The sequence below is a fragment of the Aquarana catesbeiana genome, linkage group LG01, assembly GCF_042186555.1.
Source record: "Aquarana catesbeiana isolate 2022-GZ linkage group LG01, ASM4218655v1, whole genome shotgun sequence".
NCBI classification, from domain to species: domain Eukaryota; kingdom Metazoa; phylum Chordata; class Amphibia; order Anura; family Ranidae; genus Aquarana; species Aquarana catesbeiana.
The window spans coordinates 312,972,609-313,116,787 of NC_133324.1; positions in this window are offsets into that span (position 1 = coordinate 312,972,609).

Consider the following 144,179-nt stretch of genomic DNA (forward strand, 5'->3'; position numbering starts at 1 on the left):
GTCGGTAGAAGCGCGGTAGGGGGGGACATCCCTTCTCGCCTCCCGTAAGAACGATCAAGCAGTGGAACAGCCGCTATGATCATTCTTATGGTGTAGGGAATCGCCGGCTGAAAAAGCTGATATCTGAATGATGCCTGTAGCTGCAGGCATCATTCAGATATCCCCGCACAAAGTCAAGGACGTTGTATGACAGCCGGCGGGCGGGAAGTGGTTAAAACACATTTTTTGTTTTAACACAAAGTTGTCCATTTATACAATATTTCTACCACATTACATGTACATACCAAAAATGACACCCCAAAATAGATTCTCCTACTCCTCCTGAGTACGGCGATACCACATGTGTGAGACTTCCACAGCCTGGCCACATACAGGGGCCGAGTACAGCCGAGCATGGCAGGGCATGGCAGGGTATGGCAGGGTATGGCTGGGTACTGCGGAGTATGGCGGGGTACTGCGGAGTATGGCGGGGTACTGCAGAGTATGGCAGGGTACTGCGGAGTATAGCGGGGTACGGCGGAGTATGGCGGGGTACGGCGGGGTAATGCGGGGTATGGCAGGGTAATGCGGGGCTTTGCAGAGTATTATGGGGGTATTGCAGAGTAATGCGGGGCTTTGCAGAGTATTATGGGGGTATTGCAGAGTAATGTGGGGCTTTGCAGAGTATTGTGGGGGTATTGCAGAGTAATGTGGGGCTTTGCAGAGTATTATGGGGGTATTGCAGAGTAATGCGGGGCTTTGCAGAGTATTATGGGGGTATTGCAGAGTAATGCGGGGCTTTGCAGAGTATTATGGGGGTATTGCAGAGTAATGTGGGGCTTTGCAGAGTATTATGGGGGTATTGCAGAGTAATGTGGGGCTTTGCAGAGTATTATGGGGTATTGCAGAGTAATGTGGGGCTTTGCAGAGTATTATAGGGGCTTTGCAGAGTATTGCACAGCAGAAGGGATGGCTGAGCATGGATGGATGGATGTCTTTGTGCAGCGCTGTGGGCACTACACATCCAGCCCACAGCGCTGCAGCCATCCATCCATCCCCCTCTCCTCCACAGTGTACCGATCGGTACACAGGAGGGGAGGAGAGGAACCGGCGTCATCAGATGACGCCGGTCTGTTTACATGTGATCGCGCCGTCATTTGACGGCGCGATCACATGGTAAACGGCCGCGATCAGCGCCCATTTACCAGGATCCGTGATGCGCCGGGTCCTCTGGACCCAGCGGTCACGGATGTGCTCGGGTGCGCGCCCCAGGGGGCGCGCGAGAGGGGAATTCTGGGAGGACGTCATATGACGTCCTCCCAGAGTTAAGCAACCGCCCTGCAGCCGTCATTCGGCTATGGGCTGGTTGTTAAGTGGTTAAAGAGGAACTGAATTCATAGATGTTATAAGGAAAATTTAGAAATGATAATTCTGTCTAAGCAATACCCCCAAAAATTTACCTTTTGTGTGGCCATTCCTATATATATATATATATATATATATATATATATATATATATATATATTAGAGGTGCATCAAATGGCAATTTTGGTACCAAAACCGGAAATTCAAGATGCACTTGGCCGAAACTAAAACCAAAAATGACAGTTTTTAAAAATATATATATAATTGTATTTTATTCTACTTTTTAATGAACATAAATGAATATGAATTTATTGTCGACCATTATTGGCACCTTTAGCGCAAGAAAAGCTAAAGAAAAATGCATCCCTAGAGATGCATTTGGTGCATCTCTAATGTGTATATATATATATATATATATATATATATATATATATATATATATATATATATATATATATATATATACATAGTATCTCACAAAAGTGAGTACACCCCTCACATTATTTTTGTAAATATTTTATTATATCTTTTCATGTGACAACACTGAAAAAATGACACTTTGCTACAATGTAAAGTAGTGAGTGTACAGCTTGTAAAACAGTGTAAATTTGCTGTCCCCTCAAAATAACTCAACACACAGCCATTAATGTCTAAACCACTGGCAACAAAAGTGAGTACACCCCTAAGTGAAAATGTCCAAATTGGGCCCAATTAGCCATTTTCCCTCCCCAGTGTTGTGAGTCTTTAGTGTTACAAGGTCTCATGTGTGAATGGGGAGCAGGTGTGTTAAATTTGGTGTTATCGCTAAGTGAAAATGTCCAAATTGGGCCCAAAGTGTCAATAATTTGAGTGGCCACCATTATTTTCCAGCACTGCCTTAACCCTCTTGGGCATTGTCAGAAACCATGAAATCAGACCGAGACAGAAGTACAGTTAAATCACACTTGTTTAATAATAAAAGTAAAAAAGAACAAACGTAGTCAAAACATAGCCAAAGTTCAGTAACCGGAACGGATTGTCAGCCATGTCAGGAGTCAGGGATCAAAGTCGTGGAACAGCAAGCAGGATCTGTAGCCTGAAGGGATGTCAACAAAGCCAGTCTTTAAACCGGAACGCAGAACATAGTTTCTTGTGATGTGACCAAGGCAAAGGCAGAGCTCCTCTGGACTGGACGGCTTAAGTAGGCAGGACTGACGAGCAGGATCAACAACAGCTGGGTAACTGTGGCGAGAGATGGGAGCTGGCAATTAGCCGACAGCTGAGCGGCCAGCTCAGAGAAGGAAGGGCTGAGCCCAGCCCTGACAGGCATAGAGTTCACCAGAGGTTCACAGGTTGCCACTGGAGTCCTCTTCCACTCTTCCATGTGGAAGAGGGGCTGGTGGATGTTAGAGACCTTGCGCTCCTCCACCTTATGTTTGAGGATGCCCCACAGATGCTCAATAGGGTTTAGGCTTGGAGACATGCTTGGCCAGTCCATCACCTTTACCCTCAGCTTCCTTAGCAGGGCAGTGGTCGTCTTGGAGGTATGTTTGGGGTCGTTATCATGTTGGAATACTACCCTGCGGCCCAGTCTCCAATGAACTGTAGCTCCCCAGTGCCAACAGCACTCATGCAGCCCCAGACCATGACACTCCCACCACCATGCTTGACTGTAGGCAAGATACACTTGTCTTTGTACTCCTCACCTGGTTGCCGCCACACACGTTTGACACCATCTGAACCAAATACGTTTATCTTGGTCTCATCAGACCACAGGACATGGTTCCAGTAATCCATGTCCTTAGTCTGCTTGTCTTCAGCAAACAGTTTGCGGGCTTTCTTGTGCATTATCTTTAGAAGAGGCTTCCTTCTGGGACAACAGCCATGCAGACCAAATTAATGCAGTGTGTGGCGTATGGTCTGAGTGCTGACAGGCTGACTCCCCACCTCTTCAACTTCTGCAGCAATGCTGGCAGCAAACATATGTCTATTTCCCATAGACAACCTCTAGATATGACGCTGAGCACGTGCAATCAACTTCTTTGGTCGACCATGGTGAGGCCTGTTCTGAGTGGAACCTGTCCTGTTAAACTGCTGTATGGTCTTGGCCACCATGCTGCAGCTCAGTTTCAGGGTCTTGGCAACCTTCTTATAGCCTAGGCCATCTTCATGTAGCACGACAATTCTTTTTTTCAGATCCTCAGAGAGTTCTTTGCCATTAGGGTGCCATGTTGAACTTCCAGTGACCAGTATGAGAGAGTCAGAGCGATAACACCAAATTTAACACACCTGCTCCCCATTCACACCTGAGACCTTGTAACACTAAAGAATCACATGACACTGGGGAGGGAAAATGGCTAATTGGGCCCAATTTGGACATTTTCACTTAGGGGTGTGCTCACCTTTGTTGCCAGTGGTTTAGACATTAATGGCTGTGTGTTGAGTTATTTTGAGGGGTCAGCAAATTTACACTGTTATACAAGCTGTACATTCACTACTTTACATTGTAGCAAAGTGTAATTTCTTCAGTGTTGTCACATGAAAAGATATAATAAAATATTTACAAAAATGTGAGAGGTGTACTCACTTTTGTGAGATACTGTATATATATATATATATATATATATATATATATATATATATATACAGTGGGGCAAAAAAGTATTTAGTCAGCCACCAATTGTGCAAGTTCTCCCACTTAAAAAGATGAGAGAGGCCTGTAATTGTCATCATAGGTATACCTCAACTATGGGAGACAAAATGTGGAAACAAATCCAGACAATCACATTGTCTGATTTTTGAAAGAATTTATTTGCAAATTATGGTGGAAAATAAGTATTTGGTCAATATCAAAAGTTCATCTCAATACTTTGTTATATATCCTTTGTTGGCAATGACAGAGGTCAAACGTTTTCTGTAAGTCTTCACAAGGTTGTCACACACTGTTGCTGGTATATTGGCCCATTCCTCCATGCAGATCTCCTCTAGAGCAGTGATGTTTTGGGGCTGTCACTGGGCAACATGGACTTTCAACTCCCTCCAAAGGTTTTCTATGGGGTTGAGATCTGGAGACTGGCTAGGCCACTCCAGGACCTTGAAATGCTTCTTACGAAGCCACTCCTTCGTTGCCCGGGCAGTGTGTTTGGGATCATTGTCATGCTGAAAGACCCAGCCACGTTTCATCTTCAATGTCCTTGCTGATAGGAGGAGGTTTGCACTCAAAATCTCAGAATACATGGCCCCATTCATTCATTCATGTACACGGATCAGTCATCCTGTTCCCTTTGCAGAGAAACAGCCCCAAAGCATGATGTTTCCACCCCCATGCTTCACAGTAGGTATGGTGTTCTTTGGTTGCAACTCAGCATTCTCTCTCCTCCAAACACGACGAGTTGTGTTTCTACCAAACAGTTCTACTTTGGTTTCATCTGACCATATGACATTCTCCCAATCCTCTTCTGCATCATCCAAATGCTCTCTAGCAAACCTCAGACGGGTCCGGACGTGTACTGGCTTAAGCAGGGGGACACGTCTGGCACTGCAGGATCTGAGTCCCTGGCGGCGTAGTGTGTTACTGATGGTAGCCTTTGTTACGTTGGTCCCAGCTCTCTGCAGGTCATTCACTAGGTCCCCCCCCCCGTGTGGTTCTGGGATTTTTGCTCACCGTTCTTGTGATCATTTTGACCCCACGGGGTGAGATCGGGGTGAGATCTTGCGTGGAGCCCCAGATCGAGGGAGATTATCAATGGTCTTGCATTTTCTAATTATTGCTCCCACAGTTGATTTCTTCACACCAAGCTGCTTGCCTATTGCAGATTCAGTCTTCCCAGACTGGTGCAGGTCTACAATTTTGTTTCTGGCGTCCTTTGACAACTCCTTTGGTCTTCACCATAGTGGAGTTTAGAGTGTGACTGTTTGAGGTTGTGGACAGGTGTCTTTTATACTGATAACAAGTTTAAACAAGTGCCATTAATACAGGTAATGAGTGGAGGACAGAGGAGCCTCTTAAAGAAGAAAATACAGGTCTGTGAGAGCCAGAAATCTTCCTTGTTTGTAGGTGACCAAATACCTATTTTCCACCATAATTTTCAAATACATTTTTTCAAAAATCAGACAATGTGACTGTCTGGATTTGTTTCCACATTTTGTCTCTCATAGTTGAGGTATACCTATGATGACAATTACAGGCCTCTCTCCTCTTTTTAAGTGGGAGAACTTGCACAATTGATGACTGACTAAATACTTTTTTGCCCCACTATATATATATATATATATATATATATATATATATATATATATATATATATATATATATATGTATAAAGCTTGCAGATTATGGGGGTTCCCCACTGCTACACAGGCAGGCACATAACATCTTCAACTTTCATCCAGACACAGTGAACAGTCCTTGAGCTTTGTTTTTGTGTTTTGGGTAACATAACTTGGATGGGGATATGAATTAAGGGATTCCCAAATTGACAGTAACAAAATCATGGACAACTTCCTCCCTATGTACACAGCTCCACTTTGTTCTTCTCCTTTATCTTGTACAATTCCAAATGATTCTTCCTTATTGGATTGTACACCTCTGTTTGATTAGCTAACAGTCTTTGTTAGATCAGCAACAGCCCTTTACAGATTAGGAACTTTCAGTCCCTTTAGAAAGTAGCACAAGGTGGTGTGAACTGCATTCTGGAGTACCTCCACCCCCTTGTAGAAACTGGTCCCAGCTCTACCACTGCAGGAAATGCTAGCTCACCTGGCTGCCTCTTCACCAGCCCACCTGGCTGCTTCTTCACCATATTCACAAGTCTACCCGACTGACCCTCTTCACCAGTCTACCCGACTGACTCTCTTCACCAGTCTACCTGATTGACTCTCTTCATCAGTCTACCCGACTGACTCTCTGGAGATTCTCCCAGGGCAAGGCTACAAGTCTGAAGCACACCGCTGTCTTCAAGAGAGACCTGTTACATGTGCCAGTCTCTCCCCTTGTAGGTCCCTGCATCTTGCTGTAGTACTCACACTGTGCTCTCTTTGCTCCCCCTGCCTCTCAGGAAAACTTCTCCTGTGGTAGGATCCTTCCAGGTCAGTACCTGAGCCCCTCCTCATATAGTAAACAAAAAAGTAAAAATCGCCACTGCAATAGCCACATACTGAAATAGAGGATCACCAAATGCATTCAATTACCCCCACTTCTTAATCCCTATACCTCCTGATTACATAAGGTGTGGTCTCTTTGAAGGAAAAGAATATAGAAAAAGGTTGAGGATGGCAGATCCTCACAGTAACCTTCTATAGAGACACCAGGGTTAAAGGAAAAAATAAATACTTTATTGTAGCAAAAAGTAACATTAAGCTACAAATACCACACTACCACCAGTGCAAAAGATAAAGGAAGACAATGTTGTCAATGTGGATACATGGAGATGCTAGCAGCACACCTCAATCGTGCATGTCTTTCATTCACACCACCAGGATTTGGGGGAAAAAGGAATTGAATTTCGATGAAGCTAAACGATATAAAACACAGATTGCACATTGAAAATTGCAAATAAGTAATCACTGCTAAAAAAACGTGTATAGGTTGCTGTTCATGGATCTGTCATTGAATGGTCACCCCAAGGACAGGAAGTGCCTCTGTAATTCAAGGTGGGTGTCAGAGAAAGTTGAAGCCTGGATGGATCACTGCTGCAGGATCAGCAATCTAGATGTGCAATGAAAAGGCTGGAACTGCACTCAGATAGATGATACAAACAATGAAATCCTCCGCAGAGAGACTCAACTGTCTGGGGAATGTACGGGCAGATCAAGTGTCAGGTGCCAGTAGGTCCACTCAATGAAGACAGGAGGAGTTATAAGAAAACCATCATTGCCAAACCTTGAAAGGTAAGATCTTTACTCACTGTCGGTGAGATGGCACCGTTGCTTGTACTGTGTCGGTCAGTCCTGTATTAATGCAGATAATCCAGCCAAATAAATAGTTTGTTGTTCGTTGCTTCCCAGCTAGTGTAGATCCATATCCAGTGGCTACAATATCAGCATGGGTGTCTGTATAAGCAGCTCTCCTACCACGGTGATGATGTCATGCTGACATGTTTCACCCGTCAATAAGCGCGGGCTTCTTCGGATCCCCTCCTCAGCAGTGGTCCCCCGAGATAGCTGCCATAACCCTGGTATATTTTTACACAGTGGGCGATCCGCTTTCCTGTTGGTTTCCCCGCTTACCGGAGACGTCGGTAATGGGGAAATTGTTCCGATGTGCTGAAGGAATGGGCAGGAAGTTGAGTGAGGGCAAGATTGCCCCTACTCAACTCTTTGCCCTTGGAGGACCAGAGCGACATCAAAGGGCCCATTTTTTTTTTTTTTTATGTAAAAGTATAATTACATTTTTTTTTGCTTTTAAGTGTAAATGTGAGATCTGAGGTCTTTTTGGCCCCAGATCTCGCATTAAAGAGGCACTGTCCTGCTTTTTTGTTTTACAAGGGATGTTTACAGTGATCAATTTTAAAAAAAACTGAGAATTAGTGCTAATTCTAGCACTAGATCTCCTCTGTAAGGCTGGATTCACACCTATGCATTTTTAGTGCTTTTTGCATTTTGCAGATTTGCACTACAGAATGTGTTCCATAGGAAACCATGTAAAATGGACTGTAGTGCAAATCTGCAAAATGCAAAAAGCACTAAAAATGCACAGGTGTGAATCCAGCCTAACTTTTAAAGCGTCGCCTATGAAGAGTTTTAAGTACTGTAGTTTGTCGCCATTCCACGAGCTTGCGCAATTGTAAAGCATGACATGTTTGCTATCAATTTACTTAGCATAACGACATCTTTCACATTATACAAAAAAAGTGGGCTAACTTTACTGTTTTATTATTTTTTAATTAGAAAAAGTGTATGTGTTCCAAAAGAATTGCGTTTGTAAGACCTCTGCACAAATACGGTGTGACATATAGTATTACAATGATCTCCATCTTATTCTTTAGGGTCTCTGCTAAAAAAAAAAAAAAAAATATATATATATATATATATATATATATATATATATATATTTGGGGGTTCTAAGTAATTTTCTAGCAAAAAAATACTGATTTTAACTTGTAAACAACAAGTGTCAGAAATGGGCCTGGTCCAGAAGTTGTTGTCAGTACTATGGTAAGATCAACTGAATGGAGACCAGGTGCAATGCCGGTGACTAGTGATTTCCCCCTGGTCCTTCTTTTTTTGGATACGCCTTGCAGGGTTCAGTTCTTCTTCATTACATGCTTTTAAATCCCAATTTTAGTTAAAATTAGCTAAATACATTCCAGGTGCATCAAAACAAAAGATGTCTTAGGCTCCTTTCACACTTGTGCATCTTGGGATCCGACTTGTGAGACCCCAAGTGGCAGGACATTTGAAATTCATTTTTTTTCTATGAGAGCCATTCCTACTGACACTACAGAAGTCACTGCAACTTCAGTAAAGGTTCCTGCACTACTTTGGTCCAACTTTTGATGCAACTTTGGTCCAGAGAATGTAAAGTAGGGTGACCAGACATCCCTTTTTTCCAGGGACAGTCCACCGGGCTGAGGACACTGTCCCTGGCCCAAGTCTGTCCCTGGTTTTGTCCCCGACTGATCTGTGTGGCAGTGAGGGGAGTTACAAGCACCAATCTCTCTATGTGGCTTTCAATGAAGCAGCTGACAGCTGTTTATCCTCCTCTCCCTCCCACCACTGTCAGCTGTTTCTTTGAAAGCCACACAAGGAGATCGGTGCCTGTAACTCCCCCGACTGATCATCTCTGACTCAAATGTTCCTAATCTCTGGGTCCCTGCACCCTCCTCTGGCTCCCTGTGCCCTCCTCAGGCTCCCGTGTCCTCCTCCGGCTCCCCCCTCTGTGCTCCTCCAGTCCCCCCCCCCAGTCTTTGATCTGTCAGGATGGAGAACGGAGTAAGGAGTTGGTGATCACTGACTGTCCATTTATAACTGAGCATTGTAAACTGTCTCCTGTAAACCTCTGTCTCCTGTCTATTCATCTTTAGTGCAGCTGAGGCTGCGGAGAAAGGGACTGGGGAATATGTGTCCTCAGTCCCTTTCTCTGTCTCAAAGGGGAGATGTCAGGGGTCTGTTTAGAATTGTAATAAATAAATATTTAAAAATGAAATTGTAAAAGTAATAAAAAAATAAAAGAAAAAGAAACACTGACACTGTCTACTCCCCCCAAAAAAGAAAGCATAGTAAAACACCATCCTGCACATACTACCCACCACCATATACTCCACACTCTTCTCCGTCACATACTACCCACTGCCATATACTCTGCACTCCTCTTCTTTATCTGATCATTTTATTAGTGTCACTGTTGATGTCAGTGTCAGTTAAGCAATCCATAGATGATTAGAATCTTGCCTGGTTTAGCAGGGACTGGCTAAGATTCGAAACATCTATGGGTGCACCCCTGAACTCTTCACATAGCGCACCCCTGAACTCTGCACTCTGTACATAGCGCACCTCTGCGCTTCTTTGGTAAGAATAAAATACAAAATATTCTTTGAAAAGTTTTTCTCTATCTTACCTTCTTAACATTTGGTAGTCATATCCCAAAAATTTCTAAGAAGTATCTTTTTTTATCTCATGGACGAATTGTAAGAAATAACATATATATCATACAATCATTCCATAAACACATACCACATACACTGCATATTTAATTTTAGGAAAATATGCTTATAGTATAGGTTACCATTTGCCAATAAAAAAAAAAAATGTTCCTGGATTTAATTAAAAAAATCTGGTCACCTTAATGTAAAGTCAGATCAAAGTCACACCAAAAGCTGCATCAAAGTCACACTGGAAATCTTTGGAGACATCCTAATGTAAAATGAGCCTTACTGTTAGTCTTATTTAGAAAGCAGCCACAGTCTAGGTCAGTGGTTCTCAACTCCAGTCCTCGGGACCCACCAACGGGCCAGATTTTAAGTATTACCTTGGGGAGTTGCAGACTAGAATACTGCAATCACTGAGAAGCAAGTGATATCACCTGTGATGTATTTCAGCTATCTTGCAAACCTGGCCTGTTGGTGGGTCCTGAGGACAGGAGTTGAGAACCACTGGTCTAGGTGGAAAGCCTGTCTTCTGCCAGCAACCCTTTAGCGAGTGACCCTTACTCTTTGTGTAGCAATTTTTCCCCAAGAAGGTCCAACACTCTGCCCGCTGACTTAGATCTTTAAATCTGCAAAGAGCAAATCTCCTGCTCACTGCTGATTGAAAAACTCTAGCTCTGCCTCAGATCGGGGTGTGTTAGACCTCTGTGGAGGGACCACTGCTTCCACAGAAAGAAAAACGGTCCCTCTCTGCAGAATGTTGGCAGGGGAGGGCTTTTCTGCTTAGGCTGTGGCTGCTTTTTAAGTCACTGATCGCTGCCATTACTATTAAAAAGAAATAAATAAATAAAAATTCCCTAAATCTATCCCATAGTTTGAAGACGCTATAACTTTTGCGCAAACCAATCAATATACGCTTATTGGCATTTTTCTTACCAGAAATATCTAGCAGAATACATGGCCTAAATTTATGAAGAAATGTGTTTTTTACTTTTTTTATTGGATGTGTTTTAGAGCAGAAATGAAAAAATATTGTTTTTTGTTTTCAAAATTGTCGGTCGTTCTTTGTTTATAGTGCAAAAAATTAAAAACGCAGAGATGATTAAATACCACCAAAAGAAAGCTCTATTTGTGGGGAAAAGGGACATACATTTTATTTGTGTACAGCATCCCAAGACCGCGCAATTGTCAGTTAAACTAACACAATGCTGTACCGCAAAAAATGGCCTGGTCAGGAAGGGGGTAAATCTTCCGACCTGAAGTGGATAATTGCATGATGAGGAAAATCTGTAGTCCTGCATGCCATTTCTGCAAATCTAATTGCATAATCAAAAGTTACTGGTATATTTTTATCTTGAACAAGATATACTAATGATCATAAAAAGAGCGCCGGTATTAATTAGCACATTAAATGCTGGGGGTTAATCTTTTCATAAACTATGCCCAGCTGCCTGTTTGCCTGATTACACTGAGTACAGGACATCTTTGCCACTTTGCAGCTCATCTCAGCAGCATGCTTTATATACAATGATACATCATATCAGTTTTTGCAGCCAAACTCTTCTTGGCAATAGCACCATGTGAACTACATCTGTCATTCCTTCCTATTGCAAATTAAATTCTTGCAGACATGATTCTTTGTAAGCAAAACAGCAAATAACAGATTATAACAGATAATTGGATTAGACAGAATATGATAACATATAAATGTTTATTGTATGTAAATTGTTGATGAATAGGTGCAGCCTTGTCATAAGAAGATTCAGGATTCAGATTCTGGTTATTTTTAAAACTACCTTTTTGTGTGTGTCAACAACTGCTTTAGATTTGCTGCTTAGCTGCTGTGCCCCCCTGCAGTTATTTACTTAATTTTTTGTTTTGTTTTTGATTTATGGGGATTTTATATCTTATTTCACATTTTATATTTGTTTTCTTTTTTAAATTCAGCCAGGTTTTAATTACATGCAAAAAAAAAATACGGGGGGGGGGGGTAGTGTTTTAGGTTTTATTTTTGGGGGAGATATATTTTGTTTTAATACAAAGTATACTTTTGCCAGGGTCTTTTTTATTTTAGGTCAACCTCCAGTCCTAAGCACCCAGTTTACCAGGACTCTGGTTTCTGTCTTGGCCACAGGCTTGTAGCAGGTTGATGTGCACACAGCAGCAGCAATGTGCACACCTTGGTCTCCTTGCAGCAAAGAGTAAATTCCTTAGTATTCAGCCTGTGAAAATACTGCTCTCTCTCTCTCGCTCTCTCTCTCTCTCTTTATACCCAGTTCGCATTGGGAATTGTAGTCCTATAGTCCATTATAATTGCAAAATTCCTTTCCCAAACGTCATCCTCCATGATTCAATGCTGCCAATCATCAAGTCTCATGAATAGAGATGAGCTTCGTGTTCGAGTCGAATCCATGTTCGACTCGAACATCGTCTGTTCGCCCGTTCACCGAATTGCAAACGATATGGGCCGTTTGCGCCAAATTCGTGTGGCGCATCACGGCCCATAATTCACTGCGGTATCGCAGTGCATTGCTGGCTGATGATTGGCCAAGCATGCACTATGACCCGCATGCTTGGCCAATCACAGCGCCGTCTGTAGAGAGAGCTGTAATTGGCCAAAGCCAGGGTGGCTTTGGCCAATTATGGCTCAGGGGGTTTAGTACACGCCCCACACTATATAAGGCCACCTGCACGGCGGCTCTGTGTAGTGTGTGTTCCGGCATTGAGAGACAGAGACAGAGAGACAGTGTCATTTGATTTAAGTTAGATAGATTAGGCAGGACAGTCAGTCAGTTAGCTGCACTTAGAGTGTATTGTGTATATATATGCATCCCAGGTGTTGTGTATATATATATATATATATATATATATATATATATATATACACTGTATTCAGTTTAGCTAGATCCTTTCCTGTTATTATCTTCCTACTGACAGGCAGGCTTGTGTTGTTACAGTATTTACAGCTACCTGAAGAAAATTGCTGGTGTTCTTCTGATCCTATTAGTACCACAGTCAGGCAGCTAGACTATTTACAGTTAGTGTAGTGCATCCTCCTCACAGTGTTCAGCCAAAGCTACAAGTTAGTTTAGTGTGACCTCTGCACAGTGTTCAGCTAAAGCTACAAGTTAGTGTAGTGCGACCTCTGCACAGTGTTCAGCTAAAGCTACAAGTTAGTGTAGTGCGTCCTCTGAACAGTGTTCAACTAAAGCTACAAGTTAGTGTAGTGCACAGTGTTCAGCTAAAGCTACAAGTTAGTGTAGTGCGTCCTCCTCACAGTGTTCAGCTAAAGCTACAAGTTAGTGTAGTGCAACCTCTGCACAGTGTTCAGCTAAAGCTACAAGTTAGTGTAGTGCACAGTATTCAGCTAAAGCTACAAGTTAGTGTAGTGTGTCCTCCTCACAGTGTTCAGCTAAAGCTACAAGTTAGTGTAGTGCGACCTCTGCACAGTATTCAGCTAAAGCTACAAGTTAGTGTAGTGCGTCCTCTGAACAGTGTTCAGTTCAGCTAAAGCTACAAGTTGGTGTAGTGCACAGTGTTCAGCTAAGGCTACAAGTTAGTGTAGTGCGTCCTCCTCACAGTGTTCAGCTAAAGCTACAAGTTAGTGTAGTGCGACCTCTGCACAGTATTCAGCTAAAGCTACAAGTTAGTGTAGTGCATCCTCTGAACAGTGTTCAGCTAAAGCTACAAGTTAGTGTAGTGCACAGTGTTCAGCTAAAGCGACAAGTTAGTGTAGTGCGTTATCTGAACAGTGTTCAGCTAAAGCTACAAGTTAGTGTAGTGCGACCTCTGCACAGTGTTCAGCTAAAGCTACAAGTTAGTGTAGTGCACAGTGTTCAGCTAAAGCTATAAGTTAGTGTAGTGTGTCCTCCTCACAGTGTTCAGCTAAAGCTACAAGTTATTGTAGTGCGACCTCTGCACAGTGTTCAGCTAAAGCTATAAGTTAGTGTAGTGCGTCCTCCTCACAGTGTTCAGATAAAGCTACAAGTTAGTGTAGTGTGACCTCTGCACAGTGTTCAGCTAAAGCTACAAGTTAGTGTAATGTGTCCTCTGAACAGTGTTCAGCTAAAGCTACAAGTTGGTGTAGTGCACAGTGTTCACCTAAAGCTACAAGTTAGTGTAGTGCGTCCTCCTCACAGTGTTCAGCTAAAGCTACAAGTTAGTGTAGTGCGACCTCTGCACAGTGTTCAGCTAAAGCTACAAGTTAGTGTAGTGCATCCTCTGAACAGTGTTCAACTAAAGCTACAAATTAGTGTAGTGTGACACCTGCACAGTGTTCAGCTAAAGCTTTCTGTAGAAGGTTGGTGGTGTTTTCCTGATCCTATTACTACCGCAGGCAGCTACATTATTTTAACGTTAGTGTAGTGCGTCCTCTGCACAGTGTTCAGCTTAAGCTATCTGTAGAAGGTTGGTGGTGTTTTCCTGATCCTATCACTACCGCAGGCAGCTACATTATTTACACGTTAGTGTAGTACGACCTCTGCACAGTGTTCAGCTAAAGCTACCTGTAGAAGGTTGGTGGTGTTTTCCTGATCCTATCACTACTGCAGGCAGCTACATTATTTTAACGTTAGTGTAGTGCGTCCTCTTCACAGTGTTTAGCTAAAGCTACCTGTAGAAGGTTGGTGGTGTTTTCCTGATCCTATCACTACTGCAGGCAGCTACATTATTTACACGTTAGTGTAGTGCGACCTCTGCACAGTGGTCAGCTAAAGCTACAAGTTAGTGTAGTGCGACCTCTGCACAGTGTTCATCTAAAGCTACCTTGAGAAGAGTGGTGGTGTTCTCATACTACAGGCAGGCAGTTGCTTTTGCTAGCTGCAGTATCAGTATAGATATATATATATAGATATATATATATATATCTATATATATATCTATATATATATCCCAACTTAGTGCAGCTACATCTCAGGCCATTAGTATGTCTGAGAGGCAGACAGTCACAAGCCAATAAAAGAGGGCAAGCAGGCTCTGTGTCTAGAGGCAACAGTGCTGGTCGTGGAGATGGTGCATCCTCATCAGCACGTGGCCGTGGGACATGCTTGGCCTTTTTTTTGGCAGCTGGCCGTGTTGAGCAACAACATGCGGAAAACTTGGTCGAGTGGATGACCAAGCCATCTTCATCCTCTTCATCCTCTCTCACCCATGCTCAGGATACTTTGTCTGGCAAAGCAGCTGCCAATGCGGCCTCTTCCCTCGGCTCAATGGCATCAGTGACTCCTTCCATAGCCCCACCATGTCCTCCTGAGGAGTCCCTCGAACTGTTTGACCACAGTGTTGGGTACATGCTCCAGAAGGATGCCCAGCATTTAGAAGGCTCTGATGATGATACTGAGCTAGATGAAGGCAGTAACGTGAGCATAGACAGAGGGAGTGCCCAAGAAGGACAGCAATCTGGCAGTCATGCTCCCCCTGCTGCAGCATACTGCCAGGTTTGCTCCAGTGATGAGGAGGGAGGGGATGATGAGGTCACTGACTCAACATGGGTGCCTGATAGGAGAGAGGAGGAGGAGGAGGAGGAGGCACATCACCAATGAGGCAGGATGCCCTCCAGGGGCCAGTCTAAGGGCAGCACACTAAGTGCATCACACTGCAAAGCTCCGCATGTGCAGGGCACTGCTGTCTCTGCACGTTATTCCAAAAGTTCTTTGGTGTGGGCCTTTTTTGAGACGAGTGCATCAGATCGCACCGCTGCTATTTGCAACATATGTCTCAAGCGTATCTCGCGCCAAAACATCTCCCGCTTGGGCACCACATGCTTGACCAGACATATGTTGACCTGCCATGCAATTAGTTGGCAAGCGTATCTAAAAGACCCACACCAAAGAACAAAGAGGACCTCTCCTTGCTCCTCATCAGCTGAGCTCTCCAACCCCACTATACCTTCAGTCCTCTCTGAGACCTGCACTGAGAGGAATGAAGGTGTAGAATTAGGTCTGTCACAGCCAAGTACTTGTGGGCAATCTGCTTTCGGTACACCAACGTCAGATTGTACCAGGCAAATTTCCCTGCCCCAGCTGCTGCATCACCAAAAGAAGTTCGCTCCCAGCCATCCACATGCCCAGCGATTGAATGCTAGCTTGGCAAAATTGCTAGCACTTCAACTGCTAACTTTTCAGTTGGTAGACTCTGCCCCCTTCCGTGAGTTTGTGGAATGTGCGGTTCCTCAGTGGCAGGTACCCAAACGCCACTTTTTCTCACAGAAGGCGATTCCGGCTCTCTACCGGCATGTGGAAGGCAATGTCCATGCCTCTCTGGACAGGGCGGTCAGCGGTAAGGTGCATATTACCGCTGACTCATGGTCCAGCAGGCATGGACAGGGACGTAACCTAAGTTTTACGGCGCATTGGGTGACTCTGCTGGCACCTGGTAAGGATGCAGGACAAGGTGCAGTAGTGTTGGAGGTTGTTCTGCCACCACGCCTCCAAAATGCCACTACTAATGATTCTGACACATCTCTCTCCTCCACCCCCTCCTCTTCTTCTTCCTCCATGGCCTCTTCCTGTGCTTCGTCCCCGGAACCAGCGGTGCTCAGTAGGCGTTCAAGAGGCTACTCAAGTATGCAGGTCAAAAGATGCCATGCGGTGCTTGAGCTGGTGTGCTTTGGGGACAGGAGCCACACTTGGGCAGAGTTTCTGTCAGCTCTGCAGGGGCAGGTTCAGAGGTGGTTGACGCCACGCCAACTTAAGGCAGGAATGGTGGTTTTCAACAATGGCACCAAACTCCTCTCCGCCCTCCGACAGGGACAAATGACCCATGTGCCCTGTTTGGCTCACGTCCTTAACTTGGTGGTGCAGCGGTTCTTGGGCAGGTACCCGGGCTTACAGGATGTCCTGAGGCAGGCCAGGAAAGTCTGTGTGCATTTCTGACGGTCATATAATGCCAGTGCTCGGCTGGCAGACCTCCAAAAGGAATTAAACCTGCCCAAGAACTGCCTAATCTGTGACATGCCCACCAGGTGGAACTCAACGTTGGCCATGCTGCAGCGGCTGCACACGCAGCAGAGGGCCATCAATGAGTACTTGTACAACTATGGCACCAGGACAGGGTCAGGAGAGCTTGGCTTTTTTCCCCACGCCAGTGAGCCATGATCAGGGATGCATGCACTGTCCTGTCACCATTTGAGGAGGCCACGAGGATGGTGAGCAGTGACAGTGCATGCATCAGTGACACTGTCCCCGTTGTCCACCTGTTGGAGCACACGCTGCGTGGAATAATGGACAGGGCACTTGAGGCAGAACAGAGGCAGGAAGAGGAGGACTTCCTTAGCTCTCAAGGCCCCCTTTATCCAGACAGTGTTCCTGCTTGCCCGCCGATCACACAGGAAGAGGACAAGGAGGAGGAGGAGGATTGTGTCAGTATGGAGGTGGAGCCTGGCACTCAGCATCAGCAGCAGTCTTTAAGGGATCATTTACAGTCCCAAGAAACACATGGACTTGTACGTGGCTGGGAGGAGGTGGCTCCCGATCATGTCGTCCTTAGTGATCCTGAGGACTCCGGACCGAATGCCTCAGCAAACCTACGCTGCATGGCCTCCCTGATCCTGCAAAGCCTGTGTAAGGATCCTCGTATTCATGGTATCAAGGAGAAGGACCAATACTGGCTGGCAACCCTCCTTGATCCACGTTACAAGGGTAAGGTTGCGGACCTTATCTTGCCGTCGCAGAGGGAGCAGAGGATGAAACATCTTTGCAGAAAGGTCTGTGCAACATGTTCCCAGAGACTGGGAGGTTACAAACTCCTGTTTCTGGACAACGTGTTGCTGAGGCTTCGGTCAGTCAAAGAAGGTGGCCATCTGACAGATGTGTTCAGACAATTTTTTAGTCCGCAGCCCCAAGGTATGATAGTTTCCAGCAACCATCGCCAGCGTCTGTTTTACACAGTGCAGGAATACCTAGGGGCAAGATCTGACTTGGACACCTTTACCACCGAAAATCCTTTGGGTTACTGGGTCTTGAGGATGGATCACTGGCCAGAGCTTGCACAGTATGCAATTGAGCTACTGGCCTGTCCTGCATCCAGCATTCTTTTGGAACGCACATTCAGTGCTGCTGGAGGCTTTGTAACCGATCACAGGGTTCGTCTGTCCACCGACTTGGTCGATCGACTGACCTTCATAAAAATGAATCATTCTAGGATCACCACCAGCTACCAAGCACCTGATGCTGATGTAATCGAATACATTTTTTTGAAATGTCAGATCCCTTCAAAGACTGCCTATGCTGATGCTGAGTGACTATCCTGTTATACTGAGTAATTATCCTCTTCCTCCTAAATGATCATGATGATAGCTTGTAAGAACATTTTTGGTTCTGGGCGTCACCAGTCCCGCCACCAGTGCCTAAGGCCCAATTTTTCAGCCCCTGTTTAACAGGGGCTTGTAATTACAATTTTTGATGCAATTCTTTGCAGCAGGGCTAGTTCCTGCGCTCCAACTAGAGTATCTGTGAGGGGTTGCAGTGTTGTGGCACCAGCACCAGTGCCTAAGGCCCAATTTTTGAGCCCCTGTTCAACAGGGACATGTAATTAGAATTCTTGATCTAATATTTCACAGCAGGGTCCGTTTCTGCGCCCACCAAGAGTATCTGTGAGGACTTACAGTGTTGTAGCACCACCACCACCACCAAAGGCCCATTTTTTCTGCCCCTGTTCAACAGGGGCATGTAATTACAATTCTTGATCTAATATTTCACAGCAGGGCCCTGTGAGGGCTTACAGTGTTGTGGCCACAACAACACCTAAGGCCCAAATTTCCGCTGAGTATTTAGGGCAGGCTCCTACAACTTACAAACGACTCCTACTTGCAAACGGAAGGAGAAAACAGGAAGTGAGATGAAATCTACCCCTAGGAAGGGAAATTCTCTCCTGTAAGAGTTAATATGGGAAAAACTTTTCTCCTTTCCACTGATGCTTTATCACCAATCCTTGTTTCACAAAAAAACCCAAATTTCTCAACATTTGTCATTGTGACAAAAAGTGAGGTGAAATCTTCTGAAGAGGAGCACAGGCAGCAAAACAAATGTCACAGGGGTGATAACCCTTCCCTAGGTTTTCCAAAAAGCTTAAAATAGATTTTTTGGCTGGAGCTAAACACGTTAAAAATGTACCAGTTCAAAATTACAAACAGATTCTACTTAACAACAAACCTACAGTCCCTGTCTAGTTTGCACCGCCTGTATACAGCTGTTCAGAGTATATAGGGCCTTTCCTTTTTTAATTTGGCTGCGGGGTTCCCCTTAATATCCATACAAGACCCAAAGGGCCAGGTAATGGACTTGGGGGTAGCCGTGCCATTTGTCTCACTGATTTTCATCCATATTGCCAGGACCCGACATTACATTAAAGCCGCAAGCAGTTTTAAATTACTTTTTTTCCTTTAAAAATGACATTTTGTGCAGGGAGTGTTCTAAGCACGGAAAACACGCGCCACTTTACAGGCATACTATAGACACCCCCCAGGTACGATATTTAAAGGAATATTTATTTTTTTTTTTTTTTTTACTTTAAGCATCATTAAAATCACTGCTCCCGAAAAAACGGCCATTTTTAAAAGTTTTTTTGCATTGATACATGTCCCCTGGGGCAGGACCCGGGTCCCCAAACCCTTTTTAGGACAATACCATGCAAATTAGCCTTTAAAATGAGCACCTTTGATTTCCAACGTTCGGGTCCCATAGATGTCAATGGAGTTCTAATGTTCGTACGAATTTTCGGTCCGTTCGCAGGTTCTGGTGCAAACCGAACCGGGGGGTGTTCGGCTCATCCCTACTCATGAGCTCCCTCTACTTGTCAGCTCCCCCTGTTGGATGGAGGAGATGTAGTGTTAATCCATCTAGCTGAAGTCCATTAGGGGGACACAGACCGCTGCAGCACAATGTCCCAAGTCGCTCTCTGTTTTTCTGTTTTTCGCCAAACACCTGACTACAAGCCCCCCCCCCCCCCCCCCCCAGAAATCTTTAGTCCCCAAAGAATGGGCAGAGTCCAACAACATATGTCCATAACTTAGATTAACCTGGATAAACAACTAAAAGCAAACTTAAAGTGGTTGTAAAGCCAATTCATCATGATCACAAAATCCCCTCTGTTAAATAATGTTATGTGCCCCACTATACATGTTTTATAAAAAATATGCAAATTTCTACCTCATTTCATATTTCTTATTTCCGGTGCTCACGTGACTGCTCACTGCTCACCTCTTCACTGCTATCTCCTTAGTCTGTGTCTGGTGTCAAAGACTGAGTTCTAGTCACTGGATATAGCCTTTGAGAAACAGCCTGAGTGGGTCTTGAATCTGGTTGCTGAGGCACACAAGCTGCTTCTGCGAGGGGTAAAAGGTGGTTACAGTGTCAGGTCTTTAATGGGCCGGTTCTGGCTGGCAATCTGGGAAACTGCTTACAGACAATATAGGGCTGGGATTTACACCAATTAGATAGCTTATGCTTCTTGGGGACACCCAGATTCCTCAGCAACACTTGATCACCCAGTTGCAGGTCCTTCACCCTCACTACTAGCCAGGCCTTAAGAGTTACTCACCACCAGTTGCCCCACCCAACCCCATACCCTGCCCCGCCAATAATTCCACCCCTAAACACACCCTCATAAATGATCTCATGAAATGACACTGTTAAATGTTTTATGTAGAAGTATGTTACAAAAATAAATATTAACAACTTTATCAGTACAGCCTCATCAGTGCCCATCAATGCAGCCTATGAGTACCTATCAGTGCCCATCGGTCCAGCATCTCAGTGCAGCTTACCAATGCCCATCAGTGCCACCTCATCAATGCAGCCTCACCAGTGCTCATTAATACAGCCTCACCAGTGCCCATCAATGCAGCCTGATCAGTGCCCATCAATGCAGCCTCACCAGTGCCCATCAATGTAGCCTAATGAGTGCCCATCAATGCAGCCTGATCAGTGCCCATCATTGCAGCTTTACTAGAGCCCATCAATGCAGCCTGATCAGTGCCCATCAATGTGGCCTGATCAGTGCCCATCAATGCAGCCTCACCAGTGCCTATCAATGCAGCCTGATCAGTGCCCATTAAATGCAGCTTTACCAGTGCCCCTCAAATGCAGCTTCACCAGTGCCCATCAATGCAGTTTCACCAGTGCCCATCAGTGCAGCCTCACCAGTGCCCATCAATGCATCCTGATCAGTGCCCACCAATGCAGCCTGATCAGTGCCCATCAATGCAGCCCAAATGCAATGCAGTGACATTGGAATTATAGGTATGATAGATGGGGGGGGGGGTGGAATTGGAGGCATAAGTATGATTAAGATCTAGGCCTCCAATTCTACCCCCACCCAAAACCATTATACCTATGCCTCCAATGAACCCCCCTCCCCAATCCAGCACATCTATGCTCTCAATTCCTGCCCGACTTTCCTCCCAGCACATATCTTGTGCCAGGGGGTGTGATGTGCGGCAAGGAGGGAGGGAGAGGGGCAGTCCCCGGCGCTGACAATTATTGTAATAGCCGAACTGCAAGTGCGGGGGTGGGATATGTGGCAAGGAGGGAGGGAGAGCTTCGGTCCCAGGCGGCTGACTATTATTGTAATGCCCGCGCTGTGAGTGCGGGCTGTGGGATGTGTGGCAAGGATGGAGGGAGAGGGGCAGTCCCAGGCAGCTGACTATTCCTATTGTAATGTCCGCGCTACAAGCCTGTGTGTAGCGGGGGGCATTGGCTTTACATTCCTGGGACAGCAAAGCCCTGTACATACTCGCACTCCTCATAATTCCAATCACAAAATGGAATTTTTGAGGGCTGCTTTATACAACACCCCACCTAGCCCATCTGGGCTGGCGTCGACTTGCAGTAATGTTAAATTAGATAGGCATAGGCCAGAACAGGGACATTTATAAGGCTCCTATTCAACTGGTCGAATGCTTTGTTCATATTGATCATTCCATTGATCCTGAATTGACTCTTAAGTCATCCTGTGTTCTTGGGTTTATCTGACTGGCCTCAGTAAGTCTTTGTTGTTGCCCTCATCCCCACTCTTCAACAATTTATTTAAGGACCAAGCTATCTTAGCAAATCCCTCAATGAATCTTTGGTAGTGTGAGCACAACCCCAGGAAAGACCTCAGCTCAATTACATTAGTAGGTCTTGGCCAAGGGGTGACAGCTTCTAGCTTCTTGAGGTCAGTGGCCACTCCCTCAGCAGAGACAAGGGATTTTGCTTGGAGCAGCAGGGATAGCAGGTCCTGTGGACTGGGTTAGCTATCGGTTTCACTGGTTTCTAGATTGAGTTCCAGGAATTTGGTGTGGACCGACTTTCTGAGGCTGTATACCCGAGGTCAAGGAGAGCAAGTTGAACAGTCACTCAGAAACAGCAAGGGGGCCCTCTGTGAGGCTTTGGACCTTCACTGTTGTTTCCTCGTGTCTCTGAGTTTGGAGCTAGATGGACACTCAGTTGGCTCCTTCACCACCGGAGCTGGTTTCTGGCGCTGGCTTTCAAACTTTGGCAGACCTAAACAGTCACAACTCTACAGCTGGAGCCCCTTTGTGATTCACTGGTTTCTCAAAATGAAGAACTGTAAAGTTCAAAAACAGATTGAGCCCTGGGACATTCTCGCCAGGCAAGGTTACAATTTTGGCCATCATCTCCATCAGCTGGGTCATTTGGGTTTTCAGAAGGGTTGCCACTGGCTGAATCAGCCATTCTAATCTCAGCAACAGGTTCTGATCCCAGGCTCTTCCATTAGGTCTCCAGCATGGTTTCCTCTTCTTGCACAGTCCTAATTAATTTGTGGTACTTCAAGATTCCACCATCTTCTCGTGTTTTAGCTGAATCATGATAGAATCTAGGGCTGAGCTCCCCTTAAAACCTGCTGCGTCTGAACTTCAGCTACTGATCTGGGGTCTATATCTTTCCTCAGCAGCAGCTGATGCATTATGTCACAGGCTTGTTTGCTGAGTTTCACGTTGGGAATAGCCTCTGAGGAAGGCCCTCTTAAACTGTCAGTGATTCTCTGTTTTCTTCTGTGCCACAGGGATGTCCCACTCATCCAAGACTTCCATGGCTTGTGCTGTCTGCTCCATGAAACTCTCTTCACTGGCAGCCTGGCTGTTTCCCTGAAAAGGCCCTCAGTTTCTGGTACCCGGTCCCAGTGTATGTAGGCTTTATCTTCTGGCACTTTCCCACAAAGTCTCAAAGAGTGGAAATTAATTCATAGCCACAGGCAGAGTGGTTCGTTTTGTCGCAGCCGCCTCACTCAAACTTTCTGGGTTGACATCTGTCACTCTCAGCTCAACCAGGTGGGCTTCAAAGTCATTAGTCAGCTGCAGACTACACCCATGAAAGCAGGCAGGGATTCCTTTCTCTACTCTAGAAGTACATGGGTGTGAGAAGCGACTTGATCCATGTCCAATATGAACACTCGTTAGTCACAAATAGTGCTGTCATTGCTTGTTGAATCTGCTCTTCAGTCCATTTGTTGGCAGGTATGTCGATCAAAATGCTTGACTCCAGTTGACCATTTTGTTTGTGGTACCACTCGGTAGCCATAGTAGAGTCCATGTTGACTGCCTCTGGCTCGTTGTCTTGGTTGTCTACATTCAGAACAGAGATATCACAGACAAGCCTCCACCCCTGCAGGAGCCACTTGGTAGATTGCGTTTTCTGTTTTTCTGCCTCAACTCTGAGAACAACCTCAGTCCCACTGACACACTTGGTTAAGTAAATGGATACTGCACTGCTACTGGAAGCACTAATATAGATACCTTGCACACAACCAAGATTCAGGATCAAAAAGCAAACAGCAGACTGGTTAGTGGTAAATTAACTCAGTGTATTGTGAGAGATTGCATTAAATAGCAGTATGCACATAAATGAGTAAGTAAAGGACTAGGTCAATCATAGTTCACTGGACAATGTGGGGTTGATTTACTAAAACTAAAGAGTGCAAAATCGGGTGCAGCTGTGCATAGTAGCCAGTCATCGTCTAACTTTAGCTTGTTCAATTAAGCTTTGACAAAAAAAAACCCGGAAGCTGATTGGTTTCTATGCAGAGCTGTACCCGATTTGCACCCTCCAGTTTTAGTAAATCAATCCTTATATTTGCTAGGCTATAGCAGCATAGAATAGAGCTCAGTGCAGCTAAATTAGAGTAAACCTGGTAATTAAAAAAAAAAATCAGCAATAAGTAATGGCATTAGAAAACAGTAATGATAATCAACACTGCTCTCCTCTGTAATCAGTAGGCTACAGAATATCCAATTTACAGTGCACCTTATATGAATGGCAACAATTACATTTAGGACCCCCTAAAGAGGTACCTATTACTATAGACAATAGGCAAAGCTCTTGTGAAGCACCTATCTGAGTGAGCACTACTTTAGCCCTAGTTCTTTACCTGGCTAGTGTTTAGGGCCCAATCTTTAAGGTGGTGCACATAAGTACAATCCCAGTAAAGTCTGCATGCAGTAAATAATGCTGCTGATTGGATTGCCAGTTCCTATGTGCTCAGTCTCTGCCAGCAGCAACAGGTTAATGGCAGCTGTGTCCACCCACCAGTCCCAGCAATACAGCAACAGGGGTCCCGCTGATCAGATGTCAGCTCACTTCTGGACCTGCCTGGGGCAACTCCAGTCCTCAGCACCCAGTTTAACAGCACTATGCTCTCTGTCTTGGTTGCAGGCTTGTAGCATATTCATGTGCACACATGGGCAGTGATGTGCACATCGCAGTCTCTTTGCAGCAAAGAGGAAATCCCTCAGTATTCAGCCTGTAAAAGTACAGTTCCCTCTCTTTATACCCAGTTTGCATTGGGAATTGTAGTACAATAGTCCAATAACTGCCATAGTAAAGTCTCTTTCCTGAACATCTCCCATGATTCAGTGCTGCCAACCATCAAGTCTCGTGAGCTCTCCCTGCTTGTCAGCTTGTCCTGGTGGATGTAGGCAATGTAGTGTTAATCCATTCAGCTGAAGTACATTGGAAGCACAGAGAACACTGCAGCACAGTGTCCTAAATCACTCTCTGTCTTTCTCCATGCACCTGGCTACACAAGGATGGTGAAACGTGATGAGTGACATGATCCCTCTGGTGTTCCTTCTGAAGCACACACTGCATAGGCAATAAACTAGACACTGGCGGCACTGCACCATAAGGAAGAGCAGGACTTCATGCCGTCTACAGTGCCAGAAGGATCCTTTAACTATTGTCTCCATCCCTGTGAGATTGAGGCAATGAGGAAGGTTGGGGTGCTGGCAGTGAGGAGGAAATTGAGTATGTTTGCAGGGGGATGTTTCACCCCTCCCAAACTCCAAGGGTTGTGTGTGGATTGGGTCAGACTGTTGTGCAAGCAAATGGAGATGAATGAGCTCACTTGTAGGCAGGCGCAGTCTATCCTCTCATCTGTAGGTGGTGCTGGATCCCAGCAGTAATACAGAATGGAAGAAAGGTGAGAGGAACTAAGTTCCTCTGCAACTTCCTGCCTTAATCGGGGAAACAGTTGCCTAATTGGATGTTGCTGCCCTGGTTGACCTGCGTGGACATCTTCAGTGAGGGAAGTGCTTATTTAAGGCACTGACTCCCTGGATTGGCATGCATTATGCAAGTGGCTAGTGTAGGGACAGGTTCTCTGTCTGTCAGGGACAGTGTTTAGTGGAAAGGATAGGTTCCAAAGGAGTAGGGAAAGTGCAGGGACTACGCTATCTCCTCTAAGGAAGTCTCCCATTTCGGTGTGGACTGGCCAGACCACATTCCTGCTCCTCCCTGCAGAAGCTGTTGGTATCATTTCAAGAAAACAATCCTCTGCTACTGTTTGTAAGTGGCTCTGGTCAGCTGTGCCTACCCTCTGGGTCTGATTGTACATTGCTGGGACTTTCCTAATATACTATTCTGATTCACCTCGGCCTCTGTGTGTGTGTTCTCTGCTGCCAGCACACCTACCCACACACTCAGGCTGAAATGCCTGTACAAGGATCATAGAATTTAGGTGATGAAGAAGAGGGACCTCCTGGGGAAAACTGAGTACTGGTAGGCCTGCTTGCTTTATGGGAAAAGGAGCTGCTAAAGGTGAAGAACACAGAAGCTAGCTATAATGTCTGACCACCTGCGTTAGGGGTAAGCACAACAAAAAATACAATGGGGATCCCTGCACTGCATGGGTTACATGTTAACTAACTCTAGGGTAAAGGAAAAGGCTGTATTACTTAACCTATCCTAGACTTCAGCAGGCTCCAGCACTCTTCTCACTGGCTTGCTGGGCTGTGGGTAGCCCCTCTGCATCATCATGTACAATGCAGGACTATTGGGTCTACATTGTATTCGAGGAGGTAATCATGTGACGGCAGCCAGAATGGCCTTACAGAGGCAGCTGTTTTGACTGGTCACACATATAAAGGAAGCCTGCTGAAGCATGGAATAAGATAAGAAGTATTCCTCTTACTCTAGACTTAACAACAAGCGTTAACCCTTGCAGTGTAGGGGGACCACTACACAAGAATTTTTTTTCTTATCTTGTCCTAATCAAGTTGTTTACATACTGGGCAATGACTGTATACTATTGCCTGCTATTGTCTTTGAAATAACACAGTCTAATTTTTACTTCATGATAAATACTTTCTTGCCCACCCCCCTGCCTTCTTACAGTACAAGCTAACGAGCTACTTACATTCACTGCAGTGACTGCACTTACTGTACTATACTTCTGACTATTGTCTCCAGTTTATACACTCTAATTTTCATTACATGATATAACCTGCCTCATCTTTCCCTCTTACATTGCGGCTTATTCAAGCTGCTTACATACTGTGCAGCAACTGTAGAATAATTCTTGCTATTGACTCTGAAACATTACACTCCTTTTATTCTTGGTAAAACCTGTCCATGAGAATGGTACTGTCCTGTTTCACCACACACAGCTTCCTGTAATTGAAATGATTTGTGTTTTTCCAATGCAGCCCTTGAAGTTGCATAAAAAAATGGAGAACCCTCTCTCCGGTATATGGTATTTTTAAAATCGTAGTTTTTGGTTTATGTCCCCCATGGCAAGTTTCACATTCATGAGGCATCCTACCAGGATATTCTAAGGCTAAGGCTAACATCCTAAGGCTGTTTTAATTCATTTTCTAATATTTATTTTACCGGATGAATACATGAATGTATGTATTCTCAGCTACACCTTTTAATTTAAATGTTTGTTGCCTGAAGCTCCAATGCACCTAAAGCAGGCCATAGATTATGTCATTTTTTTTTATTTCCACCATGCGTAGGAAGGAAAGAAAAATGCTCGATTCCCCCATCAACACAGTCAGTGTTGATGAGGGAATCCCTCCCATAGTGCTTTTGTGTTCTGTTGGCGGGAAGCCCAGGGAGCCTTCTCTGACTGCAGAACACAATGATTAGTGTTGCTGGCTATAGCTGGTGGCACTAATTATTAGGGGAAAACCTGACAGGCTTGTTGCACACAAGTCGATCGATAGATCAATTTGTGTACAACAAGGTGCCCATACATGGATCAAAAGTTGACTGGTCCCTGCTAAACCAGCTGAATTTTGATCCATGTATGGTCGGCTTAAAAGACCAATTATCAGTGAATATTGAGAAGATACTATAGGTTCTCTGAGCAAGTTTTCCGTGACATGTGCTGTATTAGAGCAGAATGTCTTTAGAGGTATAACAGAACAAGAAAGGCAATAGGCGTGTACAGGTAATCCAACAGGTCTTGTCAAATGAAGTCATCCTGGAGTAGCATAAAGACATGATTACACTTTAACCTTATGATCCTCAAAGGATGCTGTGCAATAGGATGTACAACATCCTGCATTACATGCCTTATGAGTTACAGTGATAGGCAAGGCCTATTTACAATAAATGATGTCACCTTGTCACAGGTCAGTGAAAGCTAAGATGACATGTCACAGATTGGTGAAAGCTAAGATGACAAAGATTAATATCTTATAATACAATTTAATAAAAGGGAGCTGGTAATAACTTGGTAAAAAATGATGCAAGTTGCTCAATGGTATAAGGTATAACTAATGAACACGTCTGGGGAGTGGGACACATTCAATGTCATTTATAGGAGAAATGTCAAATGTCAGACATTTTATATTTGATTAATCGTACCATTAAATAATAGATGTTTTAAATGACAAGTACTTTGTAAACCAGAATGTGGCTTCCCATTTATTTTGCAATGAGTTCATCTTTATAAGAGATTTGAGATATAAATGATGTGAATCATACATGGAATAAACATAGCCAGAGAAGCAGTTCATGAGTCACAGATTTGCGATTGTACACTTTATGTTTTATGTAGGCTACTGTAATCTAATTACAGTGCCTGTTTTAAAAGAAAGCTGGAGAATGAGGTAATTCACGTTGCTTACAGATTTACCTTTACTCCATCTGTTTGATTTCTATACGTTAAAGAGATTACCCACACAAAGTAGACTAGTAAGCCTACACGTGAATACATGCAGCACATAATTAAACCAATATTAAATACAGTTAACAGAGACTTCAGTGGTCCTTTACAAATATAGTAAGCCACAACAACCAATCAAACCAGTCAATAATGAATACTGCTTGATTGCTATGGATTACTGTGGTTTTCACATTGCTCTTAGCCTTATTAAAGCTGAGCTCTACCTAAAACACAGGTAAACGCATAAAAATTAATCGAATTGCTAGCAATAAATGAATAAATAAATACATTTTGTTCAGGTATTTTTGTGAATCACACACTGCTGTCACATTGCATATCAAGAAGGGTGAAACTGCTAGTCTTTACTGCAGATCTGTGGCTTCCTGCAGTCACATGCCCGCTCACTGGATTTTGATTGCATTTAATTACACTACTGGGAGCCTCGTTATTCTCCTGTAATGGACTATTGGACTACACTTCCCAATGAGAAACTGTTGGAAGGAGAAAGACCTGTATTTTCCCAGGCTGAAGACCGAGCAACTTGCTGTGAGGTGTCCGGAGCGTGCACATCGCTGCTCTTAAGTGCACACCAATCTGTTACAAGCCTGCAGCCTAAGATAGAAACCGGAGGTGCTGTTATTCTGTGTGAGGACCGAAGTCGCTCCAGGCAGATCCAGAAGTGAGCTGACATTTGAACAGTGGACCGAAGCTGCTGTATTATATGAGATATGAGCCAGCAGTGACTGAGCCCATAGGGACTGGCCATCTAACTAGCAGTTTTATCTACTGCATGTAGACTTTACTGGGACTGTACTCATGTGTACCACCATAAAGCCAGGCCCCAACACTAGCTGGCTGAAGAACTAGGACTAAAAAGTGCTCACTCTGCTGCTTTACAGAACTTTGCCTGTTGTCCATAGTAAGAGGTACATCTTCAGGGAGTTTTACATTTCATCACTGCCATTCAAATAGGGTGCACACTAAAGTTGATATAGCCTACAGTTTACAGAGGACTTTATCGCAATATTTGCTATCATTGCTGTTAGAGTTATATAATTGCTTATAGCTTATTTTGTGGATTACCAGGTTTACTCTAATTTAGCCACAAAGAACTCCATTCTAAGTGGCTATAACCTAGAGATCATATTGTCCAGTGAACTGTGATTGACCTAATCCTTTACTGGTTCATTTTTCTACATACTACCATTTACTTCAACCCATGACAATATATTGGCTTTATTACCACTAACCAGTTTGGTGTCTGCTTTCTGATACTGAATTATAGTTGTGTGGAGGATATTTATATTTATGCTCCCAATAGTTTTGCCATTTGCATTTGCTTAACTTAGTATTTCAGAGGCACCAAGGTTGTTCACAGAGTTGAGGTAAAAGAACAGAAAATCCAATCTACCAAGCAGCTCCTGTTGGGGTAGAGCCACACTGGTAAAGCTACACTTACCTGAGTACTCACTCTCAATCCAGCGCTGTACCCATCTGTAGCAGCTCTCTCCTCTTCTCCGGCATTCACAGCACAGAGAGACAACAGCGGGAGCCCTTGGGCAGCTGTCAATAAAATGCTGTGAGCAGAGAGCAGGGGGGCAAGGCTGAGCCATGTGGTGTGTGTCTTTAAATGCACAGAGCCCGGCTTGGGCACAAGACTGCAAGTTTGCCCTCATAGCAAGCAAAAAAAAAAAAAAGCTGAATGCCTCCATAAGCAGGGTTTTTATACTCCGTGTGCATGAGCCCTAAAATGAAACTAGTTTCAGAAAGGCAAGGCAGGAAGGCAGGTGTTTATTAGCTAATCTACTCCTACCTATATAAATTACTGCTATTGGATGCTACTGAATAAATCCAGAATACTGTGAAATGAGAAAAGTATGAATCCAGCATTTGTCAGGACAGAAAAATCTACCAAACTATAAGATTGTATTAGCATGGTAAAGATTCTCTTTTTTAAAACCTTCAACAAAAAAAGAGTCTGTTATGTAAAAAAAAACACATTTCTTATGTGACTGGTTGTTACAAACAGCGGACCCACATTCTCTCTAGTTTTCATAAAACAGTCCCTTTGACTTTAAAGAGAAAAATGTTTCTTAATATTCTAACCCTTCACATCATTGCTCCATATTACCAATGTGATTGTGTTAATGTGGGAATACTTCATAATGGTTTTAATGTAAAACTCATAAAAAATGAATAGCTTTGGATCCAGAGGAGCCATAACATCTCTGCACAAGGGAAGTCAACATAGTTCTGCTCGGTAATGTGCACAGCTACTGAGATGCCTTTTGTTTTGCAGATGCATGAGATGAAAATTCCTGTATACTGCTGTTGACACCAGGAATTCTTTGATAAAGCTGATTTTATATTTAGTCTATTCATGTATAGTATTTGGCTTGATTTCCAGAGCTTGGCTCATAATAGAAAAATCTGTATTCATATATATATATATAGGGGTGACTGCACGGAATAGAATCGATTAGTGGTTTGCACTACACAAAGTCATTTGTTTCTTTGTTGTTTTTTTTTCTTTGCATTATCACTACCGCTAATATGGAAGAATTTTTAGTTTTAGACTATATTAGGTGTTAATCCTCTCCTCTCTGTATACATTTATGATTGTGCTGCTCATAATTCAGCAAGTCAGGAGACCTAATCTGTCACCAAGCTATGTTTAAGATACAGATATCATCAATTTGCAGTATCCACTTGCATACTGAGTAGCCACTATGTTAGAAGCAGCCATTGTACAATCACTTCTCTTGTGCCAGTCAGATTTATCTGCCTGCATTTGGTTAAATGTTTTAAAGACAAAGATTTCAGCTCCCAAGCCCAAGCCGGCTTCTGCAAATCTTGATGCTTACCATCATCAAATTTTTTTTTCATCAAAAAATTACATAGAAACAAATCACTATCCATTTGCCAGAGTTTAAAGAGATTTTCTCCTTGATATAGAAAGTGTAAAACTAATTGTTCATATCCCCTTCCTAAACCTCTCCCGTTGACATTGCTGGTAGGTGGATTAGATTCCAAGGCCAGACTGTCATAACAGAGAAAGCTAAAAAATGTTGTGACGTGAAACCGGCACCTGTAATAATATGTTTAACCCTAAGCAACTGGAACAAATCTTATCCCCCTGGATAAGAAAAAATGAATATCTATATAAATCAGTGCTAAACTATATAAACACTGTAAATCAGTAACACTTACGTCCTCTCTGCAAGTGCCTGGTAGCCATTGGAGATATTATACCTTGCTATATATGACCTGCTTAGTAATAAGGGGTCATATTTATCTGAAAGGGTTTCATTTGTACATTAGTTTGGACACTGAGGTGGCTCATGATAGTAGAAGGAGAGCACAGAATTTGGATTATCATTATGAATTGACATTTTAAATAATACATTTTAATTTTATGCACATATATAGTTTATGTACCTGAATATGGGTGTGGGATCTTTATATTATATATTATATAACAATACACATTGACTGAACTATTTAAAACTTAATATCATGTGGTTTCATATATATATATATATATATATATATATATATATATATATATATATATACACATATATATATATATATATATATATATATATATATATATATATATATATATATATATATATATATATATCTTAATGTATTATTATTATTATTATTAATATCTATATTATAGTATATATTAATATATTTTGATGTGGCATTGCAGAGGGGATGCACGTGTCACTGGTTATTTAGTGTTTATTTATATAGTTTATTATTGGTTTATATAGATATTCAAAGCTGAAAGATGGTAGTTTTGCAACTGATTGTAATCATTATTCAAACAGCTGACCAGCAACAGGTGAAATACAACAGGTTTCATACATTCTATTCTATAATGTAACTCATCTTGAGTAGAACAGTTTTACCAGGTTTGATAGTCCAGAGTCCCAAGTGCCTGGGCATGCCTTCTACTCTTTTATGAGGTTCCTTGGATCCCAGAAACCTGGGGACCTGTGATATACCAATCTCTATTGTCGTTGCAGTTCTCAGTGGTTAGCCAACCCCCTCTTGCTTCCTGCAGTTAGCTCTATTGCAAGGGGAAACCATGGTCTTCAGTGCTAATAAGGAAGTACCGCTATTACTGATAGGTCTTCAGAAGTGTGTAAAAGAGTATGAAAGAGGAGGCTGCCTGAGGGAGAAGTGGCTATGCCTAATGGTGGGAACCACCCAAGATTTCTGGCATGTCACCCAGATAAGAGTAAATCTAGCCAACCTAGCCCTGTCTGGGTGGGATGCCAGTCAAAAGGAGTTTTGGAAATAGGAGGGTCCTGTGAGGACCTTAAACTTATGAGTTGTCAGAAAGGTTGCCTGAGTACTTTATCATTCTTTTTTTAAACTCTTTTCCCTGATGGAAGGACCTTGAGTTTCTGAATCTAGACTGAGTTTGTCTAGATAATTGAACCTGTTGACACTTCAAACTTCTGTCCTGCAGAAGCAGGCCCAATTCCCTGCAAATAACTTTTGAAATGGCCATTTTCAGTTTTTGACCAAGCCAAGTTGCTAACTTAGTCGGTAGGTAAGGAACACAAACATTGGTCTGCAGGTGAAAGGTCTTGAGGAGAATGCTTCAAGATCTTTCACTTACTTTTTAGATTTTAACTGGCCCTGTAGCTTGGGATAGAGGCAAAGCACTTTTACTAGTATGCTGTCCATTGGCTTTGTATATACTTTAAAGGTAGATCTCAGGTTTAGGGCTATGGTTGAGGTTAAGGCTGGATTCACACCTATGCATTTTTAGTGCCTTTTGCATTTTGCAGATTTGCACTACAGAACGTGTTCCATAGGAAACCATGTTAAATGGACTGTAGTGCAAATCTGCAAAATGAAAAAAGCACTAAAAATGCAAAGGTGTGAATCCAGCCTAAGGCTGGATTCACACCTATGCATGTTGCTTTTGAGCGTTTTTGGAGGTTTTTTTTTCATGCTTGGCACGTTTTTGAGCAGCGTTTTTGTAGCGTTTTTGCCGCGTTTTTGCCGCGTTTTTGCCGCGATTTGCGTTTTGCGTTTTTTTTTTTTTTTTTCTTTTTTTTTTACAGTCTTAAAAAAAAATTACAAAAAAAAAAAAAAACGGCAAAAACGCACCAAAAACGCACCAAAAACGTTGCAAAAACGCTGCAAAAACGGTGCACTTGCGTTTTTGATGCTTGTCCATTGAAATCCATTACATGCAAAACGCTGCTTTTTGCATGAAAAAAAGTCCCCGACCCTTTCCAAAAACGCAGAGATACAAAAAAGCATTGATGTGAACATGTTCCATAGGAACCCATGTTAAAAAATTCCCATGCATTTCTGCAAAATGCAAAATGCATCAAAAAACGCGCTAGTGTGAATGGAGCCTTAGGCTAGATTCACATCTATGCATGTTGCTTTTGAGCGTTTCTGCAGTGTTTTTTGTGATGCTTGCCACGTTTTTGAGCAGCGTTTTTGCAGCATTTTTGCTGCGTTTTTGCCGCGTTTTGCATTTTTTTTTCTTTTTACAGTTTTTTTTAGACTGTATACAGTCTAAAAAAAAAAAAAAAAAAAAAAAAAGCTAAACGCATCAAAAATGCCAAAAACGTAAATAGCATCAACAACGCTGTAAAAACGCTGCAAAAACGCTGCACTTGCATTTTTGATGCTGGTCCATTGAATTCTATTACATGCAAAACGCTGCATTTTGCATGAAAAAAAGTCCCTGACCCTTTCCAAAAATGCAGAGGTACAAAAAGGCATTGATGTGAACATGTTCCATAGGAACCCATGTTAAAAAATTCCCATGCATTTCTGCAAAATGCAAAATGCATCAAAAAACGCACTAGTGTGAATGGAGCCTAATGCCGCGTACACACAAGTGGACTTTACGGCAGACTTTGCCCGGCGGACTTTTCGACGTACTTTACGACGGACTTTCTGAACAAACGGACTTTCCTACACACAATCCACCAAAGTCCGTCAAATTTGTGATGACATACGACCGGACTAAAACAAGGAAGTTCATAGCCAGTATCCAATAGCTGCCCTAGCGTGGCTTTTTGTCCGTCGAACTAGCATACAGACGAGCGGACTTTTCGACCAGACTCGATTTCAACGGATTGATTTAAAACATGTTTCAAATCTAAGTCCGTCCAACTTTTGAGAAAACAAAGTCCGCTGGAGCCCACACACGATAGAATTCTCCGACGAAATCCCTTCCGCCGGGCAAAGTCTGCCGTAAAGTCCGCTCGTGTGTACGCGGCATTAGGGTTTGTTTGTGTCAGGCTTTTTGTTATTCAGGTGTGATCAATTTGTTTTTTGGGTGTGAAATAGGTTGGGGTTGAAACACTTTGCATGATTCATTGCTGTTGTTTTTTTTACTAAACGCTTGCCATTTTATTCATATTGCTCATATGTAATGTTTAAACATTTTCTTTTCTTTCTTTTTATAATAAGGCATAAACAATGACTGTTGTTTTCTTGTATTATGGTAGGAGTGTTATATAGAAATGAGAGCTATAGTTCACAGCACTATTTATCTAGACATCTATTTCTAAGCCATAGGCAAAGTCTGAATGTTGCCATGTATCAATATTCTTGTGCTGACCTTGCCTTCCACAAATATTTACAGTTTTTTTAATGTGGACAAGTCAATATAAATACTATTATATAGTGACTCATGTTTATTCTTGGAATTATGGATCGTTTCTGTTACCTGGTTATAAGTTCAGGTATTAAACAATGTTAGCTACAAAGCACAGGACAAATAAGCATGACTGAGGATTTCAGCTGTAAGAAAATGGTATTGGGTGATTTATAAATTCGGACAATTTAAGCATATTGATGCCAACAGTTTATCCAAATGTGTTTCTTAGCTGGCACAACCATTGTATTTCATTTCATTCTGGATTTAAAGAGGAGTTGTGGGAATCTATTGTTTTAAGGGAAAAAAAACAAACTTTTTTCTTTGTTTAGTGGGCCTTTTGTGTATTTAAGGTAGTTATACCTTATATTATTTTGTGTTCTTTGCTTCTCTTTTATTTTTTGTGTGTATTTTATTGTAATTTGTGTGTTGCTTTCGTTTTTATTTGACTTTTTCACAGTTTTTCTCTGTAAAAATAAATGTTAAATTATAAAGCTAATGAGAGCCCCTTTTTTCAAAAGAACAGATCTAGGAAACTAACTAGGAGGTGCTTCCATCATTGCGTAAAATCATTGCATCCTCAAAAAAAATTAGAGCAACAAAATACCCAGATTATGGGCTTAAATCACCTCAATACTGAAAATCATAAATACAACAAAACCATAACAATTAAAGTGGGAAGCCTGAGAATTCCATAGCATTGTATGTACGGATTTATATGACATGATTAATAACAGATAAATGCAAATTGAAGTGTAGGTCATTGAGTTCCCAAAATAGCACATATGCATATATGACAAAAAGTCTGATGTGGTTGATAAAGAGAGAGCAAAACCACTTGATCAACAAAGTTCTGCATCATGGATGGAAAATGATTGACACATTTCAGAGGCCAGGCAGATCATGTAAGGCTCATTCTCATATGCTTTAGAGAGAAAAAGCCAGCATCTACCAGGTTTGTGTGGTTTGGAGTGAGTCTGACATATACTTCTTTAGGAGCTGGTGCATTTAGAATGTTCACTATGCTACACAGTATGCTATATTTTAGTATGCTGAGCTCAGGGAATTTTAAATATGTTGTGTACCATGGTGTACTTTTAGATGTTTTATGGACAAGAAAAACTGTTGTATGTCTTTGAATGAGGCAGTCTCACTTTGCCTCTTTCTTTATTTTGATTTTGTTGTATTAATGATTTTCAGTATTGAGGTGGTTTGTTGAGCTCATATTCTGTTCTAATGGGATGTTTGTAGTGGGGGCTTTACACCAGCATAGTTATTGTGGAACCTAGAGACAGCATTTTACTCTGTTGGAGAGTAGGTTGTTTACCCTTAAAAAACACCAAAATCCACCTAAATTTCATCTTCCCAGTTGATTATAATGTATTTTGCGAAAAAATTGTGACATTTTGCTGAAATCTCCTGATTTCCTATGAAATTATAGGGTAAAGAAAATTTCCCAATTTTCTCATGCTATTTATTATACAACTGTGATGAATACAAATATGCACACACAGTCTACAGCGTACATATGGTGAATTTACAAAGACGTGCATTTTGCTATGACTAAAACACTTTCGAATGTATGCTAGCTAAGTGGCATAATTGTATGGATGAAAAAAATGCAGAAGAACTACTAAGAAATATATGCTGCAAAAATCTCATACTTGGAAAGCTGGACATTCTAGAATATTGCAAACCTCCATGCCCCAGACATGTATCCTATAATCCTGCCTATCTCATAGTTTTGACTCCTTGAATGTTGATCTCATAGGTGTCCTTTTATGAAAGTGCGGTAAAATACCGCTTTTCAGTTCTCAGGCATTCTCAGAGGAGATCGCTCTCCTCTGAGTGCCTGTTTATGAAAGTGTGTAGATCGCTTCTTGAGGAGCGATCTACAAACGCCGGGAACTCCTGAGAATGGCTCCTCTCACTGTAATCTCGTGTGATATAGCGGGATTACAGTATGAGGAACCATAAAATACAAAAGTTTAACACAAATCAGCACACATTATTCCCCAACATATTAATAAAATAATAAAGATAAATTCCCCCTACACAATATACATTAACCTAATTATAAAAAAAACATTGTTTTTATCAATATTTAAAGATCATACATGTTCCTATTTAAATGTGAATGGTGTATAGTAAATGAATGTAATGCACATATGTAATGCAGCTATACACCATTCATATAAATGCAAAATACATTTATAATCATTAAAAAAATAATTTTAATAAAGTATACAAGTATAAATATTTATTAATAAATTAAAATAAAATATATTTCATTATAGATAAACATAAAAATTGATAAACTGGTGCGATGCGAGAACACTGCGAATCCACTGCGGGTTCCCACATCGCACCGACTCGCATGTCAGTTCACACTGCCATATGCGAATCGCTGGGGAGTGTCAATACATTGTTAAGGACACCCCCAGATCAGCTTGCATATCGCACTGCGAACTGACAGTTCGGACATGAATCGGATCGCATATGTGTGAACACACATGCGATCCGATTCTGGTCCGAACAGAAAAAAGGGTCCTGTGCGTGTTTGCACCGAATGCGGTGCGATATCAGCCATACTATCTGTACAGCTGATATCGCACCGCACAGACATTGCATGTAATGTGAATGGCAGTGTGCTCCAAATAACATGCGATGCCTGTGCGATGTCCGGCATCGCACAAGTGTGAACTGGGCCTAAAAGTTAACACCCCCAAATCAGTTCGCATATCGCAGTGCGATCTGCAAACTCGGACAGTAATCGAATCGCATGGGTGTGAACACCCATGCAATCCGATTCTGCTGTGGACCAAAAAAAGGGTCCTGTAAGAGTTTGGTCCGAGGGCAATGCAAATTTAGCAATACTATCTGTATGGCTGAAATCGCATCGCACAGAGATCGGATGTGATTTTGCACTGCGGTGCGAATCACATCCGATCTCGGACACCGCAGCAGTGGGAACTGGCCCTAAATCATATTGCATTTGCACCAAAATGGTACAGGACCCTTTATTTGGTCCGCACTGGAATCGGATCGCATGGGTGTGAACACCCATGCGATCCGATTCCTGCACCATTACATAGTTCGCACTGCGATCTGTGAAATGATCTGGGGGTGTCATTAACTTTACATTGACACCCGCAGTGGTGCGCAGATGTCAATGTAGGTGCGATGTGAAAACCCGCACAGGAATCACGCTGGTTCACGCATCGCACAAGTGTGAACCCAGCCAGAGACGTGAACATCTAAAAAAAAATATATATATATATATAGATACATATATAGCTCTATATATAGATATATATATATATATATATAGAGCTATATATGTATCTATATATAGCTATATATATATATATATATATATATATATATATATATATATATGTATATTTATATATATATATATATATAGATATATATATATATATCTATAGATATATATATATATATCTATATATATATATATATATATGTATGTATGTATATATACACTATAAATTCCTATCCTGCTGGTTTTGGGGTGTGTAATGGTGGGGAAGGTGTGCTCTGACTGTTTGGTGAAAGAAAGAAGTCAAAAGACTTCTTTCTTTCTCCAGATTACTCAGCCAGTTTCAGGCTTCTCACTCTGAGGTGTCCGTTTATGAAGCAGTGATCAGCGGTGATCCCGAGGATCACCGCTGATCACAGTCCATAAACAGTTTATGAAACAGTGATAATCGGGGGAGAACATGTTTGAACTTGTTCTCCCTCCGATTATCTCTACACACGGAGAATCCTCATTGAATGACACAGAAAGGGCCAGTTTATGAAGCGGTGATCTCACCGCTTCACTGGCGATCTGAGTCAGAATTCACACTCCCAGGTTCACCAGCTCAGAGGTGGTGAATCGGGGAGTGAAGAGGAAATCTGGGGGGATCTGAGGGGGAAGGAGGAAGATTTTTAACTTCCTTATGCCTCGTTCAGACCCCCCAACACTGTAAGCATGTCCCCCTGTCATATTTATGTGTATACATATATATACATATATACATATAATGTGTATATGTATATATATATATAATGTATGTGTATATACATGTATATATAATGTGTGTGTGTGTGTATACATATGTATATAATGTAGGGGGACTCATTATTTTATTAACAGTAATTCACGCCGTCTGTCCGTGTATTGAGCGGTGATAATTTATCACTGCTTAATAAACTGACATCTCTGTATTTCTGGTGCTGTAATCTCGTAAAGTCTCACGAGATTCCAGTATCAGGGGCCGTTCTCCACTGTTGAAAGCATTTGTAGATCTCTTCACTCCTCCAAAGGTGAAGCGATCTACAAAGCTTCATAAACTGGCACACAGAGGAGAAAAATCTTCACTGTGAATGCCGGAGAATGAAGCAGTGAATAGATTTCACTGCTTCATAAACGGACACTTGATTCTCCACTTCTGAAATGGTGAATCAGAAAGTGAGAATTCTGTCACAGATCGCCAGTGAGGTGTGGAGATCGCACCTTCATAAACTGGCCGTTTCTGTGAATTCTCACTGTGCTGAGATAATCAGCGGAGAACATGTTCTCCGCTGATTATCTCAGTTTCATAAACTGGTAAAGCACTGAGATCAGCGGTGAGACTCGGGATCGCTGCTGATCTCAGTTTCATAAAAGGACACCATAGGCAGATGTACAAGCGATAATCATTTTTTTTATTTGTTGCATTTCTCCAGTCTATTGCCAACAAAACAAAAGCCAGTTACTGGATAACATGATGTATTGAAAGTAAAATAATAATTGAATGCTGGAATGCTAGTAAAAGAACAGAGAATCTTAAAACATATATATATATATAGATATATAGATATATAGATATATCTATATATCTATATATATCTATATATCTATACATATCTATTTATATCTCTATAGATAGATAGATAGATAGATCGATAGATAGATAGAGATAGATAGATATATATATATATATATATATATATTTATATTTAATATTATATATATATATATATCTATCTCTGTCTCTCTATCTATCTATCTATCTATCTATCTATCTATCTATCTATCTATCTATCTATCTATCTATCTATCTATCTATCTATCTATCTATCTATCTATATATAGAGATATATATATAGATATATCTCTATATATAAATATATCAATATATATATATATATATATAAATATATATCTAGATATATTTACAGTATATACACTCGCTGGCCACCTTTTCAGTTGCTTGGTAATACAAATTGCTAAGCAGCCAATCATATGGCAGCAACTCAATGCATTTAGGCATCTAGACGTGATGAAGATGACTTGCTGAAGTTCAAACTGAGCATCAGAATGGGGAAGAAAAGGGATTCAAGTGACTATTTCAAAAAAGGCTGATCTACTGGGATTTTTACACAGAACCATCTCTAGGGTTTACAGAGAATTGTCCAAAAAAAGAGAAAATATCCAGTGAGTGGCAGTTGTGTGGACGAAAATGCCTTGTTGATGTCAGAGGTAAGAGGAGAATGGACAGATTGGTTCGAGATGATAGAAAGGCAACAGTAACTCAAATAACCACTCATTATAACCAAGGTATGCAGAATACCATCTCTGAATGCACAACACATTGAATCTTGAAGCAGATAGGCTACAGCAGCAGAAGACCACACTGGGTGCCAATCCTGTCAGCTAAGAACAGGAAACTTAGGCTACAATTAGCACAAGTTCACCAAAACTGGACAATAGAAGATTGGAAAAATGTTGCCTGGTCTGAAGAGTCTTGATTTCAGCTGCGACATTCAGATGGTAGGGTCAGAATTTGGTGTAAACAACATGAAAGTATGGATCCATCCTGCCTTCTATCAACTGTTCAGGCTGGTGGTAGTGGTGAAATGGTGTCATGTTCTTGGCACACTTTGGACCCCTTAGTACCAATTGAGCACCATTCAAATGCCACGACCTACCTGAATATTGTTGCTGACCATGTCCATTCCTTTATGACTACAGTGTGCCCATCTTCTGATGGCTACTTCCAGCAGGATAATACACCATGTCACAAGACTCAACTAATCTCACCACTGGTTTCTTGAACATGACAATGAGTTCACTGCACTCCAATGGCCTCCACAGTCACAATCCAATAGAGCACCTTTGGGATGTGGTGGAATGGGAGATTTGCATCATGGATATGCAGCCGACAAATCTGCAGCAACTGCGTGATGCTTTCATGTCAATATGGATCAAAATCTCAGGAATGTTTCCAACACCCTGTTGAATCTATGCCATGAAGAATTAAGGCATTTCTGCAGGCAAAAGGGGGTAAAACCCAGTACTAGCAAGGTGGTCCTGATAAAGTGGCAGGTGAGTGTGTATATATGTATGTGTGTGTATATATATATATATATATATATATATATATATATATATATATATATATATATATATATATATACACATATATATATATTTTTTTTTCTTTTATTTTTTTTTCTTTATTTTTTTATTTATTTATTTTTCTGCTTTTCTGAAATTTCCCATATTAGGAAAATAAATAACTTTGCTGAAATCATTCCATGTGTCCCTAGTGCATGCAAATGCGGTAAATTAGCCCGGTTGGTTGCATATTATCTAGATATTTGTTTTTTGTTCCAGTTATATGCCTATTTGCATGAAATATTTGCTAAACTTATTTAGAGGTAATGAAATAAGGGATGTTCGATCTAATAGTGACAGATGGGACACTGTAAACTACCAGTGACTGTAAGTAATGATGGTAAAAGAACAAAGCTGAATACAGTGCCCTGTGTACTAACATTAATATTACCATACATTGTGTATAATCATATCATTCAAGAGGGCATGGATGACTGAACTACATCTTACCGCAGCTGGGTTAAAATTTTGAGACACCTGTAAACCTTATTAGACATTTTCATTAGCCAAACATGTAAATACCATTTAGATAAGAGTTAAATAATTGCTATGTCTCATAATACAGACTCTTTTCTTTGGAAACATTGTGCCTTGTCTCTGTGCTCTAAAGACTGCAGCTCTCCTAGATGAGAGGAATGAGTGCCCAAATCTCTACAGCGTTCCTATAATCCTCTGATACATTTTAATCCCATTACATTTTCCATGTGGCTATTTTAAGCGGGCCTTGTGAAGAGCAGATGTTGTTTAATTAACAATTTTGCTGCCAAAAGTTTGATTACTGATGAGGAAAAAAATGGCTGCAATATATTTTTAATTGTACAGGTTTAACAGTCGGAAAAAAAAATGCAGTAAACATTTTATTGACATATTTTGTCAGGTGGATGGCGATTCTTTTTTTAAAGAAAAAAGAACTTGTTCACAAAGCCCAGTGAAGGACATGTAATGTGCCTTTTATTCATGAATCACTCTGAATGTTAGAAAAATGTTACCTGCTGATTGTCATGTTGACATACACATACAAAGTACAGTTATGCATTTGACACAGGGGCCATAAAGGAATAAGTGTTCCAAAGCCGGATTACTACATCAAAGAAAGAAAGTGTAATACACTGTTTTGGCAATGCAAATATCAGGTAAAAGAACTTTACGAGCACACCATAAAATGATTATATTTGACTTCACATTGTTGGGCTTTCATATACTGAATGTCATGTTTGGGGATGAGCCTAACACCCGCCTGGTTTGGTTTGCAGCAGAGCATGCGAACAGGCAAAAAATTAGTTTGAACATGCGAACACCTTTAAAGTCTATAGGACACGAACGTGAAAAATCAGAAGTGCTCATTTTAAAGGCTTATATGCAAGTTATTGCCATAAAACGTGTTTGGGGACCCGGGTCCTGCCCCAGGTGACATGTTTCAATGCAAAAAAAAAGTTTTCGGAAGCAGTGATTTTAATAATGCTTAAAGTGAAACAATAAAAATGAAATATTCCTTTAAATATCGTGCCTGGGGGGTGTCCTTAGTATGCCTGTTAAGTAGCGCATCTTTCCCATGTTTATAACAGTGTCACTGCAAAATGACATTTCTAAAAGAAAAAATGTTATTTAAAACTGCTTGCGGCTGTAATGTATTGTCGGATCCCAGCAATATAGATAAAAATACCCAAAATACCGAAAAAAATTGGCGTTATTGTCCCCCCCCAAAATCCATACCAGGCCTTTCAGGTCTGGTATGAATATTAAGGGAAACCCCACACCCACATTTAAAAAAAAAATGGCGTGGGGGGCCCCCAGGCACTATATGGGTAGAGGTGGTGCCACAACATTGTAACCCCTCATAGATACTTGTGTTGGGCGCTGGAATGGGCCCTGCTGTGAAATAGTATATCAAAAGCTGTAATTACAATCCCCCTGTTAAACAGGGACAGAAAAATTGGGCCTTGGGTGGTGGTGGTGGTGGTGCCACAACACTGTAACCCCTCACAGATACTCTTGTTGGGCGCAGGAACGGGTCCTGCTGTGAAACATGACTGCCAGTTTCTTGTCCTTCTGTGGCACCCCCTCTTTCTAGGCTCACGTTACTCCTTTCCTCAACCTGGGAACCAACATCGGAGGCTTCAAATCACTGCGCATCCTCCAGCAGCATATAACCAATGCTGTGGTCGAATAATTCTGGGGACTCCTCCGTGCATGATGGTGGGGCTACGGAAGGAGTGACTGTGGACATGGAGCCTGTGGAATAGGCTGCTTTGGCAGCTGTGTTGGAAAGCAAACTACTCTGAGCCTGGGTGATAGAGGATGAGGAGGATGAGGAGGATGAGGATGGCTTCGTTATCCACTCCACCAACTCTTCTGCATGTCACCTGCAGAGGGTGCACCACGTCCACCACCACCACTATTGACTGTAGACACAGAGGCTGTTTGCCCTCTTTTAGTGGCCTGTGATCGTCTGCCTCTCCTTGGTGGCCTTCCGTATATGATGTATTTTTTGTTTTGCAACACTACGCTACTCTGTATTACATACTGTGTTCACCGCCTGAAGTGCATTAGAAAGTGTACAATTGTATACTGTGTAGACCACCAGAAGTGTAGTAGAAACTGTACACGCTGTGTTAGATACTGTATACACTACCTGAAGTGTATTAGAAACAGTAAACCACAGAATGACCGTAGATATAGGCTACAGTGAATATATATATATATATATATATATATATATATATATATATATATATATATATATATACTAGACTGACTGTATATATAGATATATCAAATACACTGGCACTAACTGAATTTTTTTTTAATGTTTTTTTTACAAACGTTCCAGCTTAGGGACTCTCAAAATGCGATGGCCATCTGACATCTGTCGAGACCCTGTGTGAAAGAGCGCCCTAGGACTGTGCCATTCTGTACCCTATTATAATACTCCACTAGTGTGTGGTAGCGAAACAGTCACAGATACAGAGACCAGGTTGGTCAGGACAGGGGGGACAATAAAAGCGGGTTCACGCCCATATCCGCATTTTCTACAGACATGACATCTTCTTTGGGGTTTGAAAGCAAGGCGGCCAGAAAACTTAATCAGGGACTCATCAATGCAGACAACTTGATCAGGAATAAACAAGGCTGCAAACTGTTCATTGAAGTGGTTTACCAGGGGCAGAATTTTGTGGAGCCGATCATATTCAGGGCCACCCCGAGGATGACAGAGTTCATTGTCATTAAAGTGCATGAACCGTAAGATTTGTTTGTATCTAGTCTTGATCATGGAAGCAGAGAACACGGGCATATGGTAAATTGGGTCAGTGGACCAATATGACCGCAACTCAACCTTTTTAGTAAAGCCCATGAGGAGGGATAGGCCCAGAAAGGTCTTAAATTCTCTGGCAAGAGTCAAAGTTGGATTGGCGGCAATAAATTGACCAGCTTATAAATTGCTTTGGTCCACAATAGATCTGTACAGATCTTCCCTGAAAAACAGCTTGTACAATTCAAGGGTACTAAAATCCACTGTTTCCACCTGAATTCCAGGTTGGCCAGTGAATGGGGGAAGTACAGGCGTTGCAAAAGTGGTGGGCTACCAATCAGGATATGCACATTCTTTAGGAAAGGCACTATGGGCTCTATGGGCCTGTCTTTAAATTCTTGGTGGCTGCAGGGTACTACTTGCGCTAGCCACTGCACCAGCTTGAAATACACTTATGGGCTGTCACCAAGTGATACTGCAGTGCTGGTTTGTCTACGACCATAACGTACTAGGCCACTGGTGCTTGCCAAATCACCAGAAGGGACCACTACTATGTTGTCTGAGCTATCTGTCAGGTGTGCCGCTGCTCTCTACAGGTTCACATACTGAGCCTGAATCTGACAATGAGCCTTCCCCTTCGCTCTCATCTATCATGCTCAGCATCCTATACTCTTCACTAGTGTACCTCTGTTTGGACATTTTGAGAGACCCTAAGCTGGAAAGTTTATAGTTACAATAAAAGTGTAAAAAAAAGAAAAAAAAAAAACATTAAAAATATATAAATAAAAAATAACTGTTAGTGCTAGCAGCGATCAAGCGTGACTCTGCTAACGCTGCAGTTTTGTGTGCTGTGTTTTGTAAGTGACAGTGATCTATTGATACTGCACTTGGTTGAGCTGGGCTGGGCTGGGCAGAGGGGCTAAACACAGGTGCTGGCAGGTGTCTGGGCTGATCCTGCTAATGCCGTGTTTTTGGGAACACTATACTACTGGGGACGCTAGTATAGATCTGATCAGATCAAAGATATTGATCTGTTCAAACACTATTCTAGTAAGAGAGGTGTATGGTGTATGCGTATGTGCTAGTGCTACTGGCAATCAGAGGGTTAAAATCTGACCCTATCTGGGATTGAAGCTAACTGACGATGACACCTAACTGACACTAACTAGCTAACCTGTGACACTAATACAGTGATCAGAAAAAAAATCTGTACACTATACTAATGCCACAGTTCAGAGAATGAAAGGGTTAACTGGGGGTGATCAAGGGGTTAAACTTTTATTAGGGACTATATGGCAGGTACCCTAAACCTATCTTGGACTACCACGAACTGCCCTAATGCTGTTTAGAGTCACAAGTAACACAAATACAGTGATCAGAAAAGAGACCTGTACACTATATTAGTGACACTGTGACAGGGGGTGAAAGGGTTAACTGGGGGGCAATCAAGGGATTATAACCTTTATTAGGGAATATATGGGGGTATCCTAAACCAACCTGAGCCTGCCACTAACTGCCCTAATGCTTTTTAGAGTCACAAGTAACCCAAATACAGTGATCAGAAAAGAGACCTGTATACTATATTAGTGACACTTTTAGTAAAAGTGTGCCTATGTGTCCTGGTATTAGTGTAGTGCTTGGTGTACTCACTATGGATATCTTCTCCTAGCTCGCTGGAACCAAAAAGGGCTCCACGAGGGAAGATGACATCACTTCCTCTGCCTGTGTTTACATTACACAGGCAGAGGAGGCATTTCATTTGCCAGAACCGATCAGCAGGTCCAGGCCAGAAATCATTAGCCTGGGCCTGTAGATCGATCGGATCTATAGCGAATCCGATCGCCGTGGGCGCAAGCGACATAACACCTATGGCAATTTGCGCAGCTGAGCCAACCTGCCGCAGTATAACTGTGGCGGCTGGTTGGCAACTGGTTAACTATTATTTTCCTTGACCTTGTCAGAAATGTATTTTTCTATTACATGCTCCAGATGCAGTGCTGTTTGTTACCACTCTATTACTTGAGGAACCTCCTAATCCTGATTGAGCTTTCAGCTATATAAAAGGCTTAACTACACTTAACATAAGCTTGAAAACAATTGCATATATGCCTTTGTATACAGTAGCCACTCACTGCTACCAAAAGACTTAACTAGCAAGAAGATGAGAGTTAATAAAAAATAAATAAAAAGGGGAAGCACAGTGACTTAGTGGTCGGAACTTGGTTCAGGAACTTCAGTTTCTTCCCAAGCTCCAAACACATGCTGGTAGGTTAATTTAGAAGGTTAATTGGCCCTAATGTGCGTGTGTGTGTGTGTGTGCACATCTGAGGTAGAATGATGTGAATATACAGTATTAAAGTAATGCGTAACTTGTCAGTGCTATATAAACGCTTGTATTAATTAAAGCTATATTAAACCCAAAAACAAAAACATAATATACTGCAGCTTATCAATCATTAGATGTGGTGGCTGCATTCATTTTCCTTTTTTAAGCTTTTTTCCCTCTGTTTTCACCTGGTGAACAGGCCAGTAACACACCTCCTGTATTAGAGTGCCTCCACCCAATGAAGGAGCACAGGGGCACCTTTGGACAGCAGCAGTTTTATATAATAAATGTCTGCTTTTGGGTTTAATACAGCTTTAAATCCCATATATGTAAAAATTATCACTTGCAGTGGTGCTGCATCAGCATTGCTAGGGTTACTAGCTTGTTTAGGTTTATGGGACATAGAAAGGGGGATCTTCTTGCCTGCTACTCTGCTTCTCCATGCCAATAGTGCACTCTCTTCTCCCTAATGCCCTAGCAGTCTAAGGTTCTAATGTCACCAAGATCAATGCAGAATCCATAGCCCTGCATTGCACGTGATGATGGAGAGGGATGGTCCAATACTGGAGCAGTGGGAGTGCTTTCTGCCAGAGGAGCAGAGTATCACGTAAGTAAAAGTGCTTTTACTCTCCCTTATGCCGTGTACACACGAGAGGAATGTCAGACAGAAAAAGTCAAACGGAACTCATATAACTTTCATTGTATAATCCGATCGTGTGTATGCCTCATCGGACTTTTTTTTTTTTAAATTCTGACGGACTTAAAAATAGAACATGTTCTAAATATTTCCGACGGAACCAATTTCTATCGGGAAAACAGATCGTCTGTATGCTGTTCCAATGGACCAAAAACGACGCATGCTCTGAAGCAAATAGGAGACAGAAGCTATTGGCTACTGGCTATTGAACTTCCATTTTCTAGTCCCGTCGTACATGTTGTATGTCACTGCGCTCTGGGCAGTCGGAATTTGGTGTGACCGTGTGTATGCAAGACAGCTTGAGCGGAATTCCGTCGGAACTCCGTCGGAAAAACCTTCAGCGATTATTCCGATGGGAAAACGTTGCGTGTACGTGGCATTAGACTAAGTGAGCAGTACATTTCCCAGAGTTGGTCTTTGAATGATAAAAAATCATGACAGAAACTGTAAAGGAGGAATAGGCAACTTTGCTGACAGAGAAGGCTGCTATGTTACAAAAGAGTGCTGCATTTTACTACCACAAAGTGCTACTATGACACCAGATAGAGCTTCTATGTTACCAAAGAGATTGCCTTGTATAGAGAGTATGCCATTTTCCTAAAGAAAATGCCAGAATTAGAATTTTTCTTTAGACAAGAATTGGTGACCTGTCTAATAAGACCAGAGTGATTCCCATTCATTTCCAAACTGTGACCATGCAGAGATTAACAGCTCAATACGGAATTTGCACTATGGAACTTTCAGTTTAAAAATTCCAAAGTAGGTAATCCTCATGTCGTAAAATAAATACCATACCTCTATACATCACAAGAAAAATGTAAAAAGTGGAGGCAATGAAGTTAAAAGTACTTACACTTTTAACGTTTCCCTTTGCAGAAGTCCAGCAATGCATCTGATTTCGTCAGTATGCTACTCAGGCAATGCATCATATGGCTTCCAGTGCAGTGTTTAAAAAAAGTGTGATGAAAATTAGATAAACAGCGTCCACGGTTTCCGAGAAGCAACGCATTAATTTACAGGTTTGGATTTAAAATTAAGCCAGTTTATCTCACCTGCTTTTTACATTTAACTATGTTAGTTATTATTTCGCACCACAGTACAACTTCTAGTTAGCGTATATCAAACAGCTTGCTAATATCAGTCACAAATATTTAGACATTTCTCAGGAAGTAGATATTAGAAAGGATCTTTTGCAATATGGGATTTCTGGGGTTCAAGGAAAACATGTACTGAGAGAAATATGTTGCTGCCCTTGTTGACCTCGCCTGTCTTTCATTATGATCTGAAAGCTGCAATACTATGAGTCGCTGACCTGGCAAGTATACAGATCAGGTGCCCTGAATTATCTCTTACTTGGTGCATGCTTTCAAAGTTACTTTTTTGTTTTGTTGGTTCATCTTTTGTTAGAAATATTATTATTATACGTTTTTAGGCCTAGAAATAAAGTGTGTCCATGACAGTGCCTTATTTTTTCCTGAAATGTATCATCAAAATTATGAAGGTCAGCTTGGCTGGTTACATCAGCTTGGCCTGAGGATATAAAACCCCGATTTTTGCTTTTGTGATATTGTACCCATATTTAAATTGTGCCATAAATTATGAGAACATATGATCAGAGTACATATAATCATTTGTATTATTCCCTTCCTGAATAGAAGGTAAGAATTACAACCTATTGTCTAAGCTACATTCATTGGAGTTGTATAGAAGCTTTGCAATAGAATTTTTACTTTGAAGGGAAATTTTCCCTTAGCATAGCTTAGTGCAGCCTTTTCAACCAGGGCATCTTCAGGTCTCCAGAAACAACAAAAAATTAAATTCCTTTTTTTGGGGGCTAAATTGATTATAGCCGGCTGCCAACTCACCCAGTATGTGTGCAGGGATTAAAAACTGTATACTAAACACTATATTAACAGACCCCGGGAAGAGACCCACAGAGAAAAGGGTTTAACCATCCCCGTTTGGCTGAACACCAGCTAATACAGCAATGACTCTCTTAGGGAATATAAATAATAGATATACTTTATTACAAAAATCTTAAATACAACTACAAATAACAACTCCTCGAGGAGTCGTTATTTGTAGTTGTATTTAAGATTTCTGTAATAAAGTATATCTATTATTCATATATTCCCTGAGTGATTGATTGCTTTTTTTATCTGGTGTTAAGCCACACGGGGAGGGTTAAATATCTTTCTCTTTGGGTCTCTTCTCAGGATCTGTTTCTATATCTTCAGGTTTCTTCAGGGGTGCCTTGGCAAAATGACTAAAACTTGCCCAAAAATTGTATACACGCTAGCGGGTGGATAAAGCCTGCCTTTTAGTTACACAAAGCCACAGATTTACAATGTGCACCATTCCATCCACTAGCCATCAGTGTCCTAACAACCAATGATGTCATCAGTTGATAAGAAGGATGTCGTGCACCTACACAGCATCTTTATTTGCCCCTCCCCTGCCCCTCTCTGTCAGCACTGGGGTTACATTAGCTGAGTGAGGGAAAGAAACTGAGGGAAAAGAGAAACTTTGGAACACTAATCAGCACTAGTGTGCAAAGATATGTTGGCTTTTGAAAAATAAATCACCTTTAACGTCGGGTGTCCTACATTTGTGGATGTTGTTGCATTTTGTAAAAACCTATTAGTTTTTTTTTTACATTTTAGAATGGGGTGCCTTGAGATTTGGCAAAACTTTAAAGGGTGCCTGAAAGAAAAAACATTGAAAAAAAATCACCTTTAGAAACAATACCCAATAACATACAAAGATAAAAAACTGTACTTTTTCTTGTACTCCATTGGGTGTTGGAAGTCAACAGAGCTTCACTTCATTCACTTAGCTAAAGGAAAATTCCCTAGCACTCTGAAAATCTATTTGCCTATAGTAAATCTACTCCATTGGATCTAGATCTTCTTGGTAGCGGTTAGCCACTTCAGGGCTCTTGAACAAGGGAGCTTAAGCTCATTCAGCTTAAATTCCAGTGCTTCCTGCCCAGAAATCCCTGGTGCTGTGTACAAACTATTTGCAGCTATACTTTGGTATATACCAGATTTTAAACATGAGTATAGGATATTTTCTATTTTGCTCTTACTCCTGTATGCTATACCATTGTTTACATAAATACTGCTATACACCCAGAGTACAGCCACACACAGCTATTCATGTCTGTGGGTGACTGTACGTAGTACTTGGGCTGCACGAGCTTGGGAGAAAATACTGGAATTTATGCTGAACGCTTTTAGAAGCCCATGTGCTGGAGGCCTTCACAAGACTGCCTACATAAACGCACCTGTAAGATAAATAAAGGCTAAAGCTCCACTCATTTTGGTACAGTATATAGAACTATCTCGTGTTAACTTCTCTGGAATTGTCTCCACTTAGATGCGTCTTGTGAATGGAAGAGGGACTCCCAATTTCAAAACATCTTGTTCCCAAGTAGTTTCTCTTAGGGCTAGTTTACACTTACATGGCTTCAGACACGCTTTGTTAAAGCGGAATTCCACCCAAAAGTGGAACTTCCGCTCTTTGTACTCCTCCCCCCTGCCACATTTGGCACCTTTCTGGGGGGAGGGGGGCAAGATACCTGTCTTTCACAGGTATCCTGCTCTCACTTCCGGACTCCCTCATGCTCCCTCCTCCTTCCCCGGCCGCCGGGCCAGTAGGAGAGAGGAGTGGAGCCTTGCGTATGCGCAGTAGGGTTCCCGACGTGAAGCCTTAAGGCTTCACTGCCGGGTGCCCTTACTCGCAATGGAGGCGGCATGCACCCAACAGCTGATGGAAACATCAGCTGCGGTGCCGACATCGCTGGACTCCCGAACAGGTAAATGTCCGATTATTAAAAGTCAGCAGGTGTATGTGCAGCTGATGGCTTTTAATTTTTGCAGCAGTGGGTGGACCTCCACTTTAAAGCTTTCTGAACGCCAGTCAAAGCTCCTGTCACTAAATAAAATGGTTAGCTTACAGTCCTGGTTACACCTTGCTTTTGCCTGGTGCTTCAGCAGAGTTTCAATGGGGCTTTGATGAGTCTTTGGTGGGGCTTTGGTAGGGCTTCGGTGAGGCTTCGTCGGGCTTCAATGAGGCTTTGTGGGGCTTCAAGTGATAGACTTCTATGGAGGCTTTGAAGACACTTTGAAGCACCACTAAAGCTACATGGGGTATTAATTTTTAAAGCAAAGCCGAAGCAAAGCAAAAGGAAGGTGTAAACAGGACTGTAAGCTAACCATTTTATTTAGTGACAGGAGCATTGACTAGCATTCAGAGAGCTTTACCAAAGCCTGTCCGAATCCTTGAAAACTAGCCGTTAATGTATGTTGAAGCCAAAGCAAGTGTAAATGAGCCCTTACTGCTTTGGGATGCATAATAAAGGTAGTTCTGTTCTTTGGATGCCTTTTCCTGAGCTTTATTGCAGAAAACCTGTAGTAAAGATAAGTAGCCATTTCCATTTTATAGCTAGTGATGAACATCAATTTAGGGTGCTCTGTGTTAATTGTTTGCTGTAGATCACTAATTCCCTCTACTAGTTGAACAAATCTACTATGTGATCCACTGGTAAATGGGGTTATGGAATACGAGCATCATTTGTTCCAGAAGAATGCTTGTAATCTAAAGCACCCGTATATCAAATCAAGTTTCCCCATAGGAAATAATGTAAACTCAGATAATCCGATCCAGTGGCACTGCTAGTGTATGCAGTACCGCATGTAACCAGAGGTGGGGGGCGCCGGAGACATTAGGAAACACACGGAGAGCACTCAGAACCGCTCGGTGCACTCGGAGACACTCGGGAACGGAGTGCTTTCGAGTGTTTCCGAGTGTTGCTGAGTGGCTCTGAACTCTGAACTTAATAATATTAGGTTGGTGGGTCTCCCAGAGCACTCTGAGGGAGTTAACCCCACAGAATTTGTTCAAACATGGCTATGGGAGACAATTGGGAAAGAACAACTCTCTATGTCCTTTTCGGTTGAAAGAGCACATCAAGTACCTAGTAGGCCCTTACCAGCAGGATCTCCCCCTCGGCCATTTCTAATACGACTACTCAATCAACGAGATAGAGATTTTATTCTCAGAAGAGTCAGATCACTGAAGGAAGTTCTTTTTAATGGAACTAAAGTTATGTTCTTTCCAAACTTTTCTCCTGATGTACAAAAACAGCGTGCCAAATTTCAAGATGTAAAAAAAAGATTGCAGACCCTGCATCTATCATATTCAATGTTATACCCTGCTAAACTAGAGTTGAGCCAAATGAAAATGCACCCTTTTTTTGACAACACAAAGGCTGCCACTGAATGGCTGGATAGACACTATATATAAAATAAAATAGAATGAGAGGAAGAGAAAAACATCCCCCCTCCCCTTGCCTCTTTCTCTATTCTTTTACAGATGGGAGGTGGTTAGTTTGATTTTTCTTTTTTGATACAGAGCCAGAGGAGAGAGTCCAGTTGGAAAAAAAAATCTTTTTTTTCCACTGAAGGGACTTTCTATGGTTTGTTTTGTGGGAAATGTTTGGGTTGATTTTGTTTTTGTAGGAATACTCTAAGGTATATGTCGATTTTTTTGAGACTTTTTTTAAATAACTTCCAATATCTGATACCAACAATTGAAAAAAGTCACAATGCGTATATTGTGATGGGTTTACATGTAAGACCCTTCAGGAGATGATCATTGAGGGGGATGATGGTTTTCTTGGGGTCTATGTGAGGCTTACACAAGTTTTGGATAGGGATGAGTCGAACATGCCCCCGTTTCAGTTCGCACCAGAACATGCGAACAGGCAAAAAATTTGTACGAACAAACGAACACCTTTAAAGTCTATGGGACACGAACGTGAAAAATCAAAAGTGCAAATTTTAAAGGCTTATATGCAAGTTATTGCCATAAAAAGTGTATGGGGACCCGGGTCCTGCCCCAGGGGACATGTATCAATGCAAAAAAAAGTTTTAAAAACTGCAGTTTTTTCAGGAGCAGTGAGTTTAATAAAACAATAAGAATTAAATATTCCTTTAACCACTTCAATACCAGGCACTTTCGCCCCTTCCTGCCCAGGACAATTTTCAGCTTTCAGTGCTGTCGCAATTTGAGTGACAATTGCGCAGTCATGCAACACTGTACCCAAACAAAATTTTTATAATTTTCTTCCCACAAATAGAGCTTTCTTTTGGTGGTATTTGATCACCACTGGGGTTTTTATTTTTCTTTGTTTCGGTTATAAAATTTTGTTTTCTCCTTCACTGACGGCACTGATGAGGTGGCACTGATGGGCACTGATGAGGCAACACTGATGGGCACTGATAAGTTGGCACTGATGGGCACTGATGAGGAGGCACTGATATGTAGAATTGATGGGCACTAATAGGCGGCACTGATATGCAGCACTGATGGGCACTGATAGGCGGCACTGATGGGCACTGATAGGTGTCACTGATGGGCACTGACAGGTGGCTGTGATGGGCACTGACAGGCAGCTATGATGGGCACTGACAGGTGGCACTGATTGGCACTGACAGGTGGCACTGATGGGCAGCACTGATGATGAGGTACCAATGAGGTTCTGACAGGTGTTGCTGTAGGGCACTGATTGGTACTGTGATGGGCACTGATTGGCACTGTGGTGGGCACTAATTGGCACTGATATGGGCACTGATTGGCACCTACAGCTGTTTCTGATGGGGCACTGACTGGCAGCTGATGGGCACCTTTTTGGCATCTGTGGTGGCACATCAGATGGGGCTGTCCTGATATTTAATGTGCTGATTATCAGCACAGACTCCCCTCTGACAGAGAGAGACGCCGATCGGCTCTCCCTGTCAGAATGAGCCAAGGAATGCTGTTTACCGGCACTTCCTGGTTCACGCGATGATCAGCTGTGATTGTTCACAGCTGATCCTGTGGTAAGAAACCTCTTTCAGAGGCTTCTTACCACGTTCAGAGATGCGGCGTGGCAGAACGGCATGTTATCCTGCTGGACGTCATATGATGCCCAGTCAGGATAACAGAACCACTTCCCGCCCATCAATCTGCTATAGACTGGGCGAGAAGTGGTTAAATATTGTGCCTGAGGGTTGTCCTTGGTATGCCTGTAAAGTAGCGCATTTTTCCCATGTTTTAGAACCATACCACAGCAAAATGACATTGCTAAAGGAAAAAAGTAATTTAAAACTGCTCCCAGCTGTAATGAATTGTCAGATCCTGGCAATACAGATAAAAATCACTGGAAAAACTGAATGGGTTCCCCCCCCCCAGTCCATTACCAGGCCCTTTGGGTCTGGTATGAATATTAAGGGGAACCCCTCACTAAAATTAAAAAAAATGTGTGGGGGTCCCCCCAAAATCCAAACTAGGCCCTTCAGGTCTGGGATGGATATTAAGGGGAACCCTGTGCCAAATTTCTTTTTTAAATGGTGTAGGGGTCCCCCCAAAATCCATACCAGGCCCTCCAGGTCAGGTATGGATTTTAAGGGGAACCCTGCATCAAAATAAAAAAAACGGCGTAGGGGTCCCCCCAAAATCCATACCAGACCCTTATCTGAGCATGCAACCTGGCAGGCCACAGGAAAAGGGGGGGTGAGAGAGCCCCCCTCCTGAACCGTACCAGGCCACATGCCCTCAACATGGGGAGGATGCTTTGGGTTCACCCCCAAAGCACCTTGTCCCCATGTTGATGGGGACAAGGGCCTCATCCTCACAACCCTTGCCCGGTGGTTGTGGGGTCTGCGGGCGATGGGGTTATCGGAATCTAGAAGCCCCTTTAACAAGGGGACCCCCAGATCCCAGCACTCCCCTATGTGAACGGGTATCGGGTACATTGTACCCCTACTCATTCACCAAAAAAAGTGTCAAAATGTTAAAAATGACAAGAGAAAGCTTGGGACAAGTCCTTTATTAAAAAAAAACAACAAAAAACACAACAACTCCGCCTTCATGGGAGGCTCCCACTGCCTGAAGCCTCTTCGCGATGACAGCTGTTATATAGCTTAGGGCGGGGTCACCCAGTGACATAAATGGGTGACTCCGCCCCATTCTAAAGCCACGTGATGTCACGTAACGTCAGAGGGATGGGGCCACTCGTTTACATCACCCCCGCACATTTTTTTTTACATTTTGGTGAGGGGCTCCCCTTAATATTCATACCAGACCCAAAGGGGCTGGTAATGGACTGGGGGGGGGACCCATGCCGTTTTTTTTCAATGATTTTCATCTGTATTGCCGGGATCTGACAATACATTACAGCCTCGAGCAGTTTTAAATGACATTTTTTCCTTTAGAAATGTCATTTTGCTGTGGTATTGTTCTAAACATGGGAAAGAAGGGCTACTTTACAGTCATACTAAGGACACCCCCAGCCACGATATTTAAAGGAATGTTTAATTTTTATTGTTTCACTTTAAGCATTATTAAAATCACTGCTCCTGAAAAAACAGCAGTTTTTAAAACTTTTTTTTTTGCATTGATACATATGCCCTGGGCAGGACCCGGGTCCCCATACACTTTTTATGACAATAACTTGCATATAAGCCTTTAAAATGAGCACTTTTGGTTTTTCATGTTAGTCTCCCATAGACTTTAACGGTGTTCCGTGACTTTCGAATTTGCCGCGAACACCGCCTAATGTTCGCTGTTCGGCGAACACCCAATGTTCGAGTCGAACTTACAGTTGACTCGAACATCGGCTCATTCCTAGTTTTGTGATATCTTTTCTTTTTTTGTTTTTTATTTTTTGTTTTTTCTTCTTTTTTTTGGCATTTTTGTTTTTTTGCTTGTTATATAGATTGTTTGTATGCGCTCACCAGATAGTTAAAATAAATTTAGAGGACTATTTACTCAGAGTTATGACCCTAAAGTTAAAAATTGTAGTAATTAAATATGATGCAAGTTTTGGTATCTTGGAATATTAGGGGAATTAGCGACCCAGTAAAGCGACAAGCAATGTTTACTACATTGAAACAGTTTTCTTCGTCTATTATATGCCTGCAGGAGACCCATTTATCTACACATAAATTGAATTACTTGAAGCGTGTACAATATAGTAGACAATATCACTCCACATATACTACATATTCTAGAGGAGTATAAATGATGTTGACTTCTCCTACAGGCAGGTACAGATAGACACTAAAGGTCACTACATTTTTGTATATTGTACAATGTATAGTAAATCATATGTGTTAGCTAATATATACATACCACCCCAATACTCCTCAGAGGTATTTAAAGAATTATTGAATTTTACCTATATTACCTATAAAACTGATGTTCCTTGGCTAATAGTAGGAGATTTTAATAACTATCTCAAACCCCTCCTTGGATAGATTTGGCATGGCTGCAATACTGTTAACTCCAGCATGCACCTTTTTTGCTAGCTATATCCGGGAGATTGGCCTCATGGATGCAGCTAGAGGACTGTCTGATCACTCCCTGTTGGTTCTTAAGTTAGCTCTGAATCCAACTAAGACTCGCACCTTATGGAAAATCAATCCTTATTGGTTTGATCTTTTTCCTTCACAACAGAAAATAAGGTTAGATATTTTTAGTTATATGACTGTCAATAAGCCTTCTGTATCTTGAGAGATCTATTGGGATTCCTTAAAAGCTCATATGAGAGGTCTATTTATCTCTGAAATCTCAAGGATCAAAAAAAGATTTAGGGCGTGGGGACATCTAGTAACTGATGATGTTTTAAAGGCCGAACTTCAATACATAGCGAACCCTACCACAGAAACACAACAGATGTGGATACAAAAACAACAGAAATATGCTGAAGTCTCTTGTAAAAAAAGCAGAACAAAAACGTTTTTTTTCTTCAGCAATCTTATATTGAGGATGGCGAAAACATGGGCCACCTTCTAGCAGCAATAGTAAAAGCCCAAAAAACAATGACACCAGTAGTAGAATTACAAATTTCACCAACTGAAAAGGCATGGAATACTTTGGAGATTTCAACAGTGTTTTTTGATCTCTACAAAAACTTGTATAGCAGTAAAGTTTCCTATAAAGAAACGGAACTGCAATTATTTCTTAATTCTATTACGTTAACAGAATTATCGGCGGCTGACAGAAAGATGCTTGATCAACCTTTGGCATTAGAGGAAATCCAGCTTACCTCTGCTAGCTTACCTAATAATAAAGCCTCAGGTGCAGATAGGTTACCGGGGGAAGTCTATAAGGTATATGGAGCTGATCTGCTGCCTGATTTATTAGAGTTATTTAATACAGCATTGGAAAGTGTTCATCTCCCACCTTCTATGAATGAAGCAATTATTATAGTCTTGTTAAAACCAGATAAAACTCCTAATAACCCTGAATCATATCAACCAATATCACTACTTACATCGGATGTGAAGTTACTGGCAAAAGTGTTAGCCATTAGATTATCGAAAGTAATATCTAAGATAGTGTATATAGATCTGGTTTTATTCCAAATAGATCTACTGCAATGAATTTAAGACGCCTATTTCTTAATTTGCAGGTCCCGTCTGAAAACTTGGGCAATAGAGCTATATTGTCATTTGATGAGGCAAAAGCTTTTGATAGTATAGAATGGGACTATTTATGGCATTGCTTAGAAAAATTTGGTTTTGGTTCCCAGTTTAAAAGATGGATACAACTCCTTTAAGCTGCCCTGGTGGCACGGGTGCAGGTAAATAGACAAATATCGGCACCTTTTTCATTGCAAAGAGGAACAAGACAAGGGTGCCCGCTATCACCTTTGCTTTTTGCTCTGGATGCCGCTAGCTGCAGCTGTTCGTCAGTCATCTAATATTGTTGGATATTGTAGATCTCCAGCATAGGATAAGATAGCTTCATATGCTGACAATACATATACTGCTATTCCTCGGAGATACATTGTTCTCTCTGGAGGCAGTGATGTCCTTGGTTAATATTTATGGCTCGTTTTCAGGCTTTAAAATTAATTGGGTTAAATAGGTTCTTTTACCTGTGGACCCCCTGGTGACCAGCCTGCCAATATCTACTTAAATTTAAATACTTAGGCATACAAGTTACAACACAGGTGAATACATATGTAGAGTGGAATTTAATTCCACTATTCAAACGGTTTAAGCAAGTGGGGAAAATATGGAGTAAATTGCCTTTAACGATAATAGTTAGAACTAATCTGATTAAGATGATATGGTTGCCACAATTATTATATTTATTGCCCAATAAATTATTTTTCAATCTCTACAGTTACGGCATGCTTTACAGAGTCAAGCAAAGATCTTTTCATTATAATATAGCCCTTCACCAATTTTAACCTGGGCAGTTACTGTAAAATGCTCTAAACAGGGACTCATTGGGAGTACTTACTCCTCTCTACAAATGATAGCTGGAAATAAACCACAAGAGGGTAGTTTGGGGCGATGATGTAGAGACTTAGAGACTCTTAGCAATGAGGAGTGGGAACAAGCTTTGAATAATTTATTTGAGGTATCTCTGTCCTCCTCACAGTGCTTGACTCAGTTATTTATTATCCATAGAGCCCACTATACTCCTGCAAAGTTGTACTCTTGGGGTAAAGCAGCTATATCGGATTGCTCAAGGTGCACTGCCAATGTGGGTACACTCTTGCATATGCTGTGGTGATGTCCTAAACTACACCGCTATTGGAAGAGTGTATTTGACACCTTGAACACTTTAAGCTCTACACAGGTTCACCCTGACCCAAAAAATGCCTTGTTAGGGATTATACCAGAAGATATCCTCCCAGTTGAAATGCATACGATGTGGCGGAGAACTATTTATATGGCGTGGAAACTTATATTACAAAAATGGATATCAAAATACCCACCAACAATAGATCAATGGATTAATGTGATTAACCTTAACTTAAGACGAGAGGAATTAACATATAAAAATTTGATCAAATCTGGCACTGGTGGCTAGTATCCAATCTATCGGAGCAGTCAGCAGAGTATAGTAATGACACTACGGAAATTCAATGATGAGATAGAATTTCACTTTTTGAGGGGGAATGCTATGTATATGCGTATGTTTGAGTATACATATATATATAGATAAGTATATAGATAATAATTTGTAATAATAAGTAGTAATATTGTGTAGGGGGGCTCTGAGATGGAAATTCAAGTGCAACTAATACGGATATTTTTTTTTTTTTTTCTGTTTATATTTGGGAGTGAGGGTTTGTAGGAGTCATATTGTGTGTTTGTGAGTCTATTTTTGTTGATGTTTGTTGAAAGAGAAAATTGACCACTTGACAACTGGGCACTTAAACCCCCCTTGTGACCAGACCAATTTTCAGGTTTCAGTGCTCTCACACTTTGAATGACAATTACTCAGTCATGTAATACTGTACCCACATTAATTTTTTGTCCTTTTTTTTCATGCAAATATAGTTTTCTTTTGGTGGTATTTGATCACCTCTGGGTTTTTTATTTTTTGCGCTATAAATGAAAAAAACAGAAAATTAAAAAAAAACAAAAACGCATTTTTCTTAGTTTCTGTGATAAAATTTTGCAAGTTATTCATTTTTCTTCATAAATTTTGGCCACAATTTATACTGCTACATATCTTTGGTAAAAATAACCCAAATTAGTGGATATTATTTGGTCTGTGTGAAATTTATAGAGTCTACAAGTTGTCCTGCCCCAGGGGACATGTATCAATGCAAAAAAAAGTTTTAAAACCTGCCGTTTTTTCGGGAGCAGTGATTTTAATGATGCTTAAAGTGAAAAAAAAAGTGAAATATTCCTTTAAATATCGCCCCTGGGGGTGTCTATAGTATGCCTGTAAAGTGGCGCATGTTTCCCGTGCTTAGAATAGTCCCTGCACAAAATGAAATTTTTAAAGGAAGAAAAGTCATTTAAAACTGGATAAGAATGTGGTGTTGCGCTAATACTTTAAGTAAACAATGACTCTGTATGTGATACCACAGTGATGGTGGGTGTCTCTAAAATATAAGCATATGACAATAAAACATCACTGCCTAAATGTGACTCTGTAATAAAAAATATAGTGATGGTGTGACTTCTAGCAAGGAGTATAGCTATATACCTATCATAAAGGTAATCTGCTAGTTATGACAGTCAAACACACAAATATATGAAAAGTGACTAGTGCTTATGAACAGATCCTTGTACACAAAATATATAAAAGTAGCAACTAACTTTAGCATTACTGGTCTCTGACTGGACTGGTATGCACCTGGTGTAGCTCAACACACAACCAGGTGTATATATACAACGTGAATAGTGCTCATAGTGCATAACATAAAGTGACAGTCTCAATAGAACTGAGTGATATAAAGTTCATTAGTATACATGCAAAATAACAGTGCTCCACTTGAAAATAATCATCTTTTCAAAGTCCACAAAGTATATATATATAAGTGATCCACTTGGTGCCAAGTATATGTGACAATGGTGATTATTCTTCATGCAACACGGCACACACTGGTGGGCAGTGGCCCCTTACCTGAAGGTAATGGGGTACTCGCATTTAGCCACTTTTAGGCATGCCAACCTTTCGTTGTAAAAACCATGGAATCAACCAGCTGTGGGGATGGTAGTGATGCAATCCTATCCTGGTTTATCTCCTTTAAGGGCGTATATTCCTTCAAGTAGTGTCCCGGGGTCACCCAGATAAATCAGAAAAGGTAGATCCCACAATGGTATAATATTGTTTGGCAAACGTACAAATCTTTATTGAAACTCACATGTACTCACATTAAAATCAACAGTACTGGGCGGAGATCCGACGAGCAGCGAGCTCATGATGCAAAACAAACATAGAGTGCCTGTCCCGTCCCTACGAATGACGTCACGGTCACGTGACTTCTTTAGGGGATACAGGGAGGCACTATGGGTGTCCTTAAATAGCTCTCCATAGACTATAATGGGCGGCCATTTTCTCGGAGCCACCAGGAAGTGCTGGAGCGGCCATTTTGCCTAGGGCGGATGGGTGCAGCTATACTGCTAGTCAGCCAATGCTGACAACAGGGGCGGGCACCACTCACTGACAGCCATGCCGGATTTAGCCAATCAGCGATCGCGCTCATCTCCACTGTCAGCAGAGGGGAGAACAAAAAATAATATATATCGGCAAAGCGGCATATAAGATCGCCTGTGTGCGGCGGTAGCTAACCTGGCGATACACAGGATGATGTTAAACAGGAACAAATAAAAATATTAAAAAATTAGAAAAAGAGATGTTGGTATACAGAATAAATTAAGTGGGCATAAATATGCTGTATACCCATACTCGGTCAGACCTCATGTCCATATGTTTTGAGGCATAGACAATTAAAAGTGTGAACACCTCCTCCTAGCCACGTACAAGTCCATGGGTTTCTTGGGACTGTAAATGATCCCTTGAAGACTGCTGCTGATGCTGAGTGCCAGGCTCCACCTCCATGCTGACACAATCCTCCTCCTCCTCGTCCTCTTCCTGTGTGATCGGCGGGCACGCAGGAACACTGTCTGGATAAAGGGGGCCTTGAGAGGTAAGGAAGTCCTCCTCTCCCCCCCTCTGTTCTGCCTCAAATGCCCTGTCCATTATTCCACACAGCGTGTGCTCCAACAGGTGGACAAGAGGTACAGTGTCACTGATGCATGCACTGTCACTGCTCACCATACTCGTGGCCTCCTCAAATGGTGACAGGACAGTGCATGCATCCCTGATCATAGCCCACTGGCATGTGGAAAAAAAACCAAGGTCCCCTGACCCTGTCCTGGTGCCATAGTCGCATAGGTATTCATTGATGGCCCTCTGCTGTGTGTGCAGCTGCTGCAGCATGGCCAACGTTGAGTTCCACCTGGTGGGCATGTCACAGATTAGGCGGTTCTTGGGCAGGTTAAATTCCTTTTGGAGGTCAGCAAGATGAGCACTGGCATTATATGACCTGTGGAAATGCACACAGACTTTCCTGGCCTGCCTCAGGACATCCCGTACCTGCCCAAGAACTGGTGCACCACCAAGTTACGGACGTGAGCCAAACAGGGCACATGGGTCAGTTGTCCCTGTCAGAGGGTGGAGAGGAGGTTGGTGCCATTGTCGCAAACCCCCATACCTGCCTTAAGCTGGCGTGGCATAAACCACCTCTGAACCTGCCCCTGCAGAGCTGACAGAATCGCTGCCCCAGTGTGGCTCCTGTCCCCCAAGCACACCAGCTCAAACACTGCATGGCATCTTTTGCCTGCGTGCTTGCGTAGCCCCTTGAATGCCTACGGAGCACCGCTGTTCCGAGGACAAATCAGCACAGGAGGAGGCCATGGATGAAGAAGAGGAGGGGGTGAAAGAGAGGTGTGGCAGAATCACCACTAGTAGAATTTTGGAGGCGTGGTGGCGGAACAACCTCCAACACTACTGCACCCTGTCCTGCATCCTTCCCAGATGCCAGAAGAGTCACCCAGTGTGTGGTGAAAGATAGGTAACGTCCCTGTCCATGCCTGCTGGACCATGAGTCAGCAGTAATATGCACCTTACCGCTGACCGCCCTGTCCAGCGAGGCCAAGACATTGCCTTCCACATGCTGGTAGAGAGCCGGAATCGCCTTCCGTGAGAAAAAGTGGCGTTTGGGAACCTGCCACTTAGGAACCGCACATTCCACAAACTCACGGAAGGGGGCAAAGTCTACCAACTGAAAAGACAGCAATTGAAGTGCTAGCAATTTAGCCAAGCTAGCATTCAACCGCTGGGCATGTGGATGGCTGGGAGCGAACTTCTTTTGGTGGTGCAGCAGCTGGGGCAGGGAAATTTGCCTGGTACAATCTGACGTCAGTGTACCGATAGCAGATTGCCCCCAAGTACTTGGCTGTGACACACCTAATTCTACACCTTCATTCCTCTCAGTGCAGGTCTCAGAGAGGACTGAAGGTATAGTGGGGTTGGAGATCCCAGCTGATGAGGAGCAAGGAGAGGTCCTCTTTGTTCTTTGGTGTGGGTCTTTTAGGTATGCTTGCCAATGAACTGCATGGCAGATCGACATATGTCTGGTCAAGCATGTGGTGCCCAAGCGGGTGATGTTTTGGCCACGTGAGATACGCTTGAGACATATGTTGCAAATAGCATGGGTGGGATCTGATGCACTTGTCTCAAAAAAGGCCCACACCAAAGAACTTTTGGAATAACGCACAGAGACAGCAGCGCCCTGCACTTGTGGAGCTCTGCGGTGTGATGCAGTCGGTGTGCTGCCCTTAAGCTGGCTCCTGGAGGGCATCCTTGCTCGTTGGTGATGTGCCTCCTCCTCCTCTCTCCTATCAGGCCCCCACGTGAAGTCAGTGACCTCATCATCCCCTCCCTCCTCATCACTGGAGCAAACCTGGCAGTATGCTGCAGTTGGGGGAACATGACTACCAGATTGCTGTCCTTCTTGGGCACCCCCTCTCTCTGGGCTCACGTTACTGCCTTCCTCTAGCTGGGTACCATCATTGGAGCCCTCAAAACGCTGGGCATCCTCCTGGAGCATGTACCCAACACTGTGGTCAAACAGTTCGAGGGAATCCTCAGGAGGACATGGTGGGGCTACGGAAGGAGTCACTGATGCCATTGAGCCGAGGGAAGAGGCCGCTTTGGCAGCTGCTTTGCCAGACAAAGTACCCTGAGCCTGGGTAAGAGAGGATGAGGAGGATGAGGACGGCTTGGTCATCCACTCTACCAAGTCTTCCGCGTGTTGCGGCTCAACACGGCCAGCTGCCGAAAAAAAGGACAAGCGTGTCCCACAGCCACGGGCTGATGAGGATACACTGTCTCCACGACCAGCACTGTTGCCTCTAGACACAGAGCCTGCTTGACCTCTTTTATTGGCTTGTGACTGTCTGCCTCTCCTTGTTGGCCTTCCAGACATACTAATGGCCTGCAGTTAGATGTAGCTGCACAAAGCTGGGATGTATATATATACTGATACTGCAGCTAGCAGAATCAACTGCCTGCCTGTAGTATTATTAGTATGAGAACACCAGCAATTGTCTTCAGGTAGCTTTAGGTGCACACTGTGCAGAGGACACAGTACACTAATGCCCTGTACACACGGTCGAACATTGATCGGACATGCCGACAACAAAATCCATGGATTTTTTCTGACGGATGTTGGCCCCAAACTTGTCTTGCATACACATGGTCACACAAAGTTGTCGGAAAATCCGATCACTCTGAACGTGGTGACGTAAAACACGTACGTCGGGACTATAAACGGGGCAGTAGCCAATAGCTTTCGTCTCTTAATTTATTCTGAGCATGCGTGGCACTTTCTGCATTGGATTTGTGTACACACGATCGGAATTTCGGACAACGGATTTTGTTGTTGGAAAATTTTATAGTAAGCTCTCAAACTTTGTGTGTCGGATATTCCGATGGAAAATGTGTGATGGAGCCCACACACGGTCGGAATTTCCGACAACAAGGTCCTATCACACATTTTCCGGCAGAAAATCTGACCTTGTGTACAGGGCATAACTGTAAATACTGTAGCTGCCTGGCTGTGGTATTAATAGGAGCAGAAGAACACCACCAATTTTATTCGGGTAGCTTTAGGTGCACACTGTGCAGAGGACACAGTACACTAACTGTAAATACTGTAGCTTCTTGCCTGTAGTATTAATAGGAGCAGAACAACAGCAATTGTTTTCAGGTAGCTTTAGGTGCACACTGTGCAGAGGACACGGTACACTAACTGTAAATACTGTAGCTGCCTGCCTGTGGTATTAATAGGATCAGAAGAACACCACCAATTTTATTCAGGTAGCTTTAGGTGCACACTGTGCAGAGGACACAGTACACTAACTGTAAATACTGTAGCTGCCTGTGTGTAGTATTACTAGGATCAGAAGAACACCAGCAATTTTCTTCAGATAGCTTTAGGTGCACACTGTGCAGAGGACACAGTACACTAACTTTAAATACTATAGCCGCCTGCCTGTGATATTAATAGGATCAGAAGAACACCACCAATTTTCTTCAGGTAGCTTTAGGTGCACACTGTGCAGAGGACACAGTACACTAACTGTAAATTCTGTAGCTGCCTGGCTGTGGTATTAATAGGAGCAGAACAGCAATTATCTTCAGGTAGCTTTAGGCGCACACTGTGCAGAGGACACAGTACACTAAGTGTAAATACTGTAGCTGCCTGCCTGTTGTATTAATAGGATCAGAAGAACACCACCAATTATCTTCAGGTAGCTTTAGGTGCACACTGTGCAGAGGACACAGTACACTAACTGTAAATACTGTAGCTGCCTGCCTGTGGTATTAATAGGATCAGAACAACAGCAATTGTCTTCAGGTAGCTTTAGGTGCACACTGTGCAGAGGACACAGTACACTAACTGTAAATACTGTAGTTGCCTGCCTGTGGTATTAATAGGATCAGAAAAACACCACCAATTTTCTTCAGGTAGCTTTAGGTGCACACTGTGCAGAGGATGCACTACACTAACTTGTAAATACTGCAGCTGCCTGCGGTACTAATAGGATCAGAAGAACACCACCAATTTTCTTCAGGTAGCTTTGGGTGCACACTGTGCGGAGGACGCACTACACTAACTTGTAAATACTGCAGCTGCCTGCGGTACTAATAGGATCAGAAGAACACCACCAATTTTCTTCAGGTAGCTTTAGGTGCACACTGTGCAGAGGACGCACTACACTAACTTGTAAATATTGCAGCTGCCTGTGTTACTAATAGGATCAGAACACCACCAATTTTCTTCAGGTAGCTTTAGGTGCACACTGTGCAGAGGACGCACTACACTAACTTGTAAATACTGCAGCTGTCTGCGGTACTAATAGGATCAGACGAACACCACCAATTTTCTTCAGGTAGCTTTAGGTGCACACTGTGCAGAGGATGCACTACACTAACTTGTAAATACTGCAGCTGCATGTGGTACTAATAGGATCAGAGGAACACCACCAATTTTCTTCAGGTAGCTTTAGGTGCACACTGTGCAGAGGACGCACTACACTAACTGTAAATACTGTAGCTAATAGGACTAATAGGATCAGAAGAACACCAGCAATTTTCTTCAGGTAGCTGTAAATACTGTAAAAACACCTGCCTGCCTGTCAGTAGGAAGAGAATAATAGGAACGGATCTAGCTAAACTGAATACAGTGTATATATATATATATATATATATATATATATATATATATATATATATACAGTGGGGACTGAAAGTATTCAGACCCCCTTAAATTTTTCACTCTTTGTTAACCATTTGCTAAAATTATTTAAGTTCATTTTTTTTTTCCTCATTAATGTACAGACAGCACCCCATATTGACAGAAAAACACAGAATTGTAGACATTTTTGCAAATTTACTAAAAAAGAAAAACTGAAATATCACATGGTCCTAAGTATTCAGACCCTTTGCTCAGTATTTAGTAGAAGCACTCTTTTGATCTAATACAGCCATGAGTCTTTTTGGGAAAGATGCAACAAGTTTTTCACACCTGGATTTGGGGATCCTCTGCCATTCCTCCTTGCAGATCCTCTCCAGTTCTGTCATGTTGGATGGTAAACATTGGTGGACAGTCATTTTTAGGTCTCTTCAGAGATGCTCAATTGGGTTTAAGTCAGGGCTCTGGCTGGGCCATTCAAGAACAGTTATAGAGCTGTTGTGAAGCCACTCCTTCGTTATTTTAGCTGTGTGCTTAGGGTCATTGTCTTGTTGGAAAGTAAACTGTCGGCCCAGTCTGAGGTCCTGAGCACTCTGAAGAAGGTTTTTCGACCAGGATATCCCTGTACTTGGACGCATTCATCTTTCCCTCGATTGCAACCAGTCGTCCTGTCCCTGCAGCTGAAAAACACCCCTACAGCATGATGCTGCCACCACCATGCTTCACTGTTGGGACTGTATTGGACAGGTGATGAGCAGTGCCTGGTTTTCTCCACACATACAGCTTAGAATTAAGGCCAAAAAGTTCTATCTTGGTCTCATCAGACCAGAGAACCTTATTTCTCACCATCTTGGAGTCCTTCAGGTGTTTTTTAGCAAACTCCATGCGGGCTTTCATGTGTCTTGCACTGAGGAGAGGCTTCCATCGGGCCACTCTGCCATAAAGCCCCGACTGCTGGAGGACTGCAGTGATGGTTGACTTTCTACAACTTTCTCCCGTCTCCCGACTGCATCTCTGGAGCTCAGCCACAGTGATCTTTGGGTTCTTCTTTACCTCTCTCACCAAGGCTCTTCTCTCCTGATAGCTCAGTTTGGCCGGACAGGCAGCTCTAGGAAGGGTTCTGGTCGTCCCAAATATCTTCCATTTAAGAATTATGGAGGCCACTGTGCTCTTAGGAACATTAATTGCAGCACACTTTTTTTGTAACCTTGGCCAGATCTGTGCCTTGCCACAATTCTGTCTCTGAGCTCTTCAGGCAGTTCCTTTGACCTCATGATTCTCATTTACTCTGACATGCACTGTGAGCTGTAAGGTCTTATATAGACAGGTGTGTGGCTTTCCCAATCAAGTCCAATCAGTATAATCAAACACAGCTGGACTCAAATGAAGGTGTAGAACCATCTCAAGGATGATCAGAAGAAATGGACAGCACCTGAGTTCAATATATGAGTGTCACAGCAAAGGGTCTGAATACTTAGGACCATGTGATATTTCAGTTTTTCTTTTTTAATAAATCTGCAAAAATGTCAACAATTTTGTGTTTTTCTGTCAATATGGGGCGCTGTGCGTACATTAATGAGGAAAAAAATGAACTTAAATGATTTTAGCAAATGGCTGCATTATAACAAAGAGTGACAAATTTAAGGGGGTCTGAATACTTTTTTCTGTCCCCACTGTATATATATATATATATATATATATATATATATATATATATATATATATATATATATACACACACACACAACACCTAAGATGCATATATATACACAATATACTGTAAGTACAGCTAACTGACTTGCCTGCCTACTCTATCTAACTTAAATCAAATGACACTGTCTCTCTCTCTCTCTATCTCTCTCTCAACGCCGGAACACACTACACAGGGCCGACGTGCAGGTGGCCTTATATAGTGTGGGGCGTGTACTAAACCCCCTGAGCCATAATTGGCCAAAGCCACCCTCGCTTTGGCCAGTTACGGCTTTCTGTATCATCAGCCAGCCAATCATCAGCCAGCAATGCACTGCGATGCCGCAGTGAATTATGGGCCCTGACGCGCCACTCGAATTTGGTGTGAAAGGCCCATATCATTTGTAATTCCACGAACGATTGAACATGCGATGTTCGAGTGGGTTCGACTCGAACTCGAAGCTCATCCCTAATGGTGAGATTTTTGATGTTTTTTTCCCACACTTCTGTGCAAAATTAAGGGGTTTTTTTCCCACAAAATTGTCATTGTAATAGGTTATTTTCTCTGCTTATTTCTCTCACATGGCATGTGTATACCACAAATGATGCCCCAAAATATATTCTGCTACTCCTCGAAAGTATGGCGATTCCACATGTGTGGCACTTTTTCACAGCCTAGCCACATAGAGAGGCCCAACATGCAGGGAGCACCATCAGCTGTTCTAGGAACATAAATGACACATCTAACTCGTTGACTACCTATTACACTTTTGAAGGCCCTGGAGCACCAGGACAAAGGAAACGCCCACAAAATGACCCCATTATGGAAAGCTAACACCCCAACATATAATCTATGAGGCATAATGAGTCTTTTGAATGGTTCATTTTTTTCCAGAAGTTTTTGGAAAATGTGGAAAAAAATTAAAACGCTTTTTTTTACACAAAGTTGTCCATTTATAAGATATTTTCAACACATAGCATGTACATAGCAAAAATAACACCCCAAAATACATTCTGCCACTCCTCCTGTGTATGGCAATACCACATGTGTGAGACTTTTACACAGCCTGGCCACATACAGAGGCCCAATATTGAAATAGCACCTTCAAGGGTTTTAGGAGCATAAATTACACATCTCATTTCTCAACAACCTATTACAATTTTGAAGGCCCTAGAGCACCAGGACAATGGAAACGCCCACAAAATGACCCCATTTTGGAAAGCTAACACCGCAACGTATAATTTATGAGGCATAATGAGTCTTTTGAACGATTCATATCGAGTCTCCAGACCCTAATCTAGGAATGAGAAAAAAAAATGTTTTCTTCATCCAGAAAAACAATTCTGGAGCCCCTCACATATGTGAGACCCCTGTGTTATGAATCCCACTAGTCCAGTGGCAGGGTACAAGATCAGTCCAAGAGGCAGGCAAAAAGCATGGTCAAACAGTCCAGGGTCAGTTCCAGATCAGGCAGAGGTATGTACAAAATTGGTAGGCAGAAGCGGGGTCGAATAACAAGCCAGGGTCAGTTTCAGATCAGGCAGAGGCATGAACAGATTCGTTAGGCAGAAGCGTGGTTGAATAACAAGCCAGGGTCAGTCCCAGATCAGGCAGAGGTATGAACAGAATTGGTAGGCAGAAGCGTGGTCGAAATAGCAAGCCAGAGTCAGTTACAGAGCAAGTAGAGGCATAAGGGTGTCAAGGTAAATGGCAGGAAGTGAGGGTTATGTTTACCATACTTCACTAATAATTTAGTGAAGTATGGTAACGGCAGAAACAGTCAACTATGCAGAGGCCTGGTTGGGAAGGACATTGGGGACAATAAAAAGTGGTGTCTCTTCTCACTCCTCCTTTGGTGCACACCCGGTATTTTTTCTGTCGTTTTTGGCCTGTTGGTCTGGGAGGGATTTTTCCGGGAAAGCGGCATTCGGAGAGTCTGCTAATCACATCGGATCAAATGGTTTCTGGTGGGCCATTCGGGAATACAAGGGCAGTGGTGATTTCCTCCTGGTAGCCAAGGAAGGATTTGGGGCTTTCAGTGGATTTGTGATAATTAACGTAGCTGTTGTATATGGCCAGATTAAACAAATAAATTGAAACTTTTTTACACCACTGGTATGTTCGTCTTGTGGCAAGGTAGAGTTCGAGCATTTGGTCGTTGAAGTCGACACCCCCCATGAACATATTGTATTCGTGGATACATGTTGGCTTTTGGATTCGGCCATTCCTCCTGGTGGAACGACGGTATTATTGTGGATCGATGAAAGCACGTATACATCCCTTCTGTCCCTCCACGTCACAGCCAGAATTTCCTCATTCCGTAAACTTGCTGTCTCCCCTCTTCTTAGCTTCTTGTTGATGAGGCTTTGAGGAAAGCCCTTCCGGTTCTTCCTTACGGAGCCACATGCTGGAGTGTTCTTTCTGTGAAGGTTGCGGAACAGGGGCAAACTAGTATAAAAGTTGTCCACATACAAATGGTAGCCTTTGTCCAGGAGTGGGTTTATGAGTTCCCAAACGACTTTCCTGCTTGATCCGATGTAGTCTGGGCAATTAGGGGGATGCAGCTGGGTGTCCTTCCCTTCGCATACCATGAAGGCATATGTATACCCTGTAGCTCGGTCACACAATTTATACATCTTCACCCTATAGTGGGCCCTTTTGGTGGGAATAAATTGTTTTATGCCCAGCCTGCCAGTAAATTTGACAAGGGACTCATCCACCCATGTGTTGGTCTGGGGTAAACAACTGGGGGAAGATTTCAGGAAAATAATTTAGTAGTGGCTGAATTTTATAAAGCTTGTCAAAATTTGGGTCATTTCAGGGAGGAAACTGGGTATTATCTTTGTAGTGTATGAATCTCATGAGATATCTGGTTCTGGGCATTACTGAGGAAAAGATGAGCATGTGGTGGATGGGGAAGGTAGACCAATACGAACGTAATACATTTTTTTGGGTTAGTCCCATACAGAATGTGAGGCCCCCAAAAATTTTAAACTCCTCCACTGTTAGGGCTCTCCACTCATAGGGATGGGCATAACAGGATGTTGGGTTACATGCTATGAATTGTTGTGCATACAGGTTGCACTGGACCACAACTGTTGCTAGGATGTCCTCGGTAAAAATTAAATTGAAAAAATCAGTCAGGGAAACATTTTCTGTGTCCACCTGGACTCCTGGCTGGGCAGTGAAAGGGGGAATGATAGCTTCTCCTGAATTAGGAGGAAGCCACAAGGGGTTCTGAAGGGAATAGGGAAGGCTGGCATGGGACCTAACTCTTTGGGACTGAGGTGACACCCCACTGGTACGTGGCCTTTGCCAAGGTACTGCGGTGCTGGTGGATGGCACTGCGGTGCTAGTGGATGGAATTGCAGTGCTGGTGGATGGCACTGCCTCCTCACCAGTACACCTTCGTCTGGCGGACGGACTCTCATCCTCCTCTGAGGCTGTCAGTGTTCCACTGCTTGGGACAGGCTCGTAGTCCACGTCAGACTCAGAATCTGCATATGAGCAATCTGAAGAGGAGAGTTCCTCATTGCTCTCATCACCCGCTAGAATTTTGTATGCCTCCTCGGCTGAAAATAATGTGACATTCTTGGTGATGACAAATGGTACTGATATGTGGCACTGATGACACGTGACACTGATGTGGCAGATGACACTGACAGATGGCACTGATGTGGCAGGTGACACTGACAGGTGGCACTGATGACAGGTGGCACCGACGACAGATGGCACTGATACTTGGCACTGATGACACGTGACACTGGCAGATGGCAGTGGTGACAGATGGCACTGATACGTGGCACTTATGACATGTGACACTGGCAGATGGCACTGATACGTGGCACTGATGACACGTGGCACTGATATGGCACTGATGACATGTGGCACTGATGAAATGTGGCACTGATGTGGCAGGTGACACTGACAGGTGGTACTGATGTGGCAGGTTACACTGATGTGGCAGGTGACACTGACAGGTGGCACTGATGTGGCAAGTGACACTGACAGATGGCACTGACGACAGATGGCACTGATAGATGGCACTGATGACAGGTGACACTAACAGTGATGAGCACTGTGGCACCAATAGCACTGATGTGGCACTGTATGGGCACTATTGGGCTCTGATGTGTGTGTTTTCACTGGAAAATGTTTTTTCACAAAACAGTTGACACTCACGCTGCAGCACAGATCCTCTCTCTCCTCACACGCGGTCTCTGTGTGAGGAGGGAGAGCCGGCAATGAGAGATGATCTCATATGTTTACACTTGAGATCATCTCTCATTGGACACTGCAATTGAGTGCTAAATGGCCGCTGTGATTGGCCATTTAGCACGAACTGTGATTGGCTGTGTCCAAGGGACACGGCCAACACAGAATTTCCCCAATGCACGCCCGCGGCGGCGTGCAGAGGGGAAGTAAACAGGAGGGCGTCCAGGGACGCCCTCCCGGCAATTGGGCGCCGCGCTGTAGCCCTCTTTCGGCTATAGCGCGGGCGCCTAGTGGTTAATAAAAACTATTTGATTAACAAAAAACATGAGAAAATGTGGAAAATTTCAAGGGGTATGTATACTTTTTCAAGGCACTATATATAGAGATATATATATATATATATATATATATCTCTATATATATATAGAAAGATATAGCTATATATACATATATATCTATATATATATCTATATATAGATCTATATATATATATAGATCTATATATAGATCTATATATATATATAGATATATATATATTGATATATATATATTAATACTAAAACAATAATATGTTCAATAACTGCTAGAAAGAAAAAAGTCATACACATGCCTAATTTTGAATTTCTCAAGGTTCATGGTATTAAGGGGGTTTTCATTTTTCACCTGATTCTTTCAGCTGTTACTATACAATATACCAGCTCTGCTGAAATATGAAATACTGTTTCATTTTACTGCTTCACATTTCTTAAAGAAAATAATCCCAGAGTCCTCTTTTAATTACAAAAGTTTGAAATGAGATCCCAGAGGGAGAAGAAAGTGAGAATTGATGTTTCTTAGGTTACTATAACACCACAACCTCTGCAAATGGTCGTATTACTGCTTTTTGGCACAGTGTGAAACAGCAGTATGTTATTACTGGAGGGACTCAAGTGTCTGTCAATTGCTGACAAATAGATATTTTTCATCTGTGCAAGACATGTGTGCTTTCCTAGATATTGAAAATTTGAATTATTTCTTACTTTTATATAGTGTTGGACTGTTCTGGCATAAGGGTCTTCAATTGGGCCCTTTGTAAAACAAGATTGCTCTTCACCTACTAAAACATGTTTCATCTTGTGAGCATATCAATTAGTTTGGGTTTTTTTGAAAATGTGACAGCTGTATTAGGTCTCAAATGACTAGCATTGATTTAGGTTCATGAATATTATTGGACTGATTAAGTTTAAACATTAAATATATAGTATGTAATAATTTGACCAAGGGATTTAGAGTCACATTGACCTTGACAACTGAAGCAATAGATTTTCCTGTTTAAATCCATGGGTTTCTTGGCCTCCCGAAGCTTTATTAGGGCCTGCCTGGCATATAATGTCTCGGAATCCATATTTGAGTAGGTGGTCAAAATTTAATAAGCTGTAATGATGTTTACAGAGTGGCACCCCTATTTACTTACTGAGGATTACTGGACTGTGTAACATATTTAGTGTCTACTTCAGCTAAGTGTTGATCCTAATAAGTGCAATCATTTACAGGTCCTCTGCACTAAAGATCTGGATTCCTGGACCTCGGTTCTTGCAGTGTCTATAAGTGAAAAATTCACCAAAGAAAGTCAGGGCCTCTGAAGGTCAATAGAGCTGGGAAGTCAAGAGCAAAAGTAATCTGCTAAAGGACATGTGGGGATTATTCGATCAAATTGAACTCATAGTAGGGCTAAAAACATAATCATTAGTTTATGGGTAAACTATCCCTTTAAACTCAGCTATAAACACTGCTTTTTTTTGTAGGGTATTCTGTATATGCACTATATTACCAAAAGTATTGGGGCACCTGCCTTTACACGCATATGAACTTTAATGGCATCACAGTCTTAGTCCCTAGGGTTCAATATTGAGTTGGCCCACCATATGGAACCCTATGGACTAAGACTGGGATGCCATTAAAGTTTATGTGCGTGTAATGGCAGGCATCCCAATACTTTTGGTAATATAGTGTAAATATGTATTATTATTTAATAAAACAGAATCTGCCTCAATATCTGTTTATATAATTTATATATTTCCTGATGAATCTTACCCCCTAGAAGGAGGTACTGACTGGTACATGTGGCTTTGGGTCTGGGTGATTGGGCAAGCTCAGAAAGCTCTGTTATCCCACAGGACATGCATGGCTTTCTCCCGGTATGTATGCTGAGCAATAGCTATTGCTACCAAGAGCAGGCCCTTTTGGGAAACTGCTAGGGCAGAGGAGATGGAGTAGTTGGAGTTGGTTCTGCAGATGTAACAATTTAAGCACAAACCTTTGTTATGCTTTTAATGTAATAATAATAACACTAATAAAAATATACAGGACTCTTTAGAAACCTATAGAAAATCTGCCTATCACCTAGGTACAGTGGTGTATTTAAGTTTTGTGCTGCCCTAGGCCTGACTAAACCCATGCACCCCTAATTTAAATATGACCCACCCCTTCTTGTCAAGGCCACACCCCTTTGAGTTTAAGTCCCGCCCTGTCATCCGTAAACCACATACCTTCCCTTTTAGGCTCCATCTTTTCATCTTAGAGCTCCACCTCTTCCTCTCTCTACATTAAAAGTGGGTACCAAGTGTAGCCTCATCACTGCCCTTCAGTGCAGCCTCATCAGTACCCATCAATGCAGCCTCACCGGTGCCCATCAATGCAGCCTCACCGGTGCCCATCAATGCAGCCTCACCAGTGCCCATCAATGCAGTCTCACTGGTGCCCATCAGCGCAGCCTCACCCGTGCCCATCAATGCAGCCTCACTGGTGCCCATCAATGCAGCCTCACTGGTGCCCATCAATGCAGCCTCACCAGTGCTCATCAATGCAGCCTTACCGATGCCCACCAATGCAGTCTCACTGGTGCCCATCAGCGCAGCCTCACCGTTGACCATCAATGCAGCCTCACTGGTGCCCATCAATGCAGCCTCACCAGTGCCCATCAGGGCAGTCTCGCCAGTACACATCAGCACAGCCTCACCAGTGCCCATCAGCGCAGCTTCAACAGTACCCGTCAATGCAGCCTCATCAGTGCCCGTCAATGCAGCCTCATCAATGCTTATCAATGCAGCCTCATCAGTGCAGGTTATCAGTGGCCATCAGTGTGGCCTCATCAGTGCCCATCACTGTAGCAAATCAGTGCAGCTTAAGAGTGCCGCCTAATCAGTGGCAATCAGTGCAGCCTTAACCTCTTTAGAGCCCTTTAACACTGAAAGCGCCCGGGCGTCATCGGTAAAGTGGCGCTATTTAGCTGTGCTATTCAGCCGATAGCGGGGCAGGTTTAACCCTCGCTAGTGGCTGAAAAGTTAAATCCGCCGGCAAAGTGGCGCTGCGGGTCATTTTAACCCTTTTTTCGGCCGCTAGCGGGAGTTAAAAGCGCCCTGCTAGCGGCCAAAAACCCCTGCAAAAATGATGGTAGATCGCTGCTAAAAATATCAGCGTTTTAACAGCGATGGCACCAACACCCCAGTGTGAAAGGGATCTTAGTGAAAGTTCATGTACTGCAAAGTGTGCAGTACATGAACTTTCACCGAAGGTGGACTGTTTAATGAGTTTGTAGCAAAGGATCACTTTATTGCAGCATCATGATCTGTAAATTCATTTCCATATTGAGCACAGATTAGCTGCAATAAAGTGATCCCATGCATGTGCTCAATAGAAGAGTAATAGTAATGTACTTTACTTTACCTGCTGTCCTGGCTAGAGGGTAGGGGGTTCCCCTCCTGCTTCTCTCTCTCTCCTCCTCCTCCTTCTCCTTCTCGTCCTGTCATCAGACAGACCCCGCCCCTGGCTTGGGAGACGAGCGATGCAAGAAAGCCGAACAGAGGAGGGTAGAGGGCGGAGCTTTAGGCTCCGCCCCCACCTATCCAAATTACATGCAGCCAGACACCGGCCGCTTATGGGGACGCGAGTAGCTTCCCCCACGGCCAAGCACGCCATCGCACCACAGCAAACCCTGCATTTGTGCGGGAGAAGGCCGCGGGATCCGGGAGCAATGGCGACCCTAGGGGGGGGGCCAGAGGGGGCCCTGACCCCCCCAACATTATGCTGTGCCCCACCATGTGACCCCCACCCCCCCATAAAATGTGTTGTTTATTTTTTTTACAAAAAAGACAATGTCTTAGAGGGAAAGAATCCCAAGATAGCTCCTGGGGGTGATTCCTCCCCCCTCCCTCCGCTCGCTGACACTGCATAATGCGAGTGATCACACAACCACGGCCACCCGATCTGCTCCTTCGCCTGCATCCTCACTGGCAGGGAGAAGAGCAAGTTGCAGGAAGGACTCCACCAGGACTCTCAGTTACTGAAAAAACAGACTGATTTCTCCTGTCCTTAGGACAGGAGAACCAGCCTGTAAATTCCAAGAGATGCCAGACCAGCGCTGTCAATAGCAGGGGCAGGACAGCAAGAGGAGGCTGGGGAACCCTACAGTGGCAGAACACTAGGGCCCGGTGGCAAGACAACCTTTGCAAACCTGATAGTTCTCTCATTGCTTTGGACCCTTATATTTTCTTGGTATGCTGGTGACATATATCTCTTGTTTTCTGCCACCCTGGGGGAGGGGGCCCCAATACAGTAGGAAGGGAGCTCACTGCAGAACACGTGAAAGGGCTGTGGGATCGTAGTAAAGGGCCCCAGGACATATATATATATATATATATATATATATATATATATATATATATATATATATAATTGCATTTTATAGTTGCCCCCCTACTTTTGTCCCTGTCCCCCCATGTGCCCCCCTAAATATGAAAGCTGGAGATGCCACTGTCCGGGAGGTGGGGGCGGCTGTTTCGCCGCCCCCCCCCCCCCCCCCGCAAAGTGCCGCCCTAGGCCTGGGCCTTGTTGGCCTAGGCCTAAATACAGCACTGCCTAGGTAGATATCTGGATTTAAGCTCTAAAGCAGCATAATGTTGCAAACAACTAAAGCATTTATAATTGTAATTTTTACAAAAGAAACATCACACCTAATAGGGCTTTTTATAATCACATGAATGAAAACACCAAACTTCATGAGAATAGGCCATGTTATTACATTTGCTGTATTATCAATATATATTTTTGTAGTAACGGTGTCCTCAAAAATTATTAAAAAATCCTGAGGTGGAGCAGTGCTTGCAATGCTTATGTTACAACATGCTCCTAGCTGCAGAATCTTTTATAATGCGATTTATCTAGATAAAACCCTTATGCCGTGTACACACGGTCGGACTTTTCGGCTGCAAAAGTCCGACAGCCCGTCCGACAGACTTTCGACGGACTTTTGGCGGACTTGCGGCGGACTTTCTAACGAACGGACTTGCCTACATATGATCACACAAAAGTCCGACAGCCTAGTACGCGGTGGCGTACACCAAGTCCGACGAGACTATAAAACAGAAGTTCAATAGCCCGTACGACACCCTTTGGGCTCCTTTTGCTAATCTCGTGTTAGTAGAAGTTTAGTGAGAGACGATTCGCGCTTGTGAGACTAGTATTTTTCATTTCGTTTTAACTGTTGTTCAGTCTGTGCTTGTGAGGTTTGTATCTACTTTTCAGTGCGTTTGGTCAGTTGGCATTGAGCAATCTTTGTTTTATTGTCCGCTCGTTGCTGATTTTCAGGTCGCTCTTCACAGGCCTTGCTGTTCTTCAATGCGTTCTGTTAAGTGCGTTCTGACCAGCCGACCGTTTTGAAGCCATGTTACGTGTACGTACTCGTCGTAGAGCTCCTGCGTTGTATGTGCTTGGTGCTGTAGTTCATTCTTCAGCCCAAGACCAGTCCATGAACAGGGCGAGGAGGAGTTCATGGACGAAGAATTGGTTGCTCCAGCGTGACCAATTCTGTCACATGCCATTGCTCCGTGAGATCCGTGAGAATAATTCTGAGGATTTCAGGAACTTTCTCCGGATGCCGGACCCCATTTTTGACCGTTTGTTGGCTTTGCTCACCCCTTATATCAGCAGGCAGGATACCTGCATGAGACAAGCCATCACTCCGGAGCAGAGGCTAGTCGCCACGTTGCAGTACTTGGCGACAGGGAGAAGCCTGCAGGACCTTAAGTTCTCGAAAGGCATCTCCCCCCAGGCTCTGGGGATCATTATCCCAGAGACCTGTTCTGCCATCATTCAGGTCCTGCAGAAGGACTATAGGTAAGACTAAGGTAAGAATTTTTATCCTTTATTAGCATCACATGTTATTTTATTTAATGTTTGATAATGTAATGTATTTCTTTACTCAAACACTACTTACCATCATTGCAATATAGTGTCTTCTTTTTGTCATCATGCATGCTGTAATTTTTTCATGTTCTTTTTTGTCCTGCATGCATATTTGCCTTCACTAACCTCCCCAGTTCACTAAACTCCATCCAAATAGTGTGTGTGTCATTAACTCGATTTCCAATCCCCTCCCCCCCCTAAACTCCATCCAAATAGTGTGTGTTTCATTAACTCGACTTCCAATCCCCCCCAACTCCATCCAAATAGTGTGTGTGTCATTAACTTGATTTCCAATCCCCTCCCCCCCCTAAACTCCATCCAAATAGTGTGTGTGTCATTAACTCGATTTCCAATCCCCTCCCCCCCTAAACTCCATCCAAATAGTGTGTGTGTCATTAACTCGATTTCCAATCCCCCCCCCCCAATAATTTGGTATAATGTTCTGTGGTGTTGATTTAAAAAAAGCAAATATATGTTGCACTTTGCCAAATGCATTTGCACTCTGAAAGTGCATTTGCTCCAGGGCTTTAGTAAATGAGCAGAAGCTCTGCTGATTTCCATCATCCAATCATGTGCAAGCCACAAAGTTTTTGGATTAATTGCCCTTGCATGTGATTGGGTACTCCTTGCAACATGAAGCCTTTACCTTACCTCATTTACTAAGCTGTGGAGCAACTGCACTTGCAGAGTGCAACAACTGCACTTTTCAAACTGCACATTCTTGTAGCCTTTAGTAAATCAAACCCTGTGTGTCATTAAACGAACGTAATTTCTAATTTCACCACCCCCTAATATGTAACAATGTGCCATCAGAGGGGGTGAGCAATCTGATAAGTGTGCCTTTCCATATTATTTATTAAATAAGATTTCAATTATTTAATGTTATATTGATGCTGGGCAATAATGTTTTAAGTGTAATGTTCTTGCAATGTTCTTTTCAAAATTACTGAGTTTTGGTTTCTTGTTTGATTCAACGCCACAGGAATGGCAAACTGTGGCATCCCATTTTGCCACCCGTTGGGACTTTCCCAACTGTGGAGGGGCTATAGATGGGAAACACGTCCACATCGTGCCACCACCCCATTCGGGGTCATATTATTTTAATTATAAGGGGTTCCATAGTATTGTCTTAATGGCCGTGGTGTCGGCACAATATGACTTTCTGTATGTGGACGTGGGGAAGAATGGCCAGATGTCGGGTGGAGGAGTATTTGCCCAGACGGAGTTCTACCAACGTCTCCAGAGTGGTGGCCTGGGATTGCCACCTGATGCGGATAACGTGGAAGGACTCCCCTTTGTCTTCATAGCAGAAGAAGCCTTTGCTCTGAGCAAGCACCTCATGAGGCCATTCCCCCAAAGGACCCTCACCCCGGAGAGGAGGGTTTTTAATTTTCGGTTGGCCAGAGCAAGAAGAGTTGTTGAGAATGCTTTTGGGAAACCTTGCGGAATACAAACTTGATTACATAATTTTAGCGTGCTGCATCCTGCACAACTTTTTGAACAAACATTCCCCAAATTATATTTTACCAGTTGGGCCTGAGGCCGGACTTATTATTAGTGACAATCTGACGGGCCTGGATACTGTCCGTACTGGCTTGGCCCCCCAAAGTGCCCGTCAAGTTCGTCATCCATATGTCGATTATTTTATGGGTAGGGGGCCATTGCAATGCCCCAGAATATTTAATTTTTTAAAATAAAAAATCTTGATCAAATCTTGAATTATATTTATTGTTTGCCTTTCTTTTTGGCTTTCTCCTAGGTTATCGTAGAGCACTTGTAGTGCCAAGTGTATTTTCCTTTAGTAAATAAGCACCATTGTCACTGTAAACAACTATTAACTTTAAACAAACTGATATTGAGCATTGAAAGAAGAAGCCACACATTTTGTTCATTACTAAACAGATTTTTTAATATTCGTTGTACAAAAATAAAAAATGTTGATAGTCAAAAATATATATATATTTTGAAATTTTCAACAATATAATTATGTTTTATTTTTTTTACATTATTTTCTTTTTGTTTTGTTTTAACAAACAGGCCTCAATATTTTTTTTTTTTTTTTAAAACAGGCCTCTATTTTTTGGGGGTTTTTTATTTTGTAAAAACAGGCCTCTATTTTTTTTTTTTTTTTAAAACAGGCCTCTATTTTTTGGTGATTTTTTATTTTGTAAAAACAGACCTCTATTTTTTTTTTTGGTAATAAAAACACCAGGCGTGCTTTTTTTTATTATAATTTTGGGAAACAGGCATATAATTTAAAGAATATAAAAGAGAAGGCCCAGAATGGGGTCAGCAAACAAGGAAATGAAGGACATGATCGATGTGGGGCATTAGTGGTAGGTTAACCAAAGCACAAAAAACACAAGGTGAGTATAGTAGCAAGTCCTAGTTGCAATCTCGAAACACCCAATACGAGGACAATATGCGACCACTCTAAACTATGTGGCATGTTCACCAATGCCAGGAGCATGGCGGACAAGATGGGTGAACTAGAGATACTGTTGTACAAGGAGGATTTGGATTTTGTGGGAATTTCAGAGACCTGGTTCAACAGCTCTCATGATTGGCTGGCAAACATTCAAGGGTATACCCTATACCACAAGGATAGAGAGGGTAAAAAAGGGGGAGGGGTATGTATATATATATGCTATCAAGAATAATGTACAAGTGAATGTGAGAGATGACATCACTGAGGGAGCTAGAGAGGAGGTGGAATCCTTATGGGTAGAGCTCCAAAGGGATGAAGCTAAGGGGAAAATAATACTGGGAGTATGCTATAGGCCCCCTAACCTGAGGGAGGAAGTGGAGACGGATCTCCTATCACAAATTCAATTAGCAGCAAGGATGGGAAGTGTTATCAAAATAGGGGATTTTAATTATCCAGACATAGACTTGGCGGAGGGAACCGCGCATTCATTTAAGGCTTGCCAGTTCCTTAATGTCTTGCAGGACAATTTTATGGGTCAGATGGTAGACGCACCAACTAGAAAAAAAACATTACTGGATCTACTGATTACCAACAATACAGACCTGATCACGGATGTGGAAATACGGGGCAATTTAGGTAACAGCAATCACAGGTCAATTAGTTTCAGTATAAATCACACAAATAGGAAACATAAAGGGAATACAAAGACACTGAATTTCAAAAGAGCCAACTTCCCTAAACTACAAACCTTGCTAAAAGGCATAAATTGGGATAAAATATTAGGAACAAAGAATACGGAGGAGAGATGGGTTTGCTTTAAGAGCATATTAAATAAGGGCATTAGCCAATGTATCCCATTGGGTAATAAAGTTAAAAGAGCGAACAAAATTCCTGGATGGCTTAACTCCAATGTAAAAATGCATATAAAATCAAAGGAGAAGGCCTTCAAAAAATACGAGGTTGAGGGATCATCCTCAGCTTTCAGACTTTATAAAGAATGCAACAAGAAATATAAGGGTGCAATTAGGACGGCTAAGATAGAACATGAAAGACACATAGCGGAGGAGAGCAAAAAAAATCCCAAGAAATTCTTTAAGTATGTAAACAGTAAAAAAGGGAGGACAGACCATATTGGCCCCATAAAGAATGAGGAAGGACATCTGGTTACAAAGGATGGGGAGATGGTGAAGGTATTGAATTTATTCTTCTCCTCAGTCTTCACAAGTGAATCGGGGGGCTTCAGTAACCAAAACTGCAGTGTTTATCCTCATGACACAACACAGGAAGCACCTTCATGGTTAACAGAGGACAGAATTAAAATTAGACTTGAGAAACTTAACATTAATAAATCACCGGGACCAGATGGCCTGCATCCAAGGGTACTTAGGGAACTCAGTCAAGTGATTGCCAGACCGTTGTTCCTAATTTTTACAGATAGTCTACTGACTGGAATGGTACCAGCTGATTTTAGAAAAGCCAATGTAGCACTAATATTTAAAAAGGGCCCAAAATACATCCCTGGGAATTACAGACCAGTTAGCCTAACATCAATAGTATGTAAACTCTTGGAGGGGTTGATAATGGACTATATACAAGATTTTAGTAATAATAACGGTATCATTAGCAGTAATCAGCATGGATTCATGAAGAATCATTCTTGCCAAACCAATCTATCAACCTTCTATGAGGTGGTGAGTTGCCATCTAGATAAAGGAAGGCCCGTAGACGTGGTGTATCTGGATTTTGCAAAAGCATTTGACACAGTTCCCCATAAACGTTTACTGTACAAAATAAGGTCAGTTGGCATGGACCATAGGGTGAGTACATGGATTGAAACCTGGCTACAAGGGCGAGTTCAAAGGGTGGTGATAAATGGGGAGTACTCAGAATGGTCAGGGGTGGGTAGTGGGGTTCCCCAGGGTTCTGTGCTGGGACCAATCCTATTTAATTTGTTCATAAACGACCTGGAGGATGGGATAAACAGTTCAATCTCTGTATTTGCAGACGATACTAAGCTAAGCAGGGCAATAACTTCTCCGCAGGATGTGGAAACCTTGCAAAAAGACCTGAACAAATTAATGGGGTGGGCGACTACATGGCAAATGAGGTTCATTGTAGAAAAATGTAAAATAATGCATTTGGGTGGCAAAAATATGAATGCAATCTATACACTGGGGGGAGAACCTCTGGCGGAATCTAGGATGGAAAAGGACCTGGGGGTCCTAGTAGATGATAGGCTCAGCAATGGCATGCAATGCCAAGCTGCTGCTAACAAAGCAAACAGAATATTGGCATGCATTAAAAGGGGATCAACGCCAGAGATAAAACGATAATTCTCCCGCTCTACAAGGCTCTGGTCCGGCCGCACCTGGAGTATGCTGTCCAGTTCTGGGCACCAGTCCTCAGGAAGGATGTACTGGAAATGGAGCAAGTACAAAGAAGGGCAACAAAGCTAATAAAGGGTCTGGAGGATATTAGTTATGAGGAAAGGTTGCGAGCACTGAACTTATTCTCTCTGGAGAAGAGTTGCTTGAGAGGGGATATGATTTCAATTTACAAATACTGTACTGGTGACCCCACAATAGGGATAAAACTTTTTCGCAGAAGAGAGTTTAATAAGACTCGTGGCCACTCATTACAATTAGAAGAAAAGAGGTTTAACCTTAAACTACGTAGAGGGTTCTCAGCGGGGAGCATTGATAGCTTCAAGAAACTATTAGATAATCACCTGAATGACCGCAACATACAGGGATATACAATGTAATACTGACACATAATCACACACATAGGTTGGACTTGATGGACTTGTGTCTTTTTTTAACCTCACCTACTATGTAACTATGATGTTTTTTTTGGATGAAAAAGGGCATTTAGATTCTCCCCAAAACATCAATCATGTTCTTCATTTCCTGCTGCATACGATCCAGCCAATTTCGCATTAAATCAGTCTCCCCATTCCAGGCCATTATCTGACCAATTAGGCGTTGTGCACTGTCTGTGCTAAAACGTTCACCCAGACCTAAAATGGAATGCAAAAAAAATGTGTTTAGAAATATGCAGTCATACATAGATTACCTTACCATAAGCTGGTGTCTCAGACACTGACCTGGTGGGGTGCCCATGTCGCATACTTCTTAAACATCCTCGGGGGTGGCGCTGTTGCTTGATTCAAGCACAACCAGATCACCTAAAATAGAGGAGCAAATTTTATTAACAAAATATGCAGCCATACATAGATTACCGTAAGCTGGTGCGTCAGACACTCACCTGGTGGGATGCCCATGTCGCCCACCTCTCCTTAAAAAAATAAATAAATAAATAAAAAAGAAAACGGCGTGGGGCCCCCCAAAAATTCATACCAGACCCTTATCTGAGCATGCAACCTGGCAGGCTGCAGGAAAAGAGGGGGACGAGAGAGCGCCCCCCTCCTGAACCGTACCAGGCCACAGGGGGAGGGCTGGGATCTAGGGGTCCCCTTGTTAAAGCCCCCCCGCCCGCAGACCCCCACAACCACCGGCCAGGGTTGTGGGGATGAGGCCCTTGTCCTCATCAACATGGAGACAAGGTGTTTTGGGGGACTACCCCAAAGCACCCTCCCAATGTTGAGGGCATGTGGCCTGGTACGGTTCAGGAGGGGGGCCACTCTCTCGTCCCCCCTCTTTTCCTGCGGCTGGTATGGATTTTTGGTGGGACCCCACGCTGTTTTTTTTTTAATTTCGGCGTGGGGTTCCCCTTAATATCCATACCAGACCTGAAGGGCCTGGTATGAAATTTAGGAGGACCCCCCACGTCATTTTTTTTTTTTATTTTGGCCGGGGTTCCCCTTAATATCCATACCAGACCTGAAGGGCCTGGTATGGAATTTAGGGGGACCCCCCCCACATCATTTTTTTTTTTTTAATTTTGGTTCGGGGTTCCCCTATGGGGAATTCCCATGCCGTTTTTATCAATCAACTTCTATGTGTATTGTCAGACCGGCAATGCATTAATAGCTGCGAGTAGGTTTAAATGACTTTTTTTCCTTTGAAATGTCATTTTGCTGTCAGACTGTTCTAAACACGAGAAACATGCGCCCCTTTACAGGCATACTATAGACACCCCCCAGCTACGAAATTTAAAGGGATATTACACTTTTATTGTTTCACTTTAAGCATTATTAAAATCACTGCTCCCTGAAAAAACGTCAGTTTTTAAAACTTTTTTTTGCATTGATACATGTCCCCTGGGGCAGGACCCATGTCCCCAAACACTTTTTATGACAATACCATGCATATAAGCCTTTAAAATTAGCACTTTTGATTTCTCCTATAGACTTTTAAAGGGTGTTCTGCGGCATTTGAATTGTTCGCTGTTCGGCGAACTTGAGTTCGACTCAAACTTGAAGCTCATCCCTAATGACAAGTACTTACTTTTTTTCAGCACTTTACGGATCCGTCTGTACTGATCCGGCTCCCGGAGTTTGAGGTCAGACCATCTTTTCCGAATCTGATCTTTTGAGCACCGTACCCCAAAAGAAAGATGCAATGTCTTCACCACCTTCACCATTATTTTGCCTTTTCTCAAATTAGGCCGGGCATGCGGTCCATACTTCCCATCATAGTCATTTTTTCTCAGAATTGCCACCATTTCTACCATCTCTTTAAAGGACATATTGGAGGCCTTAAATCTCTGCTTCCCAGATCGGGACATTCCGGGCTCCGGGCTTTTGTCTCTACCTGAGGTAGTACACACCTGCTGTGTCTCCACCATTGTTCCTCCCATACGCACCGTAGAAAGAAGGGGCGGAGAATAATCGTTAAAAAAGAACGTCAGGAGCAGGTGACGCAGGCGGAGTTTCACACATGCGCAGTGTATAAAGAGAGGTATTACGCATGTGTCGTACGTATGTTCTGTGCGTAGAGACAAGGGGCGGAGAATATGAGTTAAAATAGAACGTCAGGGGCGGGCGACGCAGGCGGAGTTTCACACATGCGCAGTGCCTAAAAATTGTTAGTACGCATGTGTCGTACGTATGTTCTGTGCGCAGAGACAAGGGGGCTGAATATATGCGTAAAGAAAGAACGTCAGGGGCGGGAAAAGCAGGCGGAGTTTCATGCATGCACAGTGTATAAAACGTTATTACGTATTGTGTCGTACGTACATTCTGTGCGTAGATGATAGTGGACTGTGACGCTATAAACGAAGGTAGTTTTAAATTTTGAAATTTGGGAAAAACTTTGTAGCAAGCAGCCTATATGGCTTGACAGATTGATGAGGCCTATGTTGGGATAAGATGATGAGGGTTTAGCTGAAACATAAGTGTTTTTTGTCTTGTGTCTTTATCTTTTACAGAAATTATGAATGCAAAATTTAAGGAGCCTGAATTTCTGTCGGCTATTATTGATCAGTACAGGGAGATGAGGAATCTGTGGGAGGTCAAACACCCTCAATATTATCTAAAGCATGTAAGGAAGTCAACGCTGGAGAGACTTCTGACATTTGTCCAGACGTACATCCCAGAAGCAACGATGGAGATGTTGTTATCGAAAATTTGGATCTTGAGGAATATGTAAAAGAGAGAGCATAACAAGATCCAGAATTTCATGAGATCAGGAGCATCAGCAGATGATGTGTATGTACCCAGGCTGTGGTACTACAATAAACTATGTTTTCTTGATGACCAGACTGAAGCCAGGGCATCACTTTCAACCCTTCCCTCCACCCTTCCCTCCACCCTTCCATGCACTCTTCCATGCACCCTTCCCTCCACCCCAGCAGAGGCTGATGAGGACCAAGCTGGGTCTTCCATCCTGGTAGAACCGGATGTGACCATCTGGAGTCAGGTGTTGTTAACTAGATGTTAACTAGATGTTATAATTGATTAAAAGAATTTTATCCTAAAAATGATGTATACATATCAATTGACAGTAGTGGCCAAATATGTTTGTCACCTGCTTTACAAAATGATGTTGTCAGATTTCTATACTCTTATTAATAGATGTATTAACACTGAATTTGCAAGTCATGAGAAGAAAATTGTGTGTCATTGATGAACCAAAAACAAACAACTAAAACTATGTCCCTTTTTTATACACAGGATGAGGTCAGCCAGGAGGAAAGTGGGGAAAGTGGCAGGCAGGAGGAGGCTGGGCCCTGTGTCATCCAGGAGGAGGCAGGACCCTGTGTTATCCAGGAGGAGGCCAGACCCAGTGTCAGGCAGGAGGTGGCTGGGTCCAGTAGGAGCCTGACCCAATCCCAAGTGGCTCCCCTCCTCCTTCCTACAAAAAGGGCCAGGAAGAGGACGGTGACACAGGAGACATCCCTGCGCCTCATGAGAGAGGGCACAAATTTTTTGAGGAGCCCCCTCAAAGCTGAAGAGGCCTATGTGTGTTATTTAGCCAGCAGGCTGCTTCAAATGGAGTGGGGCCAACGCCTCATTTGTGAAAAACTGTTTGCTGAAACTATACACAAGTGGCTGAAGGGCGGGCTAACTGCCAACACACAAATAAATGAGGCAGCCCCCCCTCCTCCACCTCCTCCTCCTTCTCCTCCTGCCACAACTCAACCACCAGAGCCACAGGCTCCAAGGAAGGCTGCAGGAAAGGGTGCAGGGAAGGGTGCAGGGCAGCGTGGAGGGAAAGCTGCAGGGAAGAAAAGAAAGTTATGACCTGGGTTCAGTCTGGTCTGACAGAAGACGCAGGCTGTTGTAGTACCACAGTCTGGGGACATCTATGTCATCTGCTGCTGCTGGTGATCTCTGGGATTCCTGGACCAGATTGTGCTCCCTCTTATATGGACTCCTCAAGATCCCAATTTTCTTGTCCACAGACTTTTGCCAGCGTTGACTTCCTCTTTATTTTCTTTTTCCCATAAATAAATGGATATTTTAGTTTATGAAAAGACTTTATGTGTTTTCATTAACATCATTGATTTAGAGACAATGTCAAATTAACAAGGGACAACAACCTCCTTGAGGTTGCAAAAACACAAAAAAAGAAATATAATGTTCTAGTGGTAACTTTTACAAAAAAAAAAAAAAAAAGATAACTAAAAAAAGGTTCTTTGTTTTAACTTTATATACAAAGAAAAAATCAAAATAAATAAAAAAAAATAATGGTTCTTTGTGGTAACTTTACAAACCCAAAAAATAAAATAATGTAGATAAAGATAAAATAATTTCAACAATAATCATAGAAAAAAATCTTGATGAAATCTAAAATAAAAGATGACTCCAAAAAAAAAAAAAAAGTGTAAACATTAGTATGGAGATACTGTATGGCTTTTAAAAAAAATACTATATCATTCATGAGATCAAAGAGAAATAATCCAGAAATCAGTTTGGGAGAACTCTGTGTGAATAGGAACAGCAAAACATCTTCGTTCTTATAGCATTATTAAAGAAGATATTAATGCGCTGCATTCAACGATCACAGAATTTGCAGCTTGAGGAATGTGCTACCTACAATACGAACACTAGTTTTACTAGACCGAGTGTTTCCGTTTAGTATTTGCTTCTGAGCATGCATTGTTTTTTTGTCCGCCAAACTAGCATACAGACGAGCGGATTTCTGGGTCCGGTGGAGTTACGACGTAAAGATTTGAAGCAAGTTCCAAATCTAAAGTCCGTCAGATTTGCGGCTGGAAAAGTCAGCTGAAAGTCCGGGGAAGCCCACACACAATCAGAGTATCTGCCGGATTTGGTCCGTCGGTGTCCGTCTGACTTTTGTAGATGAAAAGTCCGACCGTGTGTACGCGGCATTAGAGTGTTGGTCAGTGGGAAGAACAATGCTGTGTTATACTGGGGGATGGTGGGATGAATGCTCATTACTTTAATGATCAAAGATGAAAATGCCCCCATTACAGAGAGTTAAAAATATCAGTAGTTACATATTGGAGACATGAGAAGAGAGACTCCACTGGTTCCACTCCAATAGCTCTGCTGAGAGACGCAGGCATATCCCCAACGTAAACTAACAAAAATAGGATTTTTTCATCATACTTACCTGTAAAATCCTTTTCTTGGAGTACATCATGGGACACAGAGCAACCATAATAATGACTATATGGGTTATACGCCACCTATAGGTGAATGGACACCGGCAGATAGTCAAACAGTAAGTCCTCCCCTATATAACCCCCCACCTACACAGGAAGTAGAACAAGAATGTGTAGAATGTGGGACTTTAAAGGTACATCATGTAGGTGAAGACACAACTGGATAAAATTATACAAATATTTATTAGAAAAACAATTTAAAAACAGAAAGAAAAAGGAATACAGTTTACAGTCACAGTCAAAGGCAAACATCCATTACCAAACACTGACAGATGAAAAAAACTGTAGTCACATGAAGCTAAACATAACCACGTCCAGAAATTTCAACATGTTTCGCCAAAGTGGCTTCATCAGGAAATGGACGAGGATATTTGATTAATGAATGAAAATACACATATGTTCAACCTTGGATGTATAGAAAAAACAAAAGCAAAAAATTATATAAAGAGTATATTGAGATATCACATAACATTTATACAGGTGTATAACTTGCACAACCATGACTCCATCAAAAAAAAAGAACAAACCCACACTCCCAACCCCTCCACCCCCCCCCGGGGCATCACTCATCACCTCTACGCCCCCAACCACCACAAACACCCCACCTAAGTCAGCTCCATACCTCAAAAATGAGTTTTGGAAAGAACGCAGTTTCAGAGGTGTCCAGGGGGGCCCCCCAGAGTTTACTGCCAGAAGAATCCAGAGAAAATTGCCAGATCACCCGTAGGGAAGGAAGTATATTTTGTAGTTGATCAATCATCCAGAGATATAGCCATATCTGCAATATATATCATGGTTTATAAGAAAAATGCATGTATTGAGGATAGGGAGGGCACAAGTCCATAATACCGCCTTATCAATGGACTATACTCACCGTTATCCAATAAAAACAAATGTCTATATTGGGAGCTCATGCGGACAGAAAGCACAGAAGCGAATGTGCAAGTGCATCAATGAAAAACAATATGAACAAATGTGCTTTGATATTGTTCTTAATACCAACTGGTATAGACCAGTTCCGAGATCTCATGTAAACTACTATATGAAGCTTTATAAAGACATTCTTGCTAAAGCACACTATAGATGCATCATAGACTCAAATACACTTAAATTTCTGGACTCTACTAACTTCATCACTCCAACGTTCTATGCGCTACCCAAGGTGCACAAAAATCTGTAGAACCCTCCAGGTCGACCAATAATTTCGGGCTGTGGATCACTGACTGAGAGAGCTAGTCAAATAGTCCATGAATATCTATACCCCCATGTGAAAGGGCTTTTTTCATTTAAGGACTCTATCGAACTATTGAAAACATTGGATGGGCTACAGCTACCCCAGGGTTGTTGGCTGGTCGTGATTGACATAGAGGCCCTGTACAACTTCATACCACATACCAGAGGTGTGGAAGTTGTGCGGGAATTTTTGAACGAGCGCGACCTTGACTCGTGGAAGTACAATGAATTTGTTATTGTAATACTCAACTTTATACACACACAACATCTTTGTATTTAAAGGTTCCCACTACCTCCAGGTACAGGGCGTAGCTATGGGGGCGAAGTGTGCCCCCTCCTACGCGAACCTGTACCTCGGGGGGGTGGGAATGAGATCTTTTTTCTGACGAGTCCAAATCTGCATCGATACATAGATGATGTTTTTATGGTGTGGGCAGGATCAAGAGAACATCTACTGGATTTCCTGGATGGGTTACAAGTGAACACATACAATTTGAAGTTCACATATACATTCGATCAATCAAGAATCACCTTTCTGGATGTAGAAATTTTTATCAATGAAACAAGAACACTTTGTTCCACTCTATACAGAAAACCCTCAGCGGGAAACAGCTTGCTACACGCTAGCAGCTCACATCCAGAAAAATTGATCAAAAGTATCCCCTATAGTCAATTTCTAAGATTTAAACGCAATTGCACACAGGATACAGATTTTCAAAAGGAGGCGTACTTGTTATGTGAACGCCTTTTAGCCAGGGGCTACAGTAGAACATGTTTGAAAAAAGCCTTTCATAGAGTGAAAATTCAGAATAGACAACTGCTACTGTATAAACCCAGACGAGACAAAGTATCCTCATCAACACGGGTTATTACTAAATTTAACAGACAACATGCCAAAGTACGACATATTTACAACAAGTTCTGGTACCTATTGGCAGCTGACCAAAAGATTTCTAAGTTTGTTAAACCCCATCCAGACATTACTTTCAAACGCTCTCGATCATTAAGGGATACCTTGGTAAGTAGCCATCACAGTAACCTGGCTACTCTTAAATCTAAGTTACCGGGCACTTATCCATGTGGTAAGTGTAGTTATTGTCCCTTTATTCTAAAGCGGAAAAGCATTATTCTTCCCAACAACAACACCTGGACTCCCAAACACAGAACCAATTGTCAATCAGTTGGCTCGGTATATCTAATGAAATGTCGTTGTGGAGCATTCTATGTGGGGAAAACAAAGCGCCTACTATTCTGTAGAATCAGGGATCATGTGTCCCTGATTTCTAAACACAAGATGGAAACACCAATAAGCCATCATGTGGGGCTATACCACAATTTTGACCTAAAATCTATTGTTTTTTTCAGTCTTGAACACCTTCCTGAACATGAACGTGGGGGGGATATTGATAACAAGCTCCTTCAGTTGGAGACAAGATGGATCTACTCTTTACAGGCCACTCGGTCCCCCGGCCTTAAAGAGGGGATTAGCTATAAGCCCTTTTGTGAACAGTGTCCTTTCCTTGATATGCTCATTCTGGCTTTGCTGAGTTGGTGATTTTAAGTATGCGTATCCATTTGGGTGTATTGGCCATGGACCTGGCCTCATTTTTCATATTTCATCTATCCTCTCATTTCTGGCTACTCATCAATTTTCAGTGTCATGTGACTTTAAGTGCATGTCATACTATGATCTGTATCTGACAGGCTGCCCCGTCCAAGGTTGCCCGTTGTCTTATTTTTAATATAGGGAAAGAAACGTATGTTGAGCTATTTGAAACATCTTATGCGCTTTTTCAATTATTTATATATAAATATAATTAACATGCAGATTAGGGAAATTTAAATATTGTGATGCACAGTCATGACCACATCTATGCTCAGTGTATTTCATCAGTTGGGCAATGTATTTGTAAGCAAGTGCATTGAAAAGAATACATTTGTTTTTCTTCCCCATCTGCTGCCTCTCCAGTCCAGTGCCTATAGATCCCCGTATGGATGCCCAAGGGTGTGCAGTGGTGCTAGCAAACTGCCCTGGGGCGGTGCTGCCTCGTTGCACGCCCGCCTTGAGGTATCCTGTTGTCCCATGGCGTTCCGGTCAAACTGTGACCAGTTCACTATATACCATCTTTTCAAGCCATCTCTCCATTCCTTTGGTCCAGCACTGTCCCCATTGTGTGTTGCAATGCTGTTTTTTGCTCACTGGAAGTTTTAGACACTGCCGCGTTCTGGTATCCGGTTTCCGGTCATTAGTCCATGGTACTTGGACCTCCCACTTGCGTCCGCTTGGCGCTGGTGCGGCGTGACGTCATGCGCTGCATTTTAGCGCCATGGGAGGCATATTTAAACCCCAAACATTGGTTATCTGCCTTGGCAGTTTGGGAGCTCACGCTGAACACGGATGCCGGTGCTAGGTAGACTTACAACTGTCAATAAGTAGGTTAATGTTCCTGCTCTGTATTTAATCATAAAGTAAGCATTATCCTTGTTGATGCTCTTTTATTTAGATTGCCCTTAGCCATCCTTGCGCTCCTTTGTGGAGTTTTTGGCTGACTATCCTCTGATACCCTTCTACTTTTATGCTCTCTCCCAGCTGAGGGGACTGGGTTTGTGATGCAGTCCCACACACAGCGGTGAGACATCTTTAAGGTGAGCAAATGCTCTTAAAGATTTAAAGACATATTATACAATTTCTATATAAGATATTGATATATATATATATATATATATATATATATATATATATATATATATATATATACACACATTATTTCAGAAATTATGTGACGGCTGTGACAGTCTCGGATTTTTCATTGATGCACTTGCACATTCGCTTCTGTGCTTTCTGTCTGCGTGAGCTCCCAATACAGACATTTGTTTTTATTGGATAACGGTGAGTACAGTCCATTGATAAGGCGGTATTATGGACTTGTGCCCTCCCTATCCTCAATACATGCATTTTTCTTATAATCCATGATATATATTGCAGATATGGCTATATCTCTGGATGATTGATTTATCAAATACAAAATATACATCTTTCCCTACGAGTGATCTGGCAATTTTCTCTGGATTCTTCTGGCAGTAAACTCTGGGGGGCCCCCCTGGACACCTCTGAAACTGCGTTCTTTCCAAAACTCATTTTTGAGGTATGGAGCTGACGTAGGTGGGGTGTTTGTGGTGGTTGGGGGCGTGGAGGTGATGCCCCGGGGGGGGGGTTTGGGAGTGTGGGTTTGTTCTTTTTTTTTTTTTGATGGAGTCATGGTTGTGCAAGTTATACACCTGTATAAATGTTATGTGATATCTCAATATATTCTTTATATAATTTTTTGCTTTTGTTTTTTCTATACATCCAAGGTTGAACATACCATGTGTATTTTCATTCATTAATCAAATATCCTTGTCAATTTCCTGATGAAGCCACTTCGGTGAAACATGTTGAAATTTCTGGACGTGGTTATGTTTAGCTTCATGTGACTACAGTTTTTTTCATCTGTCAATGTTTGGTAATGGATGTTTGCCTTTGACTGTGACTGTAAACTGTATTCCTTTTTCTTTCTGTTTTTAAATTGTTTTTCTAATAAATATTTGTATAATTTTATCCAATTGTGTCTTCACCTACATGATGTACCTTTAAAGTCCCACATTGTACACATTCTTGTTCTATCATCTTTTAGGGATGTTGGTACATTATTATTATTACTCCTCTGTGTATTTGAAAACTGACCTCTACCCTATTTTTTGATATACTACACAGGAAGTACCTCCGTTTTGTAGCAAAGCAACGAATATAGCAAAAAAGATGGGAGGGATTTCTGTGTCCCGTGATGTACTTCAAGAAAAGAATTTTACAGGACAGTATGATGAAAAAATCCTATTTTCTTTATCGTACTTCACGGGACACAGAGCAACCATAATAATGACTATATGGGATGTCCTAAAGCAATGCACTTGAAGGGAGGGAGACACAATCACAGGAACTGCCACCTGAGAAGGACTTCTTCTGATGCCCAAAGCATACTGTGACTAAAGCAGTATCCTCCGTGGCTTTGATATCCATCTAGTAAAAATGGATGAGGACGCAACATCACCTTATCATGATGCTAGACCAAGAATGGCTCCTTGCATGAAAGCCGCCATTTCTGACACTCCACTTAGTGAGTGTTCGAATGAATCTCTCGCGCTAATCAGGAAAAGTAAACAAAACTAATAAAAATAAGAAAGTGCAATCACAGTGCAGCAAAATCTCTAAGTGTATCACATGACACTAAAACAGTAAAGGTGAATAAGGTGATTTCACGCAAATTGCTGTACATTAATACACTAAATAAATAATGCATAAAATGCAATAAATCAATAAGTAAACGTGTCTAAAATAGCTACATTTAATGTCAATATTCAATATGTAACATTACATACATATATCATATAATTAATAGTAATGAATCGTGCAGTGAATACTAAAGAGGTGTCCTTATATAAAATCATGTGAAAAAATGCCAATAAAAAATGGCGTGTAACACCTTCCGTGAAAAATAGGATAAAACTGTAAGGTAAAAGAAAATTAGAGAATCAAAAACTAAAGGATAAAATATCAACGTGTTAATAAATGTTCAAGTCCTCTTTAAGTGGACAAATAGGTGAGTATAGTTCTGTGATTATCAGGGTTGATAGAGAAGAGTGTCCATAAGTTGTCCTGCTGTGGTTTCTTTAGTATTATAGTCTCCCAAAACTCTCACCTCAATGCTATGGAAACAAGCAGTCACCATCTGAGATCTCCACTGTCCTCCATGGGTGGGTAGATCTTTCGGTGCTCCTGCTATGGACGCAACGATTCGCTCCAAAATCACAATAATAAAGAGGTACCTCAGTGTGAGATGGGGGACAAAATAGAGAAACCTCCAATAGTGCAATATGTCGGGGCTAAAATATGTTTATTAAAATAAAGCAAAGTGGACTCTTACACAGAAGCATTAAAAACAACACAGGAACAAATTTGGCGTTGTTCCTTGCCTTCTCACGTAACTTCCGGTTGCGGCTATCCTGGGATGCTTCTGTGTAAGAGTCCACTTTGCTGTAGTGAATAAAGCTCACTGGGAGCCAGATGAAATCTCCATAGTGTAGTATTTATTGGAATTGTATGTTAAAAGCCAAAATAAAATGAATCAGAAAAACATATGACAATGGGTGCCACTGCCGACCCGGTATCGGACAGTTTCCTGATGTCAGCACTAGTGTCTGCTCCCCGAAGCTTTTCATCCAATGGGACATTATCAAGGGGTCCTCTAGTGTAAGACGTCAAACTAGTTTATGTAGCCTCTCAAAACTGCTCAAATCACGGTGTCTCCTTAGAATAATTGCAGACAGGAAGTGATCCATCTGCCATTTTGCCAGAAAAATGGACAGGGGATCACTTCCCGTTTGCAATTCTACAATACAGCCATAGGGGACTGTTCATATGCCATGGCTGAGATGTTTTAGCTACAGAAAATGTAATGCTTAATGTTGAGTTGAAAGCCTGCACCACCGGCCATTCAATTCAGTGGGGCTGCTCCAGATTAGTCCAATTGAAAATTTGTTTTTCGTCAAAATAAAAAAAAACAAAAAGGCCTTCAGGAAGCAGCAAGATCACCAGGATTCTTAACGCTTTCAGCATCCTCCTTGTTGCCCATTTTGTTTTTATATTTTGTGATCACATTTTTATTGTAACCTGGCTTTTTAGCAATAAAAAAACATTTTTCATCTACACTATGTGGAGCTTATTTATTTTTTCTCCACATACCATCTGAGAGAAAATTCAGCTCCCACTTCAGTTCCATGTGAGATGTTCCGTTTCTTCTGATCCGTTCCTTGGCCATCCTTTGTGAGGACCTACCTGGTGGCCCCGGGAGATCCATGCAGAGTTCGATCCAGACGGTTTCCAGAGTCGGGATGTCCGTTTCAAGGCCCTGAGGGGCAACCTGCTCTAGTGATTCCCTGTCGCTGACAAGGGAATCCAACGTATCTGGTAAGAGATTTTTACACACCACTTCTACCAAGATTTATGCAGCTGTTGGATGCGGCTTTCCTGGGAGATTTAAAGATTTGCCTGTGTTTGAACATCTTCCGCTGTATACACTCACTCACCTTTCTCAGTGGGACACTTTTTATATTTTTGTTATTCACTTATTGGACTTTATTTATCCTTGTTGAGAGACTCACGAGTTAATTTGTTGATGTAGATACCATTTAATAGTTATTTCCCCTTTTTGGGGTTTTTCACAGTTTATGCGCTACATTTCTTTTTCACAGGTTTCTTAACGCAACAGTTTTCTAACAGCATCAAGAAATTGGTAGCTCATACATTTTCTTTAATGCTAATCTCCACTTAAAACATGACCCTTTCTCACCCCACCACTTTTCGTTTTTATTGTTTAAAAAAATAAACAAAAAGCCCAGATTTTCTTCAGATCTACAGGAAAAAGAAAGTTGGGCAGTACAGATGTAATAGTTTGAGGTACACTCAGGTTGATTTACTAAAACTGGAGAGTGCAAAATCTGGTGCAGCTCTGCATAGAAACCAATCAGCTTTCAGATTTTTTTTTTTTAAAGCTTAATTGAACAAGCTGAAGTTAGAAGCGGATTGGCTTCCATGCACCATATTTTGCTCTCTCCAGTCAACCGCGCTGTATGTCTGTGTGCTGTACTCTGCATTGTAGCTGCAGTGAATTATAGCTAAAGCTAATTTAGGTGAATTTAACATCTTTGCAGTGTATACTGGACAATATCGGCAGGCCACTGATTTTGTTTGTCTAACTTGTTGACTAGACTAGCACTTTAGTACTCCCTTATAATAGACTATAGAATATTTTAAATGCTTTGCAGATAGTTGCAATTAGTGCTATTCACCTGTAATTACATTTTTGTATCAAGGAGTGCCGTGTACTAGATTAACCAACAGATGTCACTGCAGTTGTTTTTAGGAAGCATAGAACTTGTGATATTAACTATACAAATTACATAAAAAAAAATATTTTGTATAGTAATGGTAGAAATAAAGTCATGTATCGTAATGCGTTTGTAATTATAAAGTTAGCCAGACAAATATCAGGTTATGTGAAATAAAATAGGATTAATAGCTATCTTCTTACTAAAACCTGTGTGATATCTTGGACATCTGCTAAGCCTTAGGTTAAAAGCACAATTTAATAAAGTACCAAGTTTCTGCAGTGACCCATAAGGAAAGTTCAGAGCTTAATATTTCATGTAGAAGATGAATCCCTCAACTGTTAATTCTCAGTCCCATGACTAACATGCTAGTATATCAAGCATCCCTTCTGAGAAGTACATCGGTGATGGGATTAACACATGATATGGCATGACACTGGGATGTTGCCAGAAATGAAACATAGATTGTAAGTAAACTGAGGCAATTAAAAGACCATGCAACTGCAATGTCTGTAGACTGAAGCTATAACAAATTACAACTCCAGACTGAGATGGGACAACATAATCTAGCACCTAGGGCACATTAACACCATGTGTGTTGGGCTGCATTGCTCAATACAGGTCCAACACAATAACAAGTAAGATTACATTGTTCCCAATTGACCCAGTGCACGCCAACACATTGTTTTGGTATGTTCTGGGTGAAAATATGTGCATTTAAACACAGTGCACCAATGTTGTAATGTGTCATAAAAAAAGAAAAAGCCACAGCAATACAGCACAAGATGCTAAAAAAAGTGGGTTAAATGCAATGCAAATGGTGTGAATCCAGCCTTAGGGTTACGTCACACAGGTTTTCCCAACTATATGCTGCCACTCACTCCTCAGTGTTACATAATAACAACTAAAGTGTCCGTTGATGAAGCAGTGAACAAGGGTGATCTCGAGGATCGCCACTGATCAGTCCATAAACGGTTTATGAAACAGAGATAATCGGGGGAGAACGTGTTTGAACATGTTCTCCCGCCGATGATCTCTGCACACTGAGAATCCTCATTGACTGACACAGAAACAGCCAGTTTATGAAGCTGTGTTCTCAGCACTTCACTTGCGATCTGAGTCAGAATTCACACTTCCCGATTCACCAGCGAGAATTCACCAGAGAGAATCCTGGGGGATCTGAGGAGGAAAGAGGAAGATTATTAACTTCCTCATACCTTGTTCAGACCCCCCAAGACAGTAACCATGCCCCCCTGTCATATTTATGTGTATACATATATGTACAGTATCTCACAAAAGTGAGTATAACCCTCACATTTTTGTAAATATTTTATTATATCTTTTCATGTGACAACACTGAAGAAATGACACTTTGCTACAATGTAATGTAGTGAGTGTACAGCTTGTATAACAGTGTAAATTTGCTGTCCCCTACAAATAACTCAGCACACAGCCATTAATGTCTAAACTGCTGGCAACAAAAGTGAGTACACCCCTAAGTGAAAATGTCCAAATTGGGCCCAATTACCCATTTTCCCTCCCCGGTGTCATGTGACTCATTAGTGTTACAAGGTCTCAGGTGTGAATGGGGAGCAGGTGTGTTAAATTTGGTGTTATCACTCTCACTCTCGCATACTGGTCACTGGAAGTTCAACATGGCACCTTATGGCAAAGAACTCTCTGAGGATCTGAAAAAAAGAATTGTTGCTCTACATAAAGATGGCCTAGGCTATAAGAAGATTGCCAAGACCCTGAAACTGAGCTGCAGTATGGTGGACAAGACCTATACAGCGGTTTAACAGGACAGGTTCCACTCAGAACAGGCCTTGCCATGGTTGACCAAAGCAGTTGATTGCACATGCTCAGCGCCATATCCAGAGGTTGTCTTTGCGAAATAGACGTATGAGTGCTGCCAGCATTGCTGCAGAGGTTGAAGGAGTGGGGGGGTCAGCCTGTCAGTGCTCAAACCATACATCGCACATTGCATGAAATTGGTCTGCACGGCTGTCGTCCCAAAAGGAAGCCTCTTCTAAAGATGATGCACAAGAAGCCTGCAAACATTTTGCTGAAGACCAGCAAACTAAGGACTTGGATTACTGGAACCATGTCCTGTGGTCTGATGAGACCAAGATAAACGTATTTGGTTCAGATGGTGTAGGGCGTGTGTGACGGCAACCAGGTGAGGAGTACAAAGACAAGTGTGTCTTGCCTACAGTCAAGCATGGTGGTGGGAGTGTCATGGTCTGGGGCTGCATGAGTGCTACCGGCACTGGGGAGCTACAGTTTATTGAGGGAACCATGAATGCTAACATGTACTGTGACATACTGAAGCAGAGCATGATCCCCTCCCTTCGGAGACTGGGCTGCAGGGCGGTATTCCAACATGATAATGATCCCAGACATACCTCCAAGACGACCACTGTCTTGCTAAAGAAGCTGTGGGTAAAGGTGATGGACTGGCCAAGCATGTCTCCAGACCTAAACCCTATTGAGCATCTGTAGGGCATCCTCAAATGGAAGGTGGAGGAGCGCAAGGTCTCTAACATCCACTAGCTCCATGATGTTGTGATGGAGGAGTGGAAGATATCTCCAGTGGAACCTGTGAAGCTCTGGTTAACTCCATGCCCAAGAGGGTTAAGGCAGTTCCGGAAAATAATGGTGGTCACACAAAATATTGACACTTTGGGCCCAATTTAGACTTTTTCACTTAGGGGTGTACTCACTTTTGTTGGTATCGGTTTAGACATTAATGGCTGTGTTTTGAGTTATTTTGAGGGGACAGCAAATGTACACTGTTCTACAAGCTGTACACTCACTACTTTACATTGTAGCAAAGTATTATTTCTTCAGTGTTGTCACATGAAAAGATATAATAAACTATTTAGAGAAATGTGAGGGGTGTACTTTTGTGAGATACTGTGTATATGTATATATATATATATATATATATATATATATATATATATATATATATATATATATATATAATGTGTGTATGTATATATATATATATATAAAATGTGTGTATATATATATGTATATATAACATGTGTATGTATATATAACATGTGTGTATATATAACATGTGTGTATATATTTCCCTTAATTTCACCTGATGGGACAGCCAGTAACGCACTCCCCATCTTAGGGTGTCTCCACACAGGATGGACGAGCAAAGTAGACACACTTGGACAGCAGTATTGTCAATCTGTGGAGAGGGTAGTGTTAGATGCACTAGCAGATTTAGATGGACTTGACTAACAAATTAAAACTGAAGTCCATCTAACACTTTTAAGCAGTTACAGCAACACTTTTTTCTATTTGGAGTAAAGGTTTATATGAAAGAATACAATCTGACCATTATAAATACCCCTCTCAGTGTTAAATGGTTTGTCTCAAAACACTAACTGCCACTTTTTCTGGACAGCTCACTCTGTTAAAAAGAAAGTTCACTGCAGTAAAAATGCATTTTTTGTTTTTTGGATTTAAAACCGCTTTAATCTCTATGGTGACAGCATTCTGCATGTTTGTGGTTAACAATGCACAAAGCATCGAAGTATTTTAGAATGTATCATTAGTATAAATTTCCCAACTGTATATATACAGTATAGGTGCATGTTACAGGGAGTTTATAAGGCATAGAGGATCACCAGGTCAATGTTTTTGGGAATCAGTGTGCAGAACCCTTACCACTCAATAACCCAAACAACTGAGCCTATTCCATTCAACTTTATTTGTGTAAATTTACTTGAATCACATTAAAGCTCTCTAGCCAGATAACATTTTTTTAGATTGGTGTAGTGAGAAAATAGTGGATCGCCTAGGGCATATACATCCTATTATACCATGACAAGAAGAACAATAAATAAGATGGACTTTTAGGGTGCCAACACAGACTCGCAGATAAAATTCACATATTTTATTGTAACCAAATAGGTAAAAACTATAGTACATATAAAAAACAAGGCCAATAAAATGGATCTCCCACAGAATAACAGACACCTAAAATATGAAGTGATAAGCTAATTCACAACCACATATAGTATAACAAAAATGGTGTCTTCCATGGGTAGGCAGTCTTGCTCAAAATCTCTCTACGTGTTTTATGAGAGTACCCCGCTTCTTAAGGAGGTGAGGAGAGCCAGAAGGTAAACATAGCAGTTCATAGTGCACGATAATATGTACAGCATAAAATATGTGAATTTTATCTGCGAGTCTGTGTTGGCACCCTAAAAGTCCATCTTGTTTATTGCACATTTTGGCATAGATTGTGTAGTGGCTGAAAGCAAATAGCAGTCACACGAACAAATGAGATTCAACTAGGTAAAAGAGGAGCAGCGCTGTGAGAAATATTCCATGTGATGAACAGAATTAGTACATAGGTAAAAAACCAAAAAATTGGGATAAGTTCCAAGTTCATAGGTTATATAAACAACTGGACTGTCCTATTGAGAACCAATCTTGATGGTAAATACGGGACGTGAATATGGGAATCAATGAGTCCTTCACCACACCACTGTGATAATAAAATTGTGCGCTTACCAAATGGCAAGGTTAGAAGAGCTTGCGACCTTAACCCGGTCGGGGCCTTTCAAGGTAGAACCATCAAGGAGAGACACACCACTTGGTTTGAATTAGGCACACTGTTCTTCCAGTTACCACTCTAAATGGAGATGTGACCCCAGGCTAGGGATAAACCTCCAAGGAGGTATACCAGAGAAAAAAGGAAAGCAACATAGCGTAATCCTGCTTCCACTTTTAATAAAATCAAAAAGAAATGCACTTACATGTAAAAGGATAACAATAAAACATTAGAGCCGGCCGGCTAGAAAGCGATCGCCCGTCCTGTAGACTGTAGACGGTAAATGCAGCACGTCAGCACGTCAGCACGCCCGACGTACGTTTCGTCACACTCTGACGTCGTCTGGGGCCCCAGACGACGTCAGAGTGTGGCGAAACGTACGTCGGGCGTGCTGACGTGCTGACGTGCTGCATTTACCGTCTACAGTCTACAGGACGGGCGATCGCTTTCTAGCCGGCCGGCTCTAATGTTTTATTGTTATCCTTTTACATGTAAGTGCATTTCTTTTTGATTTTATTAAAAGTGGAAGCAGGATTACGCTATGTTGCTTTCCTTTTTTCTCTGGTATACCTCCTTGGAGGTTTATCCCTAGCCTGGGGTCACATCTCCATTTAGAGTGGTAACTGGAAGAACAGTGTGCCTAATTCAAACCAAGTGGTGTGTCTCTCCTTGATGGTTCTACCTTGAAAGGCCCCGACCGGGTTAAGGTCGCAAGCTCTTCTAAGCTTGCCATTTGGTAAGCGCACAATTTTATTATCACAGTGGTGTGGTGAAGGACTCATTGATTCCCATATTCACGTCCCGTATTTACCATCAAGATTGGTTCTCAATAGGACAGTCCAGTTGTTTATATAACCTATGAACTTGGAACTTATCCCAATTTTTTGGTTTTTTACCTATGTACTAATTCTGTTCATCACATGGAATATTTCTCACAGCGCTGCTCCTCTTTTACCTAATTTTGTTATGTGTGTATCTCACGTTTTAGCAGCTGCTTTATATATTTGATCACTTATTTGTCACATTAGATTGGGTTTAATTTACAATTTATTTTTTGTCAATAGGTGGTTTTGCATTATTTAGTTTAATATAGCGCGGTGATTTGCTCTGTTTTTTCTGCTATTTAAATGAGATTCAACGCTTGCAGGGTTTCTGTCGAATGAACTTGGCTGGCAGCAAAAAATCCTCCATGAAGTATGTGAAGCCTTCCACATCATTCTTTCAATTTTTCTCACAGGGTACTACTCTTCCTAGGAAAACACACTGGCATTATGTTTATATTCTCCAAAGCATCTCTGCACAATGCTAAGGCTTCTTAACTGGTGTGAGTATTCTACCCTTTCTCTTATTTCTGGTGTGGCAGATCAAAGCAAAAAGCATCCTGTCGCTCAGCTGATGTTTCTGTTACAATAGTCTCTGCACTCATCATGGTGCAGGAGGTCCCCATCCTTACACCTCTGTATAAACTATAACAATATTGCTTACTTGCTTATCCATTCTCATAAGTGCCTGTCCTTGGGTTCCACCTCAAGCACATCACCCTAATCACCTAGGTTTGGCATTAAAGAACCCTGGCCCCATTCCATCACTGCCAAAATAAGACCCTAAGCCAATGGAACTGTCTGACATTCCTCATTATACCAGTAAGTTTCTTTAGTAACAATTTATACATTTAAATAGTTATTCAGGTGCAGTCACTTGTGTGACTGCATGACAAACATAAAGCATGATTATCAAACTTACCATATGCATCTGTATGTTCAACTACAGTATACAAAAAACTCAGTTCTCAGTTGATCAGTGGTTTATTAACTGTTCATAGCTCCCATCTGTCCCTCATTGGAACCAATGCCCTCTGTCCCTCTTACCACCTCAGTTACCCCTCTTTTCGGAATAATGAATAGACCTCTATTACAAATACATACTATTTAACCAGCAAAAAGTTTTTTAATGCATTGATCCTTTCATCCAACCTGTAAATTAATGCATGTGTTATTTTAAAATGATAGAATGATAGAAAATAGCAATAGAAAAGCACTTGCTTTCTTAGAGTATGTTTCCACTATTGCGTCCCCAAAGTCGCTCGATTTACACTGCGACTTTGCTATGCGATTTCTGTTGCGATTTGATGCAACTTTAAAAACGACTGTGTGCGACTTTGATGTTCTGCGATTTAGTCACAGTGATGTAATTCCTTATCCTGCTTAGTTATTTCCCCTTCCTCTTTTGTTGTCACGTGTTGTATGTTGGTTAGCAAACATGTTGGCTATGCAATATGTTTGGTCAGCAGTCATTGTGGCTGCTGAAGCAGCATTAACAGATGAAGAAGAAGAGGATAACCGGAGGAGGAGAAGGCATAGATTTTGGATCCATCACATCATCGCCCAAAGGGAAGGGAGAGGCCAGTTTGGGGTCCTTTACAACGACCTCCGTGCTCATGAAGACAAATTCTTCAACTACACACGGATGTCAATTAGAAGGTGAGAACATCTGATGTCAACTTGCAAATGCTCCAAGATATATTTATGAAAACGTGTATATGCCTGGTCAGTATGATTTTTAGCTTTGAATAGCTAGAAGTGTTAACTATAACCTGATCAAACTGTTAAAAAAATGGAACTAGATTTTTAAATGTTTTATTTTTACAAGGTCAATGTACATAATAGCCATACATTTTCTATTTACAGTTTTGATGAATTGTTGGCTTTGCTCTCTAGCCATCTAGAGCGACAAAACACCAGTTTCCGAAGGAGTATTCCAGCTGTTGAAAGACTCATTATAACATTGAGGTAACTTTTCATACCTACTTTTTCTTCTTCTTACCTCATATGTGGCATTTGGATAGCCACATCATTCTTTCATCCTCTTTACATGAAGTGAAATAATAAATACTAGCATGTTATTGTGTATGAGATTGTTTTTTCAATATTAATTTTCCCTCTACATCACCAGTGTCTTTCTGCTGCTCCTCTTCTTCCTTCACTTCCTCAGGCACCTCCTTCCAAGCTCATTTTTTGATCTAATATAGAAGTAGCTTATTGTTAATATGTATCATTCTAATAAACTGTATTTACTGTTCCATTTTAGGTACCTGGCAACTGGACATTCCTTTGCAAGTTTGCATTTTGAATTTTTGGTTGGCAAAACTACTGTCAGCAATATTGTCCACGCTACCTGCAAAGACATCTGGAATGTCCTTAGGGATTTGGTCCTGAAGAAGCCCACTCGCGAAGATTGGTGCAAGATAGCGGAAGTTTTCTGGGACCGATGCAATTTCCCGAATTGTGTCAGGGCAATTGACAGAAAACATATGAGGGTAGTGATGCCCATCGGCAGTGGAACAAAATACTTTAACTACAAAAAATATTTTTCTTTTGTATTACTAGCAGTGGCTGATGTCAATTATTGTTTTAGCTATATAGATATAGGATCGTATGGCAGCAGCTCAGACTCCAGTATTTTCCAAAGATCATCTTTTGGAAGAATGTTGAGGGAAAATGGTCTGGACCTGCCACAGGACTGTCCGTTGCCAGGAACAAATGGGCCACCAATGCCATTTGTGTATGTTGGGGATGAGGCCTTTGCTCTCAGTGAGCATCTATTAAGGCCTTATTCCAATAGGTGTCTGAGTGAAGAGAAGCGAATCTTCAATTACCTGTTAACGAGTGCAAGACGAAAAATAAAATATATATTCATAATCTTTTTTAACAGCAAAATCTTTTTGCAAGAAGGCAAAAAAAAAAAATAATTTCCATGAACTCAAACATTTTTGGGTTGTTGTTTTGGCAACCACAACAAAAAAAATGAACAAATCTCAAAACAACAGCAAAAATAATATAAACTTACAATTGCTGGTATGTTTTGGCTTAAACTATTGGTTGGTCCAGGGAAATCCACTGATGGTCCCGGGTAGTATTTCCTTTCAAGAAAAGGCAGAACTTGACTGGGTGTAGGCTGCCTAAGTTGGTGAGTGGTCGTCGGGCCAAGGATAGAGGTAGTGGGGGCAGGAATTGGATGCAACATGCGTGGCCTTGAGGGATTCAGCATATTACCATACTGGTCACGGTATGGCCGGTTTATTGGTGGAGCATACTGTGTACTTTGAAAGTGAGGGTATTGTTGATAAAGGGGATATTGGGGGGTTGCATATATGCTGAGGATGTTGGCTTCTCACCCACAAAGGATTGAGCAGTTGACATCAAAGCCATCCTGAGTGCACATTTTTTCTCTGGGGGTACCTGTTTACATATACCTAAAATTACATTGAGAAATGCTGTGACTTCACACTGGTTTTCAGCCATTTTAGTGGGCATCTGACTGACTACATCTAAGATTTTATCCATGGGTTTCCCAGCCCTGGCACTTCCCCTTGAAGATCTTCGCAAAGGCCTAGAGACATTGCTAGGCCCTGGTTCTGCATCCTCCTCATTCATTGAGTTTGTTGTTGACCTTGATTCATCTACGAACAGTTCCTTGTCAACATTGTCTTGGAATTGTTCTTGCTCCTCTGCAGCAGCAGCTTCCTCTGACTCATCTTCCGGTGCCAAACCCTGTGTGCTGTCTTCACAGCTTGCTTTGGTTCTGAAATACAAATCACATATTTTTAAAGTAAGCATTACAATTTGATATGTCAAATTCATAAAATATGCCTGCTGATAACTTACTCTCTCATTTCCAACACCGGTTTTAAAGAATCAAGATCCCCGGCATGGGCATATGAGGCTAATCTTTTTGAGCCGGAACCACTCCTTCCTTAATTTTCGTAAGTACCGGCTGTAACAGTCTTTGAGACTTCTCCATCAAGAGTGCACTGCAAAATATAAAGACAATACCAAGTTCAAAAAATCATTCTTTATTAACTGCCCATAGGTCATTCGTTGCTAGGCTGCATAATTGATGTTGATGGTGGGAAAACAACCAGCAACCAACAACCAACAGATATATTATCCATGACACCTGAATAATTTGTTATTTGCTGAAGGAGGTTGACAGGGCCATCTTTAATATTGTTTGGACCATGAGCAAATATTATTTGCTGGCCCAAATACACACACACAGATTTACTTTCCTGCAGCCACAGGTTGCAGGAAAGAAACTAGCTAAATTCCACCATCAACACAGGTAGTGTTGACAGGGGATTCCCTCCTGCCAAACCATTGTGATCTCCCGGCAGGAGAAGCGGTCCCACCAAGAAAACACAGTGCACATTGTTAACACACACCCATTGGCTGCTGAATATTTAAATAGGTGCAAGGCGCAAAGTGCTAAGCAGCATATATCAACCACTTACTTTTTGAACACAGTTCTGTAGCTGATAAAGAGTCCCAGGTATCATAATATATGCAAGCCACTTCCAACCATGCTCTCTCCTTCTTTACATGATCTTTGTAACATGGATCTCTGAGGTCTTATATTGCCGGACATTGTCTGACAAGCCGAATAATTTCTTCATTGTCATGAACTTGTCACTTGTTCTTTCTAGCCCTAGGCATGCTTCCTGCTGTCTTCCCCCACACGTACATCAATATAGGAAGTGATGTATTTGGGAGGAGCAGAGATCATGTGCTTCCGTAGACTTCCGTGGAAGTCGCAACAAAGTTGCAGTGTCAGATATGTACATGCGACTGCATTGCGACTTAATTCCTTTCTATGGAGAACAAGTCGCACCGAAGATGGAACAAAGTAGTGCAAGAACTTTTTTGGAGTGGCTGCGACTTAAGTCCCACCAATTAGAATGGGGACCATTGAAATACATGGGTTTTGACTTGTCATGCGACTTCACATGTATCAAGTCGCACAACAACTCGCAGTAGTTGAAACAGAGCCTTTATCAATCATCTTTTATTATTGAATCTTCACAGGCCATGTAAAAAAGGGCATGACTAGTGTGTGTTCTTTGCCTACACACATTTTGTGCATGCAAAGGTCAGGTGTCCCTCTTTTTCATCTTAGAAAGTTGGGAGTTATGTTAGTGTTCACCAGTAAGCTTTCTTTAAAACGAGAAGATGAATTCTTATATGGGAAAATTTCAATGTAAAAAGGTATAACCACACAGGGAAATGCTGGTGCGATCCCAACAGTGACAAATGTTGCCTTCAGATTTTACAGCTAGATATTCAAAGACCATGGATCAGTCACTCAGTGTGTCCTGTTAGTGTATGTAAGTGGTTTCAGTTTTTGCATAGATTTTGTTTTTGTCTTTAAGATTCTTCTGAATTATTTAATTGACTGCAGTGAATGTTACTGCAGCAAGGCAGAGATAATTAGCTGCAGGCTGTTTTGCTGTCAGTGCCAAATGTATCCATAAGAGGCTGGTGATCACAGCAGGTGACTTAGCTTTTTTATGCCAGCAAAAGTACCTCTACAGATTAATATAATTTTGTGTAGATCCCATCCTCCCTTGTGTTAATCCTAGCTTGGTTCACTGCCACAAACATGGACATGAGTGATAAAACTCGGTAACACAACAGCAGGAGTTCAAGCTGAAACAAAATAGTCCAGAGCCTTCTAATTGCCCTAGTACCCGCTGACTCTATTTTCCTGTATTCTATTGTTCCTTTTGAGTTGCTTACTAGGCCACATCTGATCTCTCAGCCATAAAAAATGTATCTTCCTAAGGACATATTACAGAATCAAAGTGCCTTCCTCTGCTTTACAATTACTGAGATGTGTTATGTTCTGTAAAGGCTGCTCCTATGTTAAAGCATATGTCAATGCAAAATACAAAATATATATTTATGTATATTTAGTTTGTGTCTGGAAAACATGTTTATTCCTTCAAACATGCAAGTACAGAAAAATAAGAGCTGATGTGCCAGAAATATAGTGTGTTCATACTTTTGTTGACATGACAAGATAAAACAGCCCTTTATTCCTAAGCACATGAAGGACAGTCCACCCAGGAGCCAGGTTGTTTAGCAGGGGTTGAGTGATGTGGTACCCACCAGCTCTAATCCACGAACAGGCTCCAGCACTTCTTTCCTTCCAGTAGACATTTTCATAAATATGCTTCGGTTTACACTTTGTGAGGCCTCACTTTCCTGCTTTTCCACTTCTGGTTAATAGGTGAGCCCTGTGCATTACAGTAGCCCAGACATCCTAGTGGGTGCACTTGTGGAACCTGCCCATCCAGACCATTTCTTGGGCTACCTCCACCAGACTATGACCCACTCATGACCTGATATAAATCAAAGGATAGGGAGTGGCGCTGTGTTAGGAGTGTAAATAAAAATTAACAAAAAATGAAAATGTGTGAATAAAAATGTAAAGACAGAACGTGTGAAATTCTTTGGTGTGATCCAAAAAATTACTTCCAATAAACTTTTTTTATATATATATACCCTTGTGTTAGTGCAAAAACACCTTGATCTAGTGGAAATTAATATTATATGTGCAAAGAATCGCAAATATCAAGCAGCACCTCTAAATACCATAAATACATGAATAAATATAAAGTGATAAAGTGCCAAAAACAATAAATGTCCAAAAACAATAATTGTCCACCAATAATGTAATAATTATAAGTAATAAAAATTCATTGATAATGTGTCCAAACCGCAGCTAAAAAAATTGCAAAACCATATGCTGTTTGGTAAGAGAAAGATTCATAACCAACAATGTATAAACGTGCACTAATTTATAAGCATAAAAAATCGTTAATAATGTGTTCAAATCGCAGCTAAAAATCGCAAAGCCATATGTTGTTTGGTGCAAGGAAAGTTCATAACAATTGTGCAAAAAATCTTCTTAAATGATAAAGTGCCGTGCTGTGACAACCAGTAGTCCCCCCAATGTGGTTGCACTCACCAGAGCGCTCCACCCCTGCAGGGGTACGAGCGTATAATGCTGGTCCTCTCACTCCAGTCCAAAAGATGTCAGTTTCCTTCCACGCATCCCATTCTTAAAACGCAGCTGTATACACTGAGAGGTGGGGACTTCCTGTCCCTTGGTTTTAGAAGACCCCACTCGATATCCGCTTGAAAAAATTGCACTCGCTCTCTCAATGTCAGCTTTGGATTCTATGCTCCATGTTCTGTGTACGCTCCGGCTCCCTTCACAAGTCTCACAAGGGGAGACTTGTGAAGGGAGCCGGAGCGTACACAGAACATGGAGCATAGAATCCAAAGCTGACATTGAGAGAGCGAGTGCAATTTTTTCAAGCGGATATCGAGTGGGGTCTTCTAAAACCAAGGGACAGGAAGTCCCCACCTCTCAGTGTATACAGCTGCGTTTTAAGAATGGGATGCGTGGAAGGAAACTGACATCTTTTGGACTGGAGTGAGAGGACCAGCATTATACGCTCGTACCCCTGCAGGGGTGGAGCGCTCTGGTGAGTGCAACCACATTGGGGGGACTACTGGTTGTCACAGCACGGCACTTTATCATTTAAGAAGATTTTTTGCACAATTGTTATGAACTTTCCTTGCACCAAACAACATATGGCTTTGCGATTTTTAGCTGCGATTTGAACACATTATTAACGATTTTTTATGCTTATAAATTAGTGCACGTTTATACATTGTTGGTTATGAATCTTTCTCTTACCAAACAGCATATGGTTTTGCAATTTTTTTAGCTGCGGTTTGGACACATTATCAATGAATTTTTATTACTTATAATTATTACATTATTGGTGGACAATTATTGTTTTTGGACATTTATTGTTTTTGGCACTTTATCACTTTATATTTATTCATGTATTTATGGTATTTAGAGGTGCTGCTTGATATTTGCGATTCTTTGCACATATAATATTAATTTCCACTAGATCAAGGTGTTTTTGCACTAACACAAGGGTATATATATATATAAAAAAAGTTTATTGGAAGTAATTTTTTGGATCACACCAAAGAATTTCACACGTTCTGTCTTTACACTTTTATTCACACATTTTCATTTTTTGTTAATTTTTATTTACACTCCTAACACAGCGCCACTCCCTATCCTTTGATTTATATTTCTTGGGGGATCACTTAGGTGTTCCCTTCCTATCTAGGGGGGCTGCAGGTGGGAGTCAGTCCACGAGCGCGGATCCATTGATATATTTATCACTCATGACCTGAGCCAGCTGCTATAACATTCCCTTAGTGCTTTCTCTGCCTCTTTAAGGTATTTATTTATTATAGGTACTTGTATAGCGCTGTCAATTTACACAGCACTTTACACATATATATTGTACATTCAGTCCTTGCCCCCAAGGAGCTTACAATCTAAGGTCCCTAACTCACATTCATACATACACATACTGGAGCCAATTAGAAAGGAGCCAATTAACCTACCAGCATGTCTTTGGAGTGTCTTTGGAGGAAATCCAGGCAAAGGAAGAACATGCAAACTCCAAGCAGGTAGTGCAGTGGTTAGAATTCAAAAATGAGAAATTGCGTATCATTTTCAGTTCTTTTACTGGAATCAAATTATTTTTAACATTGCAGTCCAAAAACTGACATGCACATTACAGGTATACACATAAACAATCCTGTCCATTCTGTCCACATTATCTGACCTCCACTTCCAGCTCGTGCCCAGGGCCGGACTGGCCTACCAGGATACCGGGACATTTCCCGGTAGGCTGCCTGCCCTGGGGCCGCTTTGAGCGAAGCCGTCGCTGTGGGCGGCTGGAGCAATCCCCCCTCCTCCTGTAACACTCACACACAGCAGGCACGGAGATCAGTGTGAAAAGTTCAACTGGGCTGTGACACAAGTCCCGCCCTCCTTCTAGACCAGCTTGTGTGATAGACACAGTGTTCTGTCTATCACACGAGCTGGTCTAGGAGGAGGGCGGGACTTTTGTCACAGGCAGCGAGGCAGAACATTTCACATTGAACTCCGTGACACAGCGGGAGATGGATGCCTGCTGTGTGTAATCCAGCCAGGCACTGACAGTAGTGAGGCTGCAGTGATGAGCACGGTAAGGCTGCAATGAGCATGGTAAGGCTGCAATTATGGGCACGGTGAGGCTGCAACTGTGGGCATGGTAAGGCTGCAATTATAGGCATGGTAAGGCTGCAATGAGCATGGTAAGGCTACAATTATGGGCACAGTGAGGCTGCAATTATGGGCACGGTAAGGCTGCAATTGTGGACACGGTAAGGCTGCAATTATGGGCACAGTAAGGCTGTAATTATGGACACAGTGAGGCTGCAATTGTGGGCATGGTAAGGCTGCATTTGTGGGCACAGTAAGGCTGCAATTGTGGGCACGGTAAGGCTACAATGGGCATGGTAAGGATGCAATTATGGGCATGGTAAGTCTGCAATGATGAGCACGGTAAAGCTGCAATTGTGGGCATGGTAAGGCTGCAATGATGGACACAGTGAGGCTGCAATTATGGGCACGGTGAGGCTGCAATGATGGGCACGGGGAGGCTTCAATGATGATGCACAGTCAGGCTGCAATGATGGGCACAGTAAGGCTGCAATGATGGACATGATGAGGCTGCAATTATGGGCTCGGTGAGGCTGCAATGATGGGCACAATGAGGCTGCAATGATGAGCATGGTGAGGCTGCAATGATGGACTCTGTGAGGCTGCATTGATGGGTACAGTGAGGGTGCATTGATGGGCACAGTAAGGCTGCAATGGTGGGCACAGTGAGGCTGTATTGATGGGCACAGTGAGGCTGCAATGATGGGCACAGTGAGGCTGCATTGATGGGCAGAGAGCCTGCATTGATGGGTACAGTGAGGCTGAAATGATGGGTACAATGAGGCTGCAATGATGGGTACAGTGAGGCTACATTGATGGGTACAGTGAGGCTGCAATGATGGGCACAGTGAGGCTGCATTAATGGGTGGTGAGGCTGCCATGATGGGCACCATGAGGCTTTAATGATGGGCACAGTGAGGCTGCATTGATGGGCAGTGAGGCTGCATGGATGGGCACAGTGAGGCTGCATGGACTGGCAGAGAGGCTGCATTGATGGGCACAGTGAGGCTGCATTGAGGGGCACAGTGAGGCTGCATTGATGGGCACAGTGAGGCTGCATTTGATGGGCAGCAAGGCTGTATTGATGGGCACAGCGAGGCTGCATGGATAGGCACAGTGAGGCTGCATGGACTGGCAGAAGAGGCGCTGCATTGATGGGCACAGTGAGGCTGCATTGATGGGCACAGTGAGGCTGAATTTGAAGGGCACTGGTGAGGCTGCATTGATCTCCTGTACCATGCCCGCAGCCTCCAACATCTCCTGTACCATGCCCGCAGCCTCTGCCATCTTAACATCTTCTGTACCATTCCCATAGCCTCTGACATCTTCTGTACCATGCCCACAGCCTCTGACTTCTCCTGTACCATGCCCGTAGCCTCTGACATCTTGACATCTCCTGTACCATGCCCGCAGCCTCTGACATCTTGACATCTCCTGTACCATGCCCACAGCCTCAGACATCTCCTGTACCATGCCCACAGCCTCTAACCATCTTTTGTATCATGTCCGCAACCTCTGACCATCTCTTGCCTTATATCATGTCTGCAGTCTCTGTGGGAGAGGAGTCAAGAATGGAGACTGCCGCAAGGAGGGGGTTATGGGAGAAGTCAGACTTGTGTGACCTGTGGAGAGGAGACTATAGGAAAACCAGAGCCACCAAGCTGGAGCCGAATGATTGAGCCCTGCAAGGTGCACCCGAGAGGAGGTCAGTGACAGCACCGCCAGGCCAGTCTGAGGGGGGGGTCACTGATATAAAGGGGGGAGTGAATACAATAATGTAAGGGGGCACTGATATAAAGGTTTCTCCCTTATATCAATAACCCACCCCCTTACCTTAGTGTATTCTTTCTGCGGAAGGTCGTCTCTGGTCATCAGAGTCTCCCCTCATTCCCACATCCCAGGTGCCCCCCTTGATAATTGCTCCACTTTTACCACTTTTAACTGTAATTTGCTGTTATATATATATATATATATATATATATATCCCTATGTGCTTTTATATCTGTCTTATCTATATATAATACGCTCTTCAAATGTATTTTAAAATGCATGGTTTTCCCTTTTATGAACAAGAAAATAATGAAGTTATGCTGTTGGGATGGTATAATAATGCTATGGGGCTGGTATGACATTTTTTCCAGCGCTGGTTTTTATTCCCAGTCCGGCCCTGCTCGTGCCACCTACTAAATAACCTTGTTCAGGGGTTGCACAGATAAATCCATTTCTGAACATACCAGGGGGCTTATAAACAGGAGAAAGAAAACCTACCCCCCCTTTACAAATGTGTTGTTAACCCTACCAGTTTATGATGGATTACAAAGAACACAGACCTCTCCGCATCTCCAAAACCCTTCCTTGTGCAAAGGCAGAGAGCACAACTCACAAGATTTCTGGCATAACCCAAAAGTATATTTTGCACTTATTGAAAAATTAAAACACAACACTTTTAATGTACAGTATATTTAGCAGACAAAAAATGACAATGATAAGGGGTACATATACTTTAAATATTCAGAGACCATGAGATAAAGGTTTATACAGGTATATACGGTATATAAAGATATACAGACTTACTAAACAAAAGTACAGTATTATGATTGGTTGTACACCAATATGCTAAGATCTGCAGCCTATTTTGATATCTATCTCAGTAAATACTAGAACAAACAGAAATGTTTGCCACTTAAAGTGCATCCAAAGAACAGAATACTTACCTCTGTTCCAATGATTCAATACCTGTGAGGTACCTTGTATGTTTCTTCTGCAATAATGAGCCAGCTTGCCATTTTTTTTTGTTTTTTTTTTTACTTTAGTCTGCTTTAAACCCAAAAAATATGAATAGAATAGAACAGATGATGAGGATTCCTACTCCTCAAAGGTTATTACATGAATCAATTTAAGGTATCCAACTGTCTCTATATTTACCATGCTTACAATATTTAACCACTTCAATGCAGGGCATTTTCACCCCCTTCCTGCCCAGACCAATTTTCAGCTTTCAGCGCTGTTACAATTTGAATGACAATTGCGCGGTCATGCAACACTGTACCCATATGAAATTGGAATAATTTTTTTCCCCACGATTAGAGCTTTCTTTTGGTGGTATTTGATCACCTCTGCGGTTTTTATTTTTTGCGCTATAAACAAAAAAAGAGTGACAATTTTGAAAAAACACAATATTTTTTACTTTTTGCTATAATAAATATCCCAATTTAAAGAAAAAAAATGTCCTCAGTTTAGGCCGATATGTATTCTTCTACATATTTTTGGTAAAGAAAAATCGCAATAAGCGTATATTGAAAATTATATCGTCTACAAAATAGGGGATAAATTTATGGCATTTTTATTGTTATTTTTTTTTTTACCAGTAATGGCGGCAATCTGCGATTTTTATTGTGACTGTCATATTGCGCCGGCCCTTTTTGGTACACTTTTGACACTATTGTGGGACCATTGACATTTATACAGCGATCAGTGCTATAAAAAATGCATTAATTACTGTGTAAATGTGACTGGCAGGGAAGGGGTTAACACTAGGGGGTGATCGAGGGGTTAATTATGTTTCCTAGGGAGTGATTCTAACTATAGGGGGGTGGGGACTCACAAGGGGAGGAGATCGATCTGTGTTCCTCTGTACTGGGAACACACCATCGGTCTCCTCTCCTCTGACAGGACGTGGATCTACGGATCTGCTGTGTTTACGGGCAATCGCGGGTGCCGGGCATGTGCATTGGGTGCCTAGCGACGCGGCGGGCGCATGCCCCCTAGAGGCTCAGGAAGTAAAAGACGTCATATGACAGCGGCCCTGAGGGACAAAGGGTTCCTGTCGCCGTCATATCACTATGCACGGTAGGGAAGTGGTTAAGGAAAATGCTATCAAGTTCCCAAATCATTAAACTGGCAATTCTGTGAAAGAGAAGAAGTAGTATATTCATTTTTTTTGCAGCCCATGTCTCCTACCTCCCTTCTTTTCTAGTGCTGCAACCACCATAAAATGCCTGTGTCCCCTGATTTGTTCCATAAGATTGTAATCCATTTTAAATGTAAAATTTATTTTAACATAAACATTTTATACAAGGATGACAGTGTAACAACCCCCCTTGCTGGGAAAAGGGGGAATTCCCAGAGCAGGGGAATGTTGATATTACCCCAGGGTGGATCCATGACCTCAAAGGGGCACCAGTCACTTTAGTCTTTACCAAATGCATTTTGCTCCAGTATACAGGCAGAGAGGGTTAGGGCTTTGGGAACCACCAGAAAAATGGGGTCCAGACTCTGCCACACTTTTTCTCTATCCAAGGGCATACCAGGATCCTCTGAAAGTAGACTCCATCTCCCTCTAGCAGGACCCTCTCTCCTGGCTCACTACCTTGGGTGCTCTACCCTCGTTAACCAGGCAGGGAAGCTTGCGGAATTGTGCTAGGCCCTAAACAGGCTTCTTGCTTAGTCAGCACAAATTCTACTGCACCCCACTCTCCTCTCCAGACCACAGTCCGGGGAGAAAGTGCATTCACCAGGTCACTCACAAAACATTAATATCTTTCTCCAGCATGCACCACTGCCAATAAACCTCCTAGTGATTGGCCAGGGGGATATAAATATTTATAACTCAGTGTCACAGTCATTGGTCAGGCTCAGAGACCAATAGCTTTAGCAGTAGAGAGACTCCCACTGACCAGCAGGATAAGTATATGAACAGGTCACACTGTCAAATGGTGTGGGCTCACCGGAGGCGTGGGGTCTAAGCACTAAACCATCTTCACCAGCACTTCTGATGGTGGAGAAGGGTTTTGCTGCATGCTAGTGCCAGGTCACAGTTCTCAGGATTGCCCCACCAGGAGATGAGCAAGCTGGGGTCTGGCAGCAGCTTGAGATCAAGTGGAAGCATAGTCAAGGAACAAGTCAAAGATCGATAACAAATGCTTGCAGGTTGGGATCAAGCAGGAGCATTAGTCGAGTAACAAGCCAAAGATTGGTGAGGAGCGGTAGCTGAGATATGAACTGCAGGAGTAAAAGGAGCAAGATATTGGTTGGAGAAGAGCACAAACTGGCAAACAGGATGTGCAGAGAAATGGCTTAAAGCGGAGTTACCACTAAAAAAAAAAAAAAAAGTATTTGTAGTCAGCAGCTACACATACTGCAGCTGCTGACTTTTAATAATCGGACACTTACCTGTCCCAGGGTCAAGCGATGCGGGGGATCGAAGCCCTGCTCGTCTCCCCCTCCGCTCGGCGGCACCGGCATTTTAACTGTGGGCGTCCGGCTGTGGCTTCACAGCTGGGCACCCACTGCACATGCACGAGCCGCGCGTCCTGACTGGCCGCGCAATCATCTGGGACCTGTCACGTGTCCCAGATGATTGCCTAGAGAGAGGGGGGCAGAGCTGATCTCCCTTCCTGCACCGAGGGAAGTGACGTCAGGAGCCCAGGCGCCGAAGGATGCTTACGAGGATTACGAGGGACCCCCGAGCAACAGGCATTAAAGAGGTGAGTTTAAAAAAAAATTCTCCAATTTTTTTTTATTTTTTTTCATGCACATTAATGATTTTTTTTTTTTTTTTTTTGGGTGGAACTCCACTTTAAATCAGGAAGTTCATGAGAGGAGCAAACAGTTCAAGGTTCAGAAACAAGATACAAGGCAAGATCGTCCAAGGACTCAAAACAGGGAGCTGTCCAGCATCTCAGGTGGCATAGCAAGAAGAGCTACAGCCAGACACTGCAGAGGTTGCTGGTTCAGATCTGGTCCTTGACACCCAGTATTGCTACAGCTCCTTTGTCTATTGCCCTAAGTGCCAGTGGCAGCAGCCAGGAACAGCAACATCACTAAGCTTAGTAGAGAGACAAGTGAAAGTTTGGGGATGGCCCCTTCCTTTTCCAACATGACTGCGCACCAGTGCATAAAGCAAGGTCCATAAAGACCTGGATGAGTGAGTTTGGGGTGGAGGAACTTAACTGGCCTGCACAGATCCTGATCTCAACTCGACAGAACACCTTTGGGATGAATTAGAGCGGAGACTGCGAGCCATCCCTTCCCGTCCAACATCAGTGCCTGACCTCACAAATGTGCTTCTGGAAGAATGGTCAAACATTCCCATAGAAACACTTCTAAACCTTGTGGACAGCCTTCCCAGAAGAGTTGAAGCTGTTATAGCTCAACTCAATGAGTGACCTGGCCAACTCAATACTGAACCTTAAAAACTAAGACTGGGAGGCCATTAAAGTTCATGTGTGTGTAAATGCAGGCGTCCCAATACTTTTGGCAATATAGTTTATATCTGAAAACGTTATTTAATTTGTAATTCAAATCTTCCATTAACGATTTTGTTAAAAGTTGCAAAAAAAGTGTATGCTAGATGTCAGTATGTGTGCTCTACACCTCAAAACTGATCACACAAATGAATGCTGGTCAAAAAGTGTCAATAGTGTAGTAAATTTGTAAACGTTCAATAAAAGAAATAGTAAGAAAGTGAGTGGTCCACAGAAATCTGCCACCTGTGGTTTCTATTGTTTCCCAGTTTCAGCCTAGGTTCACATTGCTGCGGGTTAGAAATCGTGCGAGTCCAGCTGAACTCGCACAATTTCAACCCGGCAATGCAGTCTGACTTCGGGGGTGATTTGACAGACATCTGTGTGGGTTCCTGCACAGATGTCTATTGAAATCGCACCCGATGTCGCCAAAAGTAGTGCAGGACAGTGCTATTGCCGGCAAAAGCCGCCGGTTTGGCAGGCGATTTGACATGTCAAACCTCCTGCCAAATCGAACCGATGTGAACTTAGGCGAAAGAGACTACTTGATTGAGAACACTGTCTAAAACATTCAGAGCTACATAAATACCATTCTAAAGGCATGTCAATTTTGATTATTCAGTTGCTTGAAAACAGGAAATATTCAAATTTAGTGTAAAAATCAATATATACCAATTATATCAATGCAATGTTTTATTTATTTAACTTAACTTTTTTTTTTTTTTTTAAAATATTTTATTAAGTTTTCACAAAAGTATAACAAGGAAAACGGGTATATGCACATGTTACATGTTGGCAATGAGTAAAGTTGATAGTTACATCATATTTGGCTATTGTATATATCACTTGGCATGACATTAAATGCAGTAGGAATCGGCATATGCTGAACCTGTTATGGTCCGTATATAGGAGTCGGAATAAAACTAAAATTGAAAAATGTTAATAATAAAAAATAAAATAAACCCAATGCATATAGAATGAGAATCAGAATCGTGAGTGAAAGTTGTGTTATATCTAAGGTATCCCTATGGTGTAAGATACCATGTCTAAGTGAGATTTTTCCCAGCCGAAATATCTCCATTCCCACCCGAGCACCCCTATATGGGCACTAGCTGTGCCCGGGTGGGGGAGTACCTGAGAATGTTAGTCAGTGGTGTACTACCTCAGGCCAGGGAACTGGTTCTGATGTAGTGGTATCTCCCCAACGTATGGGGTCGCATTTGTAGTACCTCAGAAGATTAAAAGTTTTTAGTGTGTAGGTGATGTAGTGATGTGGGGGGGGGGGATTGGGGAGAAGGGGGGGGAGACAGAGAGTAATGGTAGTTAAGTATTAGGTTATGGATTTATGCAGGTGTTTGTGTGTTTGTGGAACCCCTTAAGTCTGTGGGGTGGGGGGTTGTTGGACTAACCTGTATTTGGGACGATTTAAAGTGGGTCCAACAAGCCCAGATGTTCATGTATTTAGTTGGTGTATCTGCTGTTTGGTGAATAAGGCTTTCCATTTCAGCCACCTTGTCAACCCGCTGAATCCATTCTGTTATGGTGGGGGGAGATGTGGATCTCCAGTGTACTGGGACACATAAGTTTGCCGCGTTGATAAGGTGTAGAACCAGTGATTTCCTATATGTGCGTTGTGGGAGAGAGGTATGGTGGAGCAGATATTGTGCCGGGGTGAAGTCAGGGGTGAATGTCGTTATCTGAGTAATCAACCGGTGGATGTCAATCCAGTAGTTCTGGATAAGAGGGCAGTCCCACCATATGTGGAGTAGTGTGCCTCTCGATGCTTTGCATCGCCAACATAGGGGAGGGAAGTCAGGTTGATATTTGTGAATCCTATCTGGGGTCCTGTACCATTTTGTAAAGATTTTGTATCGATTTTCTTGAGTTGATATATTGCATGAACCTTTGTGCATATGATAAAGAGCTCGCTGCCACTCCTCTACGGAGAGGTCTATATTCAAGTCCTGCTCCCATCTTCTAATTGAGTCATCAGTTTTAAGTTCATCAGTTGGGAATAGGAGTTTATATATTGATGAGATGAGGTGTCTTTGGGGTTCAGGATTGTTACACAATAGTTCAAAATGCGTAAGATCTCTGTGCAGGGCTGCTGTGGGTTTGAGACTATAGATAAAGTGACGTATTTGCAAGTATTTGTGGAAGGGGATGTAGTAGTCTGAAAACTTGGAGGTTAGGGCATGAAACGTCAGGAAATGTCCATTGTGGAACATTTGGTGTATCTTTAGTCGTGATCTGTTGGGATCTGTCGCCGGGTAGAGAGTGTGTACTCCTGGGGTAAACTCTGGGTTGTTTTCCAGAGGTGTCATGGGGCCGGGGCAAGGTTTCAATTTGAGTGGTTTGCAAGCTGCTGTAAAATTTGTTAACGTGGAGTTGATGAATGGATTTAGTTTGGCTTGTGATGGTACTATTTTGTGATTGATCCATGGTAACGTGCAGATCGGTAGCGGGGTGGAAGCGTTCTCAATGTAGACCCAATCTTTGCTTGTATTGTTGGCGTGCCAGTCTACAATTCTGGCTAGGTGACACACCCAGTAGTATTTTTGCATATCTGGAACGTTTAATCCCCCATGTGGCTTGGGGTTTGTTAATCTTTTCCAGTTTAACCTGGGCTGTTTGGAGGACCAAATAAAATTTCTACAGAGCCTTTTGAGGGTGGAGAAGAAGGCCGTGGGAATTTGTATGGGTACAGTCTGAAATAGGTATAGCAGTCTGGGGAGCACGTTCATTTTTAGGACAGCTGCCCTACCAAACCATGAAAACGGACCCGAGGTCCATTTTTGTAGGTCTGTACGTATAGTATTTAGGATAGGTAGGAAATTCAATTTATAGATCTCTGTCAGTGTGGTGGGTATTTTAATGCCTAGATACGTGAGGGCCTGGGTTTCCCAACTGAAAGGGAAATTCTGCGTGCATTGGGTGACTACGTCGGTGGATAAGGTGATGTTAAGGGCTTTGGACTTAGCTAGATTAATTTGCAAGTTGGATAGAGATTTAAATATAGCAAGGTCTTTAAGAAGGTTAGGCAAAGTGGTGATTGGGTCCGTTAAGAATAACAGGACATCGTCTGCGTAGGCCGCAAGTTTAAATTGTTTATGGTCTATTTCCACCCCTTTGATGTTAGGGTTTTCTTTGAGTTTGCGAAGGAGTGGTTCCATCGTGAGGATAAAGATTAAGGGGGACAGGGGGCAGCCCTGTCGCGTTCCATTGGAGACGGAGAAGGCGTCCGACAGGTGCCCGTTCACTCTTATTTTCGCAGTGGGTGAGGAATACAAAGCCATAATCATATGAATCAGTTGGAGTGGGAGGCCTATAGAGTGTAGAGTGGCTTCCATATAGTCCCATGCAACCCTGTCGAACGCCTTCTCCGCATCCAACGATAGGAAAAAACCTTTGATATTATTGGTGGTCATCCAGTAATGTATGTCTAGGGCTTTAGTGGTGTTGTCCCGGGCCTCCCTTCCCGGGACAAAGCCAACTTGATCTGTGGATATTAGTTTGGGAATTATTGGTAACAGACGGTTGGCAATAGCTTTGGCATAGACTTTAATATCGACATTCAAAAGGGAAATTGGTCGGTAGTTGGAGACCATGGTAGCGTCCTTACCTGGTTTGGGAATAAGTGTTATATGAGCTTCTAAAATTTCCTTAGATGCTATACTACGGGGTGAGAGGTTGTTCAGCGCTTTAACTAAGGGGGGTATGAGTATGTCAGAGAAAGATTTATAGTACGCTACAGTAAGCCCGTCAGGACCCGGGCTTTTACTTGGTTTCATCTGCTTTAGTGCTAGAGTGATTTCGTCTGGCGTCAATGGGGAGTCTAGTGCGTCGGATTCTTCTGATGTGAGGGGCGTGGGAGCGTATTGGGAAAGGAATGTTTGGATTGTTGTCTGTCTATCTTCTGGGGTGTCGGTGTGTGGGGTGGAACGTAGATTATAGAGGTCTGTGAAGTAGTTCACGAATTGTTTCGCTATGTCTCCCAAAGTCACAAATGGTTTGCCTGTGGGGTCTTTGATCGTGTGTATGGTGTGGGCCGCACGTTTAGCTTGTAGGGCCCTCGCTAGGAGCTTCCCCGATTTGTTGCCGTATTCATAGAAGCATTTTTGTTGCAACGTATATTTTCGTTTAAGCCTGGTGTGTAATTCATTCAGTAGTTCAGTTCTAGCATGTGTTAGCGCTGTGAGTGCTTCAGCCGCCAGAGATTTTTTATGTTTTTGTTCAAGTTGAGAAATGCGTGTAGTCAGTTCTTCCAGTTTAGCTTTCCTGAGCCTATTTCGGTGTGCTGCTATCGAGATCAGTGTGCCTCTTATGACGCATTTATGTGCGGCCCATACCACGTCTGGCGAGGTATCACCCGGTTCGTTGTTTGTGAAATAATCTGTGAGGTGTTGGGAAACCTTACTTGTAGAATCCAGATCCGCAAGTAAGGAGTTGTCTAGTCTCCATATGTGGGAGCGCCTCGGCTTTTCGGGAAGGTGAAGGGTCAGTGTAATTGGGTTATGATCTGATAGAACCATCGGCTCTATAGTGGGGTGTTTCAGCAGTGGGAGATCGTCTTGTGATATAAAGAAATAGTCGATTCGAGAGTATTTAGAGTGTGGCGCAGAGAAGAACGTATAATCCTTTTCATTAGGGTTCATAGTGCGCCAGGTGTCATGCACTAGTAGGTCGTTAAGTTGTTGTTTTATGGCACGGAGGGCTCTATATGTGATGGAGGAGTGACCATTAGAGGTGTCGAGGGCTGGGTTGAGGGGTACATTGAAATCGCCTCCGATTATTAGCATGCCTGAGCTAAATGTCGTGAGAAGCTGCAATGTGTCTCGGAAAAAGGGAACTTGGTGTGCATTTGGGGTGTATAGATTGGCAATTGTAATTTTTTTTCCGTATAGGGTACCCTTTAGGAAGAGAAAGCGTCCCTTTGGGTCGTTGTGTGTGTCTGAGACAATAAATGGGCAATCTTTTGCAATGAGCACACAGACACCTTTTGACTTTGCTTCGTCGTTTGTGGCGTGGTAGATTGTGGGGAATTGTTTGTTGTGTAATTTGGGGATAGCGTCAGTTCGGAAGTGAGTTTCCTGAATTAAGGCTATATGTGTTTTAGACTTACGTAGTGAGGCAAGTAGGAGGGAGCGTTTTTCGGGCGTATTTAGGCCCCGAATATTGATGGATTGGAGATTCAGGGGTGGGTGTGATATCGTCGTAGCGTTTGTTGCATGAGTGGTGTCCATTATTGCCGTCGTGGTTAGAGACAAAGGACCGAGAGAAAAAAAAAAAAAAAAAAAAACTTAAATTTAAAAGGGAAGATGAGCGGAGGGGGGGAGGTGAGGTCTGCGAAGAGTTTCTTGTATGCTTTTAGACGCGCTCAGGTTATGTTTGGTTTTTGGGAACTTTGTAAATTAACCGATGAGTTCACAGGGATATTAAAATATCCCGTGTCCTCACTGTACAGTAAAGGATCGGTAGTGTACAGCCCCGGGGTCATGCACAGCCCGTTGTGCACAGGTCAGCACACAACTCCGAAGCTGTGTGGGGGTTGGAGTATACCCGACACGAGAGAGCTGGTAAGGGATAGGAAGGAATGGGTGTCCCGCCACCGTACGACCATTGGGCAGATTGAGGGTAAATGGGGAGGTGTGAGAAGAACCTTTATGGAATGAGTGTCTGACTGCTGCCAACGTAAATGTGCATACAAACAACAATCTATATATTGAACCGTTAGTTATAACTTCAATAATTGCTCCAGAAGGAGGTACAGTACGTGCAAGTTCGTCAGTAGCAACCTCTGCGGAATGTTAGTCAGAATACTGGGGTCGCGTCCGCATCGGTGGGAAGATGTCCTGGGTAAATACAGGAGCGCGCTACTGCATACCATGCAGGGTTGCCATTACTGAGGAAGTTACGCGGATTCCACTGTTTGAACAGCAAATATTGCAGATCAAGCGTGGAATAACCTACAATTGCTTAGGATGACGAGCACATAGGCACACAAAAAATTAAACTCCGGGTATACCTGTAGGTCAAGCTCCGTAGCTTAAAGGTGCTCGGGTCCGAGGGTACTGCAGAGTGACACCCGGTACATAGTAGCATATCCCTACCCTCCCTGTATCCCTTGTGATGGGAGAATCTAGGACACAGTGCTTACACCTAAGAGTTTCATATCTAAAGCCCTTAGATGTGACCCGTGAGCCTTTTGGGGAGTGTAAGAGGGATGACCAAATACCTCTTGTAGTCAGGGGTTCACTCCCACCTAGGGCCTAATGGTTAAGGTGGATAGAAGTGGGTCCTGTTGGTCTACCGGAGTGAGTGGGGTGTCCCATCAGTTACTAAGCAGGCCGCTGAACAATAAGGTACCGTTGTAACAATGAGGCCCTTTGCTGTATGGTGAGCGTCTCTGCGGGCGGTATCTCTGAGGCAGTCTGTCATGGAGAGCAAATCAACCGTAGAATCCGGGTGACGTGATGTGTTGCCAGGCGACTGATGATGACGTAGGTCGTGAGGATCGGTGACATGGTTCCGTCTGTCGTCCTTTTGTACCCGGAGTATGTCAGCGGCTGCGAGTTCGTGTGTCAGGTAGGTGGGATGAGCTGAGACCATGGCCGTAGCGCGTAATTGCTTCCGACGCTGTGTTGGTGAGCGGGCTAGTGCTCATTTTCAGCTGTGCGCGGGCATGGAAGGTTCCGCATCCGGGATGAGGATCTCCTCACACTTCCGGTTTGCATTGCACTGTGGTAGTTGTAGTCTGTCACTCGCTCTATGAGATGCTCGCGAACGCGGCACATTAGCTAGAGTTTCTTTTGAAACCCAACAGTAAACATATTTAACACAGGGCATGTGTACTCACTGTTTATCTTCCGAGAATTAACATCAGGTAACTGTATTGGAAAACAGAGAGAGCCTAACGCGGCCCCATAAACAAAGAATTAAACTGTAAAGTGAGATGGAGCACTGCCTTGAGGCCTTAGCGATCTCTTCTGGCTCTCCTGGATGTGGGGGAGTCGGCAGTTCCGAGATCACGGTGCTGAGAGCGGCGGTTGCCATGATACGCTGAGGCGGAGGGTGATCTTCTCCTTCTTTGTCCTGTAGACACGGTGTCCGTAGGTGTGTCATGGTGCTGTTCTCTCCGTACAGCTGAGCGGCGAAAGTCCGCGTACCAGTTAGGTACTTCTACCGCGGGGATATTGAGGGTCTCGCAGAAATAAGGGAGATCCTCAGGCACTTTGAGTAAGGCAGTGCGACCTTGCGAAGTGGCAGCCAGGCAGAAGGGGAACTTCCATTTGTAATTAATACCTTTGGCGTGAAGGGTATCTAATAGGGGTTTTAGATCCCTTCTGTGCTGAAGAGTGATGCCAGACAGATCTTGGAAAATCTGGATAGGTTTTCCTTCATGTATTAGCTGTGGGATTCCTCTTGCCTGTCTGAGAATATCCTCTTTGACTTTGTAATCGGTCAGGCAGCATATTATATCCCTGGGTGGGTCAGTGTCCCTTCCTTTGGGTCGCAGTGCGCGATAGATTCTTTCAAACTCCACAGGTGTCTGCAAGGGCCTGTGTAAAATGCCATTGAATAGGCTGATGACTGATGGGGTCAGACGATCTCCTTCAATCGACTCCGGGAGTCCCTGGACCCTCAGGTTACGTCTTCTGCCCCGATTGTCGAGATCCTCGAGGTGTCTCTGCATATCCCTCATCTGTAGGGTATGTGCATCTACATGGCGGGTGGTTTTGCGCAGTTGAAGGCTTTGTTGTTCAGCCGTGTGTTCAGCCGTAGCGACTCTGTCAGACAAGGTACGGAATTCCAAACGAAGTTCTGATATGGCCGCCGACAGTGTGTCCTTTATGTCATTGGCTATCATCCGCAGGTCATTCAAGTTCAGTTGGTGGTGGGGTTGTTCCTCCGGCAAAAGTTCCCCCTGGTAGCTGACCGGTGGAGCGGGGGACGGTGTTTCCTGCTGAGATGAGATTGCGGCCTGTGAGCTCCTATGGCGGGATGACGCCATGTTGCCTCGGCCCGTCCGGAACATTTCGGGGATATTGTGTTCCGTGTGTTCCGGGTTTCCCCTCGGGGAACGGGAACGGGAGGCTGAGGTGTTCCTGGACGCGGTCCCCATGTTTTATGGCGGATTTGGATCAGCAGAGCCTCCTGTAAGTTATGCTCAGGTCATGCGATGGCGGGAGCAGAGGAATTAAGCAGCCATCTTCGTGTCAGTTCAGGCCACGCCCCCCATTTAACTTAACTTAAGTTTATGAAAAGTTTTTGAAACTCCCCCCAAACTTTCTTCCTCTACTACTAGAATACATTTTGTACAGTGTTGCATGACCGTGCAATTGTCAGTTAACGTAATGCAGTGCCGTATCGCAAAAAAAGGCCTGGTCATGAAGAGGGGTAAATCTTCTGAAGCTGAAGTGGTGAAAGTGTGCAGAATACCCAAAAAAAACAAAAAAATTAGAGGACAGATATAATGAATCAGCATTAGGCCCTATGACAGTGACCACTGAAATGAAATGGTGATGGACAGAGGATAGCCAGATAAGTCTGATCCTTGGAAAGCTGTTGCAGTGCTTCCTTGCTCCCAAATCTGAATTTTGTCCCTCTTAAGCAGACAAAAATGCCTAAACCCCCTTGGCAAAGATCCAATCCTATGTAGTTTTGTCTGTAATAAACTTAGAATGTTTTGCTGCTAGGCTGTAATCAGTTTGAGCTAATGTTTACTTTTTCTGCGTTCTGTAGAAGGAAGTTCTAGTAGTCAGTGTGGGAAGAATTAACTACGATGTCTTCAATATTTATGTGACTCAGACAATCCCTGATGGTGTTGTTCAGACGTATGGCCTGGGGAGGTGATACATGTTTGATAGCACTTCCACAACTCCATAGTTGCCAACAGTCCCGATTTTCCTGGGACAATCCCGATTTTGGGACCCTCGTCCCGATCGGAGGCTGTTCCGAATAGGGATTTTCATCAGGAAAATTGGGAATGTTTGTTTTTTAATTTTTGGAGCAGCTGGCTCCAGCAAAATGCCCCCTGGCGCCGCCGCTAGATCTTCCCCCTTGTGTTCAGTGGAGAGAGGAAGGGGGCTCGATCCGTGCAGCCAATGAATCGGCTTCTCCTCTCACAATACTGAAGCCGGAGTTAGCTGCACGGATCGGCCCCTCCCCTCTCCACTGAACACACGGTGCCGGCCGTTCCTGGAGTTCCTTCTCAGTTCTGCTCTTGACAAATGGACGTGTGCTGGGGGGCGTTATGGGAGGGGAGGGTCTGCACTGGCACTGATGGAGGGAGTGGTCTGCACTGAGGGGGGCCTGCACTAATAGAGGAGGGCTGCACTAATAGAGGGGGGTCTGCACTGAGGGGGTTCTGCACTAATAGAGGGGGGTCTGCACTGATAGAGGGGGGTCTGCACTGATAGAGGGGGGGTCTGCACTGTGGGGGGTCTGCACTGATAGAGGGGGGTCTGCACAGAGGGGGGTCTGCACTGATAGAGAGGGGTCTGCACTGAGGGGGGTCTGCACTGATAGAGGGGGGGTCTGCACTGAGGGGGTCTGCACTGATAGAGGGGGGTCTGCACTGAGGGGGGTCTGCACTGATAGAGGGGGGTCTACACTTATAGAGGGGGGTCTGCACTGATAGAGGGGGGTCTGCACTGAGGGGGGCCTGCACTGATAGAGGGGGGTCTGCACTGAGGGGGTCTCCACTGATGGAGGGGGGTCTGCACTGAGGGAGTCTATACTGATAGATGGGGGACCGCACTGAGGGGGGTCTGTATTGAGGGAGAGGGGTCTGTACTGAGGGGGTCTATACTGATGAGGGGGGTCTACACTGAGGGGGTCTAAACTGATGGAGGGGGTCTGTACTCAGTGGGGGGGTCTGTACTGAGGGAGGAGGATCTATACTGCTGGAGGGGCGGTCTGTACTTAGTGGGGGGGTCTTTACTGAAGGAGGGGGGTACTGAAGGGGGGTGATAGTTGGTGGAGGGGGGGTGACACCAATTTTTTTCCGCACCGGGTGACATCAGCTGTAGTGGCGCCACTGGCTCTTGTCTCTGCAGCAATTTAACTTTAATGTACAGGAGAGGGGTTAACTATACACAGGAGGAGGGGGGGTAACTATATACAGGAGGGGGGGTAGCTATATATGGGAGGAGGGGGGTTAGCTATATACAGGAGGAGGGGGGTTAACTATTTACAGGAGGGAAGGGTTAGCTATGTACAGGAGGAGGGGGGTTAACTATATACAGGAGGAGGGGGGTTAACTATATACAGAAGGAGGGGGGTTAGCTATATACAGGAGGAGGGGGGTTAGCTATATACAGGAGGAGGGGGTTAACTATATACAGGAGGGGGAGGGTTAACTATATACAGGAGGGGGAGGGTTAACTATATACAGGAGGGGGGTTAACTATATACAGGAGGGGGGGTTAACTATATACAGGAGGGTGGAGGGTTTACTATGTACAGGAGAGGGGAGGGTTAACTATACACAGGAGTGGGGGTTAACTATTTACAGGAGGGGGTTAACTATTTACAGGAGGGGGTTAACTATGTACAGGAGGGGTTACTATGTAAAGTGGGGGGACTATGTACAGGGGGTAACTATGTACAGGGGGGGTAACTATGCACAGGGGAGTAACTATGTACAGGGGGGTAACTAGGGGGAGAGGGGAAACTATGTACAGGGGGAGGAGTGGGTAACTATGGCTCTGCCTGGGACACTGATTTAAGGATTGAGGCTGGGCACACTGGTGTAAAGACTGACTCTGCTGGTGGCACCTGATGCAAGGAGGGACTCTGCTGGGGGCACCTGATGCAAGGAGGGACTCTGCTGGGGGCACCTGATGCAAGGACGGACTCTGCTGGGGACACCTGATGCAAGGACAGACTCTGCCTGGGGCACCTGATGCAAGGAAGGACTCTGCTGGTGGCAGGCGACGTGGCTAGTGACATGCTCAGGGATCCCACTGATTCGACATTATGGTGAGTTGAATGATTTCCTTTTATTTTACAATGTAATAATAAAAATAATGCACTTCAATCATCTTGACACCATAACAATCATAGTTCCGGGATGATTGAAGCGCTAACACCAGGTGTTTGGAGTATCTTTATCTGCTGATTGTTAAACTTTCTAGAATACACATATTTCTATTCTTGTGTAGGATCTGGGCCTGCTGTCCCTCCTTTCCTCTCTCCCCCTTTCCCTCTCAATCCCTCATTCATCTCAGACTCTAACCACACACCCTTTGAGCCACGCCCATTTAAGCCACGCCCACTATTTCACGTACACCACGCCCATTTGAACGCCGCAGGTTTCTTTTTTATTGCTATGCCACTCCTACAAACACATGCCCTGCCCCCTGATTATTATACGGCTCCGCCTACAGCCAAAAAAGTGTCCCACAAATTTTTTTTTGCAATGTTGGCAACTATGCAACTCTCTCTCCCTGGATGCATCTCCTTGGGAGGGAGGCCTATGTGAAGAATGAAAGGAAAGGGAAAGAGGTTTCTAGGAACCCCCCTTTCCTCATGGGATTATGGCAGGAAGCAATTTCAAGGCTCCCCCTGCGAGCCTGAGGCACACAGGGAGTCTTGTTTAGGTTTAAAGGCTTGAGGTGAGGTCAAATGGATTACTAGGATTAGGTCATGTGAATCTTGCCTCAGAATATTCCAGAACCACCAGAGCCTGCCTATATAAAGGGGGTTCTGTGACTGGGGGCTCATTCGCCTCGGAAAGCTAAGCTGTGGTGCTCTAGGGCTTCTCTCCATTGAGCAAAAGGCGCTTTCTGGGGCAGATGAATGAGCCTTCTGAGGCGGCTTATCAAGTGGGCGGGTGAAGAAGATGGAGAAGACTGGGTTCGCCACTGTCTGCACCTACCGAGAGCTCTGGGTCAAGAGGCTCCAGAAAAAGTGGCTCCCGTGGCCGTTGCCGCCGCCACTGAGGCAGTATCGCAGACCGGAAAGGAAGGTTGGCACATCTCATCACGGCAAGAGGAAGTAGAGGCAGACCCTCAGCAAGCAGATCTGGAGCGCAGGGAGCAAGGCAGCGTCATCTCCGGTGGGGTTGAAGGGCAAGCAAAGAGGAAGCACTTTCTGCACAGAAGACACTCCCTGCCTCACAGATCAGCGGAGACAAACGCTGAGCAGTTGCAGCCACACAGGCACCAAGCTATGGGAGGAGGGGCCAGTGGAAGAGCCGCGTTTCGGTGGCCATCTTGTCGAAGACCAGAGGAGGAGTTTCCTAGGCAACCAAGGATGCCTGAAGATGCCGACATTGCTAGCAGAGCAGTCGCTGGTCCATTCAAACCCTTGCTTATTGAGGCACCCCCAGAGCAAGGGGAACAGCGAGGGGGCCATAGCATTCCAGTGGTCTGTGCCCAGCCACAGCAACAGGCGGAAGTCCCAGTGAATCTAGGAGCTGGTGAGTTAATATCTGTGCATTTGTTAACTAATTTAACTAGCTTAATAACTAAACTGACTCAGGAATTAGACAGTGGAAGCCAAGTTGGTGAGGCTGCAAGGGGTAATTTAAATACAGATAATACTATTGCTTCAGTTTGGGTGCCACCTACTGTTCCTTTAGTTAATTGCGCTCAATCGTCATTATCAAGCTCTGAAGTCGTTTGCCAGCTGATGTAAACAATGCTAGATTACAAAACATACCGGAAACATGTTTTAAAGGAACATTGCCTTGCAAAGTCTCTCCGCTGGGTTATCATCTTGCTCTCAGCATTAAAGATCATGATCGCGTGCACGAGAGCCAGCACAGAGATTTGCGTGTGTAAACACACAAAGCCCTGTGCTGTCCGAGGAGAGAAGACAGATCATGTGTTCCTACAAAGTAGGGACAGCAATCTGTCATCTCTCCTAGTTAGTCCCATCCCCATACAGTTATAACACTGTGAGGGAACACACAGTTAACCCCTCGATCGCCCCCTAGTGTTAACCCCTTCCCTGCCAGTGACAGTTATACAGTAATCAGTGCATTTTTATAGCACTGATCGCTCTATAAATGTGAATGGTCCCAAGAATGTGTCAAAAGTCTCCGATCTGTCAGTTACAATGTCGTAATACTGCTAAAAATAGCAGATCGCCGCCACTACTAGTAAAAAATAAATAAAAAATAAAAATGCCATAAATCTTTCCCATAGTTTGAAGACGCTATAACTTTTGCGCAAACCAATCAATATACGCTTACTGCGATTTTTTTTACCAGACATATGTAGAAAAATACATATTGGCCTAAACTGATGAAGAATTTTTTTTTTTTTAATTGGGGGATATTTACCATAGCAAAAAGTAAAAAATATTTTTCAAAACTGTCACTCTTTTTTTGTTTATAGCGCAAAAAATAAAAACCGTAGAGGTGATCATATACCACCAAAAGAAAGCTCTATTCGTGGGAAAAAAAGGATGCAAATTTTGTTTCGGTACAGCATTGCATGACCGCGCAATTGTCAGTTAAAGTGAAGCAGTGCCAAATTGTAAAAAGTGCTCTGGTCAGTAAGGGGGTAAAATCTTCCAGGGCTGAAGTGGTTAAAGAAGATGCAATGCCTGTTAGGCTTACTAGCTTTTGCTACCAGGGTTATGCCGGTAAATTTTTTCCAGGAGATTATATATGTCAATCTCCATTTTAAAATCCATATTTTCACACATTAGGGTCACACATGACATGAGAGAAGACCTTTTAGTAAGGGTACAATTTCTTGAACATTTTATTGGCAAAGCAGTGTGGCAACCCGATTTTATTCTGCATTTAAATTTCAAACTACTTACAGATGCGACAGGTTCTTGGTTTGGAAGCCATCTGGCAAGTTCACTGGTGCGCGAGTAGTTGGAATTCTTGCTAGCAGGTAAAAGGTTACTTGAAGAATATAGTCTTACTGGAGCTCCTTCCTATAATGTAGCCCTTGAGGTCTGGGGCTATGAATTAGGAACAGACAAATTATGGTCAGTACATACAATAGTGGGGTAGTTTATGCAATTAATTGTTTGTCATCTAAGTCTCCGCCAGTCATTATTTTTCTTCGCTATTTAATTTTTTTAAATGTTTAAGCCTCGACATATGGATCAAGGCAAGATATGTAGCGGGGAAAAAGAATGATCTGGCAGATTCATTATCTCGCTTACAGATGGACCGTTTTTTCTGCCTATTGCCAGAAGCAGATGCAGTAGTAATTGAGTGCCCATCTCATCTATGGGATTTGATTTAGAACTAATTGCGGATAATATGAAGAATTCAGTAGCACCTGCAACCTGGGCTGGATATCAGCTGGCCTGGTTCTTGTGGTTAGCTTTTTTGGATTCATTAAATAAGAATCATAATGCTTTTTCTGAAAGTTTGATAATTATATTTTTAAATCATTTGTTTGTTAAGAAATACTCATGGTCTCACAAGAATAAAGTTATGTCTGGAGTGTCCTTCTTTTTAAAGTTACAGAATCTACCTTCTTGTTCAAGTTTTTTCTCTGTTAAGCAGGCCCTAAAGGGTTATAAAAAAGGTCATTTTAATGTGGATAGGCAGAAGCCTATTACTGCGGGTATTTTAAAAAAGACCTGTGATTCAACAATTCAGGTGTGTTTTTCTAATTTTGAAGCAGTGATGTTTAAAGCAGTTTTTTCGATTATTTTCTGAGTTGGTTTCGCATAATAAAGTAGGTAAGTATGGTTTACAGTAGGCAGACATAATTATTCAGGATGATGTTTTAAATTATTTTATTAAACTGTCTAAAATAGATCAGTTGGGTAAGAGTAGGTGGGTTCATCTGTATGCCTACAGTGGCTCCTCATTCTGTCTGGTCAGACTATTACCAGAACATTTAAGAATCAGGCCTCATTCAGGGTCTTTTTTGTTTATACATGTGGATGGTTCAGCACTTACAAGGTTTCAATTTCTCAATGTTTTCAAAAGATGCCTCTCTATATTGTGTTTGCAGGAGCACTTTAGGTCTCACTCTTTTCGGATTGGGGCAGCTACTGAGGCATCTAGAATTGGTTTAGACTCATCCATCGATGGGGAAATGGAAGTCTAACAGTTATAAGTTATATGTCAAACCTAATTCTTACATTTGACCCATTTCAGGTAATACTCAAGTTTGATGGATCCTTGGCCACTCCTTCGTGTTTTGGGCCCAGCGCAGAGCAGCCAACAGGGTATACTCTGAGAATTTAAGCTTTGATCTAGCTAGATTTAAAGTTTTTTAGAGCAGGAGGAGAGGTATGCTGTGGGCAGATCTATTTTTTGAACTGGGTTGTTTGCACCATTTTCTCCCCTCTCCTGATATTTTGATTATTCATTTGGGAGGGAATGACATAGGACAAATAAAAACATTAGATTTAATATTTAGCATATATTATCCGTTTTAAGGCATCATTTTCACAGGCTTTGATTATTTTTTCAGACTAACCTGACTAACATAGGGCTGGATATATTTAATACGGTTGTATATTTGCAAAGATGTATTGAATGGGCCGCAGTGCAGGGTTTTAGTCCCACCTGTCTTCTGGGAAGTTTAGAGTTTTGCGTTATTTATGATACAGCTTGAGCCGCGGTGGCTTCGCTGCTTTGAGTGTTGTCATTTCTTGCAATGTTATTTATTTACTCAATATATCTTATCTTTTAAACCAACAATAAACAGCCGTGGCCAAATATTATCCAAGCTTTGTGTCTAGTGTATTTCTTTGTTGGTAAACTGCCTTCCTGTCTGTTGTCCCATGAAAGGAAAGGGGAAGAGGCAGTTCCCTTTCCTCATGGGATTACGGCAGGAAGCAGTTTCAAGGCTCCCCCCTGCAAGCCTGAAGCGTGCAGGGAGCCTTGTTTAGGTTTAGTGGCCTGAGGTGAGGTCACATGGCCTATAGGGGTTAGGCCATGTGAGTCATGCCACAGTTTATTTAGGCATGCAGAGATCCTGGTTAGGATTGGCTGGTTTGAGGTGATGTCACATGGCTTACTAGGGTTAGGCCATGTGAATCTTGTCTCAGAATATTCCAGAACCACCTGTGCCTGTCTATATAAAGGGGGTTCCCTGACTGGGGGCTCATTCACCTCAGGAGGCACAGCCATGGTGCTCCCCACCCTCCCACCCAAAAAAAAAAGAATTTTATTTTGTCACGGCCGATATTGTGTGGTGGTGTCACCTTGAAGTCAATACTGAAATACTGAAATACTATTCAAGTTGGCCTGAATTTTATTGGCTGGGTCTGAAAGTGTTATAATTGGACGTTAAGTATCTTTGGGAAGTTTAAAGTTTTGAATTATTTATTATACAGCTTGAGCCATGGTGGCTAAGCTGCTTTGAGTGTTGTCATTTCTTGCAATGTTATTTATTTACTCAGTATATCGTTTATACCAACAATAAACAGCCGTGCCCAATTATTATCCAAGATTTGTTTTTGGTGTATTTCTTTATTGGTAAACTGCCTTTCTGTTTGCTGTCCCATTACTTTTTAGCTTTGGCCTCAGCATGAGCAATGTGCTGAGAAACCTTGCTGGACTGCATCCTGAAAGGAGCTGGGCTGAACTGAAAGAGCCTGAAGAGGGTTGCAGAGAAGATGGGTAGAAGTTGCTGTCTAGACCTTAGAAGATCTTTGCCCAGGGGTTCAGGCATTTTTGTCTGCTTAAGATTGACAAAATTCAGATTTGGGAGCAAGGAAGTACTGCAACAGCTTTCAAATGATCAGATTTATCTGGCTATCCTCTGTCCATCAGCATTTAATTTTAGAGGTAACTGTCATAGGGCCTACTGCTGATTCATTATATATGTTCTGCAATTTTTTTGTTTTTTTGGGTACTTTAACAAATTCAGCTCCAGAAGATATACCCCTCTTCATGACCAGGACATTTTTTGCGATACGGCACTGCATTACTTTATCTGACAATTGTGACACTGTACCCAAATAAAATTGATGTCTTTTTTTCCCTCAAATGAAGCTTTCTTTTGGTGGTATTTGATCACCTCTGCGCTATGAACAAAAAAAGACAGGCAATTTTGAAAAGAAAACAAGATTTTTTAATTTCTGCTATAAAACATTTCCAATAAAAAAAATGTATTTCTTCATCAATTTAGGCCAATATGTATTCTGCTACATATTTATGGTAAAAAAAAATCCCAATAAGTGTATATTGATGGTTTGCGCAAAAGTTATAGTGTCTACAAACTATGGGATATTTTTAAAAGAAATTGTATTGTAGCTCACATTTTTGTCACATGTTTGTAGCAGCTCACTTGTTATTTTCTTTTTGGGTAGCGCATTAACTATTCCCTTTTTTATGGGATATTTTTATTGAATTTTTATTTATTTATTCATTTTTACTAGTAATGAATGTGACTGCGATATTGCGGCAGACAGTTGGGACACTAACTGACACTTTTGAGACTTTTTGGGGACCAGCGACACTAATACAGTGATCAGTGCTAAACATATGCACTGCCACTGTACTAATGACACTGGCTGGGAAGGGGTTAACATCAGTTTTACTAAACTGTGTGAGATGCTTGTACTAGAAGAAGGCATAGATTCATGTTCCTGCTTTGTGGAAACACAGGATCAATGCCTTCCCCGCTGACAGAATGTCAATCTGCCTTGATTTCTGGGTGATGAGGGAGAAAGGAGGCGCGTGACCTAACGCATGAATCAAGTTGATAAATAAAGTTTATTCTAAACAAATAAACAAATAAAATGAAAATTACTACGTGTTCATAAAAACAGGTTACAATATTATCATTTGAAAAAATTGTGGAAATGATTAGAAAACCCATGCAAGGGTATAGGCTGAATCAATGACTGAATCAATGGCTAACGTGGGGATTCCTCTTCATCAGAGTTTGGAAGACAGAAAATGGTCTGCATCATGTGCTGGATTTACATAGAAAGCAATGACTGTGTGGGAGATGTGTCACATGACAGTTGGTGGATTCTCCTCTGTTCTAGTGGTGTTCCCATCCACATCACAATGCTCTTGGTTCCGTATGGTATGTACGGTAGTTGTTGTTCATTAGTTGTTAATGTTGGCCAACTGGACCTGCACACTGACTGGTGAAGGAGTAGCAGCTTGTATAAAATGGCTACAGGTCTGGATTGATCATTGGCTGACCCTGCAATCCTCCTGTCAGATCGCTGATCTCCCTGTCAGAGTGCTGTAGTGTGCTGAATCTGACCCTGTGATGGTCTCCAGCCGTCAAGGTATAGGGATTCCTTGCACTTAGGGTGCCCTAGCCCAACTGCTCGCAGACACTGTTGCAGGCCAGCCCACGCACACACACATGCATAGGTGTGCACAGCCTATTGCATTAGGGTGTGCACCCCAAAGCTCAAACACATATGCATGTGTGTGCATGTTTATATATACTGACAATGTCAATAGAGCAGTGGACGGTGTCAGTAGAGCAGTGGATGGTGTCATAAGGGCAGAGATTGGTGTTAGTAGGGCAGTGGACAGTATCAGTTTATATTTTTATTATTTATTTTTTTATTAATTCTTACAATTGTATTTTAATTCATTTTTTACAATTATTTAGGAGAAAAAAGAAGAACATTTTTTCATTTGGTGAAATATCGGGAGTCTAAACAGGGGAAATATGCACCACACGGGGTGATTAAGGGTGCCCAGGCACTCCCGACATACCCTGTGCGCACACCTATGCACACATGATAACTCGGCTCAGCCAAGCTTCACATGTGTTTCAAATAGAAATAGGTGGGACAGGAGGCAGGAAGCAATTGAAGATGCTGTTGGTCCCAAATAGGATCTTTGGCAGTTTTTGTAACTCTTTTGGTCAAATGTTCATCCAAAGCATTGTTGTGCATCAGTCATGTGTGATGATCATAGACATCAGAGTATCATCTCATGACTTTATGTACAGTACCTTTACAGATGGATGATGAATTGTAATTTGAAAAGGCCCTGACAAAGTCCAGATAAGATCAATTCCCTAAACTTCCTTACATCAGCCCTCCTGATAATAACAGGTGACTTTTGCTTGGCTGGTTATATTCAGTGGCATTTCCTTTATTCATGCTACATTTGCAGTGCAGGCAACATATAAGTTAAAATTCCTTGAGAAACCAGCCTAACCAAACTCTCTGAAAACACAGTACAATTTAAACAAATGTATAATAATTTGTCTGCAGGTCTTATTTGACAGTTCCCTGTCACTTAATATCTGACATCCATCTTAGCGATATAATTGCACACAATGGAACAAATGCACATCTTCCTACAGAGTTACTTTGCTGATGGCTTTGAGTCATAGATAAGTGCAGCAGAGTGTTGTCTATGTGGGCTGAGCTTGAAAAATACAGGGATATTCCTTTCCCTTGGGATTTTAGGAACTTGCGCTCTGCATTCAACGTGCTCTGGAAGAACTTCATTGAGAATACTGTACAATTATGTCAAGTTTAGCAATGATGGTATCTATTTAACTGGCTTGTTTTATGGTGTGGCTTCCAATTATACCAGAATTTTGTGAATACAATACAGATGATAACATTCACAAGGAAGTTATACCTCCATAATGTGAATATAATACTGATCACATTATCAGAAGGGACGTTATTAGTGGCTTTTTCTAACCTAAAGAACAGTTCCACAGTGACAGTTTAATTGAACCCAAGTTATTAAAATCTGTCTTTGTATCGTGTATTGAGTTGTGTGCATTGTAACATAGGAATTAGAGTAAATGTTATATGTGGAGTAAACAAAAAATGTGCTTGCCTTTTGATTGCACTCCCTCCTTTACTATGTCCCCACTGCAAGTTGAGAACATCTGGCTCCCTTGTTCCCACAGTTAATGCAAATGCTCCTTTTTTTTTTTTTTTTTTTTTTATTGTACAAGCTGTTCATTTCCTCCTGTTTGTAGGCAGGTGCAGGGTGAGAGGAAGTCATGAGGAATATTGTTCCTGGGTCACTGGAGATCTGGTTGGCTGCTGTCACCCCATGTGACTCTGGCAGCCATCTTGGATCAGGCAGAGCCTTTTAAAGGCCCTGGCTCCTGGATTTGGCTTGCTTTATGTGAGTGGGTAGAATTGGGAAAGGTACCCCACTTGCTAGGGACAGCACTTGTGACAGGGAAAGGCTCCTGACGAGGAGTGAAAGCATAGGGTTGCAACTCTTCTCGATACCTTTCTGATTGGGCATGAGACAGCCAGGCCGCATTCTGCCCCTTTCAGCAGACACTGTCAGTCCAGCCGAAATCTGCTGTGGTCACGTTGCTGGGAACCATGAGTGGTTTGTTCTGAACCATTGCTGCATTTCTGCAATACACATTTTATACTGCACATGACTGTGTGACTTATTACCACCACACCACGCTGCACCCACCTACATGTTAACCAGCTAGGCAGCCCACGTGACCATGGTGGGCTTATACACAGTAGAGATTGACATGCCCCTCCCTCCACCTACACCATGGTAGTGCACCAAAGAAGTAAACATTTACTTTCTAACAAAGATTTATATAAATGTTTAAAAATGTGTATTGCTATTTGTTCTAATCTCTATTCTGAATTTTTTTTTGTTTTACAATACATTTTATTGAGTTTCAATAAATAAATACCAGTTTTAGAATATTAAAATGACAAATAACATAACAACTGGCAAGAAGCAATATAGTATTAAATGTATCATACAATTTTATGAATAAGAACATATAATACATAACAAAGTGAAAAAAGTAAAATTGAACAGAAAAGATCCAAGTCATAGAGGTCAGGTGAATTAGGATTGTAAAAAATATATAAGTAAATGGATAAAAAGAAAGTAGTGAAGAGAAAGGGGGGGGGGAATTAGTAAGAATGGAACAAGAAGGAGGTAATCCCACGTGGAACCAATATTGGTGTTGACAGTAGTAGTTGAAAAGTTTGGTCAGAGAGAAAGAAGGGAATGATCAATATTCCTAGATTGTAAGCTCTAATGAGCAGGGCTCTCTGATTCCCCCCTGTATCGAATTGTATTGTAATTGTACTGTCTGCCCTAATGCTGTAAAGCGCTGCATAAACTGTCGGCGCTATATCAATCCTGTATAATATAATAATAATATTCAAGTATTTGATATAATCAAGCCACGGTTCCCATACTTTTAAGGATTTAGTGTGGTTATGGTTGAGGATAGAGATCAATTTTTCGTAAAACATAGTACCTAAGAGGCGTTGTTTGACTTCAGAGATTCGGATTTCAGTTTCCATGCTTTGGCTAATGTTTGTGGTGCCGCCAAGAAAACAAATCCCATCAGATCAGCTTTTGTTTACAGATATTTAGATGTGGAACAAGTGTCACGTACCTGGTTGTTGAGCCTGATATGCAGAGGGAGGCCTCTCTTACATCCCTGACTCGCGGCCCCTGGTAGGAGGCACAGGAGTACAGGACAGCACGAGTGCCTAGCAGGATCAACAGCTGGATGGCTGATCTGGAGCTTCGGATGGTGCTGAGACAACTGGAACAGCAGGTGGGATGCAGCAGACAGGAAGCTGAAGCAGGCAAAGCAGGGAGACACTCACAAGGTGCAGGAAGACGGTCCCAGGGATTGGGACACAGGAAGGTCAGACAGGCCGGGTCATACACAGGCGGGCAGCACTGGAGCAGGTACAGGAGGCTGAAGGAGAGTTACAGAACAAGCCGGGTTGGCAACAGGCTGGTACGGATAAGCCAGAGGATCAGACAAGAGCAAGGTCGTGGACAGGCTGGGATCAGGTGCAGGCGGATGGCAAAGGGTAGTCACAAGGCAAGCCAGATTTCACAGGAACAGATCAGAACATACGGATATCTCTCAAGGAACGCTGTGGATCAGACAGCAGGGTTTCTTTGTCACAGTGAATTTTAATCGCATGCTCGCGAACACGCATAGGCGCGCATTCGCGCATGCGCGTACGCACAGTCACCCGCAAGCGCGCACCCACTTGTGTGGAACTGCTAGTCCCAGAAAGCCTTTCCTGACAACAAGTTTGTGTAGGAGAGCAGCGCAAAGGTTTTTAATGAGAGTTATATGAAGAATTGAACATAATAGATCATATATCTTGGTCCAGAAACGAGAAGCTACAGGACACTACAGCCTCGGAAGCATTGTGGTAAAGTGAAAGGAGTAAAACTGAATATGCGATCTGGGGTCATGTCAAGGGTAAAGAGGCAATGATGGATTTGGGTATAATGAGAATTCTTTTTTTGGTAGATTCCAGTGTTCCTAATGAAAAGTAAAGGATTTAATACCATCAAAGCAGTAAAAATCATATCTGTATTGAATTTTTTTGAGACGCCACCAGTGGAATGCAAGAGGATTTCCATAAGCTGAGGATAAGGAAGGGGTGTCATGTATGCCAGATAATGGTAGATGTGGGGAAATATGATTGTTGGAGTATTTAACAGAATCCCATGTTTGAAGAAGGTGTTTCAGGGAAAGATCAAAAATTTGGAGATGAAAGGATGGAGGTGTCCATAATATGTTGTATATGGTGAGAGGGGAACAGGCCATTTGTACTAGGTATGTCCAAATGGGGCGTTCATAAGTAGTATGCAAAGAAGCAAGTTGTGATATCTGTGCAGCTAGATAATAATGTTTAAGGAAGGGTGCAGCTAAGCCCCCTTTAAGACGAGTATGATATAGAGTGGAAGATGGGTGTCTGTGTTTGTGGTGGTTCCAAATGAATTGTAAAATCTTTAATTGTAGTGACTGTAGTTGTTTACTAGGGATAGGGACAGGTAGAACTCTAAAGTAATATAGCAATTTTGGTAGATAAGTCATTTTATTGACATGAATTTTACCAGGAGAGAGAAAGAAGTTCCCATGAGGCGAGAAGAGAGACCAAGGATTTAAACAGAGGTGGATAATTGGCTTTAAAAAGGGAGTTGAAGTTGGAAGTTAATTTGACTCTAAAATATTATAAAGAATCGGGCCAGGTAAAATAATAATTATTTTTAATAGTTTGAAGATGAGTGGTGGATAAGGTAATGTTAAGAGCTTTAGATTTCGATTAATTGATTTGTAGATTGGAGATACTACTAAAGCTTTTTAGTAAAGTAAAGAGATTAGGAAGTGAAGTATGAGGGGATGAAATAAACAATAAAATGTCATTGGCGAACATCATTAGTTTGTGATGGAAAGTAGACAGTTGAAGTCCATGAATGTCAGAATGTTTACGAATAGCTATTGCTAAAGGTTCAAGTGCTAAAATGAAAAAAAAGTAGAAAGAGGGCAGCCTTGTCTAGTGCCTCAATGTATCGGAAAGGATTTAGAAATATGACCTGCATATTTTGTAGAAGCAGATAGATGTGTATGTAGGGCTGAGATCCAGGAAATGAATTGTTTTTTAACATAGAAGATGTAATCTCAAGAGATGGAGTCAAATGCTTTACGGATGTCAGGAGAGAGTAACATTGCAGAGTTAGGGTAGGATTCTTCTAAGTGGATTAATTGGATTGCCAAGCGGATACTGTCTCCTGCACCCCTGAAAGGGACGAAACCTACTTGATCTTTATGTATTAGTTTACCTATGAAAGAATTCAGTCTATTTGCTAATATTTTGGCTAGTAGTTTCACATCAATGTTCAAGAGAGATATAGGTCTGTAATTGGAACAAGGAGGGTCTGTATCAGATTTAGAAAATATTTTTGTAAATATTTTATTATAACTTTTCATGTGACAACACTGAGGCTCGGTTCACACTAGGACGACTTGGGATCCGACTTGTAAGCCCTCAAGTCGCCCCAAGTCGCCCCAGAAAGAGATTCACATTACAGTGAATGGGAGCGTCTTAATAGACACTACTGAAGTCGCTCCGACTTCAGAGCGTACTCCCTGTACTACTTGGATCCGACTTGGTAGGCGACCTGTACCATAGAAATCAATGGAAGTCGCCTCCAAGTCGGATCTCTCTCTACAGTCAAGCGACTTTGCAGGGAAAAAATTTAGTTTACCCAGGCAAACCCCTCCCTCCCAGAGAGCTGATTATCCTGTGATTGGCCACAGCCAAAGTCGCCTGTCCTGGAGGCGACTTGAAGTCGCGTTGTAATTTGCTTAAAGTTGCGCTGAAGTCGCGCTGAAGTCGCGTTGAAGCCGCATTGAAGTCGCCGTACAAAGTCGCGCTGAAATCGTGTTGCCCCTGTGTGAACCGAGCCTGAAGAAATTACACTTTGCTACAATGTAAAGTAGTGAGTGTACAGCTTGTAAAATTGCTGTCCCCTCAAAATAACTCAAAACACAGCCAATAATGTCTAAACCGCTGGCAACAAAAGTGAGTACACCCCTAAGTGAAAATGTCCAAATTGGGCCCAAAGTGTGAATATTTTGTGTGGCCACCATTATTTTCCAGCACTGCCTTAACCCTCTTGGGCATGGAGTTCACCAGAGCTTCACAGGTTGCCACTGTAGTCCTCTTCCACTCTTCCATGATGACATCATAGAGCTGGTGGATGTCAGAGACCTTGCGCTCCTCCACCTTCCGTTTGAGGCTGCCCCACAGATGCTCAATAGGGTTTAGGTCTGGTGACATGCTTGGCCAGTCCATCACCTTTACCCTCAGCTTAATTAGCAAGGCAGTGGTCGTCTTGGAGGTGTGTTTGGGGTCATTATCATGTTGGAATACTGGCCTGCGGCCCAGTCTCCAAAGGGAGGGGATCATGCTCTACCTCAGTATGTCACAGTACACATTGACATTCATGGCTCCCTCAAAGAACTGTAGCTCCCCAGTGCCGGTATCACTCATGCAGCCCCAGACCATGACTCTCCCACCACCATGCTTGACTGTAGGCAAGACACACTTGTCTTTGTACTCCTCACCTTGTTGCCGCCACACACACTTGACACCATCTGAACCAAATAAGTTTATCTTGGTCTCTTCAGACCACAGGACATGATTCCAGTAATCCATGTCCTTAGTCTGCTTGTCTTTAGCAAACTGTTTGCGGGCTTTCATGTGCATCATCTTTAGTAGAAGCTTCTTTCTGGGATGACAGCCATGCAGACCAATTTGATGCAGTGTGCAGCGTATGGTCTGAGCACTGACAGGCTGACCCCCCCACCCCTTCAACCTCTGCAGCAATGCTGGCAGCACTCATATGTCTATATCCCAAAGGCAACCTCTTAGGACGTGCACTCAACTTCTTTGGTCGACCATGGCCAGGCCTGTTCTGAGTGGAACCTGTCTTGTTAAACCGCTGTATTGTCTTGGCCACTGTGCTGCAGCTCAGTTTCAGGGTCTTGGCAATTTTCTTATAGCTTAGGCCATCTTTATGTAGAGCAACAACTATTTTTTTCAGATCCTCAGAGAGTTCTTTGCCATGAGGTGCCATGTTGACCTTTCAGTGACCAGTATGAGAGAGTGAGAGCGAATACCATCACATTTAACACACCTGCTCCCCATTCACACCTGAGACCTTGTAACACTAACAAGTCACATGACACCGGGGAGGGAAAATGGCTAATTGGGCCAAATTTGGACATTTTCACTTAGGGGTGTACTCACTGTTGTTTCCAATGGTTTAGACATTAATGGCTGTGTGTTGAGTTATTTTGAGGGGACAGCAAATTTACACTGTTATACAAGCTGTACACTCACTACTTTACATTGTAGAAAAGTGGCATTTTCTCAGTGTTGTCACATGAACAGATATAATAAAATATTTACAAAAATGTAAGGGGTGTACTCACTTTTGTGAGATACTGTATATGCTGCAACGGTGGCATCCGGATGAGGCCACACTGAAGGGGCTGCACTCATATGGACACTGATAGGCTGCACTGATGGGACTGTACTGATGGGCACTGATGCCCACTAATGAGGCAGTACTCTTAAACTGCACTGATAAGGCAGCACTGATCTGCTGCACTGATGGGCACTGATAGGCTGCAATGGTGGCCCCTGATGAGGCCGCACTGATGGCCACTGATAGGTGGCCCATGAAGAGGCTGCACTGGTGGCCCATGATGAGGCTGCACTGATGGGCACTGATAAA